This window comes from Ostrinia furnacalis, unplaced genomic scaffold (assembly GCF_004193835.3).
Source record: "Ostrinia furnacalis isolate ACB-3 unplaced genomic scaffold, ASM419383v2 OfSCF7578, whole genome shotgun sequence".
Lineage (NCBI taxonomy): Eukaryota > Metazoa > Arthropoda > Insecta > Lepidoptera > Crambidae > Ostrinia > Ostrinia furnacalis.
The window spans coordinates 161,138-303,951 of NW_021137817.1; the positions used below are offsets into that span (position 1 = coordinate 161,138).

General features: G+C 38.5%; 11 protein-coding genes and 2 non-coding genes across 18 annotated transcripts; 7 read left to right on the forward strand and 6 right to left on the reverse strand.

Moving 5' to 3' along the window:
* Window positions 1–6,688: 6,688 nt before the first annotated feature.
* Window positions 6,689–14,825, reverse strand: LOC114365223 (protein disabled-like). Its single transcript, XM_028321757.1, has 5 exons — window positions 14,275–14,825; window positions 11,192–11,406; window positions 10,465–10,608; window positions 9,178–9,327; window positions 6,689–7,044 (listed from the first exon to the last, which is right to left on the reverse strand). The coding sequence occupies exons 1-5, from the start codon at window positions 14,360–14,362 to the stop codon at window positions 6,835–6,837; spliced, it is 807 nt and encodes a 268-aa protein (XP_028177558.1). The 5' UTR covers window positions 14,363–14,825; the 3' UTR covers window positions 6,689–6,834.
* Window positions 14,826–19,490: 4,665 nt separating this feature from the next.
* Window positions 19,491–21,210, forward strand: Mettl4 (Methyltransferase like 4). The gene is made up of 5 exons (XM_028321769.1): window positions 19,491–19,767; window positions 20,055–20,290; window positions 20,433–20,561; window positions 20,635–20,975; window positions 21,057–21,210. Exons 1-5 carry the CDS (start codon window positions 19,567–19,569, stop codon window positions 21,203–21,205), a joined length of 1,056 nt encoding a protein of 351 aa, XP_028177570.1. The 5' UTR covers window positions 19,491–19,566; the 3' UTR covers window positions 21,206–21,210.
* A 109-nt stretch (window positions 21,211–21,319) lies between these two features.
* On the reverse strand, window positions 21,320–30,277 carry LOC114365232 (UDP-glucose 4-epimerase). Its single transcript, XM_028321768.1, has 8 exons — window positions 30,143–30,277; window positions 25,996–26,252; window positions 24,838–24,951; window positions 24,293–24,469; window positions 23,431–23,611; window positions 23,197–23,285; window positions 22,033–22,225; window positions 21,320–21,461 (listed from the first exon to the last, which is right to left on the reverse strand). Exons 2-8 carry the CDS (start codon window positions 26,233–26,235, stop codon window positions 21,373–21,375), a joined length of 1,083 nt encoding a protein of 360 aa, XP_028177569.1. The 5' UTR covers window positions 26,236–26,252; window positions 30,143–30,277; the 3' UTR covers window positions 21,320–21,372.
* A 3,709-nt stretch (window positions 30,278–33,986) lies between these two features.
* Window positions 33,987–43,538, reverse strand: LOC114365235 (trimeric intracellular cation channel type 1B.1). The gene is made up of 7 exons (XM_028321771.1): window positions 43,222–43,538; window positions 39,750–39,906; window positions 39,198–39,370; window positions 37,624–37,723; window positions 36,430–36,550; window positions 35,880–36,047; window positions 33,987–35,272 (listed from the first exon to the last, which is right to left on the reverse strand). Exons 1-6 carry the CDS (start codon window positions 43,340–43,342, stop codon window positions 35,892–35,894), a joined length of 828 nt encoding a protein of 275 aa, XP_028177572.1. The 5' UTR covers window positions 43,343–43,538; the 3' UTR covers window positions 33,987–35,272; window positions 35,880–35,891.
* TRNAP-CGG (transfer RNA proline (anticodon CGG)) lies at window positions 42,471–42,542 on the forward strand. Its single transcript has one exon. It is a non-coding gene; the product is annotated as a tRNA-Pro (tRNA).
* A 132-nt stretch (window positions 43,539–43,670) lies between the features above and the next one.
* TRNAV-CAC (transfer RNA valine (anticodon CAC)) lies at window positions 43,671–43,743 on the forward strand. The gene has a single exon. It is a non-coding gene; the product is annotated as a tRNA-Val (tRNA).
* Window positions 43,744–44,398: 655 nt separating this feature from the next.
* On the reverse strand, window positions 44,399–55,637 carry Jabba (jabba). Of its 3 annotated transcripts, XM_028321767.1 has the most exons (11): window positions 55,570–55,637; window positions 53,508–53,655; window positions 52,112–52,170; window positions 49,293–49,385; window positions 48,470–48,598; window positions 48,071–48,148; window positions 47,355–47,489; window positions 46,591–47,014; window positions 46,418–46,465; window positions 46,040–46,118; window positions 44,399–45,666 (listed from the first exon to the last, which is right to left on the reverse strand). In XM_028321767.1, the coding sequence occupies exons 2-10, from the start codon at window positions 53,653–53,655 to the stop codon at window positions 46,048–46,050; spliced, it is 1,185 nt and encodes a 394-aa protein (XP_028177568.1). In that variant the 5' UTR covers window positions 55,570–55,637; the 3' UTR covers window positions 44,399–45,666; window positions 46,040–46,047. The 3 variants fall into 3 exon arrangements, with proteins under 3 accessions (XP_028177568.1, XP_028177566.1, XP_028177567.1); XM_028321765.1 differs by lacking the exon at window positions 46,418–46,465 and having other exon boundaries at window positions 46,510–47,014; window positions 49,293–49,388; window positions 52,115–52,170; XM_028321766.1 differs by lacking the exons at window positions 46,418–46,465; window positions 47,355–47,489; window positions 48,071–48,148; window positions 48,470–48,598; window positions 49,293–49,385 and adding exons at window positions 49,570–49,704; window positions 51,096–51,302 and having other exon boundaries at window positions 46,510–47,014; window positions 52,019–52,170.
* Window positions 55,638–55,843: 206 nt separating this feature from the next.
* Window positions 55,844–62,315, forward strand: mi (cyclin E-interacting protein minus). Of its 2 annotated transcripts, none has more exons than XM_028321764.1 (7): window positions 55,844–57,096; window positions 57,319–57,722; window positions 58,052–58,201; window positions 58,341–58,472; window positions 58,601–59,165; window positions 60,776–60,951; window positions 61,316–62,124. In XM_028321764.1, exons 1-7 carry the CDS (start codon window positions 56,035–56,037, stop codon window positions 61,743–61,745), a joined length of 2,919 nt encoding a protein of 972 aa, XP_028177565.1. In that variant the 5' UTR covers window positions 55,844–56,034; the 3' UTR covers window positions 61,746–62,124. The 2 variants fall into 2 exon arrangements, with proteins under 2 accessions (XP_028177565.1, XP_028177564.1); XM_028321763.1 differs by lacking the exon at window positions 60,776–60,951 and adding an exon at window positions 59,800–59,975 and having other exon boundaries at window positions 56,035–57,096; window positions 61,316–62,315.
* A 157-nt stretch (window positions 62,316–62,472) lies between these two features.
* On the forward strand, window positions 62,473–64,456 carry LOC114365246 (calcium and integrin-binding protein 1). Its single transcript, XM_028321784.1, has 5 exons — window positions 62,473–62,621; window positions 63,025–63,127; window positions 63,379–63,526; window positions 63,715–63,842; window positions 64,324–64,456. The coding sequence occupies exons 1-5, from the start codon at window positions 62,530–62,532 to the stop codon at window positions 64,432–64,434; spliced, it is 582 nt and encodes a 193-aa protein (XP_028177585.1). The 5' UTR covers window positions 62,473–62,529; the 3' UTR covers window positions 64,435–64,456.
* Window positions 64,457–64,469: 13 nt separating this feature from the next.
* On the reverse strand, window positions 64,470–66,503 carry LOC114365245 (uncharacterized). The gene is made up of 6 exons (XM_028321783.1): window positions 66,390–66,503; window positions 66,145–66,254; window positions 65,927–66,060; window positions 65,042–65,079; window positions 64,847–64,956; window positions 64,470–64,721 (listed from the first exon to the last, which is right to left on the reverse strand). The coding sequence occupies exons 1-6, from the start codon at window positions 66,450–66,452 to the stop codon at window positions 64,568–64,570; spliced, it is 609 nt and encodes a 202-aa protein (XP_028177584.1). The 5' UTR covers window positions 66,453–66,503; the 3' UTR covers window positions 64,470–64,567.
* Window positions 66,504–84,333: 17,830 nt separating this feature from the next.
* Window positions 84,334–111,869, reverse strand: LOC114365224 (RNA pseudouridylate synthase domain-containing protein 2). The gene is made up of 13 exons (XM_028321758.1): window positions 111,852–111,869; window positions 111,012–111,098; window positions 100,701–100,788; window positions 99,250–99,472; window positions 95,400–95,487; window positions 93,952–94,060; window positions 92,656–92,767; window positions 91,665–91,861; window positions 90,969–91,166; window positions 90,288–90,383; window positions 89,775–89,893; window positions 89,204–89,386; window positions 84,334–88,601 (listed from the first exon to the last, which is right to left on the reverse strand). The coding sequence occupies exons 1-13, from the start codon at window positions 111,867–111,869 to the stop codon at window positions 88,527–88,529; spliced, it is 1,593 nt and encodes a 530-aa protein (XP_028177559.1). The 3' UTR covers window positions 84,334–88,526.
* Window positions 111,870–127,687: 15,818 nt separating this feature from the next.
* Window positions 127,688–134,745, forward strand: tamo (PUB and ZnF_RBZ domain-containing protein tamozhennic). 3 transcript variants are annotated; one of them, XM_028321773.1, is made up of 5 exons: window positions 127,688–127,862; window positions 130,092–130,239; window positions 131,496–132,656; window positions 133,462–133,600; window positions 134,290–134,745. In XM_028321773.1, exons 1-5 carry the CDS (start codon window positions 127,722–127,724, stop codon window positions 134,492–134,494), a joined length of 1,794 nt encoding a protein of 597 aa, XP_028177574.1. In that variant the 5' UTR covers window positions 127,688–127,721; the 3' UTR covers window positions 134,495–134,745. The 3 variants fall into 3 exon arrangements, with proteins under 3 accessions (XP_028177574.1, XP_028177576.1, XP_028177575.1); XM_028321775.1 differs by lacking the exon at window positions 127,688–127,862 and adding an exon at window positions 127,926–128,018; XM_028321774.1 differs by lacking the exon at window positions 127,688–127,862 and adding an exon at window positions 128,378–128,470.
* Window positions 134,746–135,011: 266 nt separating this feature from the next.
* Window positions 135,012–140,080, forward strand: LOC114365225 (uncharacterized). Its single transcript, XM_028321759.1, has 3 exons — window positions 135,012–135,144; window positions 135,823–135,958; window positions 136,822–140,080. The coding sequence occupies exons 1-3, from the start codon at window positions 135,012–135,014 to the stop codon at window positions 137,024–137,026; spliced, it is 474 nt and encodes a 157-aa protein (XP_028177560.1). The 3' UTR covers window positions 137,027–140,080.
* Window positions 140,081–142,814: the final 2,734 nt, after the last annotated feature.

Below are 142,814 nucleotides of genomic sequence, written 5' to 3' on the forward strand. Positions count from 1 at the left end.
CTTTGCGATCCCTGCACAGTGTTTGTTTTTTCCCGACAAAATATTTTTATCTCACCCGAGGGAGATAAGTTCACAGGGAGTTTTATTAACGACAGTTCGGGGGCGGCCGTGGAGATTAGGGCTTTCTATCATGCCCTAGTTGGCTCACTTATGTCACTCACTTTGGATGTTTACTTTCCGCTCAAGAACTTTGCTGATGCCATTGTCTGGGCTTGTTTGTATTGTTCTACGATATTTTGTGTGCTTTGTGTTACATCGGTTACATTTTGGTGGATGAAATATTGTTTTTATTCTTTGGGAATTGGACTATAAGACAGCATAGTGACTACAGAGTTGACTGTTAAAATAATAAAGTAATTAATGTATTGTAACATCATCATCAGATCACTTAGTTTCCATTGCAGAGACACGTCTCATTACCGATGCAAATGAAGAATTTAGACCAAATCCTCCATTCCCCAATTCCCAAAAAAATATATTAAGTGAAGTAGAAACTTTTTTTCTTTCCAAAGAAAAAAAATGTTAATTTGAATAAAAATATACTTTAGGTACCTAATATTTTGTAAAAAAAATGTATGATGTTTGTTTTAGTCCTAAACTACATAACCCCAAAACATTTAAGTGTCAAACTATCGTTCCCCACCATTTGGTACCCGTAACTACAGCTCGTAACGTTGTAACGCTCGCTCAAATGCAGCGCAAATCAACCCAGCGTTTATTCTTGCGAATTCCAGGGCGTCCCAAGCGAGGAATGCCAGCGCCCGGTCTATAATCACCATGAAACAGCACTGCCTTAGCTCGTTTGTCACGTGCCTAATAGAGGTTTTTACCTAATGTCCCCATTCTTTCCCCGTCACTTTTTGTCCAATCCTCACTTATTTGTCTCACTGTGCGTAATTCCGGGGAGGCCGCCGTGCCCTTAATTAGATGGAGCAATGTGAAACTTATTCTTGGGTTAGGTTATTAGAATTTGAGATAGTGGGGCGCTTATTCGAGGTTTTATATTAGTTGTTAACATTGACAAGTAGCACTGTACCTAATTCTTCGTTTACTTCTCAATTATTATTTTTAACTTTCGGGCAGCAGCGCTCTCTGAAAAACATCAATCTTTAAACTTCAATCTCAAACCCGCCTGCCAAGTGTGGGGATTATGGCAAAACCATACACTATAGTGGAGGAGGCTCATGGACTATGGTCCAGCAGTGGACTATAAAGGGCTGTTGATGATGATGATGATTACTAACTATTCTTAGCAATCGGGATTGCATATTAGTTTGAGTTGATGAAATGAGATTGAAGAAATCAGTCACCTTTATTGGTTACTAGCTGATCCCGCGAACTCTGTTCCGCCTTAAAGGCAGTAAATAAGCCATCGCAATTTTTCCTTATTTGCTCACCGTTTAGACCTACCCTGGACTACGACAAACATTTTAAAACCAAAATCAGCTCAATCGGCCCAGCCGTTCTCGAGTTTTAATCAGACTAACGAACAATAATTCATTTTTATTTAATACTAGCGGCCGCCCGCGACTTCGTACGCGTGGATCCCGTTTTACCCCCTTCATCTATCTTACGCGGTTTAGATTTTTTCATACAAATGTTTTTTCCCGCTAACTCCCGTTCCCGTGGGAATTTTGCAATATCCTGTTGTAACTAAGCTTTAAGTTTACTAAGGTACCTGCATGCCAAATTTCAAGCGTCTAACTTAAGCAGTTTAGATTTTTCATACAAAAGGATTTTCCCGCTAATTCCCGTGCCCGTGGGAATTCCTAAGTATCCTATAACCTGCCCAGGAGTACGAAGAATAATTGTACCAAGTTTCGTTAAAATCCGTCATGTAGTTTTTGTTTCTATAAGGAACATACAGACAGACAGACAGACAGAAAGACAGACAGACAGACAGAAAGACAGACAGACAGACAGACAGACAAAAATTTTACTGATTGCATTTTTGGCATCAGTATCGATCACTAATCACCCCCTGATAGTTATTTTGAAAATATATTTCATGTACAGAATTGACCTCTCTACAGATTTATTATAAGTATAGATAGATTATTACAGTAGGTATGTGTACCAGATACAAAGTAAATGCAAGCTGGGTAGGTTTTCAGGGGCTTTAGCGTGATAACATATTGCAGAAAAGACACCAAAAATATTACCATAGATGTGTGTATGTTAGCATAGTTTCCCACTTTAATACCAGCGCAGGATCTTTCATTAAAGTCCACAAACCTATTGTTTGTCGGCGGCCTTACTCAGCTGTAACCAAAGTACTATTGGTTGTACAGATGACATCACATCAAGTTTAACACCGTGGTTTCTTATATATTTGTAATAAGAGCGATTTTTCAACAAAAATGTAAGGTTATTGTGCTCTCCTAATGGCCGAAAATTGCCACAACAGTGTCGCAGGTGCCTCTACACCGGTACGGCTTAAGCGATTTCCCTTGAACCAGCAATAAAACCTAGTTTTGCATTAAAACATCACATTTACTTGTGATAATTTAGTGCACGTTTTCATGTATTCTTGCAGCTCACGAAGGCGAGTGAGCTTTACTTGTGTGTGTACGTGTACTGTACGGTCAACAGCACGTCAACGTAAACACTGTGGTATCTTACGTAGTTGCGATAGGTACGGGCGGTTTGCAACGAAAATGTATAGCTTGATGTGCTGTCGACTGTACATGCACATAACGTTAGTGTAATGTCTATCAAAACTTTGAGAAACGAACAGTAGCGAGCCACCACACATGTAAGGCCCCTCGTTCTCGGCGACTTTTTGTAACGATGCAGTAGCGATTCTGTCGCGCGTTCGTATCGATACAGTCGCAATGCGGTCGCTAGCTGTATGCCCTCGCCCACATAAACGCGCTTCTGTCGCGAATACTGTCGCGATGCAAACGCGATTCAGTAACCCTCCCTCCCTCCGTTCTCTTCCCGATGTCGTCCCACACGGTCGCGCGTTGGCATCGCTTCTGTAGTGCGTTGCAAATGCGACTAATGCACGATGCTGTCGCTCGTTTACGAAACGCGCGACAGCATCACTATAAAAAGTCGCCTATTTGGCCCTAAATCTCACTCACCTTCGTGAATTGCAACAACAATACTTCGATTTTCCATCGACTCTACAAGTACGTAACGTACGTAATAGGGTAGTTTAACCAGTTATCGTCCTAGAGGTTCGGGGAGCAATGTTTGCTTTTAATTTGTGTCAGTTTGCGCTTAGTGTAGTGATTAACCTTATTGATACCAATCGCCATCATGCGTGCTTATCTAGTACCTAATAAGCAGATTGCCAAGCTAATAAACGATTAGTACGGCCAATGATTCCTGATTGATGATTGATTTGTGTTTGCGAGAAATGGATTCGGGTATTTCGGTAAAATAGATTTCTGCCGTGAAACCGCTTTTGAAGCAGTATTATCGGAAACTATAGGTCTATTGACTAACTCAATCAGTGCCTGAGGTATGGGGTGGCACTGGAGAGTGTTTTTTTGACTGACTGACGAAAGAGTGACTTCAGATCTTCTTCAAATTTAGCTCTGTCAACTGTGTAACGTCATAATATGTCAAAGTCACCCACCCCTCTCGTGCTGCTTCCATACTTACGTCAGGCACTGACTAAGTAAGCCACTATAGACCTATAATGAGAAATTCTGTATGTTAATTACTGAAATAAAACGTCGCGTTTTTAAGTTGCAAGTCTGCTGTTGCTAATGTACAGTCACGGAATGAAAAGGTTCGTCAGTTTTCAAATTGATTCCTTCAACGAATCGCGAGCACATATTACCTTTTGAAACTATGTTACAGAATAATCTCGAGTTAGAGAAAATAATCTTTAACTGTTCGTCAGTAAAGTTCAAAATTATTCAGATCAAAGTTGTTTGACGATTTATCTTGTCAAGAAGATTATTATGATTGATAAACTAAAACCTTCTTGTTGGTTCAACCTGCCATTATTATTTCTATTAAATAAAAAAAACTATTGTCAATTGGTCAATGTCATCATTGCATTGCACTGATGGGATAGAAAAATAAACAAGCAAAACCTTATTCGTTAGCAAACGTCATGAATATTTATTTAAATGTTAGCAGCACTGTTTCTTGCACTGTTATGTTGGCAGGTTTGACTCTTACAGTACCTAGTGCAAGCGAAAACCGACACTAAGGTGACGAACCTTTTCATTCCGCGACTGTACAAAATAGTGGGTACTCTAACATTTTAGGTAGGTAACTGTCTGTACCTAGCTGTCCTCAGCCTTAAAGCTAAGCCTTAATGTTAAAAAAAATCTATAATACTTCTAATTAATTAATAATCTACGGAAAATACATATATTTATGTATCTATGTATTTTCAACGGAAAAAACCTCTGACCTTTATGCAGGCCAAAAAAAGACTGTTCCTTCGATTGGTCCCAATTATATTATCACAACACAGAGCACGTTTGCGACCAAATTAACACCTACGCAGCGACAGGGGTCGTGGCGACCGCAGGAGGTAATTCTGTGGAGTTCATTGCATTACGCACCTCGCCTCTGGTTGCCCGTTGCTTCCTATTTATAGTAAACTGCTATCTGGGGACCACTTAGGGAAGCAAACTCGGCGTTCAACATTTACGGGTTATGTTTTTGAAGCTTGCGTTTTGAATAATGTCTTTTTTGTTTACGCGTGATTTATAAATGCGTGAATAATATGTAAAAAATATGGATTTGCTATTATTAATGTGAGCCTTATTAGGTGATGATAGTAAAGAAAATGCTCTCAGTATTTTTTATAGGTTGACTCTTGATTACCATCTCACCCAAGAGTAGATGAGATATAGATATTGTAGTGAATTTGCACAGAAAAAGATTTTTATATACCTGCAATAAGCTTGCAATGCAAAATTACCTATGTTCAGTGTAGGTAAGTGTATAGTCTTTACTAAACACAAGGTGTATAATATTTTGAAATATTCTGTCAAGTTTAAGCCCTACCTGATTCTAGACAACCTCAAATTAGGTTGGAGCACTTACCTATCCTAAAAGCATATTATGTTAATGTGTTTGTTCGTCGTCACGGCTTACGCACAGACGGAGTGTTTTACATAAACGCATGGATCAGTGTATTCAGTGTACTGAGTGCTGCGAGTATGGCGGCTTAAACCAATTCCCTTGTTTGTTGCTGGTGACTTTAGAGGCGAATGAGTTATGAATGGATTTCACTTATTTATTAATCCCTTCGTGGTTAGAGATTAAATTGAGATCTTGGTATATCGAGACGTAACCTTTTATGAAATGAAATTTAACCAAACTAGTATTCTTTTAATTTTTGAACTGTGTTTGGATTACGAACTCAACATTCGTTGTTGTTTAAACTTTGAGTTGCTAGTACCTATCAAAAATTAAACGATGAGAAAGGGATATAGGTAGTTAGGTAATACAATAAGTGACAACAAAAACTTACAAATACTGTATGTTCAACACAAATAGTCTTGCTATCTTATACAATATTCCTATTTGAGTTACTTTTGAAGTAACAATTTAGTTCAGCTCTCCATACTTGCCAGTGAATCAGGTAAATTCATGATGCCACATTACGAAGTACTTAGTTATTCTTCCGCCACCAAAACCACCTAAACTAAGAAAACAGCATGCAATCCATCTCCAGCACGATTTCGAATATGATCGCTGTTTTTAGATCACGGCGTATACTTCCTAATGCTTACACAGTTTCGGGTGCATCATGCTAGCATGAGCGACTCTTTCAGTCGCTCATGCTAGCATCTCGCTGTGCGTGAAAGGGACGAACATTCAGAACTTCGGATAGCATTGTAGAGAGTAGCCCCGTACGGATACTGGTATAAACCAATTCTCGCCGTCAGTAAGACCGTCCCGGTTTTAATTGGCGCGTTCTGTCCGTTGCACAGGAACGGGTTACAACGTTAGTCAACACAGCTGTGTGTACGATTTTAGGGACATTTTTGGCGAGAAAAGTAACAAAGTGGTTGATCAATATGAAAACTATTTAACTGAAATCAATATTTTTAAACGATGCTCAAAATCTGTGATTAGTTATGCTTGAGTTTCAATCGAGATTTCAGTGTCCTTTAAAAATGCCCTTCATCTTAAGGACTAGTTACTATTCCTGATGATTCCATGGTTAGAGTTTACTTTTTGCAAACTAGAGTTTTTGGAATCAAAGTGAGTCGTGGCCTTCGACGATCTCCATTTCGGTCTGTTCTGCGCCACCTCTAGCTAGTTATCGACGAGGAGATTGCGTAGGTCCTTAGCGACTTCGTCTTCCCAGCGGTACCTGAGACGAACAATCTAAATAATATTGCCTCTGTAACTATCCAGGATACATGTTTTTAAAAGGCAACATTTCACAGCCCTTTTTNATTAATAATTTTCAATTTATCACATTAACCGTAACATATACATAAACTCATTTTCGCGCGAGAGTTTTGGCGGAGGCCCTTGAGGTAGTGGGAGTAGTCTTGAGGAAAAGCTCCTTCTCCCACGGCCAGTGGCATGCTAGAAGCTTGGTAATTCTAGCACCCGTAGGAAAATAAAAAAAAAGTTTACCAATACGTTATTAAACGTTTTTAATACTGCGGTAGGTGTAGTTTTCGATTTCGTTGTAAAAAGATAATACCACCGATCAAAGGCCGNACCTTATTATAAAAATATTACTCACTTGTGACTGTGCGGGCACGATGAAAGAGTCTCCGAAAGGGTCCGTGGAGGGAGTCAGCCCTTCAACCTGCGTGAGCCCCCGCCGCAAAGAGCACAGCTCTTGTTCTAAGTCCACCAGCTCTGCCACGCCCCTCTAGCCACTATAAGTCCCATTTATAAAACCTCACTCACTTGTGACTGAGCGGGCACGATGAAAGAGTCTCCGAAAGGGTCCGTGGAGGGAGTCAGCCCTTCAACCTGCGTGAGCCCCCGCCGCAAAGAGCACAGCTCTTGTTCCAAGTCCACCAACTCTGCCACGCCGCCTTCCCCGCTTGCTTCTGCGCTTTTAGGCGTGGACGTACTTGTCTCGCCGATTGAAGTTATCTGAGGACAAGGTAATACTAATTAGTGTTATTGGACATTTCACAAATGTGAAATCATGGTTTTAATCAAACCCTAAGATAAGTATTTCTCTACTCAAAAAACGATCTGTTTTTTCTAAATAGAATTCATAAATTCATAAAATTCATTTATTTTTGCAAATAGGCTTTTAAAAAGCGCTTTTACACGTCCCAATATTAACCCTACCACTGGTTTGGGACAATAAATGGGCCAGTGCTGAGAAGAAGCAGCGCAAGAAACTCAGTCACTATTGTCAGCCTCCTTTTCAAGGTTTTACAGTCTTTAAAATATACAAATTATAGTCATAAGTATTGATGCGAGCTAGGTAGTTAAACATTCCAAACATTTTTATCTTTTATATAATCATCAACTTTATAGTACCTAGCCCTTTTTCATTAAGGTGCCTTTTTCATTAAATGCGGCAATACGTTTCTTTTTCACACAACTTGCCAGCCGACGCAACGTGACGCATCTCATACACTAATCTAAACACGAATACACACACCTGTCGCTCGCGATATAACCACTAAAATGAATAAACCCGCAATATTTACGAATAAAATTGCTATTTGCTACATGGTGATGCAAAATAAATAAATCTAAATCTAAATCTAATGTCGTTTTACGAAGGTCAATTAAATTTAAGGTCAGTAACCGCAACGCATTTCAAAAACAATAAATGAGTTTAATTCGTCTACTTCGCACAATATTACATTGTCACTTGAAGTTCAACCCAATTGAAAAATTCAATCTAAGATCATAAGCAGATGCGGATGCGGTCATTACGACAAATAACGCTAATCGAGGCAATAACGTCATCATGTATCGCCCATGCACACTTTAGGGTCTATATTTTGTTAGTCCATTTCCTTTATAGGCCGTTCTATAGCTCATTTTGAAGGTCATTCAGCATCCTACAATTTAAGAAAATAATTTCACTCTTATTTAAATCTAGCCTTGACTGTGGTCAGCATTATCTTTGATTTGCATAATTATTGAAATTATTCAGATAATTTTCCTCAATCACAGAACATCTCTACATAGTCTCTCCGCTATCTGTACGCTTAATATCTTGTATAGTCCGTTAAGTTTTCTTATAAACTGGTTGTAATTCGGTAATATTCGTTAGCACATTATTATACGTTGCACTCATGTGAAGCAAGGGTGGATCGCTTGTTATCTATAAGACAAAATTGTGAAAAAATAATATCGAAATACATACATAACTATGTGAATCTTGCCGACGCGCAGAAATATCACATAATCAAGTTACGTAATTTGAATCAGAAAACAAATAGAAACGATAATAAATTCTGGCTGAATGTCACAAAACTTAATTTAAGCCGACTATCACTGCAGAAAACTTATAACATCAAGATAGACCTTCTCTAAACGCTAATGCCACTTTACAATGGAATAACGAATGCCGTCTGGGCTTAGCTGATGTTTGTTGACTTAACACTTAGCTATTTGGTGTTTTCACGGCGGCCGGCGCTCGCTACAAACATATCCATTAGTCACACAAACGGCTCGTGATCGCATGCTTTAGACGGGCATCATAATGTAAGCTGTGTAGTATGTGGGTCAGCACAAGGATGACATTATGTAGATAATTTTGAACGATTTACATGAATCGCCGTATTTTGTATGATAATAATGTGTCCGTTTGTGTAAGTAACCATATATAATAAGAAATTGGACAAAACACGTGCTAAAGAACGTTAAAAAAAAACGAGGAGGTCGCAATTGTTTAAAATTGAGACATGAATGGTAAAAATTGCCGTGTGTGGTTAGACGCAAGACCACTCCTACTCCTCCCGTGGATGTCGTAAGTGGTGACTCTTGGATAAATCTACGAAAATCTGGTCTCCGCAACTTCTTAGCCAGGGTAGAGAGAGTAAACTAAGTCCTGCATTTGCATCTGGTAAATTAAGAGGGCCGTTTTCCTGCAGACGAGATGATACCTGTGGGTCTAGACAAAGTGCAGATTATAATCTCAAACCAGTCGAAAAATGGTCGGAAGGCCTTTTTTTGTATGTAGTTATGACGGATTCGATTTTCGATTTGATCAAAAAGTGCAACTTGTCTAGGGGGGCTGATGATGATGATTCTTACCTTAGATTTGGTCTCCACAGCGGCGGCGGCAGCGTGGCGCACTAACGAGCTGGTGACAGTCTTTCCTTCTAGCTGCTGCTTGGCCATTTCCACCTCTTTCTTCTTCAGCTCGAACACTACTTGGAATAAGTCCCGCATCGCTATAACTACCTGCAATGATATAAACCATGTAATGGGATTGGTTAAAGGCTATTATAACCTGGCTATGGCTTTCTCCGGGATTGGTACTTATTTGGGTTCTGACGCAGAATGTGCACTTTGCAAAATGCTCACTTTATTTACTAATACATATTAAAGAAACAAACTCTTCAGCCTTTACTTGGCTATTTAGCATTCAAAATATAGCATAGAAGTGAGTATATTTCGAAGTGCACATTCTGCATCAGACCCAGTATTTGGAATTACCTAAGCATATAACAAATTGATACCTAGGGTAAGTGCGGAATTAAAGGATTAGGCTTAGATATTTGGTAGAATTCGAGCCATTTTTAATCTCGTTCTCTCATGACTAACCTAATGACATTTGCTTGGCATGCATAAATTCTTTTGCTATCTTATCCTAACTAAAGAATTAGGTACTTAGTAGCATTGTTATCAACCAGAAGTAGTGCAAACTGGACAGACAAAATAGCGTCCTACACATTACTCTTTATAATAAGAGACACGTTGTCCAAACCGATACGAGCATTAGTAATGTAGGATAAATTATCAGCAGTCCAAAGCTCAGTTTGTAAGACTAAACGATGTTTGATGAACCAATACAAATATAGCCAAAGGGCTAAAGCAGATTAGGTAGTGATTCGTGACTGCATTGTAATACAATAAAATGATTTGTAAAACATGTCGCCTAAATTGTCATACAATGCACTACAGTGTGGATTCGATGCTGTGATCATGTGTAGAACTGATACACTGAACTGATAGTATTTATTAAACTTGTACTTATGTCGCTACATGACTCGGTATAGCTTTAAAAATAAATGAAATCAAACATCTCACCCTGCGAAACATCGACTCGTTCTGGGATATTGTATTTTACGGAAATAAAATAGTTGAACCTTAAAATAATGTATTCAGTATAGTGGTTTCATGGTAAACCGTGTGGTTAGCGCAGCTCAAAAATTAAGTGCCAACAGCGCTTTTGCCAATAGCCCGTACCGGTTACCGACCGCACCATCAAAATTACAACTATGCAATGCGACGATGCGACAGGACAACATAATGTAATAAAAATAAAGGTTGAGCTCCTCCTCCATTTTATTGAAGTCGGTTAAAATAACAACTTACTTGACTAGCAGCCTTATCAGTCTTGATGCCGAAGAATCGGTGGCCCGTGTCGGGCGAGCCGAATATGTAGCCGAATGCTCGCGAGTCCGTCATGTCTTGCGCGATGAACGATATCTTGTGCACCGGGTGGTGGTACAGTGAGTCCTGGACGAAAATGTTGCGATTAAAGAAGCCTTTTAAAAAAAACATAATTACCTACATTTAAAAAGTCTACCGTTTCTCTTCTCTATACCTAACTTACAGGGTGCAAGTACATGAGTTGCATCAAAAGCGCTATATCTTTCGCAATGAAGAATTCACAGTCAAAATCTTGCAGTGCTGTGACTGACTACTTCAATTAGGTAGAGATTTTACACATCCGGAGTCTTCAAACTTTTTTTGCGGGTCTGATTGAATTTGATCACGAGCCCACATTTACGCCCGTATTCACAAACATTACTATGAGGTTTCACAGTGCGCGTGTGTGGACGCACAGGGTGACACACGATGATGGCTCGTATGGCCATCTTTAGTGTCGTAAATTAGAAAAGGTCGTGATTCTGCAGTGAAGACTAAACGATCTACTGATGATGATGATGATAATGACTTACACCAGTTTTATACCACCAGTGATCTTGTATCCTCTGCTTGTGTTTGCCGGCGGCTCGTATGGCCATCTTCAGTGTCGTAAATTAGGAAAGGTCGAGTTCTTGCAGAGGGGACTAACTAAATAAATAACCTGACTTACACCCGTTTTATCATCGCGCAGTCGCAACCCATCGATGGCCACGTGCACTTGTATCCTCTGCTTGTGTTCTCCAGCGGCTCGTATGGCCATCTTCAGGTCGGCTAGAGCCTCCTGGCACATGCGGTCTCCCCTAGCCTCGGGCACCTCGAGCACGCCTATCAGCTTGGCGCGAAACGAGACGCCCTCGCCGAGGAACCGACCGGGCTCGTTCTTGTCTGCACAGATAATGTAACGTAATAAGCTGAAAGAGGTTATTCCATGGCCAGTTTCACGAGAGTTTTGTTTTTATTTTGATCTTTAGAAAAAAACTGCCAGTATCTTTTAGCATCATGAAAATCGATTTATGAATATTTTTTGGATATAATTTGAATGTAATTTTAATTGATCCTGGATGCAAAACTGCCAGCATCATTTTGCTTCAAATAGGGAATACCGAGATATTACGCTTCATTATAATTGAGATGCACTGCTAACTGACATGTTTTATGATAACTAAAGTCCACTTCAATTAACGCACAGGCTACGGTTAATTACTATGTCACTCAAACATTGTTTGTAGCGTCCATAAAACATTTGTAAACTAATATCTACACCCATAAATTAAAACCATTTAACTCAGAAAACAAGCAATCTAAATAAAGCGAAACAACTTGGCAGAAACACAATTTCACATCACACTCAGTTCAGAAGAATGTAAGAACAACACCTTTGTTCAACAGACTTTTTGAATCGGCCTTTTTTGGTGTCATTTTTTATTCAGAGCAACGGGACCACGGCGCGCAAGCAACAGGAGTCGAGTGCAAAATAAAAGTGAGCGCGGTTGTCCTATTTCGGTCCCTGTTTACGGTGCATCATTGCTAGTTAAATTGAATTTCCTGTTTTTAAATTTAGAATCTGGATTCGTTGGGAACTGGCTGATACGAGTGGTTCTGGTTGCAGAATTGGCTACGGAAGCTTAAAAAGCCCTGTTTCAAAGACTCTATCAAATCCTATTTAGCATATTGATTTTTTTCATTTGACAATAGTCTGCATCTCATCTGGATTAGATGAGGTCTACGACGGAAAAGTCTCATATCGTAAGTACCCATTCGCTCGTGTCTAAACGACATTTAGATCAAAGTATTAATTGCAAGTGTCCAGACGGTTAATTTAGCAATTCACAGCGTTGTTAGTTTTTAATTGCAAAACCAATCACGTTTATTAAAGGTAAACACTACACAACCCTGTTAGTTAAGATCTATAACTGCGTAATTTTACAAGATTATGTTAGATATGAGATTAGTAAGTTTGTTATTAGGTAAGCCATCATCAAAATCTTACAAGTTTAAGACGAAGAGGAACCCTATTTAATCTAGTTTGTTTCTTTATAACAATGTATAAAGTATAACACTACTCATTCAGGTCATGTATGAATGACGTAGAGTTGTTCTACCTTGTACCTACCAAAGTTCTTCCACGCAACCACTGAAACATCTAATAATTTATTAGAGCATAAAATATTTAATAATATCGAAACAAATCTATTTGCTGATGATGAACAACAGCCAAATCCCAACTATCCCAACTAATATTATAAATGCGAAAGTAACTCTGTCTGTCTGTCTGTCTGTCTGTCTGTCTGTCTGTCTGTCTGTCTGTCTGTCTGTCTGTTACGCTTTCCCGCTTAAACCTCGCAACCGATTTTGATGAAATTTGGCATAGAGATAGTTTGAGTCCCGGGAAAGAACATAGGATAGTTTTTATCCCGGTTTTAGAAACAGGGACGCGCGCGATAAAGTTTTTGTGTGACAGACAAAANTAGCAGAATTGGCAACGGAAGCTTAGAAAACCCTGCTTCAAAGACTCTTATCAAATCCTAATTAGCATATTGATATTTTTTTCATTTGAAACTAGTCCGCATCTCATCTGGAGTAGATGAGGTCTAACGACGGAAAGGCTCATATCGTAAGTACCCATTCGCTCGTGTCTAAACGACATCCAGATTAAAGTATTAATTGCGAGTGTCCAGACGGTTAATTTAGCAGTTCACAGCGTTGTTAGTTTTTAATTGCAAAACCAATCACGTTTATTAAAGGTAAATACTATACAACCCTGTTAGTTACGATCTATGACTGCGTAATTTTACAAGATTATCTACACTAATATTATAAAGAGGAAAACTTTGTTTGTTTGTTTGGTTGTAATGAATAGGCTCAAAAACTACTGGACCGTTTTTAAAAATTATTTCACCATTCGGAAGCTACATTATCCACGAGTAACATAGGCTAAATTTTATTTTGGAAAAACATAGGGTTTAGGGGTCCACGGGCGCGAAGCCGCGGGCGGAAAGCTAGTGTTAGATATGAGATTAGTAAGTTTGTTATTAGGTAAGCCATCATCAAAATCTTACAAGATTAAGACGAAGAGGAACCCTATTTAATCTAGTTTGTTTCTTTATAACAATGTATAAAGTATAACACTACTCATTCAGGTCATGTATGAATGACGTAGAGCTGTTCTACCTTGTACCTACCAAAGTTCTTCCACGCAACCACGCAAACATCTAATAATTTATTAGAGCATAAAATATTTAATAACACCGAAACAAATCTATTCGCTGATGATGAACAAGAGCTAAATACTTCAGTATCCTTTGGAATAATGGTTATTGGAAAAAGATTTACAAAATCCATCAAAAACATGTGATTGTTTCGTGATTTTGTATAAATCCGGGTATTACTTACGACAGATTGGAAACGTGATCGGCTGAGTATTAATGCTGCTATCGGATCTAGTGTTGAATTCGAAGTTTGTCCCTAATAACCTCGATCAGTCAAATAGTTATTTTTTCCAGTCATAAATAAATTCCTAATTCACAAATCTATTGTGTCTAAAATAGTTGGCGAATATTTTTCCAATGTCTTGTCGGAAAATAATGTATGTTTTTTACAAATCACGAAAACGGCTCGACTTTCAGTCGTCTTACATAAAAATACACAAATCGTCAAGTTTGTGTTAACACGTTTACCATTGTTGTTTCTTCTGTGTTTCTCTATCGTAATATTTATAAAAAATGACAAAAATTCATTGAAGTAGGTACGTACGATGATTAAGTAAGCTTCTTCTTCGTAGCAGCATCCTCATGGCTGAGGACGGTTGAGGAACGTAGCCTATGTGGTCTACTTGTCCCATTAGATGTTAGTAATCTACGGAATAATACAATCTAAAAGAAAACTACAAATAAGATCATGTTTCAATTTCGTAAGTCTCTATGTTCTATGCGGTAGCGTTGATATTTCAAAAAATACGAAAAATGCTAACGTTCCATCAATCCACCAGTTTACATTACTTATTAAAATCAACCGAGATCTTTTCAGTCTCATATCTAATTGTTATACCGAAATGTTAATCGACTTTTGATAAAATAAGGTGCGAATCTGCCTATTTCCTAATGACTCTCCGAAATCGAGTATTTCTAAATAATTGTACCTAGCTGCGGTATTAACGATTAATCCTACACTAGTTAAAGATCTTGTGCTTTCGTAAATCAGGCGTAACTTGGTTAAGCGTTATCATGGCACATGGGCAGGCGAGTCTCATGCGACATACACATAAAAGCAAGGCGTTAATGGTGTATCAAGCGTACTGTTATCATACTCACCGAACTGCCGCAAGAGATGCTGGAAATGACACACCTGCATTATTCCACGTACAAACCGACAAATAGTAAGTTACGCCCCCGTCGCACCACCGCTCCACTTTCGCCACGGGCCCACAACACACCCTCTGTCCAAAATACCAGGGGTCACTAATTATGACATGGGACTAGCACGTGAAATGGCACACGACGCTAGCTGGGATATTACAGTTAGTAGGGAGAACCATACGGCCGATCCATGCATATTACATGTTACAACAGAAATCGCAAATTATAATAAAGCAAAATGCTATAACGTGGTCGATTTACATGGAGCGCTAGCTAACACCGCATGACCTAGTATTTGTAATTAAATAAAAACAAGAATATCGTAAGTGAAAAGCTTATTCGAGCTGTACAGTATACACGATGGGAACTCACATTTGCAAGGGCTGGTTTTCTTACGAAGGGTTTGCATTGGAAAGTCAGTCGGTAACTTGTGATTAAACATCGGGAACTTTATCTTTCGGTATCACTGAAACGTAAAGTAAATTCACTACTGAAATTAACACAGTTCGTCGCGATTTCACATCGGCGGCACTGTTCAGTAGAAATGTGAGATATTCAAGTTACACTATGAGATTTATTGATTTTTTTGCCGTCGGTCACGTTGCCGACGGGAGGTTTCCGGCGCATCGCGGGTTGGTTGATGAGCGAGCGCGAGTTTGCGTTTGCTGGTGCGATTAGACGATAGATAGATAATTTGGGTGTAGAACATTAGTTTTGGTTTGGTTGGACACAGGAGCTTCCCGGTCGCGGAGTACTTTGCTCTCAGGGCGCACGCGTGGGCGGCCGCCCGCGCCCTCAGCCGGCGCGCACTCACACACGCGCAAACCACCCCCAATCGATATTCGCGCCCATCGCCGTGCAACTCTAGCGTACTCGATGTAACCGAAAATTTATTTAATGACCCGGCTGCTTTCATGTAACCATTTCGTGATGGCATTTGAAAAATACTATACCCCTTTTTGATTAAATTTGAACTATTTAGGAAAACTTTTCTTTCATTGTATTTATATGTTTACAACAATTTGACTTTTGAACCCTAAAACATGCATAGTATATGTTTAATTATGTTTGTTTGTTGTTGGATCTTAATTATGAGCAACATGGTAGAAAATATGGTCATAGTCAGTTTAATAATTAACTTCAATTCTTAATAGCAAATGTCTAACTTCATTGCCTCAACCAGAAATATTTTATACACCAAATCATTAAGGTTTTGTAAATTTTGTACATAGAAATATGAATTGACACCCATCAAAGTGTTGTAGTGTTTAACAAGGGATGTTAAAGACCAGCTGTTACATAAACATTAATGAAACTCAATAAAGATAGTGAGTTTTTATACATGTAGAAAATCTATTTCATTTTAATTGAATTCAATGAACTAAAGGGGACTAGAGACTAATTAGAAAATCAGTAATTATTTAATAAAAAATTAATAATGCATATTCGAACAATTATTAGAAAAAAAATCTATTTAGATACTAAAGTACAACTAGTGAATGTGTTTACTCTTGATTAAGACTGTCCAGCAAAGAGTAAATAACTAAAATTCATTATCTACATAAACATTGTTTAATTATTTATTAATTTAATTGGCACTGAACTGCCAGAAAGTACAACTGTGAAGGCTGTATGATAAGCTAGATAGCCTCGTAAACAAACACAGTAATATTTTATTGTGATAACATTGTTGATCCATGTGACAATAAACAAAACATGCAGTTTACTGAATGGCCATGACCCTTTATGTACAGTTATTTCACAATGTAGTAAGTAGTTGTAGTCAGTGGCGTAGCGTGGCTTTTCGCCGCCCGGGGCCGTCCGGAAATCCGCCGCCCTTTATTTTAATTATAAATATTTTAAAGTTTAAATATTATATTGAATGGACTTCAGGTACACTATTCACCTTATTTGTTGAAAGTCAAAATAAACTACCACGCACTACTTCAGAAGGAAAATACATTAAAGAGAAGCAATTGCTTGAAACCCACAGGAAGTTTGATTTTCTTAAATAGCTCAGCTTTATTATAGTTAGGGAGGCGAGGTAGCTAAATGGCGTAATTCAACGGCGCCGTCGAGACCTGTCAAAATCGAAAGATAAAATAATTTCGAAAAGAAAAGCTCGTATGGCAAAAACCATTTTAGCGGTGGGTTTGGCGTGTACGGTTTTTCAAAAATGTTAAAAAAAACAGTTACTTGGGCATTCTCGAGCGCGTCAGATATTCATACTACGTATGCCCCGAGTGCCTCTGATAACAACGGTATACTAATCTGCCGGTTTGCGTGGTGGGGTAGGCATAATATAAAGTAGTCAAAAATGAAAAAAAAATATATTTACTCGAGCGCGTCAGATTTTCGGAAGGGGTGTTAAGTAGGCCCCAAGGAAGCTCCCTTTAAAAAAACTGACGATTTCGGCGTGATGACGATAAGTTACGATGAATTTATGAAAATGCAAAAAAAAAAAGGTTTTTTGAAATACTCGAGCGCGTCAGATTTTCATAGGGGAGGTTTATCTCGGTATCCTGAAAGCATATTTTTTTAATCTGACAAAAATGTTGGTGGGTACTCTTAATCTGACCGAAAAAGGTTTTTGGTTTCTTTTTTTTCCTTTCTTTCTCCTTGATAAAATGGGGAATTTATGCCAATAAAGCGATAGATACAACCAATGTAAATGTTTATTTAAACTTTTTTTTTGTAAAATGTATCGTTCGCGACTTATATGCCGTAACGCGTTCTTAGGAAGACGAAATGGCTTCTCCACACTTCCGGTCATGCGGAAACCGGCAGATTTTGTATTTTTAGTAAGTTTTAGATTATATTCTTCAAAATAAAAATAAAAAAAATCGCGCTCGAGCATTCCGGATTAACATTTTTTTTTACAAGTTCGCGACCCATCCAAAATTAAAAAAGTGGTTTGAAAAATGTATAATATGTATCGAAGCTATTTTTTTAAATAATTTGTTTGAATTCATTACATATTTGCAGCAAGTTACAGATTTAATTACTGCTAAAAGTTACCATTTTAGCTAGCTCATTTTGAATTTCGAATTTGCAGAATATAATAAATACACGGTTTTAAAAGTAGCTTAGATATGGCTTTAACTATTTACAAACCACTTTTTTATTTCGGTTTGTAACAAGAGAAATCACGAAAGATTATCTGTGGCACAAGTTTTAGAGGGGTAAGTAAGCTCCTTAAATATTTTTGTTACTATTACTTAAAAAAATAGATTAAAAATTTACTCTTCGTGCTTTTTTCAAAGCAAAATCTTTTACACAATTGTCGATATCAAATTGTATCTCATTTTCAATTGCCAGTATAGCTAGATTTGTTAGTCTCAACATAGACATAGTCGAACTTTTTTTTTCTTGTTCATGCAATGTTTTTTTTTCTTATCCGCCGCCCCCTTTCATATGCCGCCCGGGGCCATGGCCCCCCCTGCCCCCCCCAAGCTACGCCACTGGTTGTAGTTGTAAAAAATTGTAAATTTTACTTTATAATTTTGGTTAGCCAATGTTTTATACTTTATTGTCTTAGTACTACAATAAATACCTATAATATTATATTCATATTTATATTAGTTATTTAAATGCTTTTCCGGATATTTATTATTACATTTTAGGGGAATAATTAACATTGAGTAAACAATAATTAAGTAAAATAATTATAATTGTAGTTATTAATGTAGTAAAAGCTAACCTCTGACCATATATTCGAATTAAAATTGGTTTCTTAGATCCAATTATCTCTGACAGTTCTAAGAATAATCAAAGAAGGCTAACGCACAAATAAACAGGTTGCGAAGCCGGTCATGGTTCGCTTTTGTGCGTAAGCATCACGAGTTAACAACGTAAAAAAAGAAGATTTACAACTTACCTTTACTGCCAGCCATCACAAAGATAACATTTCATAGATGAAAATAGTTCATAAAGTGATTTAAATATCAATTTAATAATTCAAACACTGTAAAAGCACTAATTACTCCTAAAAACAAAATGACTACTAAAAAATATATTTATTTCTTAGAATCAAAGGGTGATAGCGACTTCCTTTTGAATGTAGGTATTCCGTGATTGTACCTATTATGTTTATTTGTTATTTATAACGTGATAAACTTGAATTTTAATTAATGTAGCTAGCGAAACTTGCAAGATCACAGCAAGCGAGCAACAGCTTCTGACGTCTCTCATCTGTGCGTCTGACAGTAAGTTCAGTAACTGTCAGTGAGGTGAGAATGAGAAAAGAGAACGAAACGGATCAAATGAACAAAACTCAACTTACTGTAAACTTTGTCAACAGAGATCAGAGACATGCAAAAAAGATTGTGCACTTAAAAATTGGTCACTCGACAAAAGTTGAGATGAACACGAAAAACCGGGTCTTCAGTGGATCTAGTCTAGACAAAGTGCACATTTTAATCGCAAACCAGTTGAAAAGTGGTCGAAAAGCCTTTTTTTGTATGAAGTTTTGTCAGATTCGATTTTCGATTCGATCAAAAAGTGCACTATGTCTAAGTAGATCCACTTATTATTATACTCTTTGGGCATGTTGTGCCCATCTGTCACTGTCAGTGTCAGTGTCTCAGTGATTGACTGACTGTCAAGTTTGTTTTGATCAGCGGTTTTGTTTTCGTCGTTTCGTGTTGTTGTTTGTAAAAATATTTAATTACAAACAAAGAATATTCTGAAAATGACTCTTGTATTCGATACAAATGATTGCTGTCTATTAGATCATAGACGATATGTAACAAACTTATACAGAAAAGTTGTGGACGACGAACAAGTAACTTCTTTTGAATTGAGTGAGAAGTTGTTTCACATAGTAAATAGGAATAATTCCAGGGACATACACAGAAAAAGAAAAAACAAGTCTAATGAGTATCATGAAGAGGTATGTAGGTACCTACCTATATTCAGTTAGATAATATAAATTCCATGTTAGGTTAGGACATTTTAAACTGATCACCCTTTACAATAATCATGCAACTCTGCCTTCCCTTGACTAAGAAGACGCTGTGATATTTTGGCAAAAATGTATGGTACCTATGAAAAATTCAGCCTAGCTTTTACTACTGCACTTTTTATCATAGGCAAGCAACACTGTTGATTGTGTCTATAGACAGAAATTAATTAGGCAATAAATACATATATCAAGACATATTTTTCATTATTTTCCAGACATTGAACATTAAAATGCAGTATGAAAAATTTTTGGATGAAATACCAATATCAATCAAAGAAGTACTTTGTAAAGAAAACCTTACAATTGATTCTTCAGAGGTTCTCAAACTATCCCAGTTGCTATGTGAAGGAACAATATTTGAGCACAATGGCCTGAATGGTGGAAATAATCTGGGAAGCCCTTTAAAGTGTAAAGTAAGGAATGAATATTTCCTAATACCTCAAAACTGTAGGTTTGTAAATGTAGAATTTAACTTAACTTTCATGTTAACCTCTAGGACATTAAAAATTATTTTTAAAGTGCTTTAAGAAATGTTTGAATTCATTTATTTTTTCATAATTTATCATTGTTAGTAAAAGTTTAATTTTTTTTAGGTTTTTTTGTGGCTGTGTTAAGGAGCAGTGCCCAAAGTTGGATGGCAATAAGTTTGACATACTTGTGGCTGATCCTCCTTGGTGGAACAAGTACATACGACGATTGAAGAATGCTAATGACAAATTGAGGTTTCATATTCCTTAAATTTTGTATTAATTATCATCAATTAAAGTTACTTATTAATTATTTATTACATTACAGTTATAATATGATGTACAATGAAGATATAGCCAGCATTCCAGTCAAGAACCTTCTAGCATCAGATTGCATAATAGCTGTTTGGTGTACTAATGCCCAAAGCAACATTGACGCTGTCAAGAATTTGATATTCCCTAAATGGGGTGTTGAGTATGTCACCACTTGGTACTGGTTGAAAGTTACCATAGACTTGAAACCTCTGTGTCCGTTCAGTGCTGGATGTAAGAAGCAGCCCTATGAGAGAATCATTCTAGGGAGAGTGGGCAAAATTAAAGATATACCAAAGGAAAAAAATATATTGAGTGTGCCAAGTGCTCTGCATTCACACAAACCTCCTTTGTTAGGTAAATATCTTTTTTAAATTGAAACTTTTACTGTGTTTCAGATTTTTTAAAATTATTAAAGACACTTATCATTTCTTGCAGATATACTGAAGCCATATTTGAATAAGGAAAACCCTGAAGCATTGGAACTGTTTGCAAGATATCTCCTCCCAAATACAACAAGTGTTGGATATGAACCTTTGAAATGGCAACACATATCATTGTATGAGAAAATTACAAGTGATACATAAATTAATTATTAAATCTTTTTAATTGCTGAAAAATCCCAAGAACCCACTCTGAAGTTAATGGTCTACTTTTGGTAAGTATCAATATACAACTTTAATAATAAAACACATGTTGGATAAATTATAACTTATTTAATTACACATTAAATTAAGAGTTTTGTAAGATGACATTAACTTTTTCCATTGACAATAACATTTGTCTTTGCTTTCTTGGGGTATCCATCAGGATTCATGGTTTGCCATCTCCAAAAATCAGTACCTGTAATAGATATCAGTGGTTAAAAGCCAGCCACTAGGTGGTAGAATTGATTAAAATTGTAAAGCTTGCTGCTGAAAGATACTTAAATTATTTTTAAAATAATTATTAATTAACTAAGAAATTACAAAACATTAAAGGTTGTTGAGATAAACATCCTGTATATTACCTAACTTTGCAAAGTTTTAAAAATCAAAACAACCGATAAAGTGCGATCGAAAGTCTCTCCTTAAAATTGCCCATGTCGCGATAGGCTTTTGGATGTATAAATAAATATTCCAGACAGGCAGGTCGCGTGGACTGTCATGGGGCGCGCGACCTACTGTCATTGGCCTATGATCGCGTCGGCAATGGCGATCAGAGGTGGAATTGTGTAAAGCAATCGTAATCATTTGACAGTTCATAACGTACGATAAAGTCAGTTAAACAAAGCGTTTGACAGAATAATCGTACGTTATGAACTGTCAAATGATTACGATTGCTTTACACAATTCCACGCGTTAGTGTGGTTGAAGCATAGAACAACTTTAGGCTTGTACTTCGACAGATCTCTCGATTCTAAAAAGAAACTTACACATCTCCTCAACGCTATGCTTCGTGGTCCAGCCCAGTTCCTCTTTGGCTAGCGTAGCGTCGGCCCACATGGCCGTAATGTCCCCCAATCTTCGGTCCACATACTTCAGTGGAATCTTTGTGTTGGTGACACGCTCGAATACCTCCACCAGCTGTTTGACTGACACTCCTCTGCCTGTTCCCAAGTTGTAAACCTGAAAATTGTCAAGAGAATTAAGATGAAATTGTCTGCCACTGCTTTTGCGCCGGCTATGGGCCCTGAGGGCTGAGTGTGAGTTTTCAACCGACTTCAAAAAAGGAGGAGGTTCTCAATTCGACCCGTATGTTTTTTTTTTTTCTATGTTTGTTACGCGATAACTCCGCCAATTATGAACCGATTTGAACAAATCTTTTTTCGGCGTATAGGTAATACCTCAAGGGTGGTCCCATTTAAATTTAATAATAGAAAAAACAACCCCCAAGGGTGGAAAATTGGGGATGAACTTTTTTATACGCAATATCTCCGCCGATTATAAATCAATTTGAACGATTATTTTTTTGTTGAATAGGTATTATCAAAAGGGTGGTTTCATGCGAATTTGAAGAAAATATTTCACCCCCAAGGGTGGAAAATTGGGGATGAACTTTTTTATACGCAATTTTTTTAATTTTTAGTTTTTTTTTTGTGTTCACGCATTTGAAGTCGGTTTTATTTCTTTAAAAAGTTATCTTCAAACGCGCTCAATCAAAAAATGACATTAAATGTATGACGGATTGTACAGCGCCCCTAGCGGGAAACGTTCAAAAACTAAAATTTTCATACATTTTTTAAACGCGCTCACTAGTGAGCACATTTGATGTAAACTCACACTCAGCCCACTGATCGAGATTCAAGTTTGTCTTACTGGGCGAAAAGAGGGCTTTGGCCTTCCCTTTAGTCTAAAAATATGTTATCTGTGGTCTAACGAAGCTTTCATATCACGTAAAAGTAGGCTATCTAGCTCTACCTTAGAGCCTTATCTAATCCTCAGAATGTCGTAGCATCCCTTTTCCGAGAATCATGGAAGTATCACGAATCTCTAAACCTCTTTATTAAGTTTTGTGTTGGGTACTTGTCTTTCAGTTGGTACGTATTCCATTTTAAAACTGAAATATGTTTTATGTAGATAGAGCTCGTGTTACTAACCTTGAGTTTTACGTGGTTGTTGCTGAGCAGATTCAAGGCCGCCACATGTCCACTCGCCAAGTCCATCACATGGATGTAATCTCGAACTCCTGAAAAATATGATTTTACATTAATCAAACTTGTTCAACCAACTCTCCTTTAATTATGATANCTATGATAACTTGCTAAACCCCAAAATCCACTTAAAGTAAACGGGACGTAGGCTGAAGTTTTCAGGGTAAAGATAACTCTTACCAGTTCCATCAGGGGTGTTGTAGTCGCTTCCGAATATTGTCAGAACGGGCTTTTTTCCCAGGGCCACCTGTGCCATGAAGGGCATGAGGTTTGAGAACTCCTTGGTCGGGTCCTCGCCGATCAGGCCTGATGGATGCGCGCCAACCGGGTTGAAATATCTTAAGGATATGATGTTCCATTTCTGAAATATTTTTAAGTGATATTATTTATACTAGAGCTCCGCCTTTTACGTAATCATGTAGATGAGGTAGGTAATACAGGGTGTGATTCAGGTTCACAAAATTTTCTCCTACACTTGGTATTTTCCGACAATAAAATGTTGATCATTTTATAAAATCAGAAATCATTACATTTTTACTACATCCTGCATATTTTCTTACATAGATGGCAACATGAATAAAATTTCCATTAAAAATGGGATGGGAATGTGATATCATTTTAGTTCGGCAAGTTCGGCCTTGAACTTATCTGTCGGAAGATTTTAGGTCAATAAAACTGGTTAGTTAGGTACCATATGATGAAAAAATGTCACAGATTTAAGCTAAAATGTGTCTTGAGGATCATTTTTTTATTTACGAATATAAGGCTTTAATAATTTTAATCTAGTTTAGAGATTTATTGGTTTAGTTCTAGCATTATTAGTCATGTAAAATAGATTTTATGGCGATAGAATGTTCTCAAATAACGTTGACATTTGAGAATTTTATCTCTACGAATCTATTTTATATGACTGCTTAGATTTCTATATCCATTTCAGCATTGATCTGTCGCTGATATAGGAAATAGTAATTGATCATTTACTCCATAATGGTTTTGACCTCTGAACTAATTACTTTCTATTAATCTCTCGTCATGCTCTTACCTCGTCAGCAGCACTCAGATCCTTGAGCATCTCCTCAATGAAGTACTTGGTGCGGCCATAAACATTGGTGATGTTCCCAGTGGGGTGGGTCTCTGTGATAGGCAGGTGCTCCGGCTCGCCGTACACCGTGCACGACGAAGAAAACACCATTTGGTAGCAGTTGTGTGACCGCATTACCTGCAAGACGTGTTTTTTTACATTAATAAATCAGTCGACAAATGATACTCTTGGTGAACCTTCATTGGTTGGATTTTTACTGGCGGTCAAGCTGTAGATCCTTACTGCACAGGAGTTGCAGAGCTGGAAACGAGAGGAGGAAACTGGGAATAGTTCCGTTACTCTTGGTTACTTTGTTCAGTGCCAACTTTAACTCTCAAACTCAAAGAATAAAAGGACTTGGGTAGGTAAAACATTTAGCAAAAGTGATTCCTTCAGTCATCTTTTACCCTTAGGTAGAAGAGCTACGATAAATGTAGCGTAGCAATATGAATGAAGTTGTCTTATTATGGTCACATTGTAGTGAGGTTTTCCAAAATCGTTCTTACCTCCAACAAATTGAGCATTCCTAGTAGATTGTTCTGGTAATATAGAAGTGGTTGCTGCATTGATTCGCCAACGGCTTTTAGGGCAGCAAAGTGGATGACGCAATCGATTTCATGCTGAAAAATAAAGGTAAGATGAACCAAACCAGTCAAACGGATTGCGAAAGTTATATTTACTAAATAATTTCAGAATTCTTCAGCTAAGGTTCGCATTAGCGTTTCAGCATCTCATACTCAGTGATAAGTTTGTCCTAGATAGGGTGAGGAGGCCCCATTAGACCGTTGCGCTGCGTCGCGTCATAAAAAATATATGGAAAGCGTCGACGCTGCGCAACGGACTAATGGGGCCTCCTCACCCTGCTCATAGTTTTGAGGGGCAAAGAAATTTTTTCTGAACGTTCGGCATTTGTTTGCAAAGTATTGGAAAAATCGCAGTTAACTTTCTGCCAGATGATATACAGGGTGGAAACGTTAAGTGATCTCACTCGATTATTTCTAAACTATACAAGATATCGAAAAACTGATTACTGATTCTGAAAGTGCTTCACAAGCTCTTTCAAACGGTACCAATAATAGGTTACAGAATAAACTGGATCTATCCGAAAATTCAATGTTTCCAGCTTCCATACATTTAGTAAAACCACATAATATTAAAAACTATACAAGATATTTAAAAACTGGTTACTGATCCTGAAAGTGCTTCACGAGCTCTATCTAACAGTACCAATAATAGGTTACAAAATAAACTGGATCCATTCGAAAATTCAATGTTTCCAGCTTCCATACATTTAGTACAGCCACAGTCATTGGCACTCATGTCTTGTTAATATTATAGCAATTAAAGCCTAAAACCAATGTTTTCCAAGAATAATTTTAATAATAATGCAATTTACGAGTTCATTTTAAGTGTTTATTATTTAATAAAAACAATTTTTACTTTATTATTGATTGGCTGGCATACATTTAGTATGGAGGCTGAAAACATTAAATTTTCGGATAGATCCAGTTAATTCTGTAACCTAATATTGGTACCGTTGGATAGAGCTTGTGAAGCACTTTCAGGATTAGTAACCAGTTTTTCGATATCTTGTATAGTTTAGAAATAATCGAATGAGATCACTTATCGTTTCCACCCTGTAGAGTTCTAAAAGATCTGCTCACCTTATCGAATATGTCCACAATCTGTTGTTTGTCCAGTAAATCGGCTCTGTAGAAGGTGATTTTCTTGTCCGTGATCATCTCTGCGCGGCGCAGCGCCGGGGAGCCCTCGTCATCGCCAACTGCATTGGCGAAGTTGTCTATGGCTACGACTTCATGACCAGCCTGCAGTAGGTCCACCACGCAGTGGCTGCCGATGTAGCCAGCGCCTCCCGTCACCAGAATCGTCTTGAAACGCGGCATTTTCCCTCTTTGTTATGCTGCAAAAACATGCATCTTTAACGCTAGTACAAAAGCGCTCTCTCAATATACTCCTGGTTGTCATCATCATCATTATTCAGTCATAGGACGGCCACTACTGAACAGTGAACATGTCTCTCCCAATGATTTCCAGGTTGCATTGGCTCTGGAAATGCTCTCAGTGGTCAGTAGTTGTAATAATTTGGTTTTTAATAGGCGCTCCATTTCACCCGATTTGCGCCAAAATAAATCAATGGTAATTGTAGAGACGATGTAATTTAGTACAGAAAAAGTTATCGCCTTTTTTGTAGTTCTTAAACGCAGACGCAATTATTCATAGAATGTTCTATTTACTGGTTTTAGCTTGAGTTAGTCATTCGTGCATTATTTGTGTTGTCTCATTAGAATGCTAATGTATTTTACTTCAAAAAGATCGACAGGCTGTCTATCATGCAGATATTTTTTGAGCCTCCGAATAATAATTGCAAAACAGCTCGGTTTGAAACAATAAATAAAAATATTATTTACTTCTATGCACTTCTAACATGGGCCCATAAAAGTTGATGGCTCGTTGGTACGTGCATCAAAAATGTTCGCAAACATAGCCTTGCGCCTTTCTTGGCGGTTTGCTAAAACAATAAGCTATTAGCCCGCCATAATTTGTGGCCCTGGCTGCGTCACGTCTCGTCTAAACGAATAATATCACGATTAACCGACTCTAATTACTGTTTGATAATTTGATGGACCGTTTAATAATCTGAAGTGAACGCTTAGGTAATATTTATAAAACAAGGCCTTGGTAGAGACATGATTTCTGGAGATGAGAATACAAAAGATCGTTCTTAAAACCCATTCAAAAATCCGTACCCGAAAACAAAACGTATTTTTACCTAATTTCCGTCAGTATTATATCAATTGTGCAATGGAAATTAGCTAACTTTGATTTTCAACCAATCTCTAGTAATCTCTACTTCATAGGAAAACTCAATTTGAATTAATGTTGATCTTGAAAAACACATGAACAATATTGCTAAATAACATTTTTATGACGAATAATAAAACAAACTGACACTTGGATAAGTATTACGAAGGTTTTCTAGAGACTGCATCGTGCTAAACGATCGCCAAGGAGCTGTTGCTCAACAATAATTATGAATTGCCATAAAAGTCGAGTCAGAATACAATTCAGTAAACAATTTTTGTACCTGTACCTTCTGTTCAAAGTTATTAAAGTTTACTTTACTTTTTAGTTACAAGTAGATAAGTTCAGAATCCATTTCATGTGATCATCAAAGATTTAAGCTTGAAACCTGAACCTAATAAGAAAACTGAACCACCTATCGTATCTGATATTGAGATGGATGATGACCTAAACTTTTAATTAAACATTTTAAAAAGCAATAATCACAGGAAGAGGCTATAAAATATCGGAAATGTACATTTACATTATTCAAGACATCATCAAGGAAATATTTGCTCTGTACAATGATTCTTTCAACAAGTTTACGTCATCGTGGTAATCCGTGATTGAATATGAAAAGTATTTATTGATATTAATCAGCGTACACAATGAGCGATCCATTTTGGTATGGCATAATTATCGAGGCCTAGGTGAATTAGGTAATCTATGCGAAAGGAAAATTCTATTAGATCCTTGTCACAACGTCTAAGAGTAGGCGCACACCGTTGATTTTTCGTCGGCCGATAGTTTAGTCGGGCAGTTGATCAGTATGGGCATGTATGGGAGTGCGCACACTACGCCGATTCGATTCGGCCGATTCTTCATACAAATTAAAATCGGGCACAACTATCGGCCAACTAAAAATCAACGGTGTGCGCATACTCTAAGCCTAGGTATATCTGCTTGTATCTGCCGAAAGATGTTATCATAGCCGTTATCACTTGTAACATTAACATTATCGTAAGTAGGGACTTACAGGATAAACGTATAAACTAATCTGCACTGATTTCATATTTGAGTCGGACTTTATTCATCTATCTACTTGTGTAAATATCTCATGATGATTCACTATCTGTGACGTGTATTTTTTGATTACATCGATCGAGTACTAGGTACGTAATATTTAGTACACATTTTTACGTGCACCTTTGCCTGCTTGAGTTTTGGGCTGTCACAGAAAGAATTTTTCTGGTCCCCTGGGTCTTGAAACTATTTTTCAACCAAAACAAACAACATCCATAGTGGTGGTGTAAGCATGAAAAGGTGACAAACTTACTTAGTCCCAGAAATAAAAGTAGCCAAGCAAAACAGAGACACTATTGATGTAAACAAACTTTCTCACCAAGTGTACCTATAAATTTTCCCTATGCGATCAAAGAGGAAAGGGTCATAAAGTTGTAAATCAGAAGCGATTAAGTTTATTCTCTAAATTGCAGTGCTATGGGCATCGTCATGAACTTTTATGCGTCCGCTGCGTCCTGACTAATCTAAATTTCCCATAATTGCAGCGCGCGATGCTCCCCGCTCGACGTGTTATTCCTTTTTTGCTGTATCCTGTTGTGGAGTAGTGTTCAGGAACTCTGGAATATCTACATGACTGCAAGGATAAGATGGCTTGCAAATCTAAAGCTGCGAACTGTTATGCCTAATTATAAACTGCTACTCCACTCAATGTAGTTTTTACAATCAGTTACAGTAAAGTTGCTTAACTGGGTCCCTAAAGAAACTTTTCACGTGAATCTAACTAGAACATTTAGTGAAAATCCTATGAAATATCCCAGGCGCTTTCTGAAACTATTCTGCAGAAAAGCTAGCGTCATGGTATTATCTTTAAGTTGGATATCAGGAAAATGCTCATACGTGTAGTGATCCCACATCACGCATTCATTACGGATTCACCAAAGCGTACAGATTCCAAGAAAATCGGTGAGTAGGTACATTACTGGCGCGCACGAGCAAGATTTGTTGTGGGACTTCCTAAGAATGTATCATTTTCCCCAACTGCAGATAACAGCAGATCATATCTGCTGTTATCATACAATGCAGTTCCTAAATAAAGGTTGATAATAGCAGGAAATTGATTTGCATTAATAACGTCCATTTACTTGCGCATATTTTTAATCACTTTCTTTACTTTTTATGTCAGATTAATATTTATTTGATGACATATTATAACAGAAGGTTTTTGTAGGATCAAAACGAGTGTTTTGTTCTAATTTTATTTGACCTAACTAATAATATCATTGTTTGCAAGAGTTTGTTTAGTGTATAATCTAACTAACAAAAAACTATTCTTGCAAAAAGTGCATTTACAGTACCAACCTAGTACGAGAAGAGGGTCCAATACAAAAAATAAATGTTTTAATGGTCGTGAAGTGATTAACAGGCGCTTTCTAATATTTATAGAATTTGTTCGCATGATCGCATCTAGGTTAATGTTACTATTGAGTTTGTGTAGGTTCTATTTACCGAAATCCGTTATACCTACATAAGTCAAGGTTACTGTTACATTTATTTACGTATTTTCATTTTGAACATCCATTCTAAATCCAATTAATTTACTGGTAAGTTCACAAACGGATTAAGTTATTCATGCCGCCAAAAGTGTGAATTTATTTTGATAAGCGACATTTTATTTTATTACACCAAAATTATACATGCCAGACAGTTTTATGCCGTAACCTGTCAAGTTTAGGAAGAAGTAGAAAGATTTCTAGGTAAGTTACTGATTTCTATTGGTAAAAGAAAGTCATAATTCTCACGCGCCGAGACTCGTTTGTAGCACTGTCATTGCAACTTGAGTTTTGCGTTACATATTATTAAGTAACATTATTTTTATATTTTGCATTACACCTGCATCGCGTGCACCGAAAACAAACAAATGGAAATAACTGTTGGCGTAAAAAATCACGGCTCACTTTCACATGACCGTTACACGGAGTCACTCACCGGTTGATCTATTGCCGGTTCCCATAAACGTGCACTAACACAGGTTTTGTTGGGTATTGTGGTTGGCGCGGGCCGGCCCTGTGCGCTCGCGCATCCGACTGACTGAGGCTTACCGCGGCCGCGCGACGTCTACCAAGTATCACGGATTCACGGGTGTACGTCACACTCGCGAACTTGGGCCCACGATCACACGTGTGCGAATGGGAACCGAGGAATTCTAATCGATTTGAGCGGTCACTGACTCGAAGGAGTTGGAAGGTCACTATGCCTTAAATGGAATACCTTTACCTTACGTCGAGAAGCTTCCTTTCATTCAAGACCAAGATTTTCTTTAATTTTCTTACAGGAAGTTGGATTCGTTGTACGTTCCAGCCTAACGTCTACAGCTTGACAAAGGCCTTCCTCGTGCCTTCCCAATCCCAAGTATTTCCACAAAGAACGGACACGACCATGTTCACCAGATCGACGGTTTACTTTATGAAACGTTATAATAATATTATTCTAAGCTTCAATTCTTCATAGGCTTGTAGAGAAAGCTGTGAATCCTAAATGCAACGTTCGCATCAGTGTAAATGGTGTCGACTGTCGACCCACCGAGACCGGCCGACAGTGACCTCGCTCGGCAGTGCCATGCCCGTGCGCCAGCGCAGAATCGCCGGAATACCGTAACCTGTCTCTCTTGTTCATCTTAGAAATGGCTGTAAACAACATGAGTGGGTGATTTGTGTCCTCTTTATTTTTTTGCTTGTACTTCTGCAGTGTAGATGATTTATTTTTCGTTATGCCCGAAGTTTTGTCCCCTGTAGATGTGTAGTGTTTAGTCTTTTACTAGATAAAACACAGCCTTTACTTGTTTTGTTTTGTTTTAAATGATGTTACGAACATTTTACCGATATTTTGATGGTGTTAAAGAAAAGGGGCATAAAAGTAGGTTCTACGAGTAGGTATAATGCTTTAGATGTCTTCATAAAAGATCAGCAGCCATAGCACAAAGATATTAATCTTGACAAAAGTAGTACAAACAAATATATTAAACAGACCGACAGAAATAAATAACTTACACTAAATGAAAAGCGGGGTTAAGTGGAAATTGAGAAAACCGGATGCTTTTCCTCGTTGAGTAACTACTTAAAAAATGTTGTGTAAGTCGTTATATATCTAATGCTTTCATAGTATTATTGTATTTTCTATGTTATGGTAATGGTTATGAATAATTCATATAAAGGTACTTACCTATTTTGTGATGCCCTTAATTAATAAGTTCCATCATCATGGAGGCAATTCGTTGATCGACTATGAATATAGCAATAAGTAGGTACTTATTGGATTACAAGTAGTACATAGGTTAGGAACAGTCAATAATTTACTTGATCTATAAAGTTTCTTATTGGTGAGTCGCATTAGATTTTTGGAAAAAAGAGAGCCGACACGGGACTACCTTCGAGATGGATCGGCAAAACCGGTGCTTTGTGTTATGACGGTTCTGAAATGTAGATGACGATTGGCTGCGATTGTTAAACCACCTTTTAATTTTATTTGGCATTGGTTGAAAATGTTGAAATAGTAAAAAAAATATTCTAGCTTGAGAAAGCCTAATTACCGTCAATTTATGGAAGCACATCCTGAAAAAACGTATTTACCCGATATCTTCACCCGGAATCGGAACTTTTAATCTTAACTAAATATCGACAAAACAATTAGTAATTTACAAGACTATGTCATCCATATCTTTTGCGATATTATCAGCACATAATAGGCACAGCAATTTAACAGAGACATGACGTAATTTATTCGTAGGATCCTTAAGTACTATACTTAGGTCTGATTCGACCAAACTTTTATCCGAGAATAACTCCTGGTTTAACTACAGTAAGTTATAGCATATTGACATTTTCAGTATGGGAAATAGGTCAAAACTGGCGATTTATTCTGAGATTAATATTTAGTCATAATTGGTCGAATCCACCCTTAAAGATATTACAGACACATGGAGAGTATCCGGTTCAATGTAGAGCACCCTGTAGTGATTAGGTACTTATTGTGGTGTTCTACCTATAGTCCAGTCAATAAAGCATTATAGATGGAAATCCGTGGAACACAATTTTTGACTTCGGTACTTTATTNGTGTAGATGATTTATTCTTCGTTCTCCCGAAGTTTTGTCCCATGTAGATGTGTAGTGTTTAGAGTCATTATTAGACAAAACACAGCCTTTACTTAACTTGTTTTGTTTTAAATGATGTTACGAACATTTTACCGATATTTTGATGGTGTTAAAGAAAAGGGGCATAAAGTAGGTACCTACTCTGAGCAGGTGTAATGCTTTAATAGAAGTCTTCATAAAAGATCAGCAGTCATAGCACGAAAGATTGACAAAAGTAGTACAAATAAATAAATTAAACAGAACCGACAGAAATAAATAACATACACTAAAAGAAAAGCGGGGCCAAGTGGAAATTGAGAAAACCGGATGCTTTTCCTCGTTGAGTAACTACTTATTATGTTGTACGTGTAAAGTCGTTATATCTAATGCTTTCATAGTATTATTGTATTTTCTATGTTATGGTAATGGTTATGAATAATTCATATAAAGGTACCCGTCTTACCTATTTTGTGATGCCCTTAATAAGTTCCATCATCATGGAGACAATTCGTAAATCGACTATAGCAATAAGTAGGTACTTATTGGATTACAAGTAGTACATAGGTTAGGAACAGTCAATAATTTACTTGATCTATAAAGTTTCTTATTGGTAAGCCGCATTAGATTTTTGGAAAAAAGAGAGCCGACACGGGACTACAAAGAATATATTTACTCTGACGAGCAGGACTACCTTCGAGATGGACCGGCAAAACCGATGCTTTGTGTTATGACGCTTCTGAAATGTATAGATGACCCACGCTGAACTGTCCCACCAAACTCAATGACAGGGGAGCGCTATCATCGTTCAACTATATGGTTTCCAACATGGCAAAAATCGGAACCAGCGATCCGGTATTGACGGTGGCGCCCCACTGTCAATGTCATGCATAGGACAGTTCAGTATTTTGGAACTATAGATGGCGATTGGCTGCGATTGTTAAACCACCTTTTAATTTTAATTGGCATTGGTTGAAATAGTAAAAAAAAATTCTAGCTTGAAAAAGCCTAATTACCGTCAATTTATGGAAGCACATCCTGAAAAAACGTATTTACCCGATATCTTCACCCGGAATCGGAACTTTTAATCTTAACTAAATATCGACAAAACAATTAGTAATTTACAAGACCATGTCATTCATATCTTTTGCGATATTATCAGCACTTAATAGGCACTGCAATTACAGACATGACGTAATTTATAAGTAGGATCCTTACTAGTACTTATTATTATTCTGTGTCCTTACGTACTATACTTAGGCCTGATTCGACCAAACTTTATCCGGGAATAACTCCTTGGTATAATTGGCACATTGACAGTTTCAGTATGGGAAATAGGTCAAAACTGACGATTTATTCTGAGATTAATATTTAGTCTTATTTGGTCGAATCCACCCTTAAAGATATAACAGACACATGGAGAGTATCCGGATCAATGTAGAACACCCTGTAGTGATTAGGTACATAATGTGGGTTCACGAAATCACGACTCGTGGTGCTCCACCTACATAGGTACATTTTTGCGCTTATTTCTGCTTGATATTAATACGGGACACCCTGTATATGTGTATAATTATTTAGCTCTATTGGATTCAAAACAGCCTACACATTAAAAAAATCCTAAAAATTCGTGATGTTCCTACTAAGTATAATAAGGATTTTATCATAAAATGTTCCTTGGTCTATAACAAAATAAAAGACAATATTAAATAAAAACAATTTATTGCTTCCTTCAGCATATTAAGTAGGTAGGTATAAGTCAATTTAATTTAAAACATAAATAAAATTGGGTTGCTTCCATTTCTCTCGAAATAAATGTCTCTCGCTGCAAGCGCTGCAGTTTGATCAGATATTTCAAGTAAATTAGAATTTAAATTACATAATGAACCCTAGGTAAGGGTTACACGGCTTTTTCCACACTAAAGAACTTTTTCGCGGGTGTCTCATGACCCGGTTCGACCCTCGGCGAGGTCAATGTTTATTTCCAACGAAACATGTGCTCCTCTCCGCTTGCACCCGTGCGGATTGGGCAGATGTTTCGCTTTAACAATTCAGAGAATTCACAAAAGTAAATTTAAACTTATTTTATTACAAGCCACATGTGTTCCGAGGATGATTGAGGCATTTTAGCACCATAATACTTTTATATCGCATATGAACTTTAATAATACTATAACGCGTAATTGTATATGAAGACATTTGAACAGAACTTAAAAATAATAAAGTTGCAATGGTGGCGAGCAATGGAAGTTAGGAAGATATGGTAACATAACGTCTGCAGAAAATGCAGTACATGACAAATGCATGATAATGTATGTAATGCAGATAATTTCTTCATACCAAGAGCATTATTAGCAAGGTATATTTAGGTAACGGTGGGTTTTTTAAGCAAGCATCTTATCTTTGACAGGAAAGAAGGTGAATTTAACTATTGTGTATTTTAACCACCATTTTTGCAACAAGGCACTACAAAAGGAAGTCGATATTCGCTTGTCGTTTCGATTACTAACTAGACATAATAATCCCAATGCTCGATTATTTTAATATTTTTTTCACACAACAAAAACTGGGAAGTTCAATCTTAATTTAATCAACTAGGAACAATCAATTAATAGTGTAAAGTAACTGTAAAATACTTTCGTGGACATAAATGTAGAGTTCTATTACAAAACAGAACTATAATGTTTCTCAATAATTTATAACAATTTAGAATTAAAATACTTTGAAAAATTAAAATAATAAATGTAACATGTATTTAAATAGGAATCACTTAACGTATACTCATCGTACACACAAAATATTATGACTAGTCAAACTTAATACTAATGAAATCAATACTTTGGTCGTTGTGCCATTTTTTTAGGATTTAAAGGGCTTTTACTATTTTTTTGTTTTTTATTATTTTATGTTTATTATGATACGTTTAATGAAGCCGTCGCAATTTGTATTGTCGGTGTCAGTTGATGGAGTAGCTTTAAGTGGTCGCGAGAACTGTAACAGAAAATTTCTGCATTAATTAGCTGCTAAATACAAAGATCAAAATTTTTGAAATGAAGTATCTATTTCAGTCAGCCCTCGAAGTCACGGTTTAGGCTATAGCTGTCAATTTTACATTGCTTCATGAAAAATGTCTACAACGCGAGATGCAATAAATTTAACCACTCGAGTCATGTCATGCCTGTCAATTTATAATTAAAACTTCCTAAGGCCCGCTATACACGGACAGCTCGAGCAGTTAGTCAGTGATAAACATACACGGACCACTCTTGTAGTCAAGAGTCAACAGCTTGAAGCTGCCAGTGATAACTGCTCGAGCAGTTGGTTCAACACTTCGAGCGGTGGGCAATTTCAAATCAGTAGAACCATGGGTTTTGAAGAGGAAGCACTGACGACAGCTCGAGCAGTCAGTGTATGGCTGGCGATTGCTTGACCGCACGATGAAAATTCACCGCCCGAATCAGTTGCAACTGCTCGAGCGGTTCGTGTATGTGCGTCCATATAACTCTGCAGTTCACTATGCAGTCGCAGCTTGAAGCTGTCGACCCTGACTGCTTCAAGCGGTCCGTGTATTGCCGGCCTAAATAAAAACAATGCTTACCCACAAATTATCCTAATTAGTCTTTTTGGCGTCTTTAGTCTCCTCCTTGGGCTGGCCCTTGCCCAGCAGCTTGGCGAGGGAGTCCCAGATGCCGCCCATGAAGAGCGCGCAGAACAGGTTCTCGAAGGGCACGAAGGGATCGTGGATGCCCAGCAGGATGGACGATAGCTGGCGAAATACAGTATTTCATTAAGTTAGTCATGTATTTGATTGGTGGGTAGACTCTGCTACAAATATTTTTTCCGTAAGAACTGAAACTTCTCACAAATGCTCAAAGTTGTAATACTCGTATGGTCTCTGACTGAATCTTTAAAAATATCTTCCTTTAGAGTTATTGAATTTCTCGTAAAAGTTAAATATGTAATATCGATCGAATTTTAAGAGTAGATTCGTGAGTTTATGTTATCCTCAGTGATGTTTTTGTTTTGCTTGAAAATTGAGCCGTAGATGGTCAGTAATAAAACCAAGAGGAAATAAGTAGCATAATAGGCTATGCCCAGAATTAAAATGTACTATGTGATGAAGAAAAAATAAGTTTAAAGTTACAAACCTTGAAATACACGAAGAATATGACTATGCCGAAGTACACCAGAGCGTGTGGCGCGGAGATGAGGTCCGTCTTCTTGTCCAGCACGAAGATGATGGACGCCACCAGCGATGCTTTCGTGTAGCTGGAAAAAAGAAACAAAAATAAATCTACTATATAAAAGTAAGTCGGGGTTTCCTTCCTGACGCTATAACTCCAGAAAGCACGAACCGATTTCCATGGTTTTGCATTCGTTGGAAAGGTCTCGGGCTCCGTGAGGTTTATAGCAAAGATAATTCAGGAAAAATTTAAAGGGGCTTAAAACGGGATCCACGCTTACGAAGTCGCGGGCGGCCGGTAGTTAAATATAAAAATACAAATTGATTAACACAAAAAAGAGCCAACTTTGAAAATTGAATCAGCTCTAGTTTGTAGCCTGTCACCATTTAAAACCAGCCCAATATTAATAGAGTAGCAAAGTACGGTAATAATTTTAGAGATTCGTGGATGTTTTAGATTTTTTTGTATTTTTTTTAATTTATTTATTTTTTTGAGCTCGTTGATGTCTTTTGTAGGTCAATGACGTTTTTTGATTTTAATGACGTCATTAAGAAAAGCGGTGTTAACTTTTAGAAATCGTATAACTTTCTTTAGTTAGTTGGACTGGGCTGTTTCCACAGAAGTCCAATTCGGACGATGGTTAGCTTGACTTTTACTACAATTTTTAACTATAGTTTACATATTGTTAAACTAGCTTTTGCCCGCGGCTTCACCCGCGTGAAATTTAGTTTGTCACAGATCGACCAAAACTATAGCCTATATGTTAATCTGGCTTATAAACAATAATACTGTAAAGATTCATCAAAATCCTTTCAGTAGTTTTTGCGTGAAAGAGTAACTAACATCCAGAAATCCAAACTTTCGCATTTATAATACTTATTAGTAGGATATTTAAACATTGGTAACATGAAGATTGGATTTTTTTTTATGGGACAGGAAGCAAACGAGCAAACAGATCACCTGATGATATGACTATTAAATTATTACCGTGGTTATCTTGTCTACGGATCAATTATGCCTTTGGGCCTTTGGGTTGGTGATGGGGTCATTTGTGTCTCTCTCAAAAGTGATCATCCGCCTTTCAAGACCGCTATAGGCTTCCTGTAAGATGCTTGATATGGGGTAATTTAAGCCTGTCAATGGTTTTTATGGACTTACAAGCTAGGCTGCATGGTTTCCATGGCTGTGGGCGTCCAGGCGCCACGGATGAGGCGCTCCACCAGCTTGGTGAAGCCGGCTCCGTTTCCTTTCAGGGTACCTGAAATAATTAGTGGTGTGTTAAAGTGGTGTGTGCCATCATGCAGCACTGGACACGCGTCCATCTTACTAAAGACACCAAATTGTCGTTCGTTAATAAAATTGTGTTTAGGTTACTGTGTGATTTACTAACCATAGTTTATAAGACTTTTGTTACTAACACTTTTATGGGCTATGCCTGAAATAAATACCTTTTATTTATTTTTATTTTATTTAAAGTAGGGTATGTGTAAGTGTTACTTCGATAGTGAGTGTAGTGGAAGTTAATTAAATGAAAGAGTGGACTGTATACAATTAATTGTCTATTCGGTATAAATTAACAATGATATTGAGACCGTTTAGTGCAAAGTCGTTGAACGAGTGCGTCAGGATCGTCTTCTTCGATGTTCGCTCGCGAACCGAACATTGCTCGTTCGTTCGCCGAACGCTCGCCGCTCCCTCCGGTCACGCCGCCCGCGGGCAATTTCCGTAAGTAGACAGTAAGTAACTGTGGTAGTGAAGGCTTTGTCCGGAATCCCACAGTTCCTTCCCACTTAAGGCGAATGATGGAGCACCGGGGTCTTTTAGTGGGTATGCCTTGTCCTTCTGACTTGGTGAGCCCCACATAACCTACCCTGTCCCCGTAGGGTAGGTAAACAATTCAATGCATTTTTCCACGAAAAAAATGTGAAAAAGGTATGTGTAAGTAGGCACGTGGTTCAATTGTAAAAAAAATATCTATTTCAAGTAATTTAGATTAGAAAATTTCGTAAAGCTTTCTATCTTTTGATTTATAGTGTTTATATTGAAGTGATTAACATCATCAGCTGTTTTTAAGCCATTTTATTATTTACTAGCTGACCCGGCGAACGTTGTTCCGCCTTAATGGCAATAAATAAGCAGACTATTTTTTTTAATTTCGAACGGGATAAAAAGTATCCTATGTCCTTCTCCTGGCTCTAAACTACCTCCCTGACAATTTTCAGCTAAATCGGTTCCGCCGTTCTTGAATTATAAGTGGAGTAACTAACACGACTTTCTTTTATATACAGATTATTTACAGTATGTTTAATTTCGTCTGATTAACACTTGACCTAGAAACAGCTGTTACAATATTTATTATGTTTGCAACTGCATGCAGGCAAACCCATTCAACATTATTTGACCAACTGCTCAAGTTTTTTTTTTTGTTTTCTACAAACAAACAAAAAAAAAATTGAACAGATGAACGCCTAATTTGTAATCTGATTATAAATTAACTCACTAATTAATTTTCAGTGTTATTTGACATATTTTTTTTAGTAATCAGATTAGTGTACAAACTTGTTGGTGATCTTTTTTAATAAATAAATAAACACATTATACAATGTGTTTTTTATTGATTAAAAGAGCTGCCCAAGCTGTCCTGATTTTTGCCATTGCTGAGCATCTAAGTAGCTACCTATCACATGAAAGTTTTAGTGACTCTTGTTAAAAGTTTATTTGACGAAGCTTACCAATGATGATCATGATGACGTAGGCGTTGGGATACAGCTTGGCGGCGTGGCTGACTCCGTCGTACACTTTCTTGGCGCGGTAGATCTCTTTCATAGCCGATGCCACCACTTTGACGGGTAAGAACTTGGCCACTTTATACCCCACGTCGAACGGAGTGTAGAAGACTATGTACCTGTCAATTGAAAAAGATTAGGTTAAAATTATGCTCTTAAGGATTTATTCAGTTATTTTCAACAGTTTCCGAAGATTGGAGAGAGTTCCGTGAAATAGTCACGGAACCCCCTTCAATCTTAAGTATTTGATTCATCTCTTTACGACGAAATAGTCCCTTTTGTACTAAATCTCTTTATTCTAAACCAAATTATTCTGGCTTTGAAAGAAAAACAGTCTACAGCAGAAACATAGCATAATAATTTGTACAGTTTTTGAAAATTAGAGTTTCTGTGATAGCTATGGAAAATTCAACCCAAGTCACGTGAAAATATTATGAAGTAGGTACGAGTAGTGAGGTGTTACTATGAAGTCTAGTTGTGCTGATCTTGTGCTATTACCATGTGACTGTTCCGATGACGAGCTGCGGCGTGTTCTTCAGAGGAGCCAGCATTGGTTCTCCCAGCAGCCCGTTGACCACCATCCCGCCGGCGAAGATCACCAGCATGGTGGACAGCCAGCAGGACAGAGGGTGTTTGCGGGAGAACGCCTGCGCCCCTGGAACATCAATGATCTTTATGTAAGTTTTATTCGTGTAATTACACGCGGCTAATGTGTCGCCAGCTAGTTTTACTTTGAACTTGGCTAGACATGCTACCTTGTGTCCCATATGAATGATATGAGTAAGAACAGACAATGGGACATCGAGGTAAATACTGAAGTAAGATGATGTTGTATTAGCAATTTGGAAAGAAAAACTGCTGTGTGATATGGGCTGGTATCTTTCCCTGTGCACATTAAGGTATTATGAGTAAAGAAACTGCTTTCTGTTTTAAAATAGGCACCTCATTCGGATTAATCTTTCAAAGATTATGATCTTGTGGTAGAGTTATTGTAATATTTTGAAGGAAGAAAACTTTATTATTTTCAAAAAGCATTTTAGAATGACTAGCGGCCGCCCGCGACTTCGTACGCGTGAATCCCGTTTTTCCCGCTAATTCCCGTTCCCGTGGGAATTTCGGAAATTCCTTTCTTAGTGCACCTCTACGGTACCTAAGCTACGTCCCTTCCAAATTTCAAGTGCCTACGTTTAGCCGTTTAGGCTGTGCGTTGATCTGTCAGTCAGTCAGTCAGTTTCTCCTTTTATATATTTAGATTACCTACATTAATATCACCGTCTTTTTCATGTCACTCGTACGCAGATAGCATGAGATCATATTACTCCGTATACTACAAAAAGTAGAAGCAGTTAAATGACATAAATATGACAGAAATAGTGGTGTTATTATCTAGTGGTCATCATACATACTAAAAAATATGTAGGGCCCGCAGCCCTATTGAGTAGTACGTACGACTGTATTATTTTTAATAGGCATGGTGAGCAAGTAAAGATAAATGATCTACATACTACACAGATATAGTATACGAGGGGCGGCTGAAAAGTTTTGAGCCTAAGTATCTTCAAGTGTTATTATTGACTCGCACTAAATTTAATTAATTTGCCAATAACCTCCTTAGTATAAGTATCAAGTTTCATTTCATTAGCGTCATCACGCTTTTAGTAATTAATCCGTAAACATCATCAAGTCTCAGTTATCCGCGCAATGTACGAAATTGAAGTACACAGTTGTCATAAAATTCCTCAAAAAAAGGAACAAAACGTTGATGGTAACATTTGAAGAGATGTCGACAGTTTATGGGGAGTCTGGGCCTTCATTTGCCACCATGAAAGATTGGATCCGATAATTCAAGCATGGCAGGGAGTCGCTAAAAGATGACCGCAAATCAGGGCGGCCAGATTTCGCCATTAACGAATAAAATAATGAAAATTTAAAGAATCTTGCTTTAGAGATCAGCGAATTAAGCTGTGACGGATAGCTGAAGCCATAGGCATTAGCAAGGAACGTATCGACGATATTTTTCATACTCATTTGCACATGAAAATGGGGTGTGCGTGATGGGTGCCAAAAATGCTCACGCCGTTCGACAACCAGGGTCGAGTCACAACTTCGCAGGAGTTTTAGGACATCTTTGGCCATAATCCTATCAAATTTTTTTCTCATATTGTCACTATTGATAAATAATAAATCCGGCAGTACGATCTAGAGTCAAAATAAGAGTCAATACAATGGATTCAAAAGGGAAAACGCCGCCGCGGAAATTCAAAGTGGAGCGATCGACACCCAAGCTCATAGCCACTATTTTTGGGATTGTGGAGGAATTTTATTCATTGACTACCAACTTAAAAAAACTACAATAAACGGGGATTATTATGCTGTACTGTTGATAAGAGTGCGTCAAGTGGTTGTTGAAATATTAAGAGGCAAACTGGCGAAAGGAAATCTGTTTTTGCAAGACAATTCGCCCGTTCACACCGCGCATGTTGCATGGCTTGCCCCGGGTAAAACTGGATTTCAAAAAATTTATCACTCACCACACAGTTTAGTCCGAATCCCTAGCTATTTTTTGTAATTCTCAAATTGGAAAAAAGACCTCCAGGAACGATGATTTTTGAGTGACAAAGAAATGAAGGCGGCGTTAAACGCTCATTTCGAAGGCAAAGATTGCGAATTTTTTTTCAGTGAGTAAAAAGCTCTTTTACGCAAATGTAAGAAGTCCGTTGTAGTAGAGGGAGATTAAATAGAAAAATATATTTTTTATACTTTTCTATCGGCATTTTTAATACCCTAGGCTCAAAACTTTTCAGCCGCCCCTCGTATCTGTGACATACTATGTATAATACCTACTCTACATAAATCAAAGCCCAACATCCATATACCTACCCATCATGTTTTTTTATTATTATTATTATACACACACAAGTTGTTTTACTTACAATATTCTAAATTTCTAAACCATTATTATGACTTAAACAAAATAAATTATTAATAACATTTGCGTAAAATACTGCAACATCTAACCATTTACTTCGTTAACTAATCGAACCCTTTATTTCCTTAGCCAAACACCCTAAAACTCCATCCCATACACACATTATTATTATTCTTACTTTTACACCCTTCTTTCACTTTACAGAATCCTTTTTGCTTCGCTCCTCGGGTAAAAAACGATGACGTAGTAAGTCTTGAAAACTTATAATTAATTTCAACTTCCCCCAACACGGCTCGTTGGTCTAGGGGTATGATTCTCGCTTCGGGTGCGAGAGGTCCCGGGTTCAAATCCCGGACGAGCCCGACTGTGATGTATTTTTGTCTTTTTAATTGATTAATTTGTTTTAAATTACCACAACTTGTCATTTTATTAAATTAGATGTTGCTTTAAAATTATTTATTTACAAAAATAAACATGCTGACACTGCGCCATCTAGCTAATCTAACTGGAAGCAAATATTGGCACGACAAAGAACAGTTGCATGCTTTTTTACTGTGCTGTTTATTTCTGTCCAGGAATAAAGATTAAGGTGTTCTAGAAAAGATTATCTAAAATCTGTGATAAACTATAAATTTTGTTAGTTGAAAGTACACATTTGTAACTAAAGTAACACATTATACGTTATCAGTAGCGAATTTTATCATGCATTGGCAATACTTACAGCTAATGATAAAAATGCTTGTAAGTATTAGTATTTTATGTATTAAAAGTACACTATTACATGAATTCTGCACGCTATGTTAAAACATTTGAATTTTCCTTATAGGTATTTTGATTCTCTATCATACTAAAGACCGTGGTTGACTTGTGATCCACAGGGAACTCAAATCTATTTTTAAACTGTTTAGGTGTCTTTATTTTAGAACATTCCAAGCATCAGATGGCTAAAAGCGAATCCAAAAAATAACTTTCAGGATGCGGAAGTTGCCCGCTGTTGAGTATTTTGGCGGGCGAAATGAACTTGATTTAATAAATACTAACCAGCTCCTAAATCTTCTCTTACTGCTAGAGCGCATAATAAAGAGTGCGCTATATCGAAATACGGGTACATCTTCAGTTTTATGACCTGGTTGGCCAGGTCCAAGAATGCTTCGGGATCCATGTCGTCAGGTTTGCGTAGGTCTCACGATATTATTTAAATTAAGGCACAACTAAACACCGACAATATCGTGGCACGTTGCGCACGGCGCGACTACACGCGGGCACAGATGCCGCGAGACTGGGAGGGACGGGCCTGCCTGAAGATCGAACTTGCTTTCCTGTACCTCTACGATTATTTTGGTCCGAAGCACTAGAGGAAAACGTGGTCGGTCTCGGAGAACGGCTCTGACATTTTGTCACTATTGTCAGTGCCATTATTTGTTTTTTTTTCATCAAATGTCCTTTATTTATTGAAGTTTGTATACGCTATTTTCGTCATTGTATATCAAGTTTCCGTAGTGTAGCGGTTATCACGTGTGCTTCACACGCACAAGGTCCCCGGTTCGATCCCGGGCGGAAACAGGTGTTTTTTTTTTCTTCAGTTCACCGATTTTTATTTGGGTCGAGTGAGTGTAGAGCCACGAGGTGTTTGTAGATAAATATTATCTAACGATAAAAATAATAATTTACCGACATATAAAATATAAAAAATATTTATTTGAATTCATCATCATCATCATCATCATCATCATGTCAGCCATAGGACGTCCACTGCTACTGTCTGTTTGAATTACTATTACTAAATTAGAAAGTAGGACGACTTACGGAAATAAGACATTGTTTTTTTTTACCCTAACAAGGGTGACCTAAGGACAGAAATAAAATGTCAATTTATAAGATTATAAATGTGTATATTTTTAACAAAACATTCATAAACAATTCCAAAATTTAATTACAATTATTTAAAATATTTTATTAGCTATGATAATTTAGGACACGAGTACAATAATTACATACAATAGGAACAGTTGAATTTTCAGTCTTCTGTTCGACAAATCAGATGCACACAGCCAAATCTTTGGATATTATAGTTTTGATTCAACAATTACGTTTTGTAATTTTGATTAAATCAGAATTATCTAATCTCACTAATCCCGAATGAGTATTGCACCTTCAGTGGGGAATGTACTGGACATTTATGTAACTGCAATAATTCGTTTTGCTATTCTTTACTGACGCTATAGACGAATTGAAACATACCACGACATTACTGCTGCCGTAACAACCAATAGCTGATGGCTACGTTCATGCTATGACGCAAGATGAATTTACAGAACATCATTCAAATAAACTCATTTTTCGCACGTTTGTGATAATTTACAAAATGTTCGTTAATTTACAAAATGTTCGTTATTGCAGTTACACAAGTTTGTCAATTGATAAGTCATTCAAATTATAAAAAAGTAAAATGATTAAGAATAAATAAAAATCACGCGAAAATAATAATTATAAAAACTTACACACTAAATAGAAATTACACGAGTTCGCCCGCAGTACCAATATTAAATGCACAGATCTACGACACTAAAATTTACAAATGAAAAATCTAATTCTTTCAACTGGGCTGTTAAAATTGCTTTCTAGTTTTTACACTTTCTTAAAATTACATTGTCGCTTATTTTAAAATTTCCTTATAGAGATTCTAAGACTAAAGTAAAAAACTAAACATTACAATTGCATAATTCTTAAAATAAATTATTTTCGACGGCGCGCAGTCTTATCCATTTACAACGGTGTGCACGTGAACACAAACAACTTGATTTAAAAAAAAAAATAGAATAATAAAAATAAAATGGAGCATAGACCGTTTTGTCTGCCAATAAACACCAACCAGCAACTGCGCCGAAATATCGGGGTCTCGCCTAAAAAAGTGTCATTATAATTAACAATTTAAATATGTATTACATACTTACTTTCAATTTCGTAAGAAGTTATCGCCTCATCATACACCACAAAGTAATAAATAAGAAGACCTAACAAACTGCACGATCATGTTACTGTGCAAGTCAGTATTACAAGGTTTTACACTGATATTGTTACAGAGTTTTATGTTTAGCTACGTGTTTTCAACTCATAAAAGTAAACCTACAGAAAAGACGATATAAAAAAAATTATAAATTGTAAAGATCACGAAATCCGAAAATAAATCACGATGCGCCACGTGCATACCTCCTATTTGTTCCGATACAATCACATCAACTAACAATCGCCGTTTTGTAAAACATCTCATTTGCGTGATGTTCACATTAAATTAAGCACCGACATTTTGTGAAATAAAGCGACTGCCTATGAATGTACAAAGCCTGTAATTATTTAACATTAGTTGGTCACCTTAAAAAATCAAGGAGATTGCGTAATAATTAAAGATACAAAGTGACAGGCGTATTCTAATATTGCTTGTTCTTGATTTTCGCTCTGACTCCATTACATGACTGCTTTTGGATTCTGAAATGAAAGAAAATAACAATTTAACCTCTTAAAAGGCTGTTAAACGAATGCTAGCACAACAAGGTAAATATTATGTCATCATACTAGTTGTAGTAGATGCGATTAAGCAACATAAAATTGCTCGTTTTCGTGCTGACACCATTTTTTCTAAATATGTATGTATGAATAGTACCATCTATAGCGGTGTATTCTTTTACTGTGCCATCTAAAAATAGGTAGCTTTATGGAAAATTGTATGTTTATCAACACCCAATTAACACTAGCGAGTAGCGACACAGAATAGAGATAAAATTAAAACTTCACGGACAAATTCCATAGAACATATGCAGAACGTTTGGGTCAAAATATGTTAATTACATTAATTACTTGCCTTTATCTTCACATAGTTTTATCAGTGGACTTAGCTTTCGCAACAGACGCGCCGGAATCCCGCCTCTCACCGTTGACCCCTGTGACAAATAAAATAATGAGTAATGTGTACAACATGAGTGTATCAGTCATGGCAGGCATGTTACATGTTTATAATAGAAACGCTTCGAATGATTTTTTAGTTGGAAACGTTGTTTTCACCCTGTATATTAATATAGCAGAAACTTTCCCATGAGTTTAAAATCGATGTAAATTGAGGAGAAATACATGATATGAATAGCCAAGATGATAAGGCAAAGTTGATAGAAATGGTCAGAGGCGTTATTTCCATTCAATAAGCTATCGGATGCATCTAAACCACGGCGTACAATGTCAGTACCTTTCTTTTTCTTATTTTTAGCCGGGGCGCTCAAAATGACCCCGTTGGCTGAAACGAAAAAATATCATCAATATACCGGGTGTTGCACGTACCGGTTGGTGATTTCGCGTGTTTTTGTTTGAAAATATTCTTAGTGAATGCTATAAAAGACCGATTCTGCAATGGTTTCGTACCGACACTCCGCTCGGTCTTAGGAGACTGCGCGCTTGGTGATAACTCGGATTGTAGGAGCATCTGTGTTTCTTCTTTGGGGGATGATAACGTTCTGCTTTCAGGAGTCTGGAGGGCGATGTCTTCGGTTGCTATTTCGGCTTCTTCTGTAGTGTTGGTTTTTTCTTGGGCGTCTTCGGTTGTGGTTTCGTCTTTTTCCGATAGGTCACTTTTGAGGTTGGTTTTGACGGGGCTTTCGGAACGCTCTGGGGTGGATATGCCGCTTTTGTTGGGCGAGAAGTTAATTTCGGCGTTGGTCTGGTGCTCGGAGGTCTTTTTGGACGGACTGTCGTTGTCCGTTGTCGATGGACAACGGTCCATAACGGTGTCTTGGTCAGAGTCGGTGGTTTCGGAGCCGTCGCTCCTGATGCTCGTGACGTTGGTTAACTGGAAAAAAGAAAATAGATTTAAAGAATACACACAATTAGAACTGAATATAAATAAATTGAGAAATACAAGTGAAGTTTAGGGTTAAATAAATATTTACTTAAAAAGTCTCCTAAAACTTTCGAGACGGCGCTTGTTACCGCCCGCACCACCCCCGCGTACCCCGCTACCACCGAGCACATCCGGCCGCCGTCCAGGGAGAGCGGGGGGACTGACCGATAGCTCGCCCGCATAATAATACCATTTTCCTGAATTCATGGATTTTTCCATGAAAAAAATATGTTTTGGCATTGTGTTTTACAAAACCACACCCTGTATAAGAATGTATTCAGTGTCTCACCGTGAAACTGGAGTCGTCGTCGGAGTCGGCAGCGAGGTCCACCATCATCTTCTCCAGCAGGCGCTCCATGGTGCTCTCGTTGGCCGACGCCGCGGGGCTGGACGACTGACGCGCGCGTTTGCTGCGCTTTACTACCTAATGAATACGGTGTTATGTACTTTTTATCATACAAAATACATGTCAAGTTAGCTATTTAAGGGTGAAGTTATTAGGGAAGATAATCTACATAACATAAATATGGAATAGGATATTTTTGAACTCAAGCCAAAAAGGTTCCTTTACTTTGGAGTAAACACGTTGAACATTCGATTACTTACAGGGTTCACCACCATGATGAGCATCGGGGTGAAACTGTAGGTTTAACCTAATTTTTTCAACTACTTATCTTGAAATCTGCATCGTGAGCACCATTTTTACCCCATTGAAGCTATCTGATGAAGGCCACAGAATACGGGTAGATTGGGACATTTGGGACCGGTATACGGTAGTTGTGGAGCTACCGGTTTGATCTGCCCAAAGATCTCACCAAACGTCATTGTTGCTGATTCTCGTAGTGTTATTGTTCCCATAGTTGTGTGAGCGACGGAAGCACATGGTGAACTCAAACAGCGAATGCAGACGCTCGCCCCAGGCGCGGGACTAAAGGCGCTCGCGCTTATACTTAATGAGTATTAGAGATTAGTAGATAAGACGATAGCAAAGAGTAATGAGCTCACCAAAACCTCCTCGTTGTTGCTGACTCTCGTAGTGTTATTGTTCCCATAGTTGTGTGAGCGACGGAAGCACATGGTGAACTCAAAGAGCGAATGCAGCCGTTCGCCCCACGCGCGGGACTAAGGCTCTCGCCCTAATACTTGAAGGCTCAGTGATAGGAAGATAGCAAATAAAAGTCAGCTCACCAAAACCTCCTCATTATTGCTGATCCTGGTGCTGTTGTTATTGTCGAATTCTTACAGAATTCCGTCGCTCGGTGAACTCGAATAGCAACTCCCAACAAAGGCCTATAATAAGTGTACAACAAAAAATAATGAGCTCACCAAAACCTCCTCATTGTTGCTGACTCTCGTAGTGTTATTGTTCCCATAGTTGTGTGAGCGACGGAAGCACATGGTGAACTCAAAGAGCGAATGCAGCCGTTCGCCCCACGCGCGGGGCGGGGGGGCGGCGGCGCGCGCGCGGGAGAGGCGGCCGCCCTGGTACTTGAGTGTGCGTAAGTAGCGGCGCTTGCTCTGGATGTACGTTACCTACGACCAAAAGTACCGTGTGATGTATTTTTTATGCAGAAGACAGGTATTTGGCCGCAATCGCACTTGATGTTAAGTGGGATGCAGTCTAGGATGGTACATATCTGCCCTGTAAGTGCCTATTCACTCTCGCCTTGAAAATGCCCGGATTATAGTCTTCGGGAAAGACAGCAGCACAGGCAACGAATTCCAGTCCCTAGCTGTTCGCATTACAAAAGAGTCATCGAAACGCTTAGTGCGAGCTGGTGGAATGTCAACAATATAGGGATGGTACGCTAACCTGCGTCTGATTCCCCGATGATGGCAGGATAAGATAGGTTCTAGGTCTAGGTAATGTCGCCTTGGCACTTGAGGGTGCGAAGGTAGTGGTGCTTTGGATGTAAAATGAATGGGGGAACACGTTTTGAGCTTATAAAAATACGGGTATCAACAACGGTGTCAAAAAGCCATTGTGCGCCAGCTGGAGTAGCTAAAATGGTGAATACATTTTGGCGCTTCAATAGCCGCGCTTGCAGGTAATAATCCAAAGACTCTAAAGTGAGTTCACACATGCACCATTTGATTTGACAAAGAAATGACTTATCTCAACAGATAAAAGAGAGTAATGCAGGTCAAAAAATGTCCTAAATAAAATTAAGTTTTTTAAAGTTTTTTCTAAGCTTTTTTTATCCACAACGAGGGAGCTATAACTTACCACATCTGCAGATCTTAAAGGTGGTTTTCCCATGACGAGGTTGATCAGTGATATGGACTCCCTCGTGATGCGTAGCGTGACGAGCAGCATGAGGAANTACCTACCTGGACTTTCATTTCATCTATCACCTACGTTCACCCATCGACCTACATCGTCTACAGTAGTCATAAAAATTTTAATATTTTTCTTGTAATTACTTTCATGTGTACTGCCACCCCTAAGATGGGCATTGTTTTACAAAACCACACCCTGTATAAGAATGTATTCAGTGTCTCACCGTGAAACTGGAGTCGTCGTCGGAGTCGGCAGCAAGGTCCACCATCATCTTTTCGAGTAGGCGCTCCATGGTGCTCTCGTTGGCCGACGCCGCAGGGCTGGACGACTGACGCGCGCGTTTGCTGCGCTTTACTACCTAATGAATACGGTGTTATGTACTTTTTATCATACAAAATACATGTTAAGTTAGCTATTTAAAGGTGACGTTATTAGGGAAGATAATCTACAGAACATAAATATGGAATAGGATATTTTTGAACTCAAGCCAAGAAGGTTCCTTTACTTTGGAGTAAACACGTTGAACATTCGATTACTTACAGGGTTTCCAACCATGTGCATCGGGGTGAATCTCTGGGTTTAGCCGAATTTTTTCAACTACTTATCTTGAAATCTGCATCGTGAGCACCATTTTTACCCCATTGAAGCTATCTGATGAAGGCCACGGAATACGGGTAGATTGGGATCGGTATACGGTAGTTGTGGAGCTACCGGTTTGATCTGCCCTAAAATCTCGCCAAACGTCATTGTTGCTGATTCTCGAAGTGTTATTGTTCCCATAGTTGTGTGAGCGACAGAAGCACATTGTAAACTCAAACAGGGATTGCAGGCGTTCGCCCCAGGCGCGGGACTAAAGGCGCTCGCCTTTATACTTGAAGGCTCAGAGAGAGGACGATAGCAAAGAGTAAGAAGCTCACCAAAACCTCCTCATTGTTGCTGACTCTCGTAGTGTTATTGTTCCCATAGTTGTGTGAGCGACGGAAGCACATGGTGAACTCAAACAGCGAATGCAGCCGTTCGCCCCACGCGCGGGACTAAAGGCGCTCGCGCTTGTACTTAAAGTCTAGGAGATAGGACCATAGCAAAGAGTAATGAGCTCACCAAAACCTCCTCGTTGTTGCTGACTCTCGTAGTGTTATTGTTCCCATAGTTGTGTGAGCGACGGAAGCACATAGTGAACTCAAATAGCGAGTCCCAACAGTGGCTATAATAAATGTATAGCAAAGAGTAATGAGCTCACCAAAACCTCCTCGTTATTGCTGACTCTCGTAGTATTATTGTTCCCATAGTTGTGTGAGCGACGGAAGCACATGGTGAACTCAAAGAGCGAATGCAGCCGTTCGCCCCAGGCGCGGGACTAAAGGCGCTCGCCTTTATACTTGAAGGCTCTGAGATAGGACGATAGCAAAGAGTAATAAGCTCACTAAAACCTCCTCGTTATTGCTGATTCTGGTGCTGTTGTTATTGTCGAATTCTTACAGAATTCCGTCGCTCGGTGAACTCGAATAGCAACTCCCAACAAAGGCCTATAATAAGTGTACAACAAAAAATAATGAGCTCACCAAAACCTCCTCATTGTTGCTGACTCTCGTAGTGTTATTGTTCCCATAGTTGTGTGAGCGACGGAAGCACATGGTGAACTCAAACAGCGAATGCAATCGTTCGCCCCAGGCGCGGGACTAAAGGCGCTCGCCCTTATACTTGAAGGCTCAGAAATAGGACGATAGCAAAGAGTAATGATGAGCTCACCAAAACCTCCTCATTGTTGCTGACACTCGTAGTGTTATTGTTCCCATAGTTGTGTGAGCGACGGAAGCACATGGTGAACTCAAAGAGCGAATGCAGCCGTTCGCCCCACGCGCGGGGCGGCGGGGCGGCGGCGCGCGCGCGGGAGAGGCGGCCGCCCTGGTACTTAAGTGTGCGCAAGTAGCGGCGCTTGCTCTGGATGTACGTTACCTACGACCAAAAGTACCGTGTGATGTATTTTTTATGCAGAAGACAGGTATTTGACCGCAATCGCACTTGATGTTAAGTGGGATGCAGTCTAGGATGGTACATATCTGCCCTGTAAGTGCCTATTCACTCTCGCCTTGAAAATGCCCGGATTATAGTCTTCGGGAAAGACAGCAGCACAGGCAACGAATTCCAGTCCCTAGCTGTTCGCATTACAAAAGAGTCATCGAAACGCTTAGTGCGAGCTGGTGGAATGTCAACAATATAAGGATGGTACGCTAACCTGCGTCTGATTCCCCGATGATGGCAGGATAAGATAATATCATATCCCCGTTAACCTACCCTCTAGGTCTTGGTAATGTCGCCTTGGCACTTGAGGGTGCGAAGGTAGTGGTGCTTTGGATGTAAAATGAATGGGGGAACACGTTTTGAGCTTATAAAAATACGGCTATCAACAACGGTGTCAATAAGTCATTGTGCGCCAGCTGGAGGAGCTAAAATGGTGATACATTTTGGCGCTGCAATAGCCGCGCTTGCAGGTAATAATCCAAAGACTCTAAAGTGAGTTCACACATGCACCATTTGATTTGACAAAGAAATGACTTATCTCAACAGATAAAAGATGCATGCAGGTCAAAAAATGTCCTAAATAAAATTAAGTTTTTTAAAGTTTTTTCTAAGCATTTTTTTTAATCCACAACGAGGGAGCTATAACTTACCACATCTGCAGATCTTAAAGGTGGTTTTCCCATGACGAGGTTGACCAGTGATATGGACTCCCTTGTGATGCGTAGCGTGACGAGCAGAATGAGGAAAAACACCCAGGGCAGAGGCCGCACCAGCTCTGGCTGTGGTCTCTCATCTTGGTCCACTGTAAATGTTAATAAATAAGTAAGATACGCCTCGTAAAGGGCACAGCGTGTCAAGCTTATCACAGTAGCATCTTTATAGTTGTAATAAATAGGGGCTATTTTGCAGCGTTGGTACGGCGTGGTCAGAATCGGTAGGACCCCACGTCGTACCAGTAAAACGCAGAGGGTGCACCACAGGTTTTTTAAATAAATAAATAAAGTCCTTTATTGCTTCTACAACTTACTATGATAGTTACATATTGTTGATTGATTGACATAGTATAAGAAAGCAAATGGAGGTGGCTCAGCTAATGCTGCCTGAGGATACTCAGGCTGCGCTTTAGTGGGTATACTAATTCATAATTGTCAGTTGGCAGCCGCTATTGCTACCACCCGGGGGAAGTCCCACATAAACCGCCACCTTCCTGGAGTGGCGGGTATACACAAAAATTCCTGCGTCTAAAAGGGCTATATTGCAACGAAAATGTAGTCTCACTCTGTACCTACTTCAGACTCAGTAGATTCATATTTCTTGAGTGATTAATAATTATTAAAAATGTATTTTATACTATCGCATTAGGTGTTAACCTGTAATTAAAGATAATATATATTTGGTAAATAAATAAACACAGATTTGTCTGATTGAAACACGCGAGGGCATGTTTATGAGGCGTGTAAAAAGTAGTTGAATAATAGTAGATAAGTATATAATCTAGTCGCCACTATCCAAGGTCTTACATTGTATAAAGAAATTATTTTATGACGTCATTAGTTAGCGAGCTCATATTATCAATTACTAAATTTTAATTTTGCAGCAAATTGGCAAGTCTTTAGGGTTGCTTTTGAGTATCTTTTTTAAAGAAGTAATTGTGTCTAAGAATTTATTGGTTAATAGTCTCAACTCCTCCATTTGCCTCTGCGAAATTAAAGAGGGTATTGTGCTCGTGCAGTGTTACTGATAATGATGGAGACCATCTTAACTACCCAATTGACTAACGGATCTGCCTGCAGTGAAGACTAGCTAGATATAAACCTGATGGTGATGATGCTCTGGGATCCCGACGAGCTTACTATAGCAAGCTGAAATGATAATGGGCAGGGCACATAGTACGCAGAGCTGACGGCCGATGTGGCTGCAAGGTTCTGGATTGGGGGCCACGTGGCACGTACCAGAAATCGCAGCGCGGGACGTCCCCCAACAAGGTGGATCGACGACCTCATAGAGGTAGCAGGAAGGCTGGATGCAGGTTTCTACCAACCGAGCGATGTGGAAATCATTGAGGAAGGCCTATGTCCAGCAGTGGACGTTCATGTGGCTGAAATGATGATGGTCTCAAGTACCCAATGACCAACTTACATGGAGGCGGCACGGCCCACCGCGCACACTTCTCCAAGACCCACAGCACGCGATCGCAGTGCCGCAGCGCGGTCTGTCCCAGGCGATAGCTGGCCGCGTGTTCCGCTACATTCTGCAAGACTTCCTTCGCAAATGATACCAGCTCCATCTGTAACCAATAGAACGTTATGGTGAACTCTGGCTGAAGTATTTCTTGTCATTTTCCTTTGATCAACACAGTGGGTCGTGATGCAGGAGCTAAGCTCCTCTTCTTAGGTTGACGTCAAGAGATCTCTTCATAACGATACGCCCACCTGAATTGTGTCATTGTCACGACAATAAATAAAAGATTACAATGTTTGACATTAAGGTGGCCTAGGTATATCCTGGATATAAGTCATGAAATAAATAATGCGAGGCCACCTGACATGCTATAAAGTTTTCGGTGTCGAAATGAATGCATGCGGCGCAGTATCGTTAGTTCATTGCCTGGCGAATTTCTCAATAACTAGGTACACACATTCACAAAGTAAAAATTACTGAAAGTTTACTTCGAGGAACAAAATTTACTGAAAAAATGGCGCGTAAATATTACTTTGCAAAACTATGCAACAAAATCAGTTTAATGCAAAATACACACTAAAATGTGGGTTAAGTAGATCGCTAAGGTGTATATGATTATATTTATGAGTGGAATAATTAATTTTGCATGAAATTGATGAAACTGTGTTATCAATATGCATGCGGAGTGCACAAACATGATTGCGCCTAAAGATTGGAAAGTCACACTCACAAACAACTTGCCTCATGCAATGTTGTATCTGTAGGTACCAGGTACCTGAATAACAAAGTCATATAGATTTTTAATATAAATTAGTGCTGATATAGTAGGCATATTAATTAAAAAGAAAAATTGTTAACACCAGTAATGTGATTTAAAGATGTGATGTGTATAATACATGATTGTGTGTCTTNTGTGTCTTTTTTTAAATTAAATAGTAAATTTAAGTACAATTATTTAAAGAATCACTTGCTTACCCTTCATAGAGAGCCCAAAGTTTAAATATTCTTATCAAAACACACACTAAACTGGTGTTATTGTTTACAAGTATCACTGTATTTTGTTATACAGAAACTGGTGACCTTTGAACAATAAGAGACAAAAATCACTTCATTCACGTTTAGTGTGCATATTGTAGAAAGCACAATGTGATGTTATCTACTTCAGTGAGACCACACTAATGAGTGCAGGATCGAGAATAAATACATCACTTTGACTTCTTTATACCTTAGATAAGTGGACAGTGGCAAAGGGCGGAGGTCACTGCAATCATAGGCAGATATGGAGGAGCTATCCAGACAAATACATTACATATCTCAATAAGTGCAGCGTCGTACGCACCTTGTTATTAATAAACTGTGTGCTTTACTGCACAACTAAATAAGAGAAAATATTTAAATTTCACTTGATAGGTTTACAATGTAGGTACTAGTAAGAACACAATATATTAACTGATTTTTAAGCAAAAAATACTAGACAATTGAATACAAAATGCATTAATATAATATGTCTGTAACATGATGTCGGATGGAAGATTCCAAATATAGTTAGGATGTTAACTCTGAAGTTTTTAACCTAACTTTGCTTATTACCTACTTGTTGCTAATAACACGCACTGATTATTGCATTATATTAACCGAAAAGGATTACACGTAGTATTAACACTACCGGTAAATAGAAAATGCGAGCCAGTTTAAAAAGCATAAAACCTGCCTACCTACATAATTTACTAAAAAGTAATTGACTCAATTTGCTTAGTTTAAAACTCAAACACATTTTCTAACTTTAAATATTTAAAGGGATTGTAGTTTTAGATGATTATTGAATAAAAAAATCCACACACGGCCTTACATACGGCAAATTCTTGTGAGAAATAAGGTGAAACTATAGAAGTTGATATTTTTTAAATGTGTATTTCTGATAATGTTTTATATTTTAAAGGTAACTGCTGTGCTCTTAAACTAAAACTTAAATGCAATTAATATATAAATTATTATAATTAAAAAATATTTTAAAAATAACCTTGAACGATCCCAACTCGGTTGACAGATTACCACAGACTAAAGATAATGACACTAATGACAGCTTAATTGTGACAGACGCATAGCCACAAACAATTTTTTTTTCATAGATTTGAATTTTGATTTTTGAGTAAGAATACATACCGGTATTGCAAAACCGGTACTGACATCCCTAATTAAAGAATTTATTTCTCTATGGAAAGTAAAAAAAAATTGTCTTTGGTATCGTGGTAGATTTACCTCTTTAGTTTATGGATAGTGGTATTACTCTCTCATCTGTGGTAGATTTTGCAAATGTTTCACAATGGCGTGACGTTAGTGGCGCGTTTAGCCTTAGATTAATTTATTTTGAAGTAATAAACAGTGACTTGTCCTGATCAATTAGAACTATGTTGTAGTGCTTGTTGTGTTTTTTAAACAATTGGATTGTTTTTCGCATTGAACCGATGGAAAAAATGAATCGGTAATGGAATCCCTTGAAGAATCTAATTGTCACTCACTGAGCGATAGTTTTTCTTTGTATGAGCGGTATTTGAGAAGTTTTAATGTTGTGGATAATTTCGTTGAAGAAAACAACGTACTAGAGCAGACGAATCGCCCGTCATCCATGAACGGTGATTACGAGAGTTCAAACAGTAGAGGTAACATTGATTTGTCAGCTGTTGGCCAAACAAACATATTAGATAAGCGGTCCGAGTCCGCCGAACTCGAGTATAACTTGCTGAATTCAGCTCCAAGTGACAACATAGACAAGGACCTATACTTGGACGTGGACAACTGCACCAAACTCGGCTCATCGTGTACTTCTCAGGGACCGTCGTTGCTGGATAATTCGTCCACCACAGCTGATCATTGTACCCTTAACGACAAATTTGAGGCTATTGACGCGCCAGTTCTGTCAGAAGACTCCAAGTCTGAGCTTTCCAAGCAACCAATTTTCATAACCTCAACAATGGAGAACAGTAACAATGCTGTCGACAGTGTGCCTATGTTTCGTGACGTGAGACATTCCGAGAGCGTATTTAAGTTGCCCATCAGTGAACTTTCTTTTAATGGTACATTAAAACACGTTCAGAAACTTAAGCCCATAGTGGACCCTCTCACAGCCTTAAGCTGCAATAGTGGATTGGTTAACTTAGATGAAAGGTCTGAAGACCATAATTCAGAAAGTGTTACGAGTAGAACCGATGATGTGGCCTCTAGTTCCTATAGACTGAGTAGTGTATCTGATGATCAAAGTTCTTGTGAGAAGAATTGTGCAGACAGAGTCACTGAGAGTACAGGGGACTCCCAGTATGAAGAGTTTAATGGTAAGAAGATGTGTGCAGTCCAAAATGATGATGGGAGCAGTAAATGGAATTCGGAACAAAGTTACTCCTCCCTCGAGGCATCCTTCGACAGTGGGGTGAGGTCTCCAGACATGTTCTCTGAAGAAGAGGAAGACATTCCAGCTCCTGCTCCTGAACCATTTTGGGGTTTTCTCAGTGACTGCGAAGCTTATGATAAAAAGAGGGTCAGGAAATGTGAGGTTAGTAGCATGACCCTTTTTCTATTTGCATTTTATTCATTTTTATTAATGCTTTATGTACTTTAACAAGTTTTTATTTTACTAATAAGTATACTCATACTGTTTTCTGTATATCCTTTAAATTAGTATTATTTTTGAAATCTTAAAATGTCTGTATTGGATAGGATTTAATATATACCAATTATGTATAGGTTAATTAATGTAAATGAACATGTGTTTTAGCGCATTCTACAAGGAGTATTGCCACCACCATCAGTAACAGTTCTAAAGACAGATGTCGCTACAATGCTCAAAAAATACTACTGTTTCCTGCCTGCATTCACTGGAGAAGATAAGCTCAACACTTCTGAGGCCAACTCAACCCCTACCAAAAGAGTTTCATTTGTTCATATCCCTACTGAACATGGGGTCAATGAACCTGTCCAAGAAACAACACAAGATACCATGAGGCTTACAACTCAACCTGGAAAGTCTCAAAGCTTACCAGCCAAAGAATGTTCAAAGTCAGAGCCAGAATTAGACACAAGTGTCAGTGATAAGACAATAGATCTAAAGATGAGCACTGAGATTGAGGCTAAAGAGACTCCCTGGCCTGAGGTCTTAAAGTGCAGGCATTATGATGTATAGTAAGTATATGAATCACTAAATTAGGTTTAATAGTAACTTCATGAATCACTAATGATATATTTTTAAAATTAAACTGTGTTAACTCAATCTTAAAAACATTAAATAACATAATTTGCAAATGATTCACTAATTGCCTACTTTACTAATTAGTATTGTTGTTTTAAAACATCATTATTACACATTTTCTAGTGATTAGTGTAAGCATTATATTTGTCTGGTAATTAACTAAGTGAGTAGCTTTTGCAATGGGTTTTCTACATAATATAATTAATATTTTTATAATATTGTGAAACACTCATTTATTTAACCAATTAATTTCAATTTTCAGCTACAATCTAACCAAATATTCTGAGAAGTTTGAAGCTCTGGCTCTGCGGTACGGTGAGAGATTCGTTGGTGCAGAGACAGACACAAGTGTTAGCGTTCACTCTGGAGGAATGCAGTCACCCAGCAGTGCTAGTAAACGAAAAGCTTTAAGGTGAATATAGTTCAATTGCCTTAGCATATTGTCAGAAAACTTCTTTACAAGTTGTGACAAACAAGTCTTGTTTATTTTTAAATTTTGAATTTTTGAACATGTACGTTGAATATAGTTTTAATATTTTTAACAATTTCAGGCTCGCTCAGGCCAAGTCTCCAGGTCGGCGGTTGTCCCACTTGGCGCGCCGGCGGCAGATGTTTTGCAGCGCCGCCACTATCAACGAAAAGGCGCAGGCTTCAGCCTCAAAAATGGTGCTCATTGATAAGAAGTAAGTATCAAAAACTGTATACTATATGCTGAAGCATACTTAGTTTGATATTATTATGCATATTCAGCTAGTACATTTTAAAATTTTGATTTAATTTCACACCTAATCTGACAAAACATTGTTTTCAGTTTCTTCCCGCACAGAAAGCTGGTTAATACAGCTGAGAGGTGGAGTCCAAGAAAGAGGCGCACGCCAGGCAAAAAGACCCCCGTTCGCAAGACACCAGGCAAGAAGACTCCGGCTAAAACTCCCAAAACACACAGCGGGAGCTCCAGCCGCAAGAAATCAATAAGGAGACTTCTCATGGATACAGACACCATGACACGGTCACAACCAACCCGGGAAACCTTGAAAAGGGCACTGTTCGTCAGTCCTGAGAATAAGAGAGGTGTACCCCAAGTTTCATGTTCCTCCGTGCCCGCACAAGCGATGAAATCGAAAAGAGCTTTATTTGGGTCTCCGGTAATGGCTGAAACTAAGAGCGCAGATGGATCTCAAAGCGACCAGTTCCTAAAAAGAAAGCGCGACGCATTAGAAGATGTGCCAGATACCAGCCGTAGTAAGATAGCTAAAAGTTTGTCTTTTGGTGGAGATTCCATGGGAAATTCACAATCCCACTCCTTCAACCGGCGAGCATCGGAAAGTTTTGTTAACAGAAAAAATATGGCAGAATTGAATGACTGTCACAAACAGGTGAGTTCGTTTACAAGTTTAACTTACACATTTGCCCATTATTTGACCTCAATAATTACAAAAGTAATAAAAATTCTATTAGTAGGTATTTATCTGACCTACATTTTTATTTAATGTAGGTTTGCCAATATAAGCTAAAGATAAGACGTTAGCTAATAAAAATAAATACGCGCAATCTCTAAAAATGCCATGTAAGCGTAATATTTTAACATTAACATTTTTACAACATTCTTCACAAAGATTGATTTGATGAAAATTTTGTTTTGTAAGCTCTATATTTTAGCTTCAATGCTCTGCCGTAACTATAAATTAATTAACTATACAATGTTTAGGGATTTTTCATTTGTGATCCTTCTTTTCCAATATGACTTACTATGACTACTACTGTCTACTATTATTTATATGTGCAGTATGAATCCTTCTGACCTGAACGTTGTATGTTTAAGCCTACGCGCAGACCACCGATTTTCTGGGAGCGGATTATTTATTTGACTGGTATTCCATTGGATAGCGAAGTCCATCACTGGTAAAAATTCTACTTTCTGTCACTGAGCGCGAGGATGTGCCATCTCTAGAGGCGTTTTGTATCTCTGTTTAGGTAAATTTAGCTAATAAACTGCCTTATTTGTTCCAGAAACTCCTGTGGGCGGTGTCTCAGGCGCTTCGCGTGCACGGCTGGGCGATGTCGTCGCCGGGCTTCCGTGAGAAGGCGTCTGCATTAGCGCGACTTACACGCAAGCTGCTCACGCTGCCGCCGCATGCGGCGCGCTACAATACTCCTAACCTGTCCACCTCGGACACCTTGCTCAAGTGAGTGTTCCTTTGTTCATACAGGGTGGAAACGATAAGTGATCTCACTCGATAATTTCTAAACCATACAATATATCGAAAAACTGGTTACTGACCCTGAAAGTGCTTTACGAACTCTTTCAAACGTTACCAATAACAGGTTACAGAATATACTGGAAGTATCTGAAAATTCAATGTATCCAGCTTCCATACTAAATGTATGCCAACCACACAATATTAAGTGTAATTTTTTAAAATTAAATAATGAACCTAAAAAAAACTCGTAAATTGCATTTTTATTTAAAATTATTCAAGGAAAAAATTAGTTTTAGGCTTTACTTGCTATAAAGTGTTGTATCAAGTATTAAGAGATGAGTGCCATGACTGTGGTAGTACTAAATGAATGGGGGATGGAAACATTGGATTTTTGGATAGATCCATTTTATTCTGTAACTTAATATTGATACCGTTGGATAGAGCTCGTGAAGCACTTTTAGGATCAGTNAATATAAATGGGGGTGATTTAGGTACACCTTGAGGTAAGGAGTCTAAATTTTTCTTTTAGACCTCACTGTTTTGGCCACCCTGTATGTACAGTATGAATCCTTCTGACCTGAAAGTTGTATGTTTAAGCCTACGCGCAGACCACCGACTTTCTGGGAGCGGATTATTTATTTGACTGGTATTCCATTGAATAGCTAAGTCCATCACTGGTAAAAGCTCTACTTTCTCTCGCTGAGCTCGAGGATGTGCCATCTCTAGACGCGTTTTTTATCTCTGTTTAGGTAAATTTAGCTAATAAACTGCCTTATTTGTTCCAGAAACTCCTGTGGGCGGTGTCTCAGGCGCTCCGCGTGCACGGCTGGGCGATGTCGTCGCCGGGCTTCCGTGAGAAGGCGTCCGCATTAGCGCGACTTACACGCAAACTACTCACGCTGCCGCCGCATGCGGCACGCTACAACACTCCTAACCTGTCCACCTCGGACACCTTGCTCAAGTGAGTGTTCCTTTGTTCATATAGTAATCATTCGGCTTCACTGCAGACCCTCTAATTATCAGAGGCAAATGGCGGGTTTGGCGAGGCAGGTGGAAAGGGAGGTTAAGGATGGCAGAATAGCGAGTTTTTGACAATCCCAATAATGATTTGTGAATTTTTGAGAATGGATAGATAGATGGATAAGTTATAGTTGAGGCCCAGGGGAAAACATTGATTCGTTTTTATACCAGTTTTAAAGTGCCTGCCTGTATTGTGTTGAACTTTGATTCAATTTAATATTTATTAAATAAATAAGTAATATTTAATTAAACATAGCGTGTATCTTGTTAACATAATAATTTACGGTGATTTTTTTGTTCCATAGATTGGCCCGCCTATACGTATACCCGATCATTCAAGGTCGCACCGTCGAGGATTGCTTCGAAGAGGAGCAAACGAAATTAGCTAACGAAACGAACAACAAAGTGACTGGTTACATATCGGCCAGCGCCTATCAGCAAATGAAGGCGAGACAAGCCGCCACCTCGAGCACTTTCACGTCCAAGATTAAAGAAAACACGTACAGTAACGGTTCAGTGAAACAGGAACTTTCTAGAAGTGGCTCGAAAAATATTCTACAAGATAAGTTAGTGAATATCGACACCAGCTCCAGTAGCAGCAGCGGTCTCAGCATGCTCGACAAAGGCAGTCTGGGAATGTTCAAGTCCAACTCCATGCCTTCGTTCGAAGAAGCAGCTAAAATGAGAGCTCGGAGACAAATAAGCTTTGACAATGTTGACTTCCCTAAAAGGTGATGTGCTTGTGGTTGAATCTCACTCAATTTGTAAGTTTTTTGTCTTCATTAAGGTGACAGTACTTCTAATTTAAGCTAGTTAAGATTTAACATTAGTAGTTTAATTACAAAAAGCTCTGTGTAAATGCAATAATTTATAATATTAATCTAAGCGAAAATGTTTACATTGAATTGATTTACGTAGAGGTTATTCCTTTAAATACTTTTTTTATTTGCACTGACTATTCGTATATTATTATAGCCAATAACTTCTTATGATACCCTGGGAATGTTATTACAGTCAACTGACGAGGGTCAAAGGATCTTCCTACATTGTTTTGTCTTATAGTTTTATTTTGTTGTGCATGACTTACTTAGCAAATAGTAGCTCATAATGTAAACAATTTGTTATAATGCAACTAATAACACGTTGTTAGAACATTAGATGCCAAGTACATTTCGCTTTTGGCTTGATCGACATGCCCAATACATATAATTTAAGTGAGTGTGTGTCTACGTATTGTACCGAGTAAATGCGTTACTATTGCTGAGCTTGATCTCAGGTGTTGTAAGAAAATAAATTATTTTTTTCTCAATAACTTTTGTTTTTTCCTTTTACCCAACCCAATTCATAATCCGTGATTTCTCTATGGTAAACTCGATTTCGATCAGCCCTTATCAAACTCATATATTGTGAATAATTAGATAAGATAACGGATCCATTAAAACAATCGTTTGTGTTCATTGTTCCATAGTAATCCAGGTGATAAATAGTGTTTTTTACTGTTAGTACTGCGACTTACAAAATGGGTAGCTCCCAAAGTTACCCAGGTCTGACCGAAGATCTCTTAGATGATTACACTAATTTGACATATTTAAAAAAGGGTGAAATATTACAGTGAGTACAATATCTAAATTATTTTTTTAAAGTAGTAAGTATCTGTGTAATCGTTTCATCACACAACTTCGCAATAATTACAGTACTTTAGTGAAATAGCTTCATTATTTACAATGGCACTTAGGCAGTACTCACTACGTTGACTACGTACATTATAATTAAACTATGTTAATTAATAACAAGTCTGATAAGTACCAGGTTGACTGGATATAAGTGAGATTAGCAAACTCAATTTTTCTTCTAATGCACCTTTTCAAGGTATGCACCTATTAGTTCGACCATTAGTAAAGTTGCTCATACTTGATACTGAACTGTTGTTACTTTTGAAATCTTTTAAGACTAGTTTATGGGCGGCCTATGTCTCATTTTTAAGTAACTAGGGTAAATATTGTTTTTATTTCAGTTTGATGAAAAAGTTCAATTCGATTGATCCCGAAAAACTCGAGGCTGATTACCATCATAGGTTTCCCAAGGAGGACATAATGAACAAGTTCGGTGCTTTGAGGGTGAGTCACATATAAATAACACCAATGATTGAAACTTCGATTATAAACTGAGTATCCAAAAACTGGATTAATAATTTTCCAAATTGAGTTTGTTTACTTGCGTTCAATAACTTGATGTAAGCCTACCTAAATGGTTTATTTCTGTAAACCAAAACATTTCGTTACGTGACTGTTCAGTTTCAGAGTTTTGTAACTTCGTTTGTTAGTCCCATATCTAAGAAGTAGGTACTGTTGCCCGAATTGTATTTCAGAATAACCCGTTCAGCGACCGTATTTTCCGGGTGTTTTCATCGAAGCAGGACGACTGCTTTTCCTTTGAAGACATGCTGGACCTATGCTCCGTCATGAGCTCAGATTGTCCGCCCGAAGTAAAGGCGGCGTGGGCTTTTAGGATTTTTGGTAAGAGTAATAAGTACCTATAAGTATGTAGGATAAAAATGATAGATAGATAGATCGCTTTATAGCGATAAGACCGCCTAAATTGTGCCGTCTCTCGTGAATTGTGTGTTATATCTTCTATCCAATTTATCCACCTTGCAAAGGCGTTCATATACTTAAACCCTTTAAAATAAAATTTTGTTTTTCAGATATAGATGAAGATAACCAGATTACCGAAAGTGACATTTGCGAAATTATAAATCGCCTCACAGCACCCGAACCGACCACTGGAGAAAGATATCTCGACGAGTGCTCTAAAGAAAAGATTGCTAAAATTGTAAGTTGGTTTTGCCTTTCCTTATGTTATTATTATAAGTTCCAGATTTCGCCATACAGTTCGTAACATTCAATTTCGCTACGTCATTGTTTTACTACCCGCCTTGTCTAAAGGCGATGATCCGAAGAAACGGTTTTGTCTGTACGCTTTTCCAAGTCAGCGGATATGAGTGGTAGTGCGCAAAAGACTAATGCCCGTTTTCAACATCAATCCCTAATTTGTAAGTAACCCCTATTAAAACAAAATTCCTGTTATTTGTTACCATGGGGGTCACTTAAAAATTAGGGATTAATGGTGAAAACGGGCATAAGTAGCACATAAATCCGCTGCCAAAACGCTCCTGCTACCGCTTACTCAAGTGTGGTTTAGAAAACACATTTTACATTGACTCATGATCATTACTAAACCTAGCGCTGATTTAATGTACTAGGCACTTTCATAATAGCGTAATCTAAATCATTTAATTAATATAATCTTTCAGATTCTACAAGAAATAAGTTTAGACAAAAATGGAGGAATCGCTGCTGCTGAATTCAAGTACATGATCTCAAGATTATCTGAATTTGAAACATCATTTTATTTTCGGTTGTAAATAAAAGGTGTATTGTTACAATGCCATTTATTTTATTTGATTAAACTGATGGATTCATTAAACAAGTAGGTAGTCTAGAAACGTTACCAGGTAGGTACATAATATGAGTTCTTTATCCAATTAATAAGGTCCATTACCTTACAAAGAGTTTGCACGCAGCCTTGTTAAAGCGGCCCGCAAGTGTGCGGTCAGGGAGAGCAGGCAAGCCGCTTGTACGGCCAGTGGAGCTCGGAAGCACCAACGGCTGCTTGTACTTCACATTGTACGCAGGGAAGTCAAGGTACACTCTGTTAAAATACATAATTCAGCTCAACTTATGGAAATAAATAGTAGCAATTACTTAAATCTGCTACAAACAAGTAGTTGCAGCGGTAGATCTCTAAAAAATATAGGGTTCGATTAATTTACTTACGGTGTCATGTCTGGAGGGCACTGTCCAATAATAACGGGCTCCCTAAAGTAGAGCAAAGGATGGTAGGCCTTGGGATAGCCCCTGTAGTAATCTCTGTGGCGTTGACTTGCCTAAAATTTGGAGAAGGTGGCATCAATATCCATCTTACAGTTTGTTAAATTAAACTTACGTTTTACAATTCGCAAGTTTACTCACTTCATAGAATGTCTCGATCTCATCCTGTCTGCCATTGTCTACGAACAAAATATCCATTACTCTTGATTTCAATAAAATAAACTTAAAATTTCAACCATTTACCAAAATAATGTAATGTCTTTTAAATTTGGCGCTGCAACGGAAAATTATCCATCTGTCAATTTCTTATTGTCTATGACGTAAAGCTTAGGATACACTAAAGATTAGAGCTCATTTAGCATCATTGCCAAAGGAGACGGCTCAGATCCTTATGGCACGGTAGCAGCGCAGGGCATATTTCACTATGTTCGAAATAGTCATATAATAAATAAATAGTCAATTATTGATATAGTCATTTAATTTTTAGCGTTAAGAGTCGCATCTCAAACTAATTTGAAAATTATAAATAACTTGAAAAAATCGAACCCACGACCTTCCGCTTGCCGGGTGAATGCTCGTCTGCTCTTCCTACTGAGCTACTAGACACTGGATGAACCCATTGAAAAATTTTCAAGTGTACGCTGTTACGGCCAGCGTTTGTTTCATCAATGTTGGGTATGCCTACCCTTAAAGTAGCTCAGTTGGAGGAGCATTCGCCCGGCAAGCGGAAGGTCGTGGGTTTAATTCCCGCTTTAGGCAGTTTTATTTTTTCAAGTTATTAAATAACTTTCAAGTAAATATTAATATTCGTTGACCCAGTATCTCTAACGTATATATGTGGCGAACAGCCCTTAATGTACATTTTACCTATTTTGCAGTCTCGAGTTTAGTTAAAGTTAAATAGACAGATAAAATCAAAGAGAGCATTTACTGGTAAAAGCAGAAATATAATTTGAACATCTTTATAAACAAAGCAAATAAAATTTTGTTGTAAAACATAAATAAATTATCTTATAAACGCTTTACATGCAGGTTTATTGTATCTTGGTGCTAATGAACGATCAGGCAATGGTGGGAAAGGTATTGTACGCCCTATAGATGGTGGCAATATAGGTGGCTCCTTGTATTTTACATGGAATGAAGGGAAGCTCAAATAGACCCTGTAAAATAAATTAATAATTAAGATTTATGAATTCATCAATGTTAACAATAAAAATCATTCAGCTGGACTGGAAGATACATACTCGGACATCTCTTGAGGACACTGCCCCATATACGATGGTTCTCGGAAGTAAGTCAGAGGATGATATGATTTAGGATAACCTCTGTAAAATTCTCGATGCATTTGACAAACCTGCAAAGATTTTAATAAAGATGGTGTACCTAGTATTGGATGGGAATTGGAATTTTAAGTGGTTGGATAGAGACTGGCTGACAAGAAATTTGATGAATGTCTCGCAAACGTTCGCCATGTTTCAGAATTTCTCACCTTATAAAAGGTTTCAATTTCTTCTTGCCTCAATACATCTACAAACAAAATAAATTTAACCATGATCACATAATATTATTTTCGTTTCAGTTTGAAATATTTCTTTTATTATGAATAAACCTATGACAGCTTGTGACAATTTTTTTTTCTATGTCATGTCGTAAAAAATAACAAACGTGTTAATTAATTTAAGAAAAAGTCTCGTCAACATCATTAATGGTACAGGTCGCTCAACGAGAGTTGAGGCCATAAACTTGAGCAAATATTTGAGTCTGTGCCTCCCGCTGTCCCCACCAAGCTTGTTTTCACTGGTGGGTATTTTTAAAATATAATTACAATTTATTATTTTTCTATTCCCTCTGTCCGGATGCAATCGGACTGACAAGTCCTTTCTCTTTCGTTTACAGGCATATTTTACGTGAGTGAGTTGAGGTACAACTTGAAAATAATAATGTAATGTATTTTTGCGATTTGAAATGTCTTTCAAGTAGTACCATCGGCAACAATATTAACTATCCATTGCCTGTCATGTCGTCTCGTTCTATAGCAAAGAATCACCATTTGACGAGAGCGAGAGAAAAAACGGAAATGGATAGTTAACAGTGTGGCCGTGTGTACATAAGTGGGAATTCGCCTCAACTTTCTTTGTGCGACCTATACAATACAACCATACATACAACCGATTTAACTTAAAATCGGTATAGGTACGGAGTAAAAATACCGGTATAAAGTTGGGTGTACATTTCAGCAAGAAAAAAAATCATAGACAAAAAATATTTATGTCATTCATTCATGGATCTGTCAGTCAAAATATTTTTGTCTCTGTATTGATAAACGTCAAAACAAGATTTCTAAAATTTTGTTTTACTATTTTCTTTTGTGATTACTATTTCTTTAGGATAAAGTTTACTTCAATTGGGATTACCGGACATGAACAGGCAAGGTAAATTATAATTAAAATTTAATAAATCATTTCGTAACATAACGACTGGTAATTTGGGTGTACTATTTTTGTCCGCTCTACATTCGGTGCATTGAAATAATTTTGACATCCAGGAAAAGATGTTCTTCCTGAATGGTAAGTAGGTATTCGGGGATTTAACACGTTATCACCTTCTTATTTCATGAAAAAGCGTGCATATAAAGAGAAACTAGCATACCAGCAGTTGTCGCGTGGGAGTGATGGTCATTATCATATTTTTTGCCTATACGTGTTATGTACCTTGCTGTGTCTTGAACGAGCATATGTGCGGTGAGATTAATGTGCTTGTGTTGTGAAACTGACTCAGTCAGGGTTCAGGCACTCTTACCATTTGACAGCTTCAAAATAAATAAATGGTGAAATCAAATTATTTAATCAGCTGTTCACTATGTACACAAATTATCAACATTTTTAGTTAATTATTATTTGATGACTCCTACTAATTATATCAGTAGAACTATGTTTATGCTCAAATAAAACTAAGTTAGTTTCTCTTTTCTCGTACCAAAATTCATATGCTATAAACTTTGTTGTTAAAGTAGGTATCTTACATTTTAAGGATTATAAAAACATGACTCACAATGATAATAATACTTTAATGTATACTATACATTTAAGTATCTTTATTTAATGTTATGTATCAATATGTTATATGTTAAACTATGTAGTTCTTTTTGGGATTGGATAAAATTACATAAAATAAATATCTATTAGAAAAAATATAACATTATGATTTTGCAGTATAAAATTATTGCATTAACTCAAAACTGCTATTTATCTACCGCATTATATCTTATCTCAATTAATGTCGATACTTTTCAAAATAATTTCCATGCTTGGTGGTATTATGTAGTGTTATCTGTTATCTGCACATCAGTCATCAGCTGATAACAGGTCCTTGTGCAGTGTTAATGAACTAGTTCTAGTATTTTATTTATTTAACTATTTTATACATGCAGAAGCTCATCCATCCAATTTGAAATAATCATGCCGTTAAAAACATTCCAGTTCCAGATATATTTCTAGCGGAACTAAAACTTGGTGCATGAAGTGCAACTTGGTCCTTAAACTATGATGTGTCATTTGTATGTTTTCTTCCCCTCTGCTTGCACATTGTTGACTCAAAACTGTTTCATAAGATCATGCTATAATTATTTTTTAGTGAGAGTTACGCTAGCATAGAAAATTCTTATTGAGATCAGTCCTGATGGTTTCTGTCTAGATTTGCAATCATAGGCCATTTATTTAGGTGCAGTGGATGAGAATAGCATGTCAGAATACAATTTGTAAGATTTGTTTTGATGGACATCATAAGATTTTAAATCTAGCTTGTCAATATTTTATTAATTCATTTATAAAAATAATACACCCTGTATACAACTGGATTAGTATTAGGGAACATCTAAATCACTGGAGATCTAGAGAGAGCTTGAGCTATGCGATTTTCGTGCATACAGTATCTTCTTAGATGTATTATGATGATATCATGGTTAACGCCGAGAGTTTGGCGTGTATTCCACATCATTACGCAAGTAAACTTCGAAACGTAGGCTTCCCGATCCGGCTTAGATGTCCCAATTTAGTGCGCGGGTATGAGCGCGTTGCCCCTGCCTACCATTAGCCATCTTTAAATCTGGTTAACGTCGATTAAAATATAATTTTACGACATTACAGAATTAAGATATTATTTTGCCAAACAATCTTATAAGTATTGTAAGTACTTCATCAAGAGTTTCCTAAATTAAAGGCATTTTTTGGCGAACACGAACCCGTGCACAAATTACCGATTACGGGAAACGAGCATCTGTCGGGATTTGCAAAATAAACTTGAATGGCAAAAAAATTAAAACATCGTCTATTTAAATCAAGACACGCAAAAGCCATTATTAGTTCAGTTACATAGTCGCCTACGTCAATCTCGTTGAAAAGGCCGAATATAGAAATGATCAAAGAACAAATTACCTACCTACCTACTTACTATTTTTTTAGAAATATTTTACGTATGTTCAGCAGAGAAGAAAAGTAAAATGCTGTAAGAAGAAATATGAGAAAAGCTAAAGGATAAATTAGACATTAGACGCGGGTCCGTGTACCGCATATTTTAGGCAACATTTATCATCCGAATTTAATTAATTCTTACATTAGTGATAACAAAGATTACGTATCATTTAATTTCAATGGTGACTAATAAGAGGTGATTGAATGACCAGAACACCGACGATTGAACAAACGATGAGTCACAGCGGTTATTGTGCTCCTCACGGTTCAATAGTTGATAGGTACTAGCTTTTTCCCGCGGCTTCACCCGCGTGAAATTTAGTTTGTCACAGATCGTCATAAATTATAGCCTATATGTTATTCTGGGTTATAAACAACAATACTTTTACTTACTGACCGCCATTCTTGTGGCGGAGTTTTAGGCCGACGCTGGCGCTGTGTAGGTTTGTTGTCGACACGGCAAGAAGAAGAAGAACAATAATACTGTAAAGTTTCATCAAAATCCGTTCAGTAGCTTTTGCGTGAAAGAGTAACAAACATTCAGACATCCAAACTTTCGCATTTATAATATTAGTAGAATTTTCATGACCCTCGCGTGGGACTCCACGCCTATTTACTTGGTTCGTTGCATTTCGTTAGCCGTTCTTTGTTTGATAACAATATCATGTCGGCATGGATACCGATCACCAGTTCAATATTGTTCTGGAATCGTGATGCGAGTTGTATACGATTTCAGTGCGATACCGGCCGTTTGCTCTTTATCATCGTAATGATTTTGAGCGTTGTTTACGTTGTTAATTGGTGTAATCTGTAAATAGCTCGTCTAAACACGCGGTCTTATTTTTATGCTATTTCTGCATTGTGTCATTATTGTGGTAATTTAGTTTAATAGTTTGTCTTTTAGCTACAGTAATTTCGTGAGTTGTAGAGGTAGAGATCAATAATTGTTTAATTTTAATTATGTTTTTAATTTACCTCGCGAACCTGTGTAAATAATAGTTTAAAACAATTGCCATTGTGAGGATAAGTGAAGATTACGATTCATAAAGCAAGCGGTAATTATAAGTTTATTTGGTACTTAACTCTGTCAAGGGCAGACTACAAGCGATTTATGTTTAAATGCAGGTCCTTTAGAGTCCTAATAGGTTTTTAGTTAGTAGTTACTATCTTGAAAACCCACCAATCATCATAAAATACTAAACAAATCTTTATTACCTAGAAACTAAAATATTCACATAAATAGGTATGGACGTAAGCAAGACTACTAGTTAAATATGCCATAAGGATTATTTCATTGTCTTAATGACTTGATCTCGAAGCCTAAATAAAAGTGCACACGGGTGCCAGTTGCCATAACATAACACCGCGATGTATTTTGCGACCCCATGGCCTTTGTCCAATTTTCTTTGTAGAGCGTTATAATGAGAGATGATCTAAGCCTTAAAGTATAGTCTTCGAGCCTTGAAGCACGGGACTATTCCCACTTCCAGTTCCCACCGTTGCAACTCATATGTTGCCAGGATTTACAGTTGACAGCCAAATAAAAAGTTTGTCCCTTGAGAAAGTTAACCTAGCCGCAGATTACAGACTTTTTGTCGGCCGATAGTTGTGTTGGGCTGTTAAAGCTGAAGAAGTCTGTTTTGTTCCAGTTGACCCATAGCACCTTGGTACTATTACTTATTCTGTGCGGTCTGATGATGGTAATGACGTTGCCGGGAATAGGCGGGCTTGTAGCGAATGAGAGAAGAACCGAGCCTAAAATAGTCTTTGCGATGTTCCGAGTTCCGAGCCTTAAAGTATATTCTCTGCGATGATCCGAGCCTTGAAGAAGCCTATTTTGTTCCAGTTGATCCTTAGCGTGGCCTGGTGATGGTTATGACGTTGCCGCGGGAATAGGCGGGCTTGTAGCGTTATAATGAGAGATGATCCGAGCCCTAAAGACTACTCGTATACTCTTTGAGATATTTCGAACCTTGAAGAAGTCTTGTTTTGTTCCAGTTGACCCATAGCGTGGCCTGATGGTAATGACGTGCGCGGCGGGCATGGGCGATGCGGCGCTGCGCGAGCGGCTGCCGGCGCTGTGGCGGCGCATCGAGGACGCGCACTACAGCTACCTCGAGACCGACGACAGCCCGGAGAAGCTGCAGCAGAAGAAGAAGCTGGAAGGTGAGGCCTCACAGGCAGCGGGCGGCGCCAGTGTGGCTCAGCCGATCTGTATGAACTGCTAGGGAGCGGAGCGGTTCCTCCGGACCGCACGCTCCCTAGAAGTTCATACAGATTGGCCGTGCGGAGCGGGTCCGCACCGGACGGTCCGCGTGACACTAAAACCAGCCTGTGATGGTAATGACGTGCGCGGCGGGCATGGGCAACGATCAAAGACGCGCACTACAGCTACCTCGAGACCGACGACAGCCCGGAGAAGCTGCAGCAGAAGAAGAAGCTGGAAGGTGAGGCCTCACAGGCAGCGGGCGTCGCCAGTCTGATGGTAATGACGTGCGCGGCGGGCATGGGCGACGATCGAGGACGCGCACTACAGCTACCTCGAGACCGACGACAGCCCGGAGAAGCTGCAGCAGAAGAAGAAGCTGGAAGGTGAGGCTTCACAGGCAGCGGGCGGCGCCAGTGAGGCTGGTTTAGTGTCACGCGGACTGTCAGTGCGGATCGCTCCGCACAGCCGATCTGTATGAACTGCTAGGGAGCGGAGCGGTTCCTCCGGACCGCATTACTCTAAAACGCTCCCTAGAAGTTCATACAGATTGGCCGTGCGGAGCGTGACACTAAAACCAGCCTGTGATGGTAATGACGTGCGCGGCGGGCATAGGCGCCGATCGAGGACGCGCACTACAGCTACCTCGAGGCCGACGNGACCGACGACAGCCCGGAGAAGCTGTAGCTGAAGAAGAAGCTGGAAGGTGAGGCCTCACAGGCAGCGGCGGCGCCAGTTTGATGGTAATGACGTGCGCGGCGGCCATGGGCGACGATCTAGGACGCGCACTACAGCTACCTCCAGACCGACGACAGCCCGAAGAGGCTGCAGCAGAAGAAGCTGGAAGGTGAGGCCTCACAGGCAGCAGAGCGGATGTTATTAGCAGGAGAAAAGTGTGAGGCAGTTTCGCGACAACATATCAGAAACTACATCTTGTGTTACGTATCCACTAGAGGCGGCCTCGGCCCGATAGTAGGGAATTTAGTGCAATGATTTGTATGGAGACCCCTCCACTTTGGTATAGAAGGCTTATTTTTGCAACAGTGGTTCTTTGAGTGCTCCTGAGTGGATTTCCGTCGGTAGACATCGGGAGCCCCCCCTGTGGTAGCAGGGGGAGGGGGGGCAAGTTTCCTTCCGCCGCGCTTCACTTTAAGGCCCATATCTTCAAAACTATGAGTATTAGGGCAAGTGTGGTATCATTTTCGGATAATTAAAGGATGGCAAATTCATTTTTAGAACAAACTTTTTGCCTTTTCATACAAAAANGGCCGACGACAGCCCGGAGAAGCTGCAGCAGAAGAAGAAGCTGGAAGGTGAGGCCTCACAGGCAGCAGAGCGGATGTTATTAGCAGGACAAAAGTGTGAGGCAGTTTTGCGACAACAGATCAGAAACTACGTCTTGGGTTACGTATCCACTAGAGGCGGCCTCGGCCCGAGGCAGCCTTATCCCGAGGTAGAGCACGTGGAGATGCTGCCTCAATCTGCGGCACGCCGCGTCTTGAGGCATATTCGTCGCCGCTAGCCGAGCCATTTTGTGCTCGCATTGTCCTTGTTTATTACTGAGAAGTCAGAAATCAACGCCATAAAAATATTTTTAACCTTTCCTCCGTATTAAAACAACATCAGATTTTGGCTTGGTATTTCTAAATAAGTTCGCTTTAGAAAATTCTGGACTGAATTTTATTCCCAAATCCATGTCTAACTCGTCCTTTCTTCCACAGACTACATAATCGAGTACCTGTCGCTAGTGCCTCACGAGTGCAAGTTCGGTCTGCCGGAGACGAGCAAGGTCTTCCAGCGGACCGTGAATGAACTGCCCGAGTTTAGTGCGTACCGCGCCGGTCTGGGCTGGGCGGCCCTGGCGCGGTACGCCGGGAATTTACTGGCCCAGCCGTGGAGGAAGGAGTATAAGGTTATACGGGTGAGTTAACGTGCAGGCCCCTCTTTCCCTCTGGGAACTTTGGGCACGTGCCCAGGGCCCCCGACTGCTCAAAAGACCTTTTTTCAGATGATAAAGGCCCCCCTTGTTCCTTAAGTCCCCAGGGCCCCTAGTAGGTTAAAACGGCCCTGTTAACGTGGACGGAGTTTGTGTGATGACGGCAGCAGATACTAGAGGAGTAGGAGTTATAAGCGAAATGCGTAGACTCAGTGACTGAGATTTGGGAAAGGGAGGCGTTTTTGTTGACGAGCTGCCCGAGATTAGTGCGTACCGCGCCGGTCTGGGCTGGGCGGCCCTGGCGCGGTACGCCGGGAACTTACTGGCCCAGCCGTGGAGGAAGGAGTATAAGGTTATACGGGTGAGTTAGTTATGATACTTATCTTATGTACGGCCACACCTAAGCGTAGTGCACATCGACCCATTGGGATCTTCTGTGCTTTACGGGTGAGTTAACGTGCAGGCCCCTCTTTCCCCCTGGGCATTTTGGGCACGTGCCCAGGGCCCTGCGACCGAAGGGGCCCCCATCTGCTCAAAAGACCTTTTTTCAGATGATAAATTCCCCCCTTGTTTCTTAAGTCCCCAGGGCCCCTAGTAGGTTAAAGACGGCCCTGTTAACGTGGACGGAGTTTGTGTGAAGACGGCAGGAGATACTTGAGAAGTAGGAGTTATCAGCCAAATGCGCTGAGTCAGTGCTTGAGGTTTGGGAACGGGGAAGTGTTTTTGTGACGTCAAACGTCAGCGAGACATATGGTCTGTCATGTCATATATCCCCTGACTCAGTTCTGTGCTAAACCTTAGATGTTATTTTTCCTTCAAATATCAACATAAAATATTTAATTTGAGAAAGAGCGGGTCGCTACCGACTTACGCGATTCTTTCGTTTCGCGAAGAGATGTTTCTTTTAATTATCCAAAATTAATGCGTGTATACCATCTCAAAACTGACTAGTATTGTGATGGTGATTGGTTTCAAATTCAATTTAAATTCACCGAACAACCGGACCGGCACATATCTGTTGCAAAATTACAATCGAAGTTAATAGATCGCAGCGACAATGCTTCTTTCGGAATTGTTATGCGGTCACGCCTCTGTGGTTTGCGGTTGGCGTCTGCTAAGAACTCGCATCTTTTCACATGTTAATTACGAATGCCATTAATTATTATAATCATGATGATCATCATCATTTTAGAAATATGTGCTCTATTATGCTTCAACCACACCAACTCGTGCAGATCGCCATCGCCGACCATCATAGGCCAGTGACAGGTCGCGCGACCTGTCTTTGGCATAGGCCATAGGATCGCGCCGGTGAAGACAATCTGTACACGTTGGTGTGGTTGAAGCTTTACACAACTCAACTTTAAAGGTCCCTGTTGAAAATGAGTGATGAAAATGTGCCCGACTTTCTTGATAAATGCTGAGGGAGTCCCTCTTTCGTAGAGGTACACGCAGTAGTTCATTTTGTTTTGCGATTGTGTTTTGTCTTGTATTTGTGTCTGTCCAAAATCTGACATCAAGCAGTTGGCAATCTTGTTTTGCGATTGTGTTTTGTTTGTGAGTCAAATAAAGTTATTAATTTCTATATTTGCAGTTATACTGCGGCTACTTCAAGCACGAAGTCGAAGCGAACATGGTGGGCGCGGAGACGCTTCTGCACGCGATGGGATACAAACCGGCGGGAGCGGGGCGGCTGGCACTCGACGCTCCCATCTGCCCCGACATGGTAGCGGCCATCTCCCGGGACGCGCTCGTGGCACAGTGCGAGTGCCAGGTCAGTGAACCCGAGCCCTTGAGTAGGCGGGGCCAGTGGGGCGTCAGAAGCTGGCAGGCGCGGGGCCGCTGGCACTGGACGCTCCCATCTGCCCCGACATGGTGGCGGCCACATCTCGGGACGCGCTCGTGGCGCAGTGCGAGTGCCAGGTCAGTGACCCAGCCCCTTGAGTAGGCGGAGCCAGTGGGGTGACAGTGGCTACAAACTGGCGGGAGCGGGGCGGCTGGCACTGGACGCTCCCATCTGCCCCGACATGGTGGCGGCCATCTCCCGCGACGCGCTCGTGGCGCAGTGCGAGTGCCAGGTCAGTGACTCACTTTCAGCTAGCTTGGGAGTTGGGATAAGCTCTACTGCTAGGTGTTGGCGTATAGATGAGATGCGATAACAAGCTGATGGACGGCGGCTATACTCGGACTTTCCCTATGGTATTGATTGGATCACAAATGAGATCCTTAGGATAAACATAGCCAAAAAGTGGCAGAAGGCGGGACACAGTTCGTAAAAATGTGCCGGCATAATAAACATTCTGTTCACTAGAGTATCCAAGGTTCTGGTCAAGTTTTGATCAAAGTTTTTTGTTCCAGATTATGTCTCAAGTGTGGGAGGCGGTATGGGGAGGTGGCGCGCGTGTTTCATGGGCTGACGTGTGCCGGGAGAGAGCCGCACGCGCTTCCGACGCCGCCGCTGCCGCCGCGCGACTTGCCGCCGCCGCTGATGGCGCTAATGTGCACGGTATGAGTGAGAACTAGCCTTATGTCTGTTGGTTTAGAGTAATGTCGCCGGTGTGGGAACGTGGTATGGACTGCCATCGCTGCCGCTGACGGTGCTAATTTTCACGGTACAGGTGGGTCAGCCTTAGATCTTGTAGTTCTATAGTCTGGTCTGTGAGCACGTAGAATTTTGTCCAACGACCCCAAGTTTCCCATCCTTATCGCTCGCGCGTAATTATGTTGCTGTCACGCTCGCACACTCACTGCGGGCGCCCGTCGCACAGTCGCGACAGCAATATAATGAGGGCTATCGTTTTTATACTTAACAGTTGGCACCCCTGGCGATTGACAGGACCTTACTCTACAGTGGCGCCATCTTGATGAGTGCAAATGCGATAGTACTCCTACCACTTTAGCGCTCACAAGTTGGCGCCACTGTTTTCGCTACTAGCAAGTGACAGGACCTTACTCTACAGTGGCGCTAACTGGTGAGCGCTAAAACGATAGCCCTCATTACGCGCGAGCGATAAAGATGGGTAGCTTGGGGTCGTTGGACAAAATTCTACGTGCTCACGGACCGGGCTTTAGATAATGTCTCAAGTGTGGGAGGCGGTATGGGGCGGTAGCGCGCGAGTTTCATGGGCCGATGTGTGTCGCGAGAGAGCCGCTCGCGCTTCTGACGCCGCCGCCGCCGCCGCTAATGTGCACGGTATGAGTGAGAACTAGCCTTATGTCTGTTGGTATAGATAGATAGATAATGTGTGGGAACGTGGTGTGGGCCGCCGCTGACGATGCTAATTTCATGGTACAGGTGAGTCAGCCTTAGATCTGTAGTTGTAGATAATGTCTCAAGTGTGGGAGGCGGTATGGGGCGGCGGCGCGCGTGTGTCAAGCCAAAAAACATAGTGTGTACGTGGTTTGTAGGTTGTTCGGAGTTTAGCGAACCACGTACACTATGTTTTTTGATTACAGTGCATGCAACGGTTACGGTTACAGCTCGCTATAATGAGTACCCGGCTTCATGGGCTGACGTGTGCCGGGAGCGCACCGCTCGCGCTTCTGACGCCGCTGCCGTCGCCGCCGATGGTGCTAATGTGCACGGTATGAGTGATAGAGAATCGGCCTTATGCTATAATGAGTAAGAGTTATTCGTGCACTTTGCTTACCAGTGTCGAGAGTAGGTACAGTGTGTTTTAATTTTTTATTGAAGTGCTTTTTTATTGAATTTAGGCTTCGTGCAAGTGTCTTCATTTATTTCTTACATAATGGGGATGTTGCCTGGGTCAAAAAGCAAGAGTTTTAATTAGTCCGTCAGTTAACTTATCAAAAAATACTCTACACGTATTTTTCACTTTTTCAAACTAATGAAAATTTAAAGAGATAAAGCGCCCCAAAGTTCATAAGAAGAGGCCCGTGACGTCAAAGCTTGCTTAAAAATTCCGCACGTTGTGACGTCGTGCGCAACTTCAACGCACCGTAACTATGTAATTATTTGTTAGATTGACAAATAAAAATATATGTGTCCAATATTTTTTGATATTAAACATTACGGACTAAAAAAATTTTTTTAGGCAACTAGCCTATTGGATTAATTTTAAACTTTCGCGTTGCATAATTGAATTAATTTTTTTAACGCGAACAAGTTTTAACGCGATACGCGGATAGGTAACATTGAAATATAACTTGTATTTGCCTGACGTTTCGACCGAGTTGCACCGGCCGNCCTGGTGTTAGGCAGTTCATATGAACACTAGTGTACGGGACTATTCCCACCTCTCGTTCCCACCACTGCAACTCGTGTGTAGCCAGGATCTACAGCTTGACCGCCATAAAAACCCAACCAATGAAGGTCATTTTGTCCCGAGGGAAACTTAAACTGTCATTGGACCTGCAACGAAATTAATCAGAAGAACATAGGAGGAGTTCGAAATGTAGGTTCGACTTCCCTCCTTTGCAAAGCGGATGACAGGTAACAAACAAAGGTTTTAAACCTTTAAGAAAAGATTATGCACCACGGACAATGAATATCAATTAAGGGGGCTTTAATTGAACACTAGTGTAGTGACTTCAGATAGGTATTGCAACTCACACAATAAAGTCTCTAGAAAATATACACGCACAAAGTCGCGAGCATAGCTATGCTAGTCAAATACCAATTCATTTTCAACAATTTTTCCTTTTTCGTCTGCATTCGGAATGTTCGCATACATCTCGAGTCTTCGCAACGTGCTTCAGGAATCTCTTACAGTACAATGCATTTGTAGAATGATAGCTATTCCTTTGATTTGGCCTTTGAAATATTTCAATTTATGGGATTAAAGAAGGTATATCAAGTTTCCTGTTACTAGAGACTTTTGAGATATGATTATTTATTACGAACCTGAAATAAATATTTTTTCAGTACTGAAAATATTATGTAAAATGTTATTCTTCTTAAGTGGTATTGTGTTTTGTAATACGTAATATTGTATTTATATTAAACTCCAACAGCACCTGTGATTGTAAAAAGTTTTAAATATTTATTGCTAGATACTTTCCACCTTTTATGACTTCGTAAAATTCTAATAAAAGTCCCCTTACACTCCAATATAAACAAAATATCACAAATTGCCATTCCGAAACACATCACCCTTCCCAAAGTAGGATAAAGGTCATTTTCCAACCCCCCCACCCTCCACAAAGTAAAAAAGGCCTCACACAATGACATCACACTGAAAGATTTCACATCGTTAACAAAACGCGCGAAATCATTAATCTTTCTAAAAAAAGTTACTAGATTTTTTTGTTGGAAATTTTACTAAAAACTCTTTGAACGTGGAGGGTTTTGTTCGTTAAAAGGGTATGTAAAACATGTAGGGTTGAAAAGAGGTAAAATCCTAACATAAATATGATTAAAATCTAGGTCTTTATGTGGTTTTGTCTACTTTAATCACGAGAACGTTACAGCCTAATGTAGGTGTCGTTTAAGATATTTTGACATTAAGGTAGCTATGCGAACGTGGTGTAAGAGGTACTATATCACTGGCACTTGGCAGTAAAATGTCAACTGTCAAGATGATACTGAGTGGGTGACCTCTTTGGCACCATTTTTTTTCCTCTTTTCTCTTCATTGTTTTTGTACTTTTTTTAGTTGTCAAATAAATATTTTTTCTTTCTTTCTTTCTACTTTCTTTCTACATATATCTGTATGAGACATAGTGATGGTAATGGTAAAAGGGTCAAATGGTAGTGAATGAGACTGTCAGGACTCGGTGGGTCTGGGTTCGATTCCTAAGTGTAATACAAATTGTAAAATAACAGTTGGTTGTACAACCTATAAAATAAGACAGAACGGTACACTATCCTCTTTCTTTAGAACAATGTTACATGTACTAATACTTCCCTAACTACCTACCTAAGTATTATTGAAAGTTACTCTTTTATACATACGTCCCTTTTTACACTAAGTATCATTATTTAAGTCAGATAACGGCCCATGTATCACTAAATGAAGGCCTTCTAAGTGCCTTTCTGTTATTTTAGGAACCTATTAACTAATATTGAGGTTCAAAGTGGAAAATCCTAACAGTACGCTGCTGAATTAATTTGCCAAGCCATTTTGAACTCTAACACAAATGCTGTAGAGACCAGATGCGTTTTGGTAGAGCGAAAATTCTGTTGGCTACGATATATCATTGATATTTTCGAGTAGACTAAGACTGCGACAAGCGAAATTGGACTTAACTTGTGTTAGATAAAGTTGTTTTCGGAGTATTGCAATTTGTCTTTCGGGCTCACAGTGTAAGGAATATAGCATCTTGGCAAAATTTAAAGGACTCTTGGATTATTAATGACCAGCCTTTGGGGTGAAGTGTATAATGCTTTTATTTATTTCAACGAGAATTTTGGGCACGTAATATTTAGTATTTAGGCGGACATTTTGGGAGTTCTTGCAATACTGCTAAAAAGCATTCATTTTATTAAGCTACTATTAGCTGACTCTGCGATGTTTCATTCGTTCGTTTCAGCCAAATGACGTCCACTACTGGACTGGCCTCCCCCAAGGATTTCCACAATGAACGGTCCTGCGCTGCCCGCATCCAGGTTCTTCCCGCGACCTTTAACAGATCGTCGGTCCACCTAGTAGGAGGCCTGCCCACGCTACGTTCTCCAGCCCGAGCTGCGATGTTAGTAACGCCTGAAAATCAATAATTCGATATTTGTGACTCCTCTTATAATCGTCTGATTGAATTTATTGAGGCCATGTTGTGGCGTTGTGGGTTTCATATTTAAGCAAGTAAAATTAGTTGAGCCGTTTTTGTGTTTAAAATGGTATTGTACCTAACAAACTTAAATTAATTTGTTCTATGAAGTTAGTTAATGTAAATTTTAGAGTACTTCCAGTTATTATTGACATACGAGTTTTTCAGGTTTACAATTTCAGTTGTCAATTTAACCTTTTTAAATTAATTCAAACTGGTATTTAAGCGTGTGATTCGTGAAGTATCCTGTGACATACAGACTGGGTAATTACCATCGACTGCATTACGTGTTTGCAGTCCAAAGATAATTGTAGTTCGCGCACTGACATGCTAGTAATTATCCGTTAATTAATTAACTGTAACTAACGAACTCCGCTGTTTATGAATCGTCGAATTAATGGAATCATGCGACTTTAAAATACATCATTTAAAATACACCACATTTTCGTTGCAAAAACATAAATATTGTAACAACATAGTCATAAGGTTGACTACAGGGTCACGCTCGTATTAACAAACGATGCTTGATTAAGTGAAGCAGCAAATCGAACGCACAGCATTGAATAGAGCTCTGTGATTGGTTCGTGTGTAACCCTGTGCGTACACGCGCACTGTGAGACCTTATAGTAATGTTTGTGTGACTATTACAGGCTACGCTGAGGTAAGATATAATTTTAATAGTTTTTCAGTAAGCTGTTGAAAGTAGACCTACCAATTAGTAACTCATACTCAACTCATTACCCTACCCATTAATCACTCAACTCAATATCAACTCACAGAGAAGATTTTCTGTTAACTAATACTCTTATTTTGTAGTCTTAACATAGATAATACAATAATATTACGAAGGTTAGTATGACCAACAATTTTACACTATAAAGGAATAAAAACATCAACATGATGCAATAAATAATTATGATTATGACTATTCAAATCCTCGAATTTTAGTTCAACCAGTCTGATCAACGTTAATTGAAATCTATACTAATGTTATAAATGCGAAAGTAACTCTGTCTGTCTGTCTCTCTTTCACGCCTAAACCACTGAACTGATTTTGATGAAATTTGGCATAGAGATAGTTTGAGTCCCGGGAAAGGACATAGGATAGTTTTTATCCCGATTTTTGAAACAGGAACGCGCGCGATAAAGTTTTTCTGTGACAGACAAAATTCCACGCGGGCGAAGCCGCGAGCGGAAAGCTAATTTCCGAACGAGCTTAAAACAAAAATCTATTCAGTACCCACCTTATTTCCCTTTAGCTTCTTACGTGTATTTTGCATAACTCATCCAGCCCATCAAAGAGTTTTTCACCTTCATGATGTCAGTGCCCAAAACTTTGCCGCTTACGTGACCCTTAAGCTCATATAGATAAAGACGAAATTTATGCTCATTGGCTGCAGAACAACTTTGCTGGATGGTTTCATGTATTAAGTATTCAAGGGGCTTCGGAAAACATTTTTTCTTCTATCCCAGTTCTTTTTAGGGCGCTGTTTATTCGTATAATAGAGGAGAATGTAGAAGGCTTAGTGTGAGTTTAAGTAATTTTATAAACTATCATGTGTTTTGTTTGTAAAAAAATTGTGTACCTACAGGGTGTTAGGTAAATGGGTATATGAGCCGACACTAGCCCATGTTAAGATGGGCATATAAATTTCATAAAATCCGATTTGTATGAAAATTAAAATAATTAAAATGAAGATATAAATTTTCTGACTTCACCATACCATTTATATGACCATGTTAACATGGACTAGTGTCGGCTCATAATTATACCCATATACCTAACATCCTGTATGTATACCCAATGCAGATACAGTGTCCTTATTTTACTCATCTTTACTGCTTCTTAACACAAAAATGTTAAGTGGGCATTTCTTACTAATAAGTGTAGAGTTTAAAAATTGAATTTCATCTGAATCCTGTGTTTTTCCCTCTATCTTTTTAAAACGACATTTTTCAATCCATTTTTTTCGGTTCCCTTACAGTTTTTCAAACACTTTCTTTGACACAAAATTTTGTGCTGACAATTACAAAATAACTAAAAATTACTAAAACAGGTGCAGTGGTCTGGAAGTGATGCTCGTATACTTACATTCTGCAATTTTTAAAGTTATTTATCTTCAAAAAGGAAGCCATTAGCCTGCATCTCCTCACCACCTGGTTAGATTTTTTCTGCAATTGATTTTTACATACATTTGCACCTTTTGTATACAACTATCTTGTGGCTGAACCCTTTATTTGGCATCGGAGCTTGGGATGTGTTGCGGTACCGTAAGTTTCTTCGTAATCTACTTGGAGGCATGTAAATAGGCTGCCTTCTGAATGCTATGAAGTGGCCTCTAAGACTACAAGTGTGGGATGTGTTTATTCGATGTAAACTTGAATTTCTTTTAGGTATGTGTTGGTTAATTAAGTAACATGTGAAATTATTCGTTTCGATGCCACTTTGAGGGGTTATTGCTCTATAATCACTGCGTAGTTCACTATTACTGACTTTTTTTCTTTAGTGTTTGTTAACCTTACCATATCCTAAGGCTGGATTGCATCATCTTTAACTTTGACAAACGTCAAACATGTGTCAAACTCCATACAAAAAACACCGGTTACCGTTATAGTTACGGTCAAAGTTAGGGTGGTGCAACTCAGCCTAAGCACAATGTATTAGAAAGTATTTTTAACTGTTATTTGCATTGACTTATCCTATTAAGTCCTATAAGTAAGTATTTAATTTTGAGATGAAAAATATGAATTAAAAAAATATTTATTATACTGGTTATTAAAAAGGTAACCAAAGGTTCCTCTTCTTTTCAAGTAACAGACTCATAGACAAAGGTATTCAAGGATTTCCTTAAAGACGGTTCCTATGCTGCCAGCATCCAGGTGCTTCCGCGACCTTCACCAGAGAGCTTAGTGTGAGTTGACATCAAATGTCGTCACTAAAGCGTCGTGAGCGCGTCAAAAAATGACATTAAATGTATGACGGATTGCACAGCGCCCCCGGAAACGCTAGCGGAAACTTTCAAGAACTAAAATTTTCCTATTTTTTTTTTCCTCAGGTCTCCGGTCCACCATCTTAAGGTGCGCGGTTGGCACTCGAGAACATTAATTTCTTCCTCAACGTCTATCCGAAATACAAAATATTTAATTTTCTACCTGGCACCTTTTTTAACTTTTTACAAGCACACAGATTATCTAGATTTTCCATCGCTCGTGCTCAATTTAAATCTGAATAAAGACGTGCCCCGAGAAAATTGATAAAATTAGTTTGTTATGTAACGCCACCCCGAATAATTGAATTAGTCTGAGAAGATTTTGAAATTTATAATTTAATCCGTCTCAAGGTGGCTGAGGTTATTCAATTTCTTAACATAATATTTGTTTTAAAAACTGTTCTTCTAACTAAGGAGTGTCCTTTATTTTTAGGTATTTGTCCGTTAGAAATTTAATGTTATTTAAGCACCTACCCAATTGCCTCAGTTTTTTCATCATACTAAAGCCTGGTCCGTGAGCACGTAGAATTTTGTCCAATGACTCCAAGCTACCCATTCTTATCGATCGCGCGTAATTATGTTGCTGTCCCACTCGCACACTCTCTGCGGGCGCCCGTCGCATTGTCGCGACAGCAATATAATTACGTGCGAGCGATAAGGATGGGTAGCTTGGGGTCATTGGACAAAATTCTACGTGCTCACGGACCAGGCTTTATATAAATATTTTTGGAATAAAATAGCAAAAAGATGTCATTAGAAAGAAAAGCAGTCTTTCGCTTGCTGTCTTGTCGTCATTTGTACCTATCAAACCAAATAGTCTAAACAAAACGATATTTTGGACTTTATTATCGTTCAATTCACTGTAGAATTCGTCTTAATTTTTGATAAGAAACAACTTGAATTATACCTAAAAAAGAATAGGAAAACTAAGGCAATGTTAGAAAATTGTAATTAGCTACACAAAAGCTTCAGTTACGGGATTTAGTCGTAGGAAATAAAACTAAAGGTTCAATAATGAATTTTTATTCTAATTAAATTTAAGTGGAAACATGAATTATTATAACATGAATCTAAAGAAGGAAACGCTATTATATTCTTAATTATGAAATACTTATCAAATTAAAAAATGTCTTTCATTGTGTTGTTGTTCAAATTATTATAAATAAGACGCTAACTAGGCCCATGCCAGGTATGGCACGACTGTACGGTATCCCTATGAGAACACACTCATTAGTAGTAAAAACAAAACAATTAATTTTAAATTACGCAAATTATAATTGAAAAACATTTTATTCTGCAAAACTGTGCCGATAACGTGCTTATCTCGAGTGCGGGTATAGAACGCCACCATTTAAATTCTAAATTCAAATTCAAGGGTTCTTAAAAACAACGTTCGAAAACAGTAATTTTTTAAACGAGTTCAACCAAATGCGCCGCAACCATCATAAAATGTTCGACAAAGTAATGGATGGCCTCTCTACCCACATTCATTAATATGTAAGCTCATCAGTGCCGAATGTAATCCTACTTATGTTAAAAACGTTTAACAACTTTTTTCTGTAATTAAAAACATACTTTTACAATTTATCTTTATTTTTCATCATTATTTTGAGAAGGCACATGAAAATTTCTTACAAATAAATGAATAAATCGATAGTGCTGCCGTATCATATTATTTTTTACTAAAAAGCAAAACTGATTCGTGAATGCCAAATTGAAATTAATATTTGAATCGCCGCGCCGGCACGCATGCGACTTGCGACTAGTCGCGAATACGAACATGTTAGTTCGTTACAAAAAGTCGCAGCCAGCCGACAAGCTCAATCAGTCACTTTTACAATCTGTATTTTGCGCTTACATTACGAGTAACATAATATCATAAACAGGTCTTACATACTATATAAAAATACAACAATATTCATCGGATAAAACTCCCCTGACTGTTCACATACAGATTAGTCAACAGAGTTCCGCAGTGGTAAAGCCCGGTCTGTGAGCACGTAGAATTTTGTCCAATGACCCCAAGTTACCCATCCTTATCGCTCGCGCGTAATTATATTGCTGTCGGGTCATTGGACAAAATTCTGCGTGCTCCCAGACCAGACTATACCTAGGTGATATGCCACAGATTAAATCTTATTTTGTACACGCTAAAGTTATTTCATTTACAAAACGTCTATTAAAACTCAAATATTTGGATGCGGTTCTAAAACCTGAAGAGGTATTAACCCGACTGAACTAAGTTCGTAGAGACGCTCAACCTTCCAATGACTTATCTACCCATGATAATTATTTTAATATTTTGATCCCAAATCAGATAATTCTTATAACCAGTATGCATTGTTCGATACTCAAATGAAATGTAAAGTAGCCATTGATATATGCTATAGATATTCCATCATATAAATGATATATGAAAAGTTCCTTTTGATCCAGTATACAGATTGAGTTGCAGTGGTCGAAACGAGAAGAGAGAATCGCCCCACTTTTGCAAGTAGCGACAAAGTCGAAACCCTGTGGCGTTTAACCCCGATTGTGACGCGTTTGCATCAATAGTAATAACGCTACAAAAGCTCTATCCAACAATGACAAATGGTTCGATACGAAGGCATATCTATAATATACATCGATGGGTGTGGCATTTAAGATTACGCGTATATACAATTGTATAGCCGATAGATTTAGCAACGTTTCGGAGCAAGCAATACGATTTGCCCGACATCCATCTATAAAACATTATCGTCAGCTCCCCAGACAATATTTCAATTTATATTCCATATTTCTGATGAAATACAAAACCCTCCCACGCCCATTTTGTTTTTATCAAAGTTCCGCTAGGGCTGTCACAATCTGTAACCGCGCTTGCCCGAAGTTAGCCCGCATACACAACAGAAACAATATATTCGCACACTACTACTACATACACTACTAGTAAGAAAAATATATAATTTTATATCAAACTAATTTATGAAAGCTCGTGAAAATATTTTCAGTAGTCACATGAAATTGTCTTTTACATTTTTTAAATACTACAATAAATACTAATTGAACTGATAAACCAGCTGTCAAAGAAACCTTTTTAAGCGACAGTGACGCAACAACAAACAATCCAAACAAATCGGAGTTCGCATCAACAATTTATAGTCAAAGGACTTTAGAATTCGTAGATTTCACATTTCGTTAAGCAGAAAAATAAGAATTCGTAAACGTAAAATTATTCCAACAATTATAACGAACTTCTTATAGACTTTTAAAGTCTGCGGTAAGGGAAAAATAAGCGGTAACAAGCAGTTAAAGATGGCTCATTCAAAAAGGCATTTCAATCTTAAAAGCAATGTATTCAGGCCTACTGTGAATTACAACATTTAGACCAATCGCAGGCTTGAATTCATACTTGAGAGTTATCTCAGAATACGCACAGATTGCCAGCACTTATTTCAAAAATATTCCGGCACTTAAAAAAACTTCAGCTAAAAATATGTAAGTTGTAATCTAGTTATTCTAAAAACCTTCGACAGAGACAACCTTAACACTAAAACACGCAAAACTTAAGTTTATAGAAGTAACAAACGAAAAATTCTTAGTCATGTCTTTAGGTCGTGCTGCTTCCGTTGACTTGTTACTGGTATCTTAAAACTTAACCCCATTTATATTGCTTTGGTTATGTTTTCGTGAAGTTGTCTTTTCAGTAGAGAAATGTAAATGCATATCACAACTGGCCTCGAATGGTGTCAACCGAATACCAAAAAGCTTTATCATAATACGTTTATTTATGTTACATTTATTTAAAGTACAAAATTTCAAGAGTTCTCCCTTATACAATTTGTTTTAAAACATGTCTACTCAAACTATGGAAGCCAAAACTTGATGACGTAGCTAAAACATCGTCTACAAAAATGCGACATAAGTAATATCATTATACCCTATGCATTATTGTAAACATATGCATCTAACGTTACCGAGATAGCTTTTCTATAAACAGTTTTAAAACAGTGGTCCTATTATAGTTTTCGAAATTTTAAGAAAATACAGCAGTGGTCCGAGATTTGGTTAAAATCAAAAACGAGTCTTCAACATTAGCCATCTTTAAAAAGTTGGTTAAATATTCAAATTCGGCTAGAATTCCTGTAGTTGACAAACTATTGCTGAAGTCTCAGTGAGAGTTTCATAGAAATTTAGAAGAGCTATCCCTTTCATTTAAAAATGATCTCAATATATTCATTTGATTGTGGTTCTGACCCTGCCTCGTTTAAGCGATATAACTAGTTCATGGTATCAATATTATTACAAATTGTTATATCCTTACCCTACACTACAATAAGCTTGACAAAACATTCTAGGCCGATAGGAACTGAAGGCTGATAAATCAACGTCTTGCCCCACTCGGAGATGTCATTGAAATGGGTACACCTTCTATTTTCCACATATAATTCAATAGCTTTCAAAAGCATTATATTACTGCAAGTTTTAGTTAAACTGCACTCTTGGCTAATAAAATAATGCCAAGGCCAACAACCATCATGATACAACGGTAAGTGACACATCCGAGTGGGACTTATAAGTTACTCCACTAAATAAAAAAGTAATAGTTAAAGTCAAACCAATGGGTGCTATATAAAAACTACAAAATTTTTAATAACTAGAAACAGAAAACGTCGAAGAACGTGCAACTAAAACAATGCAGAAAAATAATCTATCCTTATACAAACTCTCACTTATTTTACAAACTTACATCCGAAAGTGTAAGTCATTGTAAACAGCCCAGTGACTGCTAAATTCGCCTTCGATTTTAACGCCTCGCACATTAATACATCCCATTAAAATATTTTCATACACTGATTGTACGATAGCAAATTTTTCATTCATAATATCAAATGATTTTTCATCCTGATAAAATTTTGAGGAATCATCAATTTTATTTAAATTACAAATATCGAAATTATAATGTCTTTTAAAATTGGTCATGCCAAGGAATTCTCCTATCGTATGACTTTAATCTTCTAGATGTATCTTTACGTTGTTTTTAATGTGAAGATCATTTTAAATTGCAATAATATTATGATTACTATTGAAAGAATACAAATCACTTAAATTTTTTTTACCTGGATCATCGTTTCCACTTCCTTTATCATTTTCAAAAGTATTTTCTCAATCAGTTCTTAAAATCATCTTCACACCAAAATCTTCACATTCCTCGACATCTATCGATACATCGTGTAAGTATGGAGTCTGGTCATTTTTTTCCTGGGAGAGACGTGCAGCGAGGCGAGGCGAGGCCAACCGGGCGCGGTCCCTTCCAACTATGAGCTGTCCGGCTCTTCCCAGGTCACGCTTGCCCATTGGGGCAGCTCCGTCTCGTACTCCCAGCCGGGGCCCTGTAAAATAGGGACCATTGACAATTTCGCAGTAGGAACAAAGGTGGTCTTAGTATAGAGCCCTGTGGGCGTCCTAGAAATAAGTTAGCTTTCGAATGTATAAAATATGACCTTAAGGTGGTCCCAGATTAGAACCTTGTGAGAGTCCTTGACCAAAGTTGGCTTTCGAATCGATATGATACGCATTATCATAGTTTTGATTTTTTTTACCGGAACTCTATATCGGGAAAATTGTGAACATAAATGGCGTGTATACGCCAAAAATTCGTCATTAGATTTTGGAACATTGGAGTGTGATGCATGATGATGAAGACGGAAAAAAACTCAAATTACTGCGGATTAGTAGACAGAGAATTTGTAAGGCCACTAGTCTCGACTCATCCAATACTCATTTGACATGTAATGAACATTATAAATAAATTTCTTATTCTTATTCTCAATCATTTATTGCTTCCATTATGAACTTAAACACTAGCCCCCTTATTAATAAAAATATACAAGTTAGGATAAACTCTGAACTAAATGACAATTTAAGCCAGAGTTCAACTAGGGTGTAGCTTTTATTCATAAGGGGGTAGAACATTGGTCCCTTTTACACCTACCTTGTACTTCCAAGCGTGCAAGTACATGACCAGATCGCGCGGGCGCGGGTCCCGGTACCTCACGCGGCACTCGTAGCAGTGAGGGTCGGAGGTCAGGGCATCCGTGGACCCGGCAGGGGCGGCGGCCGAGCTGGTCGCGACCGGGTTGCAGCCGGTTTGGGTCGCCACCGTCACTTTGTCTGACTGCAAACGGGAAGGTCATTTTAGTGTGCTGCTTTTTTGGTGAGGGTTGAAATAAGAAATCCCACATAAGCTGGATAAGTAGGTGATTCTAAGTGAATATTATATTTAATACCAACCAGCCATAACATAATATGTAAAGGGCTTTATGTACTCATCAACGTGAACTAGTTTAACAAGATGATTTAATTGTAAATTCAGAAAAAAATGTAGATAATAATGTATTTCAGATCGTTGAAGTAAAAAATATATCAATTGATGATTTAGAATTAGGCACCCTGATATTATGATCTTGAATGTAGGCAGGGCAGAACCAGTCTTTGTGGGAGAGGCCTTTGCCCTGCTATGGCCGAATTTTGCCTGAAAAGAACGAACTCTGATCTACACATACCTTGGCATCGTTGGAGTCCTCGTTGAGAGCAGGCGAGGTCGCGGGAGACGGCGCCAGGGCGCAGGGCGACGCCACTTCCAAGGGCGCCTCTGCCCCACTTGAAGGGCTTGGCAGAGTCGCTGTAAGAAAAAAGACTGTCAGTATGATCCAGAAAGAAATGAGCACTGAACGAATGAACCAGGACCATTTTCACCTCTCGTTGCTGCCGCTGCACATCATGTATCAGAACCTGTAGCTTTACTGTTAAACTAATCCAACTAATAAAGTCTAAATTAGTCCCAAGAGAACGTTAAGCTGTCATTTTCATTGGATTCGCTGTGCGAAATAAGTCAGAGAACGAGCAAAAAGAGAACGATTAGAAGGATGAATCCAATGATTTTCTTGCCTCCTATGTGATGTATAATAGTCTAGTTGTAAAGAAAAGACATCGCGTTTTTTTTATAGATTACTAATATTATTTGTGGATATAATATTATTTAATGAAATACACACACTTCTAGGAAATAAACTTACGCGTCATGATGGTCGAGGGGGTGACCCCGGGCGCGGGGGATTCCAGCCGCGGCGACGACTCCCGTGACGCCGGACCGGTGTCGCAGTCATCTTCCACTATAGGAGACAGGTTATAAGTAAGTAATTGATTACAGTGCAATCAAATGAGGAAATTCTTCATTAATTAAAGAAGAGTTGGTTTAAGACATTGTTTGCTAGTTTCATATTTTAGTTCTTTTGGAGGCAAATTAGGAACATAGTACAGTGTGGCGCTAAGTTAAAGTGTGTTTACGAAAACAGTAAAACTATGCAGCATGAAACTTAGAACTCCAACCGTCAATTGGATCTTCATTTTCAATTTTATCATTCGCCAGCTTACAGATGTTATCTATTCAGTTAGCTTATCATTATATCTTTATTTCACCTGTTTGGTTACCCCATAAATCATCTGCTTTACTTCTTGTATCGCCTATTTGACACTTTATATCACCTGATTTAGCTTTATCATCAGAAGCAGGCTTCGAGAACAGCAGATCATCGTCTGCCGCGTCCACTCCCAACCAGTTCTCGGCGTTGTGGATGGCGATGAGGTCTCGCACCAGCTGCTCGTCGGTCTTGCCGCCTGTGTCACCGCTTTTGCCCTACCCTACCGCTCTTATGTTTACCCTACTACTGTACTATCAGCAGTACACCTAGTTGTACCTTTATCATCCGAAGTGGGCTTAGAGAACAGCAGGTCATCATCCGCCGCATCCACTCCCAGCCAGTTCTCGGCGTTGTGGATGGCGATGAGGTCTCGCACCAGCTGCTCGTCGGTCTTGCCGCCTGTGTCGCCGCCTTTGCCGCGGAGGGGCCCGAACACCGGGTGATTGTAAAGAGGGTCGTTGACTACTGGATAGCCTGGTGGAGAATTGGATATGTGCAGAAAAGGTAAGTCAATCTGAATAGATTATTCAATATTATATAGAAACTCCTAGATAGCCAGTATCTACAGTTTGGCCAATAAAAGCCAATAAGTGACGACGATTGAGCAGCACTGGGGGACAGCTAACTGTCAGGAAAAGTATAAGATAAGGTTTGTGTTAGCGACAATAATCGTCATCAAGTATAGGCGTAGTAACAGGCTAGATATTCATAATAAACTAAGGCCCGATTCGACCAAACTTTTATCCGAGATTAACTCCTGGTATAACTGGCACATTAACAATTTCAGTATGAGAAATATGTCAAAACTGACGATTTATTCTGAGATTAACATATTTTGCTCTTGTTTGGTCGAATCCACCCTGAATGTAACAAATACAAGAATAACAGCGAGTATAGTCCAGGATATGACCTTGGGGTAATACTCGAACTCCTGTAAAAAATTAAGTAAAATATTATATGGTTATAATTTACCCAGATACTGCAGATGGACCCTAATCTGGTGCATCCTGCCAGTCTTTGGCCGGCACAGCACCACACTGGTATTGGAGGCCACGTTGTAGCCCAGCCTCTTGAACACGGTGGAGCAGTCCTTGCCCTTGGGAGAGACCTTGCATACTCCGATCTTGTAGCTCACCACCTCTATCGGCTCTGTGCATTCGATTTCTTCACTGGAAGAGTAAATGTTTGTGAGAAAACCCTACAAATAAAGGGCCTCGTTCACCACCTCCGAGCAGTGTCAAGTGGGCTAATCGTTGCTTAAAGTCACGTGTTAATCAGGAAGTAACTACTTAGAACTTTACTCGGATATCGTGAAAGAGGCCCAAATATTCGTTAGCGTAAATAACGTAGGACTCCAGTGTTGAATTTTTGGAATATTCTGGGAAGGGTGACGTTTTATTGCTCGGAAAAATCGACAGATCAATACAGTTTTCCAAGAAATAAATTTATGTAAACGGTAGCAAGCAAGAAACAGATTCGAAAGGTGATAACACTTTAAGTAGGTACATGATATTGTAAAAAATATAATTGATTTTGTTATGATAGAAGATAGGATTTTCTTCTGCGAAACTAAATAACGAGTTGAGGTACAAAGTTGGTAAGTCTCAAGTGCACCCGCTTCTGAATTCCCCAATGATGAACTGAACGTGGATTTTCGAGATGTCAAAGTTATGTAACTTAATATTTAATAAGCTGTTATAAAATCGATTCGTTAACCGCTTTGAGGTTTCAACTTTGCTAACAGCGAGTTCGAAAATTCTGTGGGTTATTAGGTATTTAGAGAGTTATATGGAGTCAATAAACGAGCTTAAGCTCGAAGTGTCAATATTAATTTTTTTAAGACTTAAGTATTAAATCTTATCCGCTTTTTATTAATTTTTTTCTTAAGAATTTTCATCAGTAACTAATTTAATTAAACTTCAATTTCTTTATGCGGGTACTTTGTTAAAACCTGTCAACTTACTCTGGGAACTCTCCATCTACCCTGCAAACGTACTCCTTCTGCACCTGCCTGTTCCTGATCTGATGTTCCATCTGCCTCGCTTTCTTAGGACTCCGTCCAAAAAGCAGAAGCCCTGCCAGAAAAAGGGAATATGAGCACTTATGCCATTATAATGATTACACTCAAACAAAAAGGCGTGAATTATTTATCAACTGTTGTGCCGATAAAAGCTGTGTATTGACAAAATCAAACAAAAACATATTCTGAGAATCTTTTTTCCTTAAAAGGCCCTTTTGATCAAGACCATAAAACAAATTCCTGTCTCGAAGCACATTTCAATAAAGGAAAGGAAATAGAATATTTTTTGTTCGTATTTGAAGAGTATTATAATGATCTTTCAAGGGTTTATTTGTATTCATGTATGTTGGATAGCATTCTGTAACCTTTTCTCACAATAAGTTTAATGATTTTAATGTTGGTGTAGCTTCATTAGAAATATAAGGCTACAGAATTTTCGGTCGACAGTATAGTTGGGTTGTTAATCAGTATGAACGAACATGTATGGAAATGCGCATATTAGGTATACAGATTTTTGGTATCGGCGGATTCTTCATACAAATTCGAAGCCGACCAAACTAACGGCCGACTAAAAATCTGTAATCTGCGGGGGGTATAAAAACATGATATTTCAAGATGTTACAAGTTAAAAAAGTAGCTACATGTTTCACTATTACAAATATGTAATAGTTGTTGCAATGAGGGCTATTGTCTTAGCGCTCACCAGTTAGCGCCACTGTAGAGTAAGGTCCTGTCACTTGCTAGTAGCGAAGACAGTGGCGCCAACTTGTGAGCGCTAAAGTGGTAGGAGGACTATCGTATTTGCACTCATCAAGATGGCGCCACTGTAGAGTAAGGTCCTGTCAATGCCAACTGTTAAGTATAAAAACGATAGCCCTCATTCACGAAGGCAAGTGAGCTTTACTTAGTACTTACATGTGTGGTGGCTCGCTACTGTTCGTGTTTCAAAAGTTTTGATAGACATTACACACACAAGTAAAGCTCACTCGCCTTCGTGAGTTGCAAGAACAATAGCTTGGTTGCACTGATATAAATCTTACTAATATTATAAATGCGAAAGTTTGGATGTCTAGATGTTTGTTACTCTTTCACGTAAAAACTACTGAACGGATGTTGTTGAAACTTGACAGTATTATTGTTTGTAACCCAGATTAACAATAGGCTATAATTTATGCCGATTGTAACACTAAATTTCACGTGGGTGAAGCCGCGGTTTGCCCGTTAGTTAACAATAAATACCTGACGTTAGCCTGTCCAGCCTGTGTATGGTCCTCAAGTTCTTGAGGTTGTACTCCTTGGCCAGGATGAAGACGACGGTATTGTGCCGGTACCTGCCGCACGGGTGAACCTGCCGAGTGCAGTTGTTTATAAGCACTTCGCCTTAGATCTCGTCTGAAGCTATGAATTTTAAAATTTTGCAGTGAACTGTTCAAGGACTTTTAGGTATTAAACTCTTGATTAAACGTTGGAGAAATATGTTGGTGTAATCGAAACTTTTGAAAGTAAATATTTTCTTTTTAAAATCTACTAACACTAATTTGCAAGTAATACTTATTTTTTTTTCAAATTAAGGATTCATCAATAAAAGCTAAACAGAATTTTGATCAAGATTTACGGTGTAACGAAACATAGAAGCAATCATTGAAAAATATGACTTATTTTCGATACATTTACTTATTTAAAACAATAAATTAATTTTAAGGACAACACAAATATTGTTAGGCATGCAAACTAAAAAGTATATGAAGCAGGATTAATCTCGTTTGCAGAGACATTGGCGCAAAACTAACACAGACAATAAACATTTGGTAAAAAACCATGGGATCTCATTGTAAAGAATTGCTTTCTCTTGTAGATAAACCCATGTTGGAAAATCCATAACATTCCCAAAACAAAATCATCAAACTAGACATCAATATTGAAGACAATACAATAATTTACTTAGATTATACTTTATTATCTTTTATTTTAGGAAAATTATTAAACTGTTAAAGTATTGTCAGATTTCGCATCACAAGAACCATTATAAATGTAAGTAATGTAGTAAATTATCTTTTTTAATCGGTGAGCCATAGATTTGTTGATCATTACCTACCATCATAAATTACAAAATTTCTGCAAAAACGGGTGCGTTGGAAATAATTCCAAAACTAAATCTCCTATGATAAAGGTGCCAAGCTAATCTGGCTCACTGACTAAAATCAGACGTGTGAAATCAAACTGCAAGGTAGACTGCTGTACCACTTCCAAGTGGCATTGACGAGACCCTGTATGGCTCAGATCCATCGGAGTATACAGTCTCAAACTTGTGCAGATCACTATTTCATGTCAGACTCTGATGGCGAACTTTCCAGTTAGTGATAAAAACCAATGTGTAATGCCAAAATGTGTACATGTTGATATATTTGGAGTAACAGATTTCGCAGATAAAATATCTGTGAAATATGATAATAAACAAAATTTGGTTTCTATGTTCTTGCTAGACACATACACCATCTAGAAGAATCAAAATTTTGACGATAGTTTTGACACAAAAAGGTGCATATGCAATTGTCCCCAGTATCATATGGGTGGCATTAGCCTTATGTAAATTGTGTATTAAAATTTCGAATAACACCAAAACCTTGCAAGATGCAAACGACAAAAACCAAGCAGAGTCTGACAGAATTTGAACCGATTTGACTCACCGGCAACGAGCAAGGCTTGTCAAGCACGAGTAGTTCTTCGTCCACGTGTATGATGCGCAAGGGGTTAGCGAGCACTGGAGTCTCGTGCCTGGCCCACCATCGACACATGTCATTACATTTATAAAGGCGATCTTTGGATGTATGTAATGCACTTAAGATATCTACGGATTCAGCTAATTCTTCATTAACATCAAAAGCAAGAGTTTTATTCCGCGTCAATGGCTGAGTTAGAGCTATTTCTGATCTGTGTGGTTCTAATGTAACTGATATTTAAAAAACTGTGACTGATATTTAGTATAAATTTTGAATACGATATCTACACAAAGGGATGGAAAATATGACAAGGTCAAGCCTTGAAATGAACATTGTTGAATCTTTCAGCATAATAATATAACAAAGTTATAAAGAATATCGCATGAACATCTATTGTGAAAAAAGGCTGAGCTAACATCATTTTGTGGCGAGTTCCACTGACGTATGGAGCATTCATAAAAGCCCATAAGCGAATGTATGTATTGTAAGAGATGACAATGGTAACTCTTTCATTCTTTGCGGTATATCTGCGGTATTTAAATGGTTCCCCTTAAAGAAGTAACTTTGGAAAATCTGCTAAAGTTTGATATTTCTTGGATAAAATGTTCTTAGTTCGTTGATATACTCAAGTGCATTACAACATCAACAACAACGCTTAACATTGATAGTGCTGTGCTTACACATAAACATATAATTGGCTTCATAATAAGCCAAGTTCTTTAAAATCTACAGGTCGAGATCACCGCCGATGTGTGAGCGGGATAGCATATCCTGATATCTTTATGGAGTGTGATCTTGTGTGGGTACCAACTAGTATCTGTGTGAGTTTAGGTAAAGTAGCATTAACACTCAAATTAGTATCGTTTCTATTCTACGTTCCAAATAATTTTGTTATTTACGACAGTTTCAGCTTTCATATTTTCCGTGTAACTTCATTAGAAGTTATCTTGATGAAGTTAGAATATAATTGGGGTAATTTAGAAAGTTTGAAGGTCAAAATAATATAATTCTATTACGAGTGTACTTACCTCATTTTCTGGGGAAAATTAAAATCTTTCCTTTTTATGAAAACTTTAACAAAATTAGGGTGTTCATTTCCTTCAATCTTGAAGACGATTGCTTAAGCTGACTAAGATAATAAACATAATAATAAGTTGGGGACAGGTGCAAAAATAATTGTGGGCATTTCGTATAAAGCCTGGCTTTTTGCGATAAATTACGACAATATTTCACATGGCGCTTGCCCGGCCCTCTTGGACCTCCCATCAAGGAGGTGCATCAATCAATGTAATCGGTCACAGTCCCTCAGAAGATGAAAAAAATGTAAAAACCCTTTATGACATATGAATTGATGAAGACATTTTGAAGCCGACGGGAACGCTCAAATCTTTTTTTCAAAATCGGTTATTTCACATAATCTACATGTAGTTCGTAATTTATTTTTGACAATGATAAAGTAAGCCATAACTAATTTAAAACAGATTCATACGAGGCAGGTGTACTTACTGACTGGTTTATTATGACTAAAGTTATTTCCAACTCTTTTATTCATTCCGCTTTGAATTCATCATTAACGTTGTCCTCCTTCGTTAGCATTCTACTACAACTAGCATAATTTGCTTTCGTCGCTCCGTCATTTACTTATTTAAAGGCAATTATTTTCAGTTCATACACCCACTTTCCCTTTCATAAGTTGCACCCACGCTCGGTGCAGCTGGGAATTATTCAAAATGCAATTTACGACAGAGTAACACAGTTTCAAGTTTCGCGAGATAACACGAACGTGCAGTGAAAACTGAAGCAGACTGTATTCCAAGTAGCCTAGTTGTGAGCACAACAGCGCATGTTCTTGGTACCAATTTTGTTTTCACTTCGCGTTTGCCACTGTTGCGTTAGAGCGGAAAATGTCCCGGGGCTCCAGGAAACTTGCTTTGCAACAAGTCAGTTTAAATTAAACAAGAAGTAACAGTTGACACACTGGTGGGAACAACTCTATGAGATTTGCTACAAAGATGAATCTAAAGCAGCTATAATAACCTCTCAGTAAAAATATTGAAAAATCACGCGTCCTGCGAGCCCCACCCAGCCTGCATACGAAATAAGAGTGCCGGCTGAAACGCCGTTTACAATTCTATTTTACGCCGCAAAAGCCGATATGAAAGTGCGAGCGCTTGGCAATATTAGGGGCCCTCAGTCATATAGGGCTCTGAATATTTCTTGCCAAAGGAGCCACATTTTACGTAAACGGGAAAGGACTCTGAGGGTTGCTTTTAGAGCCGGGAAAGCGGATTTCGGCGGGACTCCAGCTTAAAATATTTCGCAGTAGGTTTCAAACGAAATCGTGAATATTAATTTGGGTTGATGTATGTGATGTATTTTAAGGAATGTTATCATTGTAGGATTTTGGAAATGTAAATGTTATCCGATAAGTGATTCATGAAATAATTCACGTTGGAAAATATTCCGAGTTGAATAAAATTTTAGTTGGTAAAGTCATTATTGTGATTTTGTTGGACGACAGCGAATGTCATCATGTTGCAAGTATCAGGACGGGATCATTTGGTATTTAAATCGCAAGCTCATTAACATAACTATTAACAGCAGCTGACGTACGAGGGACAGCGTCAGTCACGATAAATAAATGAAACATTTAAAGTCTGTAAGTTAAATGCCAATCCAGTGCAACAAATTGTCAATTGAAAATAACATTGTGTTCAATTTGCGGAAATTAAGCATCAGAAACATAATAACAGTAAACTAAATACATTTTAATTGAAGCTCCTGCAATTCCTAAAAGCTCTGAAAATGTGAATGATTACAGTATTGCTTTTTTAAAAATTGTTAGTAAATAGCATGCACGTTAATGATAGGGAGCTATGAAGTAAATTAGAGATAGATAGAATAGCATACACATAACATGGCTGTCTCATTTGCCACTTACGGGGATAGAGGCCGGTTTGTTGACAACCACAATGTCCTCATCGATATGTACGAGGGTGATGGGTTGGCTGGTGACCGGTACTTCGTGCCTGCAACCATATACACGTCAGGCATTCGACTTCAGGAACGCTCCGGACGCTGAGCAAAACCTTCATTAGTTCGCAGAAACTACACACCGGCATAGACGACGAAATGTTTACATGGATGACATGTTAATTAACGGTCTAACTCAGTTTGCCCAACGTCAGGACGGACTGCCCATCATGTATGAAATACAGATTAGAGAACAAAACAACAGCAAATGAACATGCGTGAGCGAATACAATTTACGTTACGTGAAAGATGTGACACGACAAAGGCCGTTCTCAAGGCGACCCCGAGACAGAACGAGAAATTGTCCAAGTTGTAAAAGTCACAATAAAATTCAGTTTCGTTTGAGAAACGGTTATGTCCACTCACATGCTCATTCGGTGCTTAAGTCTCTTTTAAAAATACATTGTTACAATATGCTACATACAATTAGATTTAATAAAACAAGCTAATCTCCAGATTACAAACCAGCCGTTTAAGTATGCTGGTTTCGGGTTAGGGACATAAGTTCCGTATAAAACCATGAGACGTCACAATTTGTACAGGGACAACTTGTTATGTAGAAGATAATTGCAAGACCAGAAAGAGAAGTTGATGTTAATATACTGGATTAAAGTATTAAGAGAAAGATCGTGTCTGATGTCGTCCGTGTGTTGGGAACTATTGAGTGTAGTGTAACTCTAGTATTAGGATACTTATTCGAGTTGTATGTTCTAAGATATGAACCTATATCTATGTCTTAAAGCTATCTACAGTCGTTTAGGTGTGTGTGAGAAAGGGTAAGTACCTATGGACGACGTTAGCCAAGAGGTCGTTGTGCTTGAGCCGGTAGTCGGGGTCCACCCGTTCGTAGTTGACAGTGAGGGTGCCAGCCCTGATGCACCGTTCGTACTCAGCAGCGGGATGCGCCCTGAACTCCCGTGCAAACACATCCAGGATCTTCTCGCCGACCCACCTCCCTTTCGTGAACGTCGTGAACGTGAAGTAGTACGGATAAACTTTCCTGAGGCCTGCAAAGATTTTGTTAATTATAGCAAAACACGCTCCAAACTTCCAAACAAACACAAAATTAAAGAACAAACAACATGTTTCAACCGCATAACGAGCGGAGACACGTTGTTCGGTTTGCTTAAGAACTTTAATAAATTCCTTGGAGTAAAGCTTGGTGTAATAGCAAAATGCCTGCATAGCTGGAATGAGTACCGTAATGTTGGTAAAATTAAATTGAAGAAAAAACGGCAATGCGGTATGATGACTCAGGCCATTAGCCAATAATGGAGCGCTCCAACCCCGATAGTGTAATGCTAACTATGTGGATAGAAATAAATTACTTAAGATATTTTATAACATGGTATTAAGCCACGTGATGCATTAAGGTAATATGACTTGAAGTGTTTTATGAATTAGTTTCTTAAGAAACTATTTTGTTCCGTAATTTGATTATGCCGTGCGACTTTTGCTTTGTAACATTTGAGTAGGTATTGTTATTCATATTTGTTGTAAGTGCTGTGAATTATAATAATATGCCTGTATTTCATTTAGTAGCGGTGTAACGAAAATAAAAATGAACGTTCCCCAATTCCGCTGGTCTGGAACGACGCGTGTACCGCAAGATTGATTGGCTCCCATTTGGTTCTAAAACAAATTCATCAGAAGCGACACACGGAACGGGGCGACGCGACGTTGCGAGAAAGTCATGAAAATAAAATTATCAGTGGAGTTTCGGGGGATTGATGTAATCCAATAACTTGCGAAGATTATGGGACGTCTCTTAGCGGAATCAAAGGGATTATGGATGGAGCTAAATTGAAAAAGAACATTCCCTGGAATACTCCGAGCGTGATTAAGTTTTGGGAATACAATTCGAGAACGTTGTAAGATAATGGCGGAGTTACGGATTTTGCGAGTAGAAAAATGTTCGCCATTAAAGTATGAAAGGGAAGGGATTCATTAGATGGGATTAGATGTAATGTATAAGACATAAGGCTACGTTACATAGTTATGTTAAGAAAAGACTATTGGATTTGTTCGTACGGTTCCGAGTATTAACAGGATACCTTGGGGCTTATTTGAATGTAGGAATATTTACAGATTTTTTACAAATACCTATGGACAGAAGTATGTAAGCTACAACTGATTACCTACGCCATGGACATTTTAAAACTAAATTCTTGAATTTAAAAATGTTTTCAGTCTTTCATCTGGTTTATCAAAGTAGGTATAAAATAATAGACTTACCATTTTCCATGTAGTACGAGGTCTCGTTGTAACGATCATCTGTGAAGCCGGGCCGCTTTGCTTTCAGAGCCTTGGTCTCCAACTTAGCCTGCAACAAATAATAATAAATTACTAATTAATAATAATATAATAGGGATGTTTCCTGGGTAAAAAAGCAAGAGTTTTAATTAGTCCGTCAGTTAACTTATCAAAAAATACTCTACACGTATTTTTCACTTTTAATGAAAATTTAAAGAGATAAAGCGCGCCAAAGTTCATAAGAAGAGGCCCGTGACGTCAATGCGTGCATAAAAGTGCCGCACGTTGTGCTTCAACGGAACTTCAACGCACCATAACTATGTAATTATTTGTTAGATTGACAAATAAAAATATATGTGTCCAATATTTTTCGATATTAAACATGACGGACTAAAAAAATTTTTTTAGGAAACTAGCCTATTAATGAACATTTTTTATTATTTGGTTACATGGTTGAAATAGCAGACGCTTTGCTCTACCTGTCATTTATAATGCTTGCTATAGCTAGGAGTTAAATTTGTCTAAAGAGTGTTTTTCAAACTCTCATGGATTATGTTGCCCAAATCTCTGTTGATTTAAACTTTCATTCACCGTGCTTTTGAATTAAGAGAGCTTTGAATACATGAGTAAAAGGAAATTTTAGAATTGGTCATTTTATTATTAGCATTAGGTCTTTTTATATGTAGTAAGAGTATACATAGCATTTCGTAACTACATTGCTGATATTATCTTTTAAGAATTTTTAACAATAAATTTACATAAGGCGTGTATCCTGAATTGGTACTAAGAACTTGATTGAAACTCTAGTTTGATAAAAAAGTAATAAAAAAGAATTTTGTTGCCTAGTACTCCATAGTAAATAAGTTTAACTTGGGACTAGATGACACTGTAATTTTACTTTTAAAATTAACATTATTTGCTTCCAGGTGAATGTGAGTTATTATTGTAATTCAAACAGCCGCAGAATAAATTCCAGTAACAGGTAAATTCGTCTCTCAAGGTTAAGAATAATCTCTAAGCAAGCGAATACAATACTGAAACAAGACCCAAAACAAGATTTGGTGTAAAACATCTCAATGAAGACATACCATTTGTTAACAACCATAAAAACCATTCAATGTTTCACGAGCGAAACAGCACGGAAAATAATTCAGACAAATAATAATAGATTGACGGAGTATTCGTCGAGTTTCAGCTGAAATCGTGTTAAAAACTGGACAAGGGCGTCTTTATGTCAGGATCATGGGTTCCGTAGCTTTATTTTCTGTATAAAGGAGTAATAAACCATTTTATTCAGTCTAAAACCTTGGTAAAGTTTTATTGGAAAACTCTGGAAGGTTAGTGCGACACAACTATGGCGTCAAAAATATGACGTTAATTTAAAAACGAAGCTTCCTTTGCTTGGTTAAAAAATATATTTTTTTATTAACTGACACTTTTGTGATAGTTCTATTGACAATATTATAATAAATTGATTAAGAGCACGTTTATCACTTGGTTGTAAGTCTCTGAAAAAGTTGTAAGTATACTTGTAAGTCGGATAAGTTATATTTCACAAGTCTCAGGCAGAAAAAGTTGTCGGTAATTAGATCATTAAAACATCAAATTCTTGCAATCGCATCTTCAAATCAAACACATTTCTAGATTACTCGTACACCAAACCACTGTGAAATCACTTCCCCCCATCTGCCGAAGGAACCCCAAAATGTCTGCGGGGGAGTGATGCCCCTCGCAGCAAAATGAGAAAAGTTTTTTAAACGAAACAATCCGATGCGCCATTGTTTCGAACGCAAAACTCGTGAATCGCACGACATTTTTCGAATACTTTTTCAGGGCAGGTTAACATGGTATTGATTTTAAATGGGTGCTTTAAAATTCGCTCTTTGGGATTATAAGTGTCCGTTCTGTTTTTTCTGCTTCATTCAATTTGCTTTTTGTTTGTGATTTTTGAACTGGTATTTCAATAGACTACAATAGAATCTCATATCTGAAATGTCAATAACATTTTGAAAAGTACCTGTAGTATTCAGGTGTTCATTGGGAATTCATAAAGTGATTTCGTATGAAACGAATGTGTTGGAGTACAAAATTGACGTTCGACGATTGTTAAAATTGTCTCATATGTATCATGAGTAGAATCTTATATTAAAAGGATGCCAACGATTTAAATTTCACCCTGTAGGTATAAATATTGCAATGGAAAATAATTTGCCTTATATTTTTAAAACGTATACATTGTAATTACCTACAACACAGCTGAGCGATTGTCGAATCAGACCCGCATTTTCGGAAACAAAGATGATTTTTCATCACGGCATCCGTAGCATCGGCATTACTGCGGTGGTAATTGAAATTTTAATTGACAACATACCGAACGGGACAAAATAATAAAGGCTCATTGTTCCGTACAATAACGTATCAGACGTATTTCGCATGCCGTGGAGGTTTTAAGGATTATTTTTGATATTTTCGTGTTAGATATTTTATTTGTAGAACATAAATGCTTGGTTTAAAACAAGACTGCAATGGGCTGAGTGTGAGTTTACCTACATCAAACGCGCTCACTAGTGAGCGCGTTTAAAAAATGTATGAAAAATTTAGTTTTTGAACGTTTCCCGCTAGGGGCGCTATACAATCCGTCATACATATAATGTCATTTTTTGACGCGCTCACTAGTGAGCGCGTTTGATGTAAACTCACACTAGGCCCTCAGAAAGAAGGAGCTCCTGAATTCGGTCGGTAGGATGTTTTTTAATAAATGTTTAGAAAGGGCCCTAAAATTCAGTTTGAATTGTTTCAATTTGTATTTTGATAGTCGCGTTACGAAATTACATTTGGGTACTTAAATATTGTATTGAAATTGTAGCCAATTATCTTCTCAGGAATATGAATCAAATTCAAGAAGCGAGAGTAGATAGAATAAATATGATAAGGAATATTATTCCCCCTCAAATCTCTGACCAGCGTGGGAGTGGGGAGTGTAAATCTAATCAAATCTAATCTTTAACCGCCTCTGTGGTCTAGTGGTAAGACCACCTGCTTCAGACGCAGAGGTCCCGGGTTCGATTCCCAGTGGGGGCAGATTTTTCTGTTTGGTTTCGTTGGTGTTAGGGCTTGTTTTAAGTCCGCCAGGCTAGCTACTACCATCTTACCTAAGTCTGTCGCCATAACAACAATGTTAACAGCATTATTGTGTTCCGGCAGCTAGAGGTAAGGTAGCCAGTTCCTCCGTAGTTGAGGATTCCGGGTGAAGCTCGCTTCCACCTTCGGCCTGGTCGTCACTTACCATCAGGTGAGATACAGGCCAAGAGCTTCCTCGTTGTGGATAAAAAAAATGTTTTCTTCAAATAGAGAGGGTCGCTCCTGAATTAGAGATTTTTGACGTTTGTCAAAGTTAAAGTAAGATGGTGCAACTGAGCCTAATTTTGCCCTGATGACGATGATGAGATTTGCACCAATCCCAGTCTTGAACCGGTTTTGTTAATAAAGAAACTTTTACTTAAGAACTAGCAGTTAATTTCTAAACTAATTGGGCCGTTGTTATTTTTACGAACCACCCTCAAAGCCTAGTGGTTGGAATGCGCAATCAACGAACATAAAAATAATTCGCTTTTACAGTTATGACTGAAAATGGTGAGGCAATTTAACTTTGACTTTAACTTGGGGGTTAAATCATTAAGTAGTTTATGTTAGTTCACTAACGAGTTCCGAAAGAACAGTCACCGAAACATGGAAGTGGGTAACTTACGACCGTATTCACAAACATTACTATGAGGTCTCACAGCGTGCGAGGACGAACAGGGCCTCAAATACCCATTCATAGATAATACTTGATTAGCGGAGTGACACACATGAACTAATCACAGAGCTCTATTCAACGCTGTGCGTTCGACTTGGCCTAGCGTTGCTGATTCACTTAAGCAAGCATCGTTTGTGAATTCGGGTGTTATTGTTTTCTTTTTCTTCTATCAGGTGAGTTGCAATAACCTAAGTCTAATACCAAAGAGGTGACAGACCTATTGAACTCTGGTAGTTCGTCGTAAGCGTCTGACATGGCTGCCACCTGTGGGAATCGAACCCAAAACGAGAAAGTCTCATGGCCGTTTTCACCATCAATCCCTAATCTTTAAGTGACTCCTATGAAAACAAAATTCCTGTTATCTGTTATAGGGATCACTTAAAAATTAGGGATTGATGGTGAAAACGGGCATCACTCTCTTAGCAAAAGGGAGGCGAGTTCTGTGGCTAAAATGATGATGATTTTTATGAGCTTTATTAAAGTCTGGTCCGTGAGCATATACAGGGTGTTACTTTGCATTCTTGCCATATTTACAGAGGTTACTATATTACTGATACTGAACACAAATCCGTAAAAAAATAATGTGCGAAAATTTTTTTTTTTTTAATCTTGAGTATTTTATTTTATCGACAATCTGTTAAACACACCACTAATTATCGTAACGCATGCACATCACTTGTTGGCGATGGCGATGGAGACTTTTTTTTTTACTTTTTATTGTATTTTTAAATATCTATTGCAATCTATTGTCTTTAAAATGTCTTTTTGACACTTGTAAAAAACTGAGAAATCCATCAAACACAAATCACGTTATAAATAATACAAAAATGTATGCTCACGTGACATTGGCAAACGTGGAAACACAGTAGCCATAGAGGAGAAGAAGAAGAAGAAGTAATACAAAAATGACTGAAGTGTATTCAAACAACGAATAATTTAATCAAAATGGTGCTTGGAGTGTCTGCAAGACATAATTACGCGCGAGCGATAAGGATGGATAGCTTGGGGTTTATGGACAAAATTCTACGCGCTCACGGACCAGGCTTTAGTTAAGTTGACATTTGAAATATCTGAAGACCGATGCGTTGCCCGTCAATTTAAATAATCATCATGCCAATAGTCATCATCATCATCAGCGATTCCTATCGCTCATCCACGGCTGAAAATTCTAGTAGACTGCTCCAAAGAAAATAGTACCTAGTACGTTTTTAAAGTCCCCAATGAGACCAAGCAATGAGCACTTCTACAAAAGTTTCCTTTACGTCTCTGCAACACTAAAGTCTGAATAGAGGGCACACCTTGACTCTCATTATACCCTCTTATCATGCCCGTAATCTACCTCCGCTCCAAATTGTACCACAAGAACCTTCGCCATCAAAACAAAACCCTAAACCCGTGAGATTAAGTCACAAAATACTTTGACGACGCCAGTTCGCAAACTTCAATGGAATTATTACGAAAGTACACTTTAGGAATCCGATTTCTCTAGTTTTCAAGCTTTGACATTTGTTTTGATTAGTTTGAATAATTGAACATTTCTTCGGTTAGTTTTATTCATATTTTTTGTATTAGGGGACAAGTATACTTCTGTGTAGATCCTAATAGTATCGAACGGCAGTTCTAATAACAAAAATAATTGGGATGATGACTGGGTAACGAAATCGAAATTCTATTTAGTCCGTCAGACAGATAATTAAAAAATATTGGACCAATATTTTGTCATCTAGCCTATTCTCTACCTGTAGGCCTAAGATGCGCGCCGTGATAACTTTTATCGACGTTAAAATGTATGGTTAAAATCGATAAAATGGCATGATAACCGCTTATCGCGGCGCGGATCTTAGGCCTACAGGCAAACATTGGCCAGGAAGAGAGAGAGAGAGAGAGAGAGAGAGAAATAGAGAGAGAGAGAGTTGAAATATAATTGTATCCAACCGAATTGAGAACCTCCTCCTTTTGTTGAGGTCGGTTAAAAATAGCAATACAATTAACCTACATTCGAAATTATTGAACAGGTGTTTGATGATTCATTTTCTCTACATTCTCCCAATAAGTAAAAAACGGGGACACTTGCTCAACCTCTGATAACTTTTCTTCCATTTTACTTCAAGTGCTGTTAACAAAAAACTTGTATTTTGATCATTATCTCCCTAATATAAGAAGTATAACAATCCACTTCAGCACGCTAATGGCACCCTTATGAGACGTTATTTTTTGCTAAGCAACGATCTGTTCGTTATCTCTTCTCACGGGCTCTTTAATATTTTATTACTCGATCTAGTTACGCGAAGATTGAAGACATTTATCATACATGAGACATACATACTAATACATAGCCTAAAGATGTAGGTTACTATGAATATTATTTCTATTGAAGCCTGATTACATACATACATTACGCAAAGATGTCGGTACCCGTGAACATTATTTTTATCGAGGCTCATTTTTCGATATACGAGTAGGTAATTCTAAAAATTAAAGGACCACTTTAATAAAAAATATTACTGACAAATTCTTTATACTGTTTTGACCAGCATATTATGTTAGTTTGGTTTTATGCATTGGTTTTGTTTTTATGACTTTCTTATGAATTCCAAGTCAAAATTGATAGAGATTATGTCATTATAGGTACGAGTTTTATTTAATTTCGAAAATAAACGAAATACCAAGCAGTAGGTAACACATTCTTTAATTATTTTTTTTATCCACAACGAGGAAGCTCTTGGCCTGTATCTCACCTGATGGTAAGTGATGATCAGGCCGAAGGTGGAAGCGAGCTTCACCCGGAATCCTCAACCACGGAGGAACTGGCTATCTTACCAAGATTACCAAACTACTACCACAGAATGAAAGTAGCCGCTTTTAAATCAGCCATAAAATCATAAACAATCCCAATCGGTTAGTTGATGTTTTCGCCATCAAATAGCTACGTCTATGTCCTAGGCACCCATTGGTAGTTTTCAGTTAAAATTCCTACACAAAACAGGCGAGGACGGGCGCGGACATAAAACACCACCCCTATACTGCGTGATGTATTAACGTTTTGTGAGGTACAGTCGGCTAGGAATGCAAGTATTAGAATGAGAGATCCTTATTATTAATTTTAGATATTACAAGTTCACAACGGCATAAATGACAAAACACAATACATAAAAAGAAAAGTTTAAAAAGGAAGGGAGATATAGGCGATATCTCCCATTTCCACTAAGTACTACAACTCTGGTGCATTCTATTACTTGACTGTCAATAAAAGCATTGATGATTGAAATGGTCTACGTTCTACGAATAACCTCTACTGTGCTTGAAGAAGGATAGGATGAAAAAGGCCAGGTCTGAGGATCGCCACCGAAACTAAAGATACGAAAAAGTAAACTAATGCGTGATCGTGAAGTTTTCAAATCATGTCCAGAAATGTCGTACCAAAATGAATACGAATTTGGTATAACTAATTGTACAGATCCCATTATTATTTTGTTAATACTACTCATATTAATCTATAGATTATAAATGCTTGAAATTTTTAACACATTTTTAAGACTTGAGGAATTATTCCAATGTAAATAGTGTTTTTGCGGCCGACTGTCCATGACATAGAAACGATTTGGTATTACAAACCGAATAGTAAAAGATGTTCTATTTGGGGTTTTAATCCCATTTTATAGGCGGCTGCTAAATTCCTGTGAATCGACTTGGTAAATTATATAATCTGTTTATTTTTATCGATGTTTCTTTATTTTATCATTTGTTGTAACACAGTAGTCAAGTGATGTAACCTATTCTCTCAGAAACGCTCAGATATGAGCAATAACCTACACTCTATTATAGACTGACTAAATTGAATAGAGTTTCAATAGGTTCACACATACACACACACACACACACGATTATAAAATGTTCTGTAAAATCGCTCCTATTCATATCACCTTAATGTTATTTTATGTTACCAGCTGAAATTTCCATGTCCTAGCATGTAAAACTTAAATATTTCTATGTTAGCCCACAAATGTCGAGGAATCACTGACACTGAAAATACAGTATTTTTTTTTACTAGTTTCGGTGTCAGCGTTCACCTCTTGTTAGATCGAAATGTTTAATTGAATAAAATTTATTTATTATTATTATTATTTATAGGTTAGGTTAGGTTAGGTTAGGTTATTTTATGAGCTATGACCCAAGGCTATGACCCAAAAACAAAACTCAAGTTCAAGTTACGAGTATGTTCGAAAAGCTTAGAGATTCATTTATTGATCGGAGTTCAAGGAATAAATCAGTTTGTAGGTACTCAGTATCAGTCATAGAATATAAGTTAAATGGACAACAAGGAAACGAATATTTTTTTATACATACCAGCTCATACAGCTTTGGCACATATTTGCAAATTACACAGATCACAGAAACTAAAGGGAGATGTGACAAGGTGTCGCAGCAATATGCTCAAATACAAAACACATTGCTCGTGACAGCAATGATGACAGCAGCGACGTCATAATGTAAGCAGTTTGCTTGCGTAGTACTAAAGATTATTCGAACGTTGAGTACTGATACCGCAGTGGATAATGAGCACATATTTTGATTGTGTGTGTGAATTTCTAATGCCACACTGAGTTTCGAACTCAGCGCATTAGTTGGCATCTCTCTATATCTCTACACTGAAAAAAATGTTTGGTTACTGCTTACACAACAAAAGTGACCACCGAACACTTTGGTTATGAGGAACAAAATGTTGTGTGAACAAATAATTCTGTAGTGAGCTAGACTTAGTTTGGTTATACTTAACACTTAGTTCGGTGGTCACTTTTGTTGTGTAAGCAGTAACCAAATTTGTTGTCTGTGTATGGAAAATTGTATCTAAATTAGAGCCTTTCCATTTAAAAACCCATCCCTTAAGTTCGTACCCATCGTTTTATTACTACACTTTGTTTCAAGGGGTAATAGCGGCTATCGCGTGATCGCGTCCATTCCCGACATCTGTGCCTACAATAACGACGCTCATTTAGACCAGTCTAATATTTCTATTATATGTGTCCTCTATTATCTTACTATGTATGTATTTCTGTCTATATAACTATGGGAATTACAATGGGTAGTTGACAACACTAGTTATTTAAGTGACTAGCGGCCGCCCTCGACTTTGTACGCGTGGGTCCCGTTTTACCCCCTTAGGGGTTTAATTTTGCAAAATTCCGTCTTAGTGAGCATTTACGTTCTAAAAGGAACCTCCATGCAAAATTTGAGACTCCTAGAACTTGTAGTTTCTGAGATTTCGTGATGACCGAGTGAGTCAGTAAGTGTATCTATAGATTCTACTTTATTGAGCTGTTAAAACGCGACTTTCTCATAGATCTTTTATGACAAAGGGAACTATTATGATGTTACTTACTGGTTCGCGAACTAATTATTATACAGATAGATTTTCAGGACTAGAATAAGGTGGTTCTGAAGAAAGGTTATGTTTTGGTATATCTCAAATCTAGGTGAGTGGTTAAAACTTATCACATAAATACCTAATTTAGATACCTATTGACTTAGCTTAGTCATATTTGATAGAAGTCACTGAATAATTTGATTTGATTCATCAAATCCTTATACTTTGATCTTTTCAGGATGACTTGACTTGTTATTAAGTTCTAGTAAAATATTAAGTTCACGTAAAAGTAAGAAATTTTCACAGTGATCATGTCAGTACTACGTGTCAAAGAGGTGCCTATTCTACCGTAGGTGCTAACATTATTATTATGTCTAAGGTTCGTCGACTCGCCTTGAACGGTTAACCTTTACACACCCTACAAATACACAGTTATTTTCCCTGGACAGCAAAAAAGAAATTCCACCTACATTTCTGAGACAAAGAACGCCTTGTATTTACTAAATAATAAGATTAAATATTCGCTATTTCCTGTCGTAATTAAGGGCGGAGGTCGAATTTAAATTTCAGATTTTCGGAATAGCGCTTCGCGTTTTTGGTCGCTCCGGAGATGGCAAAAATTTGAATTTTGTCATTATGACGTAGATTTAGTGGAGGGGACGGTGCTTTTGATAAATTAAGTATTACGATGAACGTAATTTATTGACTGTAAATGGATTGATTTAGTGCAGATGGATGGAAATATTATGTGTTTACGAAGTTCTTTACTATCTTGGTGTAATGTAAATGTAATGTTATTTTAGATTAATGCTAATATTATGGATGTAGGTCTTGGTTTCAAAAATATTCTCAAAGTAATAAGAGGCATCTAAAGACATAAATAAATAATAAATATCCTTGGACATTTTACACAGCACCATCTTATCCCAAACTAGCAAAGCTTGTACTACTTTAATATTATTTGGGTACCTAGGACTTGTAATATTATTTAGGTGTTAGTCTTATCGAAAATATTTTTATTACTCATTGGGTCGTCTTTTCGACATTAAATTATACATTACTAAGAATACAGTTGTACAGAATGTCGAGGCTAAGGACATCTCTAGGGCAAATAAAAATAGCTTCTGACCTTTTTGAGATCCTTGTTGAGATCGGTGTCATCCGCTTTTCGCTTTTCACACGAGAGTATGCAGTTTTTTCCGTTGTCCTTTTCTCCCTGAAACAAAAGAGAATATAATTAAAATGGTATTTGAATTAATTAAACAGATGGTGCCTGGATGCGGGCGGCGCAGGACCGATCTTTGTGGAAATCCTTGGGGGAGGCCTTTGTCCAGCAGTGGACGTCATTCGGCTGAAACGAACGAAACATAAACACATAAAGATAATTATTATTTTGTTTCTTGAAGTTCGTTCTCTCATTCAAAAAAACCTGTAAAATCACTCGAAATCTGGAAGAAAATCGTATGCCAAAAGAATGTTACGATGCATTGCTATGATGCTAAACGAAATACTAGCAGCGAATAAGAAAATACGCCGAACCAATAACAAATACTATATTGAGCGAATACCACAATACATCTGCGGCATTCGATTAATCCACGTGTACCTGAGATATTGCATTAATATAAAATTTCATTTATTCTGGAATCCATCGAAAGAAGGCCAGGGCCAGCGTGACTTTATGTTGGGATACATTTTGGACATTGAAAATAATAAATGTAACTTATGTATAGGTTCTCTATGAATAAAGTAACAATTATTCTTGTTTGATGGATTATTTCTGGAAACATTTTGCGAAAAGTGATTGGCAGAAGCTGAGTGGAACATGACAAAACAGGGTAAAATGGCGACAATAACGATAATTTTGGGGAGGCCTATATCCAGGGTGGACTGCTATAGGCTGATGACAATAACGAGATAGAACGTCAATAAGAAATTAATAAATACGGGGCGTATTTATCCTAATTACGTGATCAACAGACTCCATAACTCTGGTTACATGTAATTTTGTAACATCCACATATACGTACATTCTGGTTTCGCAATAAACTATTGGTATTAGTGTTCATCATCAATGTTTTTTACTTTCCGTGATGTTGTTTCAATAAAACACTGCTCTTTTAAGCTGAGTTGCACCACCTAACTTTGACCGTAACTTCAACTACCTTTGTTTTTTGTATGAAAAAGTGTAGTAGGTTTTGTATGAAAAAGTGTTGTAAGTTTTGTATGAAAAAGTGTAGTAAGTTTTGTAAAAGTGCTTTTTAAAAGCCTACTTGCATAAATAAATGGGTTTTATGAGTTTTTTCTGGAGTACAGATTTTTGACGCTTGTCAAAAGAAGATGGTGCAACCCAGCCTTAAAAAGCATTCGCACAATAAATCCAGAGACATCGTAATTCGTGGCGACACCAGCCGGGGTCGTCCATTGTCTTTCACCTTGACTCAGATAAAGGCCCCGCTGCCCTACATTTAATTCGATTTACTTTTCTTTCGTTCCCCTTATTGACGCACTTTATTTCGCACTACTAACAAAGGTTTTAGAAAAAACCAATTGCAGAAAATCCGATTTAAGCGGTCGCACTAAAAATAGGTCGTTTCTTTGTAAAAATAAAATAGAAATAACGGGTTGTATTTTCTATTTACACATAAACGAGATGATACCTTTCAAATGGTGTACTTACTTCAGTAAATTATAACAGGTATCAACGATCAACATCTCTTAAGGTATTTTGTCAAATTTATTAATCTATTCTTACTTATTAGCTAAGATTTCAAAAACAATATTTATACACAAGTAATTACTGCGTTTCCTATATTCTTCAGTCACCCTGTATAAAACAACCTATATTGCGTCCATCCCACACTCGAGCGTGACACAGAAAGTTTCGACCACCCCTATTTAATTCAATTTGCCCTATTTTCCTTTTATTCGAAGCGTTTTTGTGTCTTCAGATTTATCAATTCGACAGATGGCGATCGTCATTCGGTTACGTTTACGAATTTAGTTAGACTGGAAATATTTTGTAAAATGTAAAAATAAGTGTATTTTAAGACGATTTTCTGAGAAAAGCCTTTCAAGATCTTGAAAGAGTTTACATTGGCTTTTAGAAAAACATCCTAATGTATTTTTTTATTTGAATACTGGTTGATAATCTTTTGGGGATTTCTTAAAAGGTTTACTTTACTACACTTTATCCTTTTAGGCTGAATTCGACTTTATAACATCCAAATGAGACAAAGTTTACACTGTTCAAATTATGCACGGCTATTTTGTAATATACAGGGTGTTTCTTGTAAGGTGTCAAGCCGAAGGCAGGTGATAGGTGAGGACTAGACCTATCGATTTCACCCCCATGTATGTTTTACGATTTTTCATAGTTTAGAAGTTATCGTTAATTTTGTGATTTTTTCAAATTGTATGACCTAGTAGGCTTTAAATTTTTTTATCTTTTTTTTGGGTCGACTTTTCTCAGATTTCTTTTTTTTGACAGATTCCCTATTAGTTGCAGATTTTTGAAAAAAATAATCAACTTCCTATCTTTGATGCAAGATACAAAATTTTTGCTAGAAACNCGAATTTAATCGTAAAGTAACAACCACCACTGTGGTCTAGTGGTAAGGCCACCTATTTAGGACAGCCAATTCCTCTGTGGTTTAGGATTCCGAGTGAAGCTCGCTGATCATCCATCAGTTTTCATCAGGTCAGATGAAGGGCAAGAGATTCCTCGTTGTGGATAAAAAAATGTTCTGTTCAGTTATTGTCTTTAAATGTGTTCTACGTAACGTAAACTTAGAGAATTGCAATCATTAGTTAGTCCTAAGAAAGTCAAAAACATGTAACGGAATCTCCGACTTACCACATTAGTGGAGCGATTACAGAAAATAATGGCCTATTAAGTACATGTTTTTTTGTGTTATTATGAAAGTTCAGAAAACTGCGCAGTTTTTAAAATTATTTTGGACCTATGGAATTTCTTCTTTTTTTTTAACTTTTAAGTTGAAAATTTTAGAATGTTCCGCTAATAGCATATTTTTTATGTTTCTAGCAAAAATTTTGTATCTTGCATCAAAGATAGGAAGTTGATTATTTTTTTCAAAAATCTGCAATTAATAGGGAATCTGTCAAAAAAAAGAAATCTGAGAAAAGTCGACCCAAAAAAAAGATAAAAAAATTTAAAGCCTACTGGGTCATACAATTTGAAAAAATCACAAAATTGACAATAACTTCTAAACTATGAAAAATCGTAGAACATACATGGGGGTGGAATCGATAGGTCTAGTCCTCACCTATCACCTGCCTTCGGCTTGACACCTTACAAGAAACACCCTGTATAACTTTTAACACATTTAGAGTTGAATCGCTTTTCAAACTGACACATCCTTTCCATTACTTTTTAATCAGTGTCATCTTCACCCTGTATGACAACTGACATCATAACAAAGTTAAGAATCAAAAGGCATTGTAAAATTTTGACGGAGGGAGGGAGTAGGGACAAAGTCATGTTTATGAATAGCCACCCCATTGGTGTGTATTCTTTGTGTCTCAGAACCAAATTACAACCCGCGCTAGATTGCTAATTACGATGCGTGCCGGTCACCACTCGCACACAAGCGCGGTACAGTACAAAAGAACAACAGTATACAGGGTGGAAAAGATAAGTGATCTCACTCGATTATTTCTAAACTATACAAGATATCGAAAAACTGGTTACTGATCCAGAAAGTGCTTCACGAGCTCTATCAAATGGTATCAATAAAAAGGTTGCAGAATAAACTGGATCTATCCTATTAGGACGTCAGAGGTGCGATAGCGGCGTTTTTATAATGGTGTGTCCACACTGGGCGAACGCGCTCGCGCGGCAATCTCGACATCCTGCTCACTCAAGAGCAGGGTGAGAAGGATGACCAGCGTGACGCGCGAGCCCGTTCGCCCAGTGTGAACGCACCATAATGTGTAGGCAGCCATCCGCTGTCACGTAGTATGAACTATGAAATAGCTTTGCGTCTTTCACATTGCTAAAGTCGCCTAAATGTAAAAGCGCTCTACTAGTCCTATTTCCACTGTGTCCCGTACAAAAGTCCGCAATCAGCCGACTTGTCCGCGGCGGCTTTTTTACTGTCCGCGTGTCCGGTTTGATTGTTAGTGCATGTTTGTTTAATCAAACGTCTGTTTTCATATTTTGGCTTTTTTAATTTATTAAGTTTTTTGTGTGCTACATGTGGTTACCAAAATAAACTTTAACATTTTGTTTATAAAAACGAGATTATAGATATTCAAAACGTAGTAATATTTTTATGTAAATCAAACTGAGAGTGCGTTTGAGAAGAATCTCGTTACAGTACGTCGAAAATAGAAATCCTCTCGTCTCAGATTTAGACTCTAATCTTAAGATAGTTCTTATCAAGCTTAATCAAACCTATACCTAAATTATTACATGTGTATTATTAATTATCTTTGAAACTACAGTTTCCTTGTTCCTTCAGTAAATTCTAACGTTGTCATGGGTTTTAAAGCATCAGGAAGTCTTTGAATTCCAGCTTTGCGTAAATCACTATCAGGTTTTCCCCAAATACCACGTTATCGAGTCATCATCATCATCATCATCTCAGCTATAGGACGTCCACTGCTGAACATAAGCCTCCCCCAATGCTTTCCATGTTGCCCGGTTGGTAGCAGCCTGCGTCCAGCGCCTTTCTGCTGCCTTTATGATGTCGTCGGTCCATCTTGTGGGTGGTTATCGAGTGGTTTCCCATAAACTAACAAAAAGTCCGTCATGTCATCTGTCATCTGGCTAAAAAGTCGTAATGTAGAAATGCGGTGAGAGCCACGTGTCATCAATAATGGCCGAGAAGGATCGTGTGCCCATCGATCAGAGCTAGAGCTATCCTGGTGGACCACAGCTAGAATAGAACACACAGAATACAAAATATTTAATTTTTTGGTTTTAAAATTTTTTAAACAGAACATGGCACGTATTTGACTACAATCGCACCTGATTTTAAGTGAGATGCAGTTTAAAATGACCTGTCCTGTATGTACTTACTTGCCTATTTTTCGCTTTGAAAAGGCCCGGATTATATGGTATTAGTACAAGCAAGCAGCGAATTCTAGTTCCTAGTTGTCTACGTTGGCATCATGTAAAATTTCAGGATGCAATTGAATATGCAGTTTTGTCAGAAATTAATGACTCATTTGTTCACCAAAACGTAATGTACAAACACATAATTTTAATATCATAATGAAAAAAAAAACTTTGTAATTGAAGCCAACGAATGTTTAATAATGAAGCTAATATAAATCATAAGTAAATAGTGTTGAAACCATTGGTAGAGACTATTATCAAATCTATGGATTTACTGAAACTTTACACGTTACATCAAGTGACCATTCTGCTCGTTTGCTTCCTGTTTAATAAAAAATATCTACTATTGTCTTACCTAGCCGTTCTACATTGTCTATGCCCCGCGTATTCGCGTCGACGAATAGCATTATGTTGTTTTCATATGTCAACGGTTGGTCAAGACGCCATGACTTATGGGCGGGCCTTTATTCCCCGGTTTATTCGTGATTAATGATTACACTCCAATTTAGGCGAGATAAGAAAAACCTAAAACGTGGACGAAAATTTCGCTGCCGTTCGAAATGTAATCAAGTTATTCATCAGCCTAGAAAAAAGGCGGTTTAAATTACGATGATATTATCTTTGTAAATACCTAGAGGTGGGTTGTTATTATAATAACAAATTACAGCCAATAATACAGTGTTATTTTTATGTTGAAAAAACTAAGTGTTGATATAACCACTCAAATACAATTCTATTTCTACAGGACCTATAAGATTCTCCAAAAAAAAAAAGTCCCAATAAAATAGATATTTCTTCATGGAAAGAAGGTATTTTTTGATATATTTCATCTTCGGTCCCTATACATAACCTGTAATAAACATAAACACCCTGTATCTCGTATATTAATAGAAGTAAATCAGACGGTAACTTGATGCTTTTACATCAAAGGAAGGGCAAAAGTATTTCTTCGTGCCAAATTCTCTCCTTAAGCCACAATCAAAGGCTTTCGAATGTTCCAATGTTCAGTACCAATTAATTCTAAAACACTCATGTCAACTCCATCAAAAACAAGACAAGTCACGATCCATTACTTCAAGCTCACAACAAAGCTCGCAGCATCGCGCCATTACGTCACAAAAGCTCTCGAGTCAAACGTAACGTTAATAATTTGCAAAGTTTTCGCATAATTTTTGTTTGTATTTGAATACTCGTGTAAGGTTAGACCAGACCAACGCGTGCAGCCGGCGTGCACGATGACGATGGCGATGGCGACCAGACAGCGTGTATGAATTTGTAGCGATGTGTTCACATCAACGCGTCCTGTCATTGGTCGCGGCGATCTATGCAGCGTCTGCACGCAGCGATCAGCGATCATCGCGACATTTGTCACTGTGACGTTTCTGTTTTTTAAAATCGATGTAATAAATAGTAAGTAGGATCTGTTAAAAAGTTTTTACACAGTTAAAAATTAATTAATCATAACATACCACTAGTCTGACCTACTTGAATAATAAAAAAGGTTTTAGAATAAAGTATCAATATTAGAATTTATTTTTATGTAATAAACAAATTATTCTAGTTTTCTCTAGAACCTGCTTCTTCAACTTCATAAATAAAATTGGGATATTATCTGCAGAACAAAATAATTGAGAATGTACCTACTACATGTCTGCAGCTTTCTCAAAGGCCCTAGAGCAATTCTAAGTATTCCATAAATAAAAACCTAATTACAATCATCAAACGTCTCAGTCATTAATTTAGTGCCACTAGAAATACCTAGTTGACCAAAACTGATGTCTTTTTGTATTTTTGAGTTATTATTAAAGACAAAAAAGATATTTGGACTATTATGTTTATGTACCTACTCTGTGGTTTGGGTGCATAATGTAATTCCTTTGCCTTAAAAAAAGTAGGTAAATGTCAAGATGACTGTTGCACCAAATATGAAAATGAAAATTGATTTTGATAGATGTTTTGTTGAGTTCTGTGTAGTTTTGTGCGATTTAACGATAAGAACGACAGTGGTAAAAGGTAATGGGGGCAATTTTTTTCCCTCAAGGAAAAAGATTAGTTGGTTATAATCTTACTTGCCCAACAAGGATACTGTACGAGGAGTGAGCACGTCAGCATCGACCGCGACTAGCCGACTGGCCCATGAACCCTGAACGAACGTGCACCGTAGGCACTCTACACCGACGGCACATTGGACTGGACACATTGAATTGTGTACATTATGTAAATCTTGTATATAGCAATAGCATAACAGTAATAAACCAGATATCAACCGTCCGCGTTGTTTCATTTCCCCCACTGAGGCCAAGAAAGCCTTAGTGCAGTCCTCCTTCCTATCAAACCTTTCTTTAAATCTAATTAAAAGGTATTGTTAGGGCTCTAGGGACTACAAATGAAGCCAGAAATATAGCTTGGTTATGAGTAACCAATACCTACTACCTATACCGCATGTAATCCTGTCTCATTCTATAACATATTATTATGGGGTTCCCTACGTTTTATCGAAAGTCGTTTCATCGAAGGTCGTTTCATCGAAGCCGTTTCATCGATTGGTCATAATCTCGAACGTACGAAATATCGAATGCCGTATCATCGAATGGTCACATTATCGAATGGTCGAACCATCGAATGTCTTAGCGTCGAAAGGTTGTATATTAAAGAGTTACCTACTTACTAATAAAAGTTAGTAATTCGCTGAACACTTGTTTAAAGTGACGATTAATATGGAAATGTCACTTTAAACTACTTTTTAACGTGTGTGTAACTTTATAATAGTAAGGGAGTAAATCATGACATCGATATAAAAAATTATAAAGTGAAAATAGCTATTGAATAACACAATAGCGTTCGGCCACCAGACCTGGCTGTATGATGCACTCACGCCTTTGCCTTAGTGCCTTAGTACAAGCTAAATTTAAAAAAAAACATCCATACGGCGAAATCCAACTTTGACGTTCTTTTAAATCACTTTACCGCCCTTTTACTATTTTGGTGGTATGAAAACGCATTTTTTTGATACTTAACTTAATACTTAACCACATGTCATTAAACTTGATAGTTGGATATTTTAAGTTACGGAAAAAAGCTGGGTTTAAACTAACTTAGGCTGAGTTGCACCACCTAACTTTGACGATATTGAACTATGACGATAACCAAAATCAAAGTAAAAGTCAAAATTTCTTTATTTGTTTAGACTAATAAATAGTTCTTACAAATCGTCATTATCAACCGGTGTTTTATATTATAGAGTTTGATAGATTTTTGACGTTTGTCACAGTTAAAGTAAGATGGTGCAAGTCAGCCTAACGTCACCTTCCATATTGCCATATTTGATACATAAAATAAACAACCTTTCGACACTAAGACATTCGATGATTCGACCATTCGATAATGTGACCATTCGATGATACGGCATTCGATATTTCGTACGTTCGAGATTATGACCAATCGATGAAACGGCTTCGATGAAACGACCTTCGATGAAACGACTTTCGATAAAACGTAGGGAACCCATTATTATGGCCGGCTGAATAAACTTGAGTTAAAAAGTGTTTCCACTGTCTCAATTGCATCAAAAGCTTCAAACAAATCATTTATTATAATTCAGTTTCCATTGACAATAAGCGAAAGTGACAATATGCGTGACAGTTGTGGTGACAGTGACAACCTGCACGCGCAGTGATCGCCATCGCGGTCGCGGCAGTGTGAAACAACTTTTGCACGCGCAGTGGTCGCCATCGCCATCGCCATCGCTGCACGCGTTGGTTTGTCCGAACCTTTACGCTTGCGAACGATAAAAGTCTTATTCCACAAAGTTATTTCATATGGAGCTTTGCGGGAAGCACCGTGGGCGTAGGCAGCTGAAAACACATTATAAGCAAAGGCTATTAAAGTAGAACCAATGATTTTTATGTTTGACTAAAGTTGTGTTTAATCCTTGTTTATGTTTAATCCTGTGGTTGGAAGATTGGACTGTCTCGACTTACGTTCGTTTCCCATATTCAATCCTTGTCCGAATCCGGATTGCAACTGTCAAATTTAAGTCAGTTTTAGATTAAACATCCACAATCTTCGATGCGTTTATACTTTGATATTGTTTAAAATATGAAAATGTAAAAACATCGAAAACCGCAGATATTTGGACCAAAAAACATTTTGAAATTTGACAGTTGACTGATGGATTAGGATTAGGATTGAATATAGAAAACCAGCATTAAAGGTCCCGGGTTTGAATTCCAGATGGTACACAGAATAATAGTCAACTTTATAACACAATAGGACCCGAGAAAAGTTATGAAGTACGGCCGCGCGCGTATTTGTGCTGGATACTGCGGGTTTCTTGATTAAAACACAATCTTCTGATAATACACTTGTGTATTCGTGGGAGCCGAGACGAGAGAGAGAGAAAACATTGCTATTACACAAAAATTAAATTACACAGTTTAGTGTTACCATGCAAAACGTTAGTAATCTGAGTTGTGCTAACATATAAAGTAAAAGTGCTTTTTAAAAACCTTTTGCATCGGGTTGAACAGTCGATAACTCAATATACTACACATTATTATCGTTATTACAAAGCACTTATAACCGCTACGTTGCATCCATTGATGTACCATTGTCAGTTCAAAGATATAAATTAAAAATGCATTTCGAATGGCACTTATTGGCACGAACTGAGAGAATAAATTGATATTCTGTGTCGTTGTGTGACGGATGGCTTTTATTTGTCATCGTTTAACAGTTTTACGTCTGTATTAACGGGATGCTCTGAAGGCCATCGATAAAAATAGAGCTTGTGAAAGCAATCTTCAGTCATGTGATGGTAAACTCGTATCTAACAATTTATTGTAAAAAAGAAACTTTGAATTAGTAAAGACATAAATAAAATATAGTAAGGTAAGCCTAAGTCCACAAGATGTAAAACATATCGCCCCCCCCCCCCCCAAAAGATACTGCACTACCTAATGGATGCAGGACTCGGAGGCGAACTGTAAGGAAAATAGCGGTGATCACAATAGATCGGTACCGGTCGCAGTGATACTAGGACTTTATTGAACTAGAATAGCCGCTTAACTCAAAAAAAATGTATGTAACTTAATACAAAAGAAGAGTGAATTCTGAACCAGGTTGTTTATTCGACTACTTAAAAATAATATTTTAGTGAAATCAGCAAGAAAAGTAAACAAGTTATACCCAATACTCCTGCAAACAATATTGCTTTTCATCCAAATAAATAAGTTACCAATACCTTTCAAGAAGCAATAACTTATAAATTCCATTACAAATCAACCAGCAAAACATCCATTTGTTGCCGAAACAGTGAACTCGAAAGAGCCGTCCATTTCGGTCCATTCCCAGTACATTCCTGGCGGGAACATTCCCCCCCGAGAATGGATACAATAAATCAAATGTGAAAAGTGAGGGCTCCACTCGGATCAGTCTGGACAAGGAATTAACTAGTGATGCGAGCAGGTAATTCTAGGTATACAGGGTGGAAACGGTAAGTGATCTCACTCGATTATTTGTCAACTATACAAGATATCGAGAAATTGGTCACTGATCCTGAAAGCGCTTCACGAGCTCTATCAAACGGCATTGAATTTTCGGATAGATATACAGGGTGACTTTGTAATCAATGTCAAAATAGTAACGACTCAAAATCAGCAACTAAATGATTTACGTAAAGAATTTATTTTTCATATTTAATTATTTTTATCCGATTAACCTTAAAACATAAGATAAGGGCACGCATGAATTAGATTTTCAATTTTTTTTTCACGAAATATACCACGATCAAAAATAATTCGGGTAGAGATGTATTGTTAAAATTGTTCTATAGAGCAAGATTTGGATACTATTTACAAAGTCACCCTGTATAGATAGTTGATGTTATAATTTCTAATCTAGTTATGTTAAAACTCGTGGAACAAAACCGTTGTTGCTTATGATATCAGCTATCTAGTCCTGTGAGGTTGGTGTTGTTTAAGTAACCCTGTATAACGTGCCGAGTAGAGTACACAAGCTTAGACCGAGCCAATACTCGTTGACTGATTGAATTAGATCTGATAGGGAACAGGTAAATGTGCTTTGTCTAAACGCACTAGTAACAGTAGAAGCTTTGCTGTAATTTCAAGAGAGAGAAATTGTGTTTATTTAAACACTAGCGGCCGCCCGCGACTTCGTACGCGTGAATCCCGTTTTACCCCGTTGAATTTTGCAAAATCCAGTTTTAGTGAGCACCTACGTTCTAAAAGGAACCCCCATGCATAATTTGAGACTCCTAGCACGTGTAGTTTCTGAGATTTTGTGATGTGTGAGTCAGTCAATAAGTGACTTTTTGCTTTTATAGATATAGATTACAATGATTCTTTGCAGTAGGGTAAAAAGGGACCTTAAAGGGTTCCCAATGCAATCCAGTTTTGCTGGATTCAGTATTGCAAGATCCCACAAAACTTGACTGTAGGGTGAGAACACTAATACAAAAGATAAGGATGTAAAGTGCCCCTTAAGGGCTACCTTTTTTACTGTATATTGACGTTCATAAGTGCCACTAGTGGTCAAAATAGAATAAAATACTTATTAAAAAAAGTGTGTCCGAAATTCGAAATCGAAATTCCAACGGATCGGTTTTTTACGGGACTCTGCAAACGGGATGTTCGTTTGAATGTTAGTATTAAAACACGCATACTACTAAACGGCATCCTGCAAAAAACAGGATATCGCCTTAAGACATAATATATTATATCAATTAAAATATTTTTATAATCGTGATAAGACAGGTAGGATTGATTGATACACTTTATTGTATACCACACAAAACAAGAAATTAATGAAAATAATGAGCATGATTTAGAAACCTATACGATAATTATGACAAGCCGAATACACTATATACCCAGACCTCTTTCAATTCAAAAATCCATTACGTTTATTATATTTCATGATAAACAAACCATCGTGTGTCCCTTGAGAGGTAGCGGAAAATACGGCTCAAGAACGAAGTAAAGGTGCATTCACATTCAAAGTGGGGCGTGCCCTTGCAAAAGGACCATGCGGGATTTTGTATCAGCCCCGTCCCCACCACACAACCTCGCTAATGCGGACTCTTCATGGAGAACAACATACTAAACAACAAGTCATGCAACGCCCCACGAACGCCCCGGAGCAGTGTGAACGCACCTTTACACTATAACAAAACTCGGTTATACCTTCGGGAGTACATTTGGTGTTGTTTTAATAAATTCCATGTTGGAAATGATTTTCAAGCAGAAAACGAAAGATGGTACCGAAATGTCCTTTTTAAAAGCGCTCTGGGAGCTATGTGTTTTGATTACAACGGAATAAAACACATAAATAATATTTATAGCTACCCCGAACTATGTGCAAATATGAAACCATTTTTTATTCAAATGATATGTTAATAGGCACACAGAGGTAACTTTACAACTCTAGGTAAGTATTTATTACAGTTTTAAAAATTATACGAGTTTAGATACGAATTACGAATAGACATAGAGACACACTGATAAAGTAAAGTCAATAGGTACTAGTACATCATACAGTATCTTTGTAAAATCTACGTATAACTTTAAAAGAAGTATAACTTATTTGCAACATTAATTTTAGTCACCTAATCCTACTATCCTACTAATATTATAAATGCGAAAGTTTGGATGTCTGGATGTTTGTTACTCTTTCACGCAAAAACTACTGAACGGATTTTGATGAAAGTTTACAGTATTATTGTTTATTCAGATTAACAAAGACTTACAGATTAACTAAATATAGGCTTTAATTTTTGTCGATCTGTGACAAACTAAATTTCACGCGGATGAAGCCGCGGGCAAAAGCTAGTTTTCTATAAATACTTAATCTTATAATCTGACACAATTAAACTAATTTCACAAATTACAAATGTCACCCTTCGTAGTACGAAATGATAATGACCGACAGAATACCAGTAATTTCCACTGGGCAGTCGCTACCGATCTACGACGCTACGGGCTACGGCGTAGCTCTCGTAGTATGGTGAAAATGCCGTAGGCGCGGCGCGTGAAAACTGAGCTGAACTTTTCATTTTTTAGTTTTAGTTTTACTAACGGATTCGCTCGCGTGGATTTTAGTTTAAAGAATAACGCGGATGGGTAACGGGAAGTGCTGATAGGTAGATATACTCGTAGGTATATGAAAAAATTACTCTTTGCGGTGATATTTTATTTAAAAATTACGTTGTTTAAAAATTAGTTCATATCGAGTTTAGACAGTAGGTACAATTAATAAACGGGAAGTTGGAAATGTTCCAATTACACGTTTACGGCTTGTTTATTATTTGCTGATAAATAGCCAGCTTGTTAATGACTTATCTGTCAAATAAACTACAACTTACTTTCACAGGTATTGGATAGAGATACCTAGCAGATATAGTAATAAGTAGTCTTTATTTGTTAAATGGTGTTATGTTCGGTTAACTGCCCAGATAGAGTTTGAAAATGTTTAGATTTCTTCCTCCACCCTAAGATAAGACATAACTGACCATAAAATAAAAGAGAAAACCCAAAAGTAATTAGTGATCCCTTATTTTTACATAAGCGACTTCGATGCTTTTAATTTTTCCGCGGGACGCTTATTGATTCGCCCCAGAAAAAGTTTGCGAGTGATTAATCCAACTAAAAGTTTTAATTAACGGGGTGAGAGGGATAATAAATTAACTCGATAGTCAATAGAACAATACAAGTTTGATGATGACAAATTGAGACAGCAGCAATTAGGCGATCGACTGTTGGTTAGGCAATAATTTATTGATAAACTTGATACTGTTACAGTGAAACTCGTGTAAGTTTCAGTCTGATACAAAATGCTTTTAATCTTTTGTATAATAAAGGACATTTTCTTGTGAAATGTAAACTATACAGGGTGGAAACGATAAGTGATCTCACGCGATTATTTCGAAACTATACAAGATATCGAAAAACTGGTTACTGATCCTGAAAGTGCTTCACGAGCTCTTTCCAACGGTATAAGTAATAGGTTACAGAATTAACTGGATCTATCCGAAAATTCAATGTTTTCAGCCTCCATACTAAATGTATGCCAGGCACACAATATTAGAAGTGTTAATTTTTTAAATTAAATAATAAACACTTAGTATGAACTCGTAAATTGCATTCTAATTTAAAATTATTCATGGAAAACATTGGTTTTAGGCTTTACTTGCTATAATATTATCAAGACATGAGTGCCATGACTGTGGTTACTACCACTACTACTAAATGTATGGAAGCTGGAAACATTGAATTTTCGGATAGATCCAGTTTATTTTGTAACTTATTATTGGTACCGTTGGATAGAGCTCGTGAAGCACTTTCAGGATCAGTAACAAGTTTTTGGATATCTTGCATAGTTTTTAATATAATGTGGTTTTACTAAATGTATGGAAGCTGGAAACATTGAATTTTCGGATAGATCCACTTTATTTTGTAACCTATTATTGATACCGTTGGATAGAGCTCGTAAAGCACTTTCAGGATCAGTAACCAGTTTTTGGATATCTTGTATAGTTTCGAAATAATCGAGTGAGATCACTTATCGTTTCCACCCTGTATGGTTGATTATATCTGGTGGTAGGTACTTAATGTTCTAAATACACATTTTTTAAATATGTACTCGTACGTATGTTTGTAGTTCTTTTTGTATGTAGTTTACACAATTTTAAGATAGAGCTTCGGTAAATTTGAACATAATAAGTAAAAACTATCAATTAAAACTAAATATTTACAAATACAAATGACCTAGAACTAAAAAACGCGACATGGGGGAAATCTATCGAGAATGGATCAATTAACATTACTTTTTTTTATCTATGGAATTTTTTTTAGATTGACATGTTATATCTTGTGAAGACACACGTGTCAGACAGACTTTATGACCCTATATAGACATAATTTGGATTTCCTTCCTTGCACATAATGATATCACTAAGTCATAAACATGCACTCAAAAATATTGGTCTTATGAAGGCACATCAAGGTTATCACTTTGGCACCTTATTAGATTGTAAGAAGGGCGATTTTGTAATAACCAATTACGATTTGATGTGCTACACTTACTTAGATTGGTAAATTTTAAGGTCACAGGTCAGAATTATCAGTCATCCTATATGTATTATTCTAGTTAATATTGTATGTCAGAGGAAAATTGGATAATACAGTTTATATTGTGACGAGTGAAACATGATAATTCTGATTCGTAAAGGTCGTATTAGAGTATAGTGTGGGAGTGTTGTTGTTATGAAGATAAATATAGGATCTAGAAATAAAAATAAAAATATATCCGTGCATAATGTGTTATTTTGGCTTTTACAGAAAGACTACGGACAAAATATGGTTTTAAAAGTTTAATTATAAAAGTCTATTAGGTTATCAATTATAAATCTCAAAAACAACGATCAAGAAATATTAATCTTAAAACCTATTTCTACCATTTCACTTATAAAGTAATACGACTACATAACATTATGTCAGCTCTATAAAAAACCTCTCAACCCATCAACAACAATGCGTCTGTTAACGTACTATCGGGGACTCTTCCGCCTGACCACTTTGTAGAAATTTTAGCGTAAGCGCATCGCTCCGGTCACGTGCTCACCCCGTCTCTAATTGGTTACGCATTTTACTATATTTTTACTACGACCAATAAGAGACAATCAGGGCTTAGGTTGCAATACGAAATACCATTGTGCACTTTATTGTCATACGGTTAAGGTTTAAAACGAAATGTTTCTTTTTCTTCAATCTTTCTTAGTTTTAGGCTGAGTTGCGCCACCTAACTTTGACCGTAGCTATAACGGTAACCGGTGCTTTTTGTATGGAGTTTAACAGATTTTTGACGTTTGTCAAAGTTAAAGTAAGATGGTGCAACTCAGCTTTAGAATTTTAATAATAGAATTTGGTTACAAACAAATAGATAAATTGTAAAAATGATTAAATATTACTTTTTAAATAAAGTGCTTACATCTGATTTAGTAATAGTTCTTTTTAAATTACGTAATTACGCTTTTTAACAATTTATGTGTTCTATTTGATAAAGTAATTTGCTCCGCGCGCTTTTGTACTAAGCGATGAACTGTATTTAAAATGAGGCAATAGCTATGTGAAAGTAAGTATCCGGTATTTTATTTATGAGAATAGAATATCTTCTACCGGCCTCTAATAGTACTTAATCAATTTATTCGATTATGTATTCGATCATTATAGAACCTAATTAACGTTTTATTTTTTTATTAACTACTTAGTCAATTAATTTATTCCATTAGGTATTTGATAATTAAAAAACCTAAATAAACGTTTTAATAAATAAGTAAGTCAGAGCCTTATTAATTTTATAAAGATTAAGAGTGCCAACCCTAACACTCAGTTGAAGTGTAGGTATTTAACTCGCCGAAAGGGCTAAGTTTCCGTACTGCTTTAGCTCATATATCTACTGTGACTCAACTTTAAAGGTCCCTGTTGAAAATGAGTGATGAAAATATGCCCCCGACTTTCTTGGTCAATGCTGAGGGAGACCCTCTTTTGTAGAGGTACACGCAGTTGTTAATTTTGTTTTGCCATTGTGTTTTGTCTTGTATTTGTGTCTGTCCAAAATCTGACATCAAGCAGTTGGCAATCTTGTTTTGCGATTGTGTTTTGTTTGTAAGTCAAATAAAGTTATTAATTTTTATATTTGCAGTTATACTGCGGCTACTTCAAACACGAAGTCGAAGCGAACATGGTGGGCGCGGAGACACTTCTGCACGCGATGGGATACAAACCGGCGGGCGCGGGGCGGCTGGCACTCTACGCTCCCATCTGCCCCGACATGGTGGCGGCCATCTCCCGGGACGCGCTCGTGGCGCAGTGCGAGTGCCAGGTCAGTGAACCCGACCCCTTGAATAGGCGGGGCTAGTGTGGCGTCAGTGGCTTCAAGCCGGCGGGTGCGGGGCGGCTGGCACTGGACGCTCCAATCTGCCCCGACATGGTGGCGGCCATCTCCCGGGATGCGCTCGTGGCGCAGTGCGAGTGCCAGGTCAGTGAACCCGAGCCCTTGAGTAGGCGGGGCCAGTGGGGCGTTAGAAGCCGGCGGGCGCGGGGCAACTGGCACTCGACGCTCCCATCTGCCCCGACATGGTGGCGGCCATCTCCCGCGACGCGCTCGTGGCGCAGTGCGAGTGCCAGGTCAGTGAGCCGAGCCCTTGAGTAGGCGGGGCCAGTGGGGTGTTACAAACCGGCGGGAGCGGGGCGGCTGGCACTGGACGCTCCCATCTGCCCCGACATGGTGGCGGCTATCTCCCGCGACGCGCTCGTGGCGCAGAACGAGTGCCAGGTCAGTGACCCGAGCCCTTGAGTAGGCGGGGCCAGTGGGGCGGCAGTGACTATAAGCCGGCGGGAGCGGGGCGGCTGGCACTCGACGCTCCCATCTGCCCCGACATGGTGGCGGCCATCTCCCGCGACGCGCTCGTGGCGCAGTGCGAGTGCCAGGTCAGTGACTCACTTTCAGCTAGCTTGGGATAAGCTCTACTGCTAGGTGTTGGCGTATAGATGAGATGCGATAACAAGCTGATGGACGGCGGCTATACTCGGACTTTCCCTATGGTATTGATTGGATCAGAAATGAGATCCTTAGGATAAACATAGCCAAAAAGTGGCAGAAGGCGAGACACAGCTCGTAAAAATGTGCCAGAATAATAAACATTCTGTTCACTAGAGCAGTGTTTTTCAACCTGTGGGTCTCGACCCCCTGGGGGGGTCGCCAAGCCTCTAAAGGGGGGTCGCAAGAGGTCGTAAAAACTACTACAGTAAAAAAACATTAGTTACAAAGACAGATTTATCCGAAATCTTAATTATGCAAATGCATTAAAATGTTGTATGGATTGAAGTATTTGGTCCATACAAACATCTTTGTAACGTTATAAAATGCATGAAAAAAAAGCGAACGGTCGGGGGGTTGTCAAATATTTTTTCATACAGGAGTCGTGTCATGAAAAAGGTTGAAAATCACTGCACTAGAGTATCCAAGGTTCTGGTCAAGTTTTGATCAAAGTTTTTTGTTCTAGATTATGTCTCAAGTGTGGGAGGCGGTATGGGGCGGTGGCGCGCGTGTTTCATGGGCCGACGTGTGCCGGGAGCGCGCCGCACGCGCTTCCGACGCCGCCGCTGCCGCCGCGCGACTTGCCGCCGCCGCCGACGGCGCTAATGTGCACGGTACGGGTGAGATTCTACCTTATGTCTGTTGGTAAAGCCTGGTCCGTGAGCACGTAGAATTTTGTCCAATGACCCCAAGCTACCCATCCTTATCGCTCGCGCGTAATTATATTGCTGTCGCGACTGTGCGACGGGCGCCCGCAGTGAGTGTGCGAGCGTTGGAACAGACCGGGTTTTAGATAATGTCTCAAGTGTGGGAGGCGGTATGGGGTGGCGGCGCGCGCGTTTCATGGGCCGACGTGTGCCGGGAGAGAGCCGCACGCGCTTCCGACGCCGCCGCTGCCGCCGCGCGACTTACCGCCGCCGCCGACGGCGCTAATGTGCACGGTACGGGTGAGAACTAGCCTTATGTCTGTTGGTATAGATAGGTAATGTCGCAGGTGTGGGAACGTGGTATGGACTGCCATCGCTGCCGCTGACGGTGCTAATTTTCACGGTACAGGTGGGTCAGCCTTAGATCTTGTAGTTCTTTAGTCTGGTCTGTGAGCACATAGAATTTTGTCCAACGACCCCAAGTTGCCCATCCTTATCGCTCGCGCGTAATTATGTTGCTGTCACGCTCGCACACTCACTGCGGGCGCCCGTCGCACAGTCGCGACAGCAATATAATGAGGGCTATCGTTTTTATACTTAACAGTTGGCACCCCTGGCGATTGACAGGACCTTACTCTACAGTGGCGCCATCTTGATGAGTGCAAATGCGATAGTACTCCTACCACTTTAGCGCTCACAAGTTGGCGCCACTGTTTTCGCTACTAGCAAGTGACAGGACCTTACTCTACAGTGGCGCTAACTGGTGAGCGGTAAAACGATAGCCCTCATTACGCGCGAGCGATAAGGATGGGTTTTGGGGTCGTTGGACAAAATTCTACGTGCTCGCTCACAGACCGGGCTTTAGATTATGTCTCAAGTGTGGGAAGCGGTATGGGGTGGCGGCGCGCGTGTCTCATGGGCTGACGTGTGCCGGGAAAGAGCCGCACGCGCTTCCGACGCCGCCGCCGCCGCCGTGCGACTTGCCGCCGCCGCTGACGGCGCTAATGTGCACGGTATGAGTGTTAGAGAATCGGCCTTATGTCTGTTGGTATAGATCAGGTGTGGCCAACCGGTCGATCGCGACTATTAGTCCAGTCGATCGTGGCAAGGCAAAAAATACTACATGATTGTGTATGTACTAAACTATGCTGTTTCATTTAAGATTTCAAGAAGTATGTAAGTGATAGATCACCCAGGGTTTCGTTAGTAAACAGTAGATCTTATGTCTAATCAAGTTGGCCACCCCTGGTATAGATAGGTAATGTCGCAGGTGTGGGAACGTGGTGTGTGCCGCCTTCGCCGCCGTTGACGGTGCTAATTTTCACGGTACAGGTGGGTCAGCCTTAGATCTTGTAGTTCTTTAGTCTGGTCTGTGAGCACATAGAATTTTGTCCAACGACCCCAAGTTGCCCATCCTTATCGCTCGCGCGTAATTATGTTGCTGTCACGCTCGCACACTCACTGCGGGCGCCCGTCGCACAGTCGCGACAGCAATATAATGAGGGCTATCGTTTTTATACTTAACAGTTGGCACCCCTGGCGATTGACAGGACCTTACTCTACAGTGGCGCCATCTTGATGAGTGCAAATGCGATAGTACTCCTACCACTTTAGCGCTCACAATTTGGCGCCACTGTTTTCGCTACTAGCAAGTGACAAGACCTTACTCTACAGTGGCGCTAACTGGTGACCGCTAAAACAATAGCCCTCATTACGCGCGAGCGATAAGGATGGGTAGCTTGGGGTCGTTGGACAAAATTCTACGTGCTCACGGACCGGGCTTTAGTGTCTCAAGTGTGGGAGGCGGTATGGGGCGGTAGCGCGCGAGTTTCATGGGCCGACGTGTGCCGGGAGAGAGCCGCTCGCGCTTCCGATGCCGCCGCCGCCGCCGCACGACTTGACGCCGCCGCTGATGGTGCTAATGTGCACGGTATGAGTGATAGAGAATCATCGGCGTTATGCTATAATGAATAAGAGCTATTCGTGCACTTTGCTTACCAGTGTCGAGAGTACAGTCTGTTTTAATTTTTTATTGAACTTAGGCTTCGTGCAAGTGTCTTCATTTATTTCGTACGTTTCACCTAATTATAATTAAAGAAATATAAACCGGCCGTGGTCACAGGCTGACAGAGTCAGTTAATTCAATACATAATTGGAATCATTTCTTGGGTCATCAAAAATAGATATCACTGACTATTTTGCCAAACTGAAGATTCAGCTAATTCCGAATGTGGACGGTCTGACTTTAATAGAAAAATCTTTGTTTCAGGTTCAGAAATATATTCAAACATACCCGTGACGGTGACCGACATTCACCACCGGAGCCGCCTAGTGGATGCCCGGTACCCCCGCTACAACGAGACCTCGTTCGACGAGCCCCTCCCTCCCATGCACCCCCCCTACGCGGTGCCCCCCCACCTCATGTACCCCCTGCCCCACGATATCCCCGTCACCGTCACCAGCCAGCTCGTCATGACCCCCTACGGAGTCCCTTACTACTACCCAGTCCAAGCGCCCTATATGATCCCCACACCAGTCTACGCGCCTATCAAACAAGCCACCAACGTACCTATCAACGGATACCCGCCCACAACACAATATAACAGGTATCCTTCTGTACCGACCGCCCAGCTCATCGAACTCGACTCTCCGTCCGTCTACGAAAACGGCCGCTTTGACAAACACCGGGACGACGACCGAAGTCACAGGAGAAGCAGGCAGCCCGAAAGTTCTAGAAGGAATAGCACTTCAAAGTCAGGATTCAGTGACGTGTCGCTCCCTAGTTTGCCGCGGTCTGACACACAACCAGCCTTGAGCAAAGCGAGGGAAGACGGCATGGGAACATACGAGAGCTGGGATTATGTGTTTCGGAATCTTTCGAGCAAAGAGCAGGACGGGGAGACTCGGAGCCGGTATTCCCCGTCTCTAGATCGGGATTCCCGGACGCTGGACCGGTTAGACCGGGAGGAGAGGCGGGCGAAGTATCAGCCGACCACCCTCGACTTGGAGGACGGATTGCAAGCGCTAAACATCGACCGATCGTATGACGAGGATGCGTACCGGACGGCGAAAGTGAACGAGAATTTGATGCGATTGAAACAGGAGCAGGAGTTGAAGCGAGCTAAGCAGTTAGCTAGAAAGCAGATGGACGAGCGAAAGCCTAAGAAACTGGAGCCTATTAAATCCGACGCTTTGATATCGACTAAAGTGGCGCCCGACAAAGTCAAACTTTTAAGTAAGAAGGACGTTAAAGATAGGAAGGAGGTGATAAAGCAGCAGAGTTCTATGAACGGGTCGGTGGCAAGTGTGGAGGCCAAGAAAGTGCGGAAACCGGCCAAACTCGTCGCGGCCGAGGCCGAGCGGCCCGCGCGTCCCGCCAAGCCACTGGAGAATGGACACAGCAGCGGACATAGTTCGAAAACGACGCCTGGTGAGTTATTTTATGTATACTTATTCTTTGAAAATATTAATTTCTCTTTTTTACCTAATAAATGATTAGTTTTCTTGATGACATTGTGTTGTGACGACATTCGTTCAACTGTTATTGTGATGTTTCCCATCTGTGAAAAATAAAGCTAGTGGACTCTCTGTCCCTATAATAATTTCTGTGGGTAAATAAAATTCATTTGTTAGACCTTATTCTTTGCTTTTGGTGTATGCTGTAATAAGTCTAATGTTCGACTTCATGTACGGTCAACAGCACGTCAACGTAAACACTGTGGTATCTTACGTAGTTGCGATAGGGGCGACTTTGCAACGAAAATGTATAGCTTGATTACCACATTTATAAATTTCCATGGAATAAAGTCGCTTACGTCAACTGCCTCACAAGTAATTTGGGCACTATCTCAAATCAAATCCAATGTACTTACATCTCCATGCACAGATCTTGAGGAATAGGCTAGTTTCCTAAAAAAATTTTTTTAGTCCGTAATGTTTAATATCAAAAAATATTGGACACATATATTTTTATTTGTCAATCAAACAAATAATTACATAGTTATGGTGCGTTGAAGTTCCGCACGACGTCACAACGTGCGGCACTTTTATGCACGCATTGACGTCACGGGCCTCCTTTTATGAACTTTGGCGCGCTTTATCTCTTTAAATTTTCATTAGTTTGAAAAAGTGAAAAATACGTATAGAGTATTTTTTGATAAGTTAACTGACGGACTAATTAAAACTCTTGCTTTTTGACCAAGGAAACATCCCTATTAAGGCTGTTCTTATTTCCACAGCGCCGCCGCAAGCGAATTACGACCTTAAGGCGCAGCTGATAGTGTCGCTCGACGAGCCCGACGCGCGCCGCTCGCCGCCGCGCCCCGTCGCCAACGGGGACCCCCCTCGCCCCGCCTCCGCCGCGAAGCGCGACAGGTCAGTCAATATAAACTCTTAATACACTTGCTCGCTTCTATGACTAAGTTTCTTCCACCACTTCTTTTCAGCACCAGCCCATAATGTTGTCCCAAAGTGGTGATAGGGCAAGCTATTATTTGGGACATGTACAAGTGCCCAGGAAAAGGCCTAAAGATTCAAGATCTGCATGCGTTGGTGTGGTTGAAGCTTAAGTGCTGAAAAACTATTTAATTTGATGTTTCGAAGAAGTTAGCAGAAGTTCAAAGAATATGCTCGATACTCATTATAATTTAATGCATCCACAATGTTTGATTAGTATTGCACGAAACCAAGTGTAATTCGTTTCTTGACAATCTTATTCAATTATGCTCGATCGACTTTGCGAGTAGTGTATTCGGGCCTTAAAAATGATGTTTTACACAGCGCCCTCTAGCCCGTAACTAAGCAAAGCTTGTATCACGTAGGATCACCGTTATCAACTAATGCTGATACAATGTGATACAATGAGGGCCGTATTTACACCTGCCTTGTTTTGCATAAAAAAACTACTTGGTACCATTAGCGAGTGACAGCACCTAATAATAGCGCTAACTGGTGAGCGTTAAAACGGTTGGTAGCCCATAAGTTATTACATAAGTGCATGATCTCCTTTTTTGTTCAGCCTTTACCTGGGATCTAGTGTTAACACCAAACCCACTCCCTTCCAGATGGGAATGCTCCACGTGCACCTACCTCAACAAAGACACGGTGGCCGCCTGCGAGATGTGCGGTAAGTCCAAGCGAGGGCCTGAGATCCAGCCGCTAACCTCAGGCGGTCGCGAATGCCCAGCCTGCACGCTCGTCAACCGACGAGACGCGAGGGTTTGCGACGCCTGCGGCACCAGTTTAGACCACTGTCCTACGTATATTTAAACGGTTAAGGGCGCTTTTCGCTTGGAAACGACGATTGTGTTTTGTTTTAATTCAATGGAGGAAAGCAAATGACGATTGTCTTTTGTTTTGGTCGGTGTAAAGAAACGCACATTACGCACATATTGCAGCAGGCTGTCACAGATTGTACACGCGGCCACATTGTTAACTATCCATCTCCGTTTTTGCTCTCGCTCTAATCAAATGGTGATTCTTTGCGATAGAACGAGATGACATGACTGGCAATGGGCAGTTAACACTGTTGCCGATAGTACAGTAACAGTGGCATACATTTTGACAAGGAAACACGAAGAAAAAATAATAAAATGAAAACAAACCGAGCAGTGCTACTCTGTGCGACTTGGTGCGACTTTTGACCGTTCTTATTTTTGCATTATTAATAGACAGTTACANGTTGATATCGACTAAAGTGGCGCCCGACAAAGTCAAACTTTTAAGTAAGAAGGACGTGAAAGATAGGAAAGAGGTGATAAAGCAGCAGAGTTCGATGAACGGGTCGATGGCAAGTGTGGAGGCCAAGAAAGTGCGGAAACCGGCCAAGCTCGTCGCGGCCGAGGCCGAGCGGCCCGCGCGTCCCGCCAAGCCACTGGAGAATGGACACAGCAGCGGCCATAATTCGAAAACGACGCCTGGTAAGTTTATTTTCTGTACTTATTCTTGCAAAACATTCAGTTCAGATTAAGACATGGTTTTGAAACTTGGTTCTATTAGAAACCCGCTTTAAAGCCTTTTCTTGACCATTTTGTGTGATTTAACTGGAAATATAATACTAAGGCTAAATATTATACTAAGTTGTTTTTCAGCTAGAATATTATTTTTTTTAAATACTACTAAAATACCTTTTCTCTGCTTCTTGTTCTGTAGGCTATAGTAACTTAAATCTTCGTCTTTGTGAATAATAAATAAATCACAGGTTTAGACACTACAACATTCGCTATCTACATCTACACTAATATTATAAAGAGGAAAACTTTGTTTGTTTGTTTGGTTGTAATGAATAGGCTCAAAAACTACTGGACCGTTTTTAAAAATTCTTTCACCATTCGAAAGCTACATTATCCACGATTAACATAGGCTAAATTTTATTTTGGAAAAAAATAGGGTTCCTTAAAATATGTAGATAATGTAGTCCACGCGCGCGAAGCCGTGGGCGGAAAGCTAGTAGTAAATATTTTGATTCGATTAAATCGCATAAGTCAACTATTTTACAAGTAACTTATAAGATGTAGCAAAACGGTAACGATCTTAAATCCAAATCGAACGCTTCAGGCTCAGATCTTGAGGAATTAAGGCTATTCTTATTTCCACAGCACCGCCGCAAGCGAATTACGACCTTAAAGCGCAGCTGATAGTGTCGCTCGACGAGCCCGACGCGCGCCGCTCGCCGCCGCGCCCCGTTGCCAACGGGGACCCCCCGCGCCCCGCCTCAGCCGCGAAGCGTGATAGGTCAGTAGACTATAAAAGGGTATTTTACACTTTTAAGGCTTCCACAGACCAAACGCGGGTCAGAAGCAGTGCGGGTCAGTTGCAGCGCGGCTGAGACACACTGAAGGCAGCGCAGTTTCAAGCAGTTGCAACGCCAGCGGTTGTCAAAAAATTCAATATTCGAAAACCGCTTTCAACGCGCTGCTACCGCCCTGCGTCCGGTGTGTCATGCTAATATGGCCGCCATAGTAATACAACAGCGCGGGCCCGCGTTCGCGCCGCTTCTGTCAGGCAGTTGCAGTGCGGCGCGGTTGGAGCGCGGGCCCGCGTTCAAATTTGGTGTGACACACTTCAAAGAGTTTCTTGTTTACAACTTTGCCTTTATCGCTTAAGTTGACAAGTTCTAAGCTGAGCTAAGCTGGAAAGCTGGTGCTTCCAGCTGGTGGGTACCAGACAATTATACATACAATTTACACTTCAAGACGTTCTAAAGAGCCTCTCAAGATGCTTTAAAAAGCATAATCTTCTGATTTGTTCACAGTCTCGGCTAGCTGGTATTCTGGTCGTCAGCTTATTGGTCAAATTAGAGACTAAGAAACGATGAAAGAAAAAACAGATTACATAATATGCCAATTATCAGGTCAAGCAGTGGTTGAATAGCTGCTAAGTTTCCCTATAAGATACCAGTCTGCTAAAAATATTTTCAGCGCGTTGTTGCACGTTCGAAGTGTAACAAACAATAACAATACACAATATTTTAATAATATTGAGGAATGTAGTATGTTTATGGATTAAGGGTAGCGATTGGAAGTTAGGCTCTGATTCTGCACGATCGTAGTCGTAGATTGATAAGTGTAACCAAACTATCCTCATCTTCCTTCCAGATGGGAATGCTCCACATGCACCTACCTCAACAAAGACACGGTGGCCGCCTGCGAGATGTGCGGTAAGTCCAAGCGAGGGCCTGAGATCCAGCCGCTAACCTCAGGCGGTCGCGAATGCCCCGCCTGTACGCTCGTCAACCGACGGGACGCGAGGGTTTGCGACGCCTGCGGCACCAGCTTAGACCACTGTCCTACGTATATTTAAACGGTTAAGGGCGCTTTTCGCTTGGAAACGACGATTGTGTTTTGTTTTAACTCGATGGAGGAAAGCAAATGACGATTGTCTTTTGTTTTGATCGGTGTAAAGACGCACATTACGCACATATTGCAGCAGGCTGTCACAGATTGTACACGCGGCCACACTGTCAACTATCCATCTCCGTTTTTGCTCTCGCTCAAATCTAATGGTGATTCTTTGCGATAGAACGAGATGACATGACTGGCAATGGGCAGTTCTTTAACACTGTTGCCGATAGTACAGTAACAGTGGCATACATTTTGACAAGGAAACACGAAGAAAAAATAATAAAATGAAAACAAACCGAGCAGTGCTACTCTGTGCGACTTGGTGCCACTTTTGACCGTTCTTATTTTTGCATTATTAATAGGCAGTTACATGTTACAAGACAGATAATGTACCATCCTAGATTGCATCCCACTTAACATCAGGTGCGACTGTGGTCAAATACCTGCCTTCTTATGCATAAAAAAAATCATACTACCTACTGCTTCGGAACAGTAACTAAGACAGATGTGTACCATCCTAGATTGCATCCCACTTAACATCAGGAGCGATAGTGGTCAAATACCTTCCTTGTTATGCATAATAAAAATCCTACTACTGCTTCGGAACAGTACTATCGCATCATGCATTTTTGAGCATTTAATAATAAATTCCAATTTCCAATAATAACATTTAATTTAATACCAATCTGTTCTTTCCAAGCGAAATTGTGTAATTCTCAGCGATAGGCCTAGGTGCGTTCTTATGATCGGAAAGTTTAAATCGGGTTGCCAACTTATGTCTAATCATTTTAGTATTTATTTTAATAGATTAGGTTTCGTAAGTTTCTTTAGCACAAACTACGATTGCCAATTTTTTAACGAGGAATGTTACGTTCTGAAACGAGATTTGTATTTATTTTCGTAATTATTTTTGGCAATATAACATAATTATTTCTTGCAGGAAGTAATAAGATCAGCTGTAATGTTACTTTTTTATTACCTTCTGCTAAGAAAATGTTATAGTAAACATGTATTGTTAAACGATATTATAAGCTAAATGTTAAATTCATGTTTCCTAAATATAATACGGATACCTATCATTAAGTTTGGCGTTCTAATATATTTTGACAGATGGCTTATTTACATGCTTGTTTAGCATATAAATTAACGTAATTATTATCTACGTGAGAGTATACTAAAAATATAAACAAAATTCAATTCTTATATGCATATTTCAAAATTGGTAACCAAATGATGTTAAAAACGTATGTGTACAACATACATATACCTATTTAAAATTAATGTTAAGTTTACAAATCTAATGCTACATAATTTATTATCGTTTCACAATAAATAAAACGAGATTGTAATTTTGTATCGAATTATTTGATCAAGCTTGTTTAATCGACATTCCTCATATTGCTCATCATTTCGAAAAACGATGCGACTAATGATCATTCTGTGTTTGAAACAATAATTATATTGTTTAAAAAATGCATATCACACAAGTGATATTGATGTTTGAATATAAAATATCTTAAATGTCGTTCGGTGTTGTTGAACTATTTCTTTCAAATACAGTTTGTATGCATTCGATTCCGGATTGTTAAAATTATAAATAATCAATCAGTTATAAATAAAATAAAAAAGTTACGTATTTTTAATAAACTACAGACGAGAGGCACAGTGGTTTAGAAAACGGATAAAAAATGCAAAAGAAAAGATTTTCTAAGAAATTAAAAAATGCAATGTCTAATTAGATTCAATTATATTGTGCAAAGGCCACACAAAAAGTTATTTTTATAACTGGGAAAAAATGTATTTACTTCGATTAAATACAATTTTGTTTGGTGCAATTTAGATCAATTTCACAAGAGGCAAAAACTGTAGAGGCGAATATTATGTTTATTGTATTTCCGCCATTTATTTCGTTTCTGAACCACTGCGAGTTTGCTCCTGATAAGATAATTTTACAGATTTTTGATGTCTCGCAGAATCTATCGGGGCTTCTTGGTATTATCTGTTATTGTTTTCGTTTTGAGTTGTCCGTTTTTCCTAAAGTGATATTATATGCCATGATGTTTTCAGAGATCGAAATACGTTTACGTAGTGATCAATTTCGTTAACATAGTGATAACGTGGCTATAAACTAATTTGTGTCGTCTTCAACATAAAAAGAACTTGTGACGCAGTACAGGACTACAAGTATGTTATCTAGTAACTCATATTGAGCCAAAAGGAGTCTAGTTCTTCGTCGACAATGCATAAACAAATAATTGTTAAAATCATAATAAATATTCATATTGTTTATAGGTTGCTATTAACTTATTTGTGCTGTGTACTGTGGGGAACATTTTGTATTTATTTTTATACAGACCGTCATTATTTTTGTTCGCGACTGTCGTTTCGCCACACAGGGTAACCTAACATGGGCGCGCGGCTATTGTTAATTCGGATAGATATTTATGTATTATATTGTATGGCCACGAAAGAGGGCGTGCGAGTTGAAATTATCTTGAAATTATATTATAAATAAATAGTGTTCGTTTATTCGCCTTCTAAAATGCTTTAATGTTAGTTGAAAAAAATAGATAACGCTTTTATTTTTGTTTTCTTTTTTGATAAATTATTGATCTGTGTATATAATTGTTAGTGTTTGTAAATAGTAGATATTAAATATATTTATTTAGACAACGCAGTTTGTGATTTTTAACTTATGTTGGGATGAATAAACGTTTAAAATCATAAATTAATCAATAGTTACGAGGACATCAATAAAGGTGCAATTGTTGAACATTGTATGTAATTTTATAATCACAGTTTACGACGATGTGCACAGTGTATAATAAAGTATCGAGGATAGTACACGGAGAGTCAAGTAGCGTTAGGCAGTAAATAAAGCACTGAGGACGTGTATTTTTCTATTTACGAAAAGTAGATTTCTCATACAAACCAGTTTGTAAAACAAGTTGTGCTTCACATTAAGTTGCCTTTAGTTGATTCGAGAAGACTTAAATTATTGTAAAGCAAAAATTATAATAGATAAACAGATAGGAGAAATTATGTCCCTTATATTAATAAAAAAATAAATAATACTGTTTTTCAATTTGGATTTTCATTTCGTTTACTTCAAAACCTTGCACGCGCAGATACGTTTAAAATTGCATATTATTTCTGAGTCGGGGCTCTATATTTCTCTGCTGGATCGATTGTAAATAGGTAATCGATCCAGCAGAGAAATAGATCGATTATGTATTTACTCGAACGTATGCTCGTGCCTTACGTTTTGCCGACGAGCAGCTAAACGTACATATTACCTAACAAACTCGCCATAGCATAGTAATTATCTCCATCTATACTTAAACAGAATCTTAAAAGAAAGGCGGCGAGATGAGATGTGATTTTTTATTTCCTACAAATTAATTCATTAATATTACGATACATATCACAAAGTTTCTTAAATAGTCAGTCTGGTTATCGTGAGTTTTCTATGTCCGGAGTTGGAATTGGAATTTTCCTTGTGATCATGGATACGCTTGATGACTTTTGGAATGAGTCCGCTACTGGAACCGCCCTGCTTGTCGTGACTGTGAGCAAGAACTTTTCCAAGTAGCCCGGGGCTGTCGTGGCTGTTGTGGTCATCGTTGCCTGAAAAAATAAGAGAAATAATTTAAAGCACTGTGAAAAAAAAGCATTGCAAATTTTTGACGAAGTAGTTGTATCCCCGCAATGATAAAAGTGGACAATTTTTTTTTATGTGACAGGAGGCAAACGAGCAGACGGATCACCTGATGCTAAGTGATTACCGTCGCCCATACAAATGGAAAAGAATCTTAGCAATTTTCATCCCCTCCGGTGTCACGGGTGACAATTGAACATAAAAGCTGTGATAAAAGTCACCAGTTGTCCCCTCTGCTCTGGCACGAATCAGAAGGGAACAGTTGGGAAAATGTGTAACCCGGTCGACAACTGGAAAGATAATTCCCAATTGTCGACCGGTAGAGGAATAATTGGTACGAGTATATCTCGTCGAACAGGGTTTTGCTTGATATGGTTAATGACTGGAAAGTGAACAGTTACCAACCTGGTGCGGCCAACGCCACAGCTACTAGCGCCATTGCGATAATCTGAAATAAAATAAAAATAATTATAATAATAGGTATATCTCTAGTTTGAAGCGACATTATCCCAAAGTTGTCGGTGTCGTCGAATCCGAATCTAGTGGTCGCTGGGTTATTGTGGTGATCGTGTGGATTTCATCACGGATTGCTATTTTTATAGGCGCGGCTTTTACCGCACGTCCCGCGTGCGTATCCACGCATTACAATCTTTTATGAAGAGAGAAGATACGTAAAAAATGCTTTGAAAAAAAAAAGTTAACCGGAACCGAGAAAAGATAGACAGTGAAAAATTACAAAAAACGGCAATTGAGGTCATAAGAAAAGCTTATTATACAAAAGGAATAAATAAAAAATGGATCCTTACCAGAACCTGGACCTTGGCCATATTAAAATCCTATTGTTGTCTTTACACAATCCCACACACTGTGGGATAATTTTGATAAGCACGGCTTTTATAGGTGGTAGACCAGGTACGGAAGTCTTCTTAACATGTCGCGGTCATTTGAGAAAATATGGGATTCTCTAAATGGCTAGACATAATTTAAGTAGCTGATAATAATTTTCATCATGAAATTGCTATGTTAAAAGAAAAGTGGTCGCACGAAATTTTGAAAAAGAAGTAATGTTTCAATTAACTCGATCTCCCCATTTCTAAATAATAATAATAATTTATTTATTTCTCTCACAATGAATGAATAAAAGAAATAAAATCTGTTTGCATTCAATTACCAAAAGAGATGACCAAAAAAGCTCCAGAATAGCCAGAAACATAGCAAGTTTCATGTAATCCTTTATGAAATAGTAACTCTATGACATTATCAGATCTTTTGAAAATGTGTGATTTCATATTGTACTGCAACCTTGTACGTTGAACTTATGTTTTTTATGCAAAGCAATGCTGAACTGGTTTGATTTTGAACTTTGTACTTACTCGAGTTAAGTTTACAAGCGATTACTTATGAGTCTTCTACAATTCGATTTAAAAAGTATTCAATACCTACATCATATCAAATGGTTCTGGGTTCTAGTGTTGACTACTCAATAGTACTGTTTAAAAACAATGTTCTGGGTGCGGTTCTAGGAAAACCTACCTCCCGACCATAGGTACTATTTATAAGACAATCATAAAAGAAAAACGTCGAGGTTAGATGTATTATTATTTTATTTAGTACAAAATTAATAATTAAATAGTATTTACCACATTAAGAATCAAACATTTTAAACAGTGGATTGGTTATCGTGATTCTTGGACGTGGACATTTGGTGCGTGCACTCCGGGATTGGAAATTTTGGAATCACTGTGTTTGTGATCACCGACATGTTTGAGGACCTTTGCTACAGGTCCGTCACCAGCACCGCCGTGTTCGTGAATGTGAGAAAGAACTTTTCCAACAGGCCCGTTTCTGGCACCGCCGTTTTCGTGAGTGTGAGAAAGAACTTTCCCAAGATGTCCGTTACTGACACCACCGTGTTCGTGACTATGAGCAAGAACTTTTCCAAGAAATCCGGGGCTGTCGTGGCTCTTGTGGTCATCATCATCTGAAAAATAGATAGAGAATAATCAAAAAGTAAATAGGTAGCCCATTTTTCACTGGCAGTGGCAGTAATACATGGTAGTACCTAGTCCGGCGGTTGTTAGTTCGGTTG

Bases quoted from the DNA above. Each gene is read 5' to 3' on its own strand.
- mi (XM_028321764.1), top strand. From the start codon at position 56,035: ATGGAATCCCTTGAAGAATCTAATTGTCACTCACTGAGCGATAGTTTT. The intron at 58,202-58,340 runs GTGAATATAGTT...TAACAATTTCAG, and splicing joins AGTAAACGAAAAGCTTTAAG to GCTCGCTCAGGCCAAGTCTC. The intron at 60,952-61,315 runs GTGAGTGTTCCT...TTTGTTCCATAG, and splicing joins ACCTCGGACACCTTGCTCAA to ATTGGCCCGCCTATACGTAT.
- tamo (XM_028321773.1), top strand. From the start codon at position 127,722: ATGGTGGGCGCGGAGACACTTCTGCACGCGATGGGATACAAACCGGCG. The intron at 127,863-130,091 runs GTCAGTGAACCC...ACCGGGCTTTAG, and splicing joins TGGCGCAGTGCGAGTGCCAG to ATTATGTCTCAAGTGTGGGA. The intron at 133,601-134,289 runs GTCAGTCAATAT...ACTCCCTTCCAG, and splicing joins TCCGCCGCGAAGCGCGACAG to ATGGGAATGCTCCACGTGCA.
- Mettl4 (XM_028321769.1), top strand. From the start codon at position 19,567: ATGACTCTTGTATTCGATACAAATGATTGCTGTCTATTAGATCATAGA. The intron at 20,291-20,432 runs GTTTGTAAATGT...AATTTTTTTTAG, and splicing joins CTAATACCTCAAAACTGTAG to GTTTTTTTGTGGCTGTGTTA. The intron at 20,976-21,056 runs GTAAATATCTTT...CATTTCTTGCAG, and splicing joins ACACAAACCTCCTTTGTTAG to ATATACTGAAGCCATATTTG.
- LOC114365225 (XM_028321759.1), top strand. From the start codon at position 135,012: ATGGCAAGTGTGGAGGCCAAGAAAGTGCGGAAACCGGCCAAGCTCGTC. The intron at 135,145-135,822 runs GTAAGTTTATTT...TTATTTCCACAG, and splicing joins TAATTCGAAAACGACGCCTG to CACCGCCGCAAGCGAATTAC. The intron at 135,959-136,821 runs GTCAGTAGACTA...TCTTCCTTCCAG, and splicing joins TCAGCCGCGAAGCGTGATAG to ATGGGAATGCTCCACATGCA.
- LOC114365224 (XM_028321758.1), bottom strand. The intron at 89,894-90,287 runs GTAAGTTTATTT...TTTTTCTTACAG, and splicing joins CCCCTCGACCATCATGACGC to CGACTCTGCCAAGCCCTTCA. The intron at 88,602-89,203 runs GTAGGTGTAAAA...CCTATTTTACAG, and splicing joins TGCACGCTTGGAAGTACAAG to GGCCCCGGCTGGGAGTACGA.
- LOC114365223 (XM_028321757.1), bottom strand. From the start codon at position 14,362: ATGGGACAAGTAGACCACATAGGCTACGTTCCTCAACCGTCCTCAGCC. The intron at 10,609-11,191 runs GTAAGTCAGGTT...ATTTTCGTCCAG, and splicing joins TGCGCGATGATAAAACGGGT to GACTCACTGTACCACCACCC. The intron at 7,045-9,177 runs GTAAGAATCATC...CCTTGTCCTCAG, and splicing joins CTGTGGAGACCAAATCTAAG to ATAACTTCAATCGGCGAGAC.
- LOC114365246 (XM_028321784.1), top strand. From the start codon at position 62,530: ATGGGTAGCTCCCAAAGTTACCCAGGTCTGACCGAAGATCTCTTAGAT. The intron at 63,128-63,378 runs GTGAGTCACATA...ATTGTATTTCAG, and splicing joins ACAAGTTCGGTGCTTTGAGG to AATAACCCGTTCAGCGACCG. The intron at 63,527-63,714 runs GTAAGAGTAATA...TTTGTTTTTCAG, and splicing joins GTGGGCTTTTAGGATTTTTG to ATATAGATGAAGATAACCAG.
- Jabba (XM_028321765.1), bottom strand. From the start codon at position 53,655: ATGGAGCTGGTATCATTTGCGAAGGAAGTCTTGCAGAATGTAGCGGAA. The intron at 52,171-53,507 runs GTAAGTTGGTCA...TAACATTTACAG, and splicing joins GTGGGCCGTGCCGCCTCCAT to TGGACCAAGATGAGAGACCA. The intron at 47,490-48,070 runs GTGAGCTCATTA...CGTATTCATTAG, and splicing joins GCAACAACGAGGAGGTTTTG to GTAGTAAAGCGCAGCAAACG.
- LOC114365245 (XM_028321783.1), bottom strand. From the start codon at position 66,452: ATGGTTAAATTTATTTTGTTTGTAGATGTATTGAGGCAAGAAGAAATT. The intron at 66,255-66,389 runs GTGAGAAATTCT...AAATCTTTGCAG, and splicing joins AAATTGAAACCTTTTATAAG to GTTTGTCAAATGCATCGAGA. The intron at 65,080-65,926 runs GTAAAGCGTTTA...TTTTGTTCGTAG, and splicing joins AAGATACAATAAACCTGCAT to ACAATGGCAGACAGGATGAG.
- LOC114365232 (XM_028321768.1), bottom strand. From the start codon at position 26,235: ATGCCGCGTTTCAAGACGATTCTGGTGACGGGAGGCGCTGGCTACATC. The intron at 23,612-24,292 runs GTAAGAGCATGA...AAAATATTTCAG, and splicing joins ATCTGAGTGCTGCTGACGAG to AAATGGAACATCATATCCTT. The intron at 21,462-22,032 runs GTAAGTTTCTTT...TATCTATTACAG, and splicing joins GCATAGCGTTGAGGAGATGT to GTACTGATTTTTGGAGATGG.
- LOC114365235 (XM_028321771.1), bottom strand. From the start codon at position 43,342: ATGGATCCCGAAGCATTCTTGGACCTGGCCAACCAGGTCATAAAACTG. The intron at 39,907-43,221 runs GTTAGTATTTAT...TTGATGTTCCAG, and splicing joins AAGAGAAGATTTAGGAGCTG to GGGCGCAGGCGTTCTCCCGC. The intron at 36,551-37,623 runs GTAAGTCCATAA...TCTTTTTTCCAG, and splicing joins GAAACCATGCAGCCTAGCTT to CTACACGAAAGCATCGCTGG.